The sequence below is a fragment of the Microcebus murinus genome, chromosome 14, assembly GCF_040939455.1.
Source record: "Microcebus murinus isolate Inina chromosome 14, M.murinus_Inina_mat1.0, whole genome shotgun sequence".
NCBI classification, from domain to species: Eukaryota; Metazoa; Chordata; class Mammalia; order Primates; family Cheirogaleidae; genus Microcebus; species Microcebus murinus.
Window position 1 is genome coordinate 25,373,384 of NC_134117.1, and position 139,173 is coordinate 25,512,556.

At 46.5% G+C, this 139,173-nt stretch overlaps 7 protein-coding genes and 1 pseudogene across 22 annotated transcripts; 2 read left to right on the top strand and 6 right to left on the bottom strand.

The window, feature by feature from the left end:
- Window positions 1-7,700: 7,700 nt before the first annotated feature.
- SFXN3 (sideroflexin 3) lies at window positions 7,701-23,107 on the bottom strand. Of its 3 annotated transcripts, XM_076009843.1 has the most exons (12): window positions 23,090-23,107; window positions 17,788-17,860; window positions 12,953-13,116; window positions 12,323-12,497; window positions 11,890-11,984; window positions 11,439-11,514; window positions 11,197-11,282; window positions 10,798-10,925; window positions 10,555-10,604; window positions 9,886-9,935; window positions 9,362-9,409; window positions 7,701-9,098 (listed from the first exon to the last, which is right to left on the bottom strand). In XM_076009843.1, exons 3-12 carry the CDS (start codon window positions 13,111-13,113, stop codon window positions 9,002-9,004), a joined length of 966 nt encoding a protein of 321 aa, XP_075865958.1. In that variant the 5' UTR covers window positions 13,114-13,116; window positions 17,788-17,860; window positions 23,090-23,107; the 3' UTR covers window positions 7,701-9,001. The 3 variants fall into 3 exon arrangements, with proteins under 3 accessions (XP_075865958.1, XP_075865959.1, XP_075865957.1); XM_076009844.1 differs by lacking the exons at window positions 17,788-17,860; window positions 23,090-23,107 and adding an exon at window positions 15,231-15,415; XM_076009842.1 differs by lacking the exons at window positions 17,788-17,860; window positions 23,090-23,107 and adding an exon at window positions 14,274-14,386.
- Window positions 15,615-34,108, top strand: PDZD7 (PDZ domain containing 7). The gene is made up of 16 exons (XM_076009845.1): window positions 15,615-15,689; window positions 16,326-16,716; window positions 20,641-20,781; window positions 21,204-21,378; window positions 21,835-22,011; window positions 22,234-22,381; window positions 23,541-23,601; window positions 24,012-25,043; window positions 26,610-26,657; window positions 27,203-27,378; window positions 30,400-30,491; window positions 30,617-30,708; window positions 30,859-30,930; window positions 31,788-32,375; window positions 32,687-32,787; window positions 33,182-34,108. Exons 2-16 carry the CDS (start codon window positions 16,491-16,493, stop codon window positions 33,572-33,574), a joined length of 3,522 nt encoding a protein of 1,173 aa, XP_075865960.1. The 5' UTR covers window positions 15,615-15,689; window positions 16,326-16,490; the 3' UTR covers window positions 33,575-34,108.
- Window positions 34,109-34,169: 61 nt separating this feature from the next.
- LZTS2 (leucine zipper tumor suppressor 2) lies at window positions 34,170-44,496 on the bottom strand. Of its 6 annotated transcripts, XM_012769053.2 has the most exons (6): window positions 41,644-41,800; window positions 38,313-38,762; window positions 37,033-37,695; window positions 36,279-36,536; window positions 35,375-35,506; window positions 34,188-35,299 (listed from the first exon to the last, which is right to left on the bottom strand). In XM_012769053.2, the coding sequence occupies exons 2-6, from the start codon at window positions 38,718-38,720 to the stop codon at window positions 34,823-34,825; spliced, it is 1,938 nt and encodes a 645-aa protein (XP_012624507.1). In that variant the 5' UTR covers window positions 38,721-38,762; window positions 41,644-41,800; the 3' UTR covers window positions 34,188-34,822. The 6 variants fall into 6 exon arrangements, with proteins under 6 accessions (XP_012624489.1, XP_012624498.1, XP_012624479.1 ...); XM_012769035.3 differs by lacking the exon at window positions 41,644-41,800 and adding an exon at window positions 44,322-44,496 and having other exon boundaries at window positions 34,170-35,506; XM_012769044.3 differs by lacking the exon at window positions 41,644-41,800 and adding an exon at window positions 43,607-44,260 and having other exon boundaries at window positions 34,170-35,506.
- A 2,306-nt stretch (window positions 44,497-46,802) lies between these two features.
- Window positions 46,803-53,683, bottom strand: TWNK (twinkle mtDNA helicase). 2 transcript variants are annotated; one of them, XM_076009841.1, is made up of 6 exons: window positions 53,555-53,669; window positions 51,758-51,884; window positions 51,337-51,577; window positions 50,987-51,094; window positions 50,537-50,678; window positions 46,803-48,348 (listed from the first exon to the last, which is right to left on the bottom strand). In XM_076009841.1, the coding sequence occupies exons 3-6, from the start codon at window positions 51,456-51,458 to the stop codon at window positions 48,073-48,075; spliced, it is 648 nt and encodes a 215-aa protein (XP_075865956.1). In that variant the 5' UTR covers window positions 51,459-51,577; window positions 51,758-51,884; window positions 53,555-53,669; the 3' UTR covers window positions 46,803-48,072. The 2 variants fall into 2 exon arrangements, with proteins under 2 accessions (XP_075865956.1, XP_012624530.1); XM_012769076.3 differs by having other exon boundaries at window positions 51,758-53,683.
- Window positions 53,684-53,720: 37 nt separating this feature from the next.
- Window positions 53,721-54,984, top strand: MRPL43 (mitochondrial ribosomal protein L43). Its single transcript, XM_012769133.3, has 3 exons — window positions 53,721-53,932; window positions 54,039-54,145; window positions 54,254-54,984. The coding sequence occupies exons 1-3, from the start codon at window positions 53,802-53,804 to the stop codon at window positions 54,493-54,495; spliced, it is 480 nt and encodes a 159-aa protein (XP_012624587.1). The 5' UTR covers window positions 53,721-53,801; the 3' UTR covers window positions 54,496-54,984.
- Window positions 54,985-55,653: 669 nt separating this feature from the next.
- Window positions 55,654-69,646, bottom strand: SEMA4G (semaphorin 4G). Of its 4 annotated transcripts, none has more exons than XR_012922837.1 (16): window positions 69,527-69,646; window positions 66,140-66,645; window positions 65,900-66,048; window positions 65,564-65,626; window positions 62,465-62,563; window positions 62,255-62,348; window positions 62,008-62,121; window positions 61,648-61,817; window positions 61,395-61,564; window positions 61,007-61,151; window positions 60,657-60,879; window positions 60,310-60,425; window positions 60,007-60,167; window positions 59,759-59,820; window positions 56,888-57,928; window positions 55,654-56,753 (listed from the first exon to the last, which is right to left on the bottom strand). XR_012922837.1 is itself a non-coding variant. In XM_076009838.1 (15 exons), the coding sequence occupies exons 2-15, from the start codon at window positions 66,261-66,263 to the stop codon at window positions 57,099-57,101; spliced, it is 2,520 nt and encodes an 839-aa protein (XP_075865953.1). In that variant the 5' UTR covers window positions 66,264-66,645; window positions 69,527-69,646; the 3' UTR covers window positions 55,654-57,098. The 4 variants fall into 4 exon arrangements, 2 of the variants coding, with proteins under 2 accessions (XP_075865953.1, XP_012624466.1); XR_012922836.1 differs by having other exon boundaries at window positions 59,992-60,167; XM_076009838.1 differs by having other exon boundaries at window positions 55,654-57,928.
- A 253-nt stretch (window positions 69,647-69,899) lies between these two features.
- On the bottom strand, window positions 69,900-120,737 carry SLF2 (SMC5/6 complex localization factor 2). Of its 5 annotated transcripts, XR_012922841.1 has the most exons (23): window positions 120,472-120,737; window positions 117,714-117,757; window positions 116,399-117,135; window positions 114,614-114,671; window positions 110,193-111,181; window positions 109,108-109,178; window positions 104,937-105,059; window positions 104,368-104,535; window positions 103,200-103,302; window positions 97,705-97,780; window positions 96,454-96,595; window positions 91,073-91,175; window positions 89,650-89,826; window positions 88,355-88,452; window positions 86,995-87,082; window positions 84,710-84,841; window positions 84,186-84,263; window positions 82,120-82,206; window positions 79,540-79,608; window positions 77,371-77,547; window positions 72,484-72,860; window positions 71,875-72,081; window positions 69,904-70,185 (listed from the first exon to the last, which is right to left on the bottom strand). XR_012922841.1 is itself a non-coding variant. In XM_076009846.1 (20 exons), exons 1-20 carry the CDS (start codon window positions 120,609-120,611, stop codon window positions 77,512-77,514), a joined length of 3,516 nt encoding a protein of 1,171 aa, XP_075865961.1. In that variant the 5' UTR covers window positions 120,612-120,737; the 3' UTR covers window positions 74,222-77,511. The 5 variants fall into 5 exon arrangements, 3 of the variants coding, with proteins under 3 accessions (XP_075865961.1, XP_012624409.1, XP_012624422.1); XR_012922840.1 differs by having other exon boundaries at window positions 69,900-72,081; XM_076009846.1 differs by lacking the exons at window positions 69,904-70,185; window positions 71,875-72,081; window positions 72,484-72,860 and having other exon boundaries at window positions 74,222-77,547; window positions 110,193-111,178.
- Window positions 120,738-138,886: 18,149 nt separating this feature from the next.
- On the bottom strand, window positions 138,887-139,120 carry LOC105873731 (heat shock factor-binding protein 1 pseudogene; annotated as a pseudogene).
- Window positions 139,121-139,173: the final 53 nt, after the last annotated feature.

The window sequence follows — 139,173 nt, forward strand, 5'->3', positions numbered from 1 at the left end:
CTTTCTGCATTCATGGAACCCTTCGCTTTTCAGTAATTTTTCACAACACCCTATGTCAAAAGAAATAGCTAACAGTTTCCTTTGAAGTACTTAGGTCCAAACAACTTAAGAATTTATATCCTAACAACTTTGTATTTGTTTGAAAAACTAATACACACAAATTGGAAGGAAAAAAAATATTTCTGGCTGGGCGCAATGGCTCACACCTGTAATCCTAGCACTCTGGGAGGCTGAGGCTGGAAGATTGCTTGAGCTCAGGAGTTCGAGACCAGCCTGAGCCAGAGCGAGACCCCATTTCTACTAAAAATAGAAACAAATTATCTGGACAACTAAAGATACGTATAGAAAAATTAGCCTGGGTTGGTGGTGCATGCCTGTAGTCCCAGTTACTCAGGAGGCTGAGGCAGAAGGATCACTTGAGCCCAGAGGTTTGAGGTTGCTGTGAACTAGGCTGACGCCACGGCATTCACTCTAGCCTGGGCAACAAAGCCAGACTCTGTCTCAAAAAAAAATTTTTTTTTAATTTCACTCTTAACCCCAATTACTTACTAATAGGATGTGTGTGACTGTTGGGCTCTGCAGAGCTTCTTAAAACTTGGACTCACTTTGGCTGGGCATAGTGGCACACACCTGTAATCCCAGCACTTTAGGAGACCTAGGCAGGAGGATCGCTTGAGGCCAGGAGTTCAAAACCAGCCTGGGCAACACAGACCAATTTTCTACAAAATTTAAAAATTAGGACAGGCACGGTGGCTCATGCCTGTAATCCTAGCTCTCCAGGAGGCTGAGGCGGGCGGATAGCTCAAGGTCAGGAGTTCGAAACCAGCCTGAGCAAGAGTGAGACCCTGTCTCTACTATAAATAGAAATAAATTAATTGGCCAACTAATATATATGGAAAAAATTAGCCGGGCATGGTGGCGCATGCCTGTAGTCCCAGCTACTCAGGAGGCTGAGGTAGTAGGATTGCTTGAGCCCAGGAGTTTGAGGTTGCTGTGAGCTAGGCTGATGCCATGGCACTCACTCTAGCCTGGGCAACAAAGTGAGACTCTGTCTAAAAAAAAAGTAAAAATAAAAATTAGCCTTGCATGGTGGCATGCATCTGTAGTCCTAGCTGCCTGGGAGGCTGAGACAGGAGGGTCACTTGAGCCTGGGAGTTGGAGGTTGCAGCAAGCTGTGATCATGCCACTGCACTCCAGTCTGGGTGACAAGGCCAGACTCTATCTCACAAAAGAAATACAGAATTAAAAAAAACAAAACTTGGAATCACCTTGACCACTGCCACCCTCATTTCCTGTTCCACATTTTCTTGTGTAGTTCTTATCACAGCAACCATCAAAAGCCCAGTCTTGCAAAGATGTCATCAAATAGAATGTGATGCAATCTAATACTGAAAGCCTGCACTACTGCATGCAGTGTCCAATAGATGCCTAGTGCTGCTGTGTTTCCCTAGAAAATTTTAAATGTCTTTCAGCGGTCCTGTGAGTTCATTGTGGCACTTTGGGGTAGCTTAGTGTATAGTTTGGAAGCTGCAGATTTCAGGAGTCTGCCTGTTCTATTTATGCAACAAGCCTCCTTAAGTGTTCATAGAAAGTTTGGGACAATTGAACAGAGGTCATCTGATTTAGCTGAAGCAAAAGCACTTACTTGAATCTTATCCACAATTTGGGGGTCAGATATACACAGAGAAATGTAACAGCCTGGAAGTCCAGGTGTTGAAAGCCAGCTTGCAAAAATGGGGCTCTGAGAGGAAATCACTAGTAGTGATGAGCAAATCTAGCAGGATGAACCAGACTGGCAGAGGCTTGTGTATTGTTGAAAGCAATGCTGCCAAGCATATTATAGAGCAGGGGTCCTCAAACTTTTTAAACAAGGGGTCAGTTCACTGTCCCTCAGACCGTTGGAGGGCCGCTGGAGAGAGTGGCGCACATTCCACACATGCATATTGGGGGCCCAGGACAGGACATGCAGCGGTGGCAAAAACACCTGGTGGGCCAGATAAATGTCCTCGGTGGGCCACATGTGGCCTGCGGGCCATAGTTTGAAGACACCTGTTATAGAGTGATGTTTTACTTTACCACCACTGTCCAGTAATACCACCCCACTGTGCCCTGGTACCTTGGAAAGAAGGCCATGAAACTGAAACTATATCATCAAGCCCAAGAACTCAGCTGTGGGACCACTCTGTAGGAAATGGACCACAATAAGGTGAAGGTGTCTCCCTTCCAGCATTCCTTATGTGATGGCAGATTGGTGCCAGCTCCAAGAAGCTGCAAAGTGGAAGTCAGGTCAGCCCCACAGGGAACTGCCAAAGGAAATAGGCATTGGCATGTGCAGGGAAATGAATAAACAACAGACTTGGAGAGAGTGGCTCTGATTACAGATGAGACACTCTCTCTACCACTTCATTCCCTGCATTTGAGACTCCTAGGGAGACAGAGGAAGAGGGAGGGCTGAGCTTGTCCTCTTGCTGGCTATAATAACCAGGGATAAGCTTCATTTTGTCTAGGGGACTTTTCAAGCAACACTACCTCCAAGATTCTGATATGCCTCACAGAGAGGACATGTTCCCCCATCCTCCGGGCTGAAAATCACTTAAAGCTGTGAGCCATTTTTTCCATTGTGAAGGTGTCACAAAAAAGTATTGAGTATCTACTATGGATCAGGCACTATTACAGGTAATGTGAGCATATAAAAGTGAAGATATGGATTGTTGTTTAATGGGTGTAGAGTTTCAGATTTGCAAGATGAAAACTCTGGAATCTATTGCATAAGAATGTGAATATACTTAACACTACTGTACTGGGATAAAATGGCTGCTCAGGCTTAAAAAAAAAGAAGAAGAAAAATAAAATAAAGTAAAAAATAAAAAAAAAACACTACTGTACACTTAAAATCACTTAAAATCGTTAAGATGGTAAATTTTATGTTATGTGGTTTTTACCACAATTTTCAAAAGTGAAGATATGGTGCCTACCCCTAGGGATGTTTTCATTTAAGCTGGAGAGACATATCTGTATAAGACCAATAATACATGTTGTAGTAAATACCAATCAGGGTGGTTCCTGATTCACAACAATTACCCTTCTTTGGAAACAGTCCCAACGTCACAGGTAAACCTGAATGTCCAATGTCTGTACAACTTGACCCTGACCCCTGGCCACTTCCTAGGGGTAGACCAGATCTAAGTTGTATAAGTTTTTGAAACTTGAATGGAGAGAGCAGAGATTGGAGCTGGTTGAAGCTGTTACCTTAATGATAGTGCCCATAAAGCCCAGCTGCTGAGGCCCCTAGATTTGCCCAGCTCCTGCCCTTTCTAAGGCCCTGTTGGTTACTCCATCTCTGGTTCTGAAAGCTATAACAGAGTCCTTCCAATCTATCTCCCTATTTACTGAAGCTAGCCACAGTCGTTCTCTGTTGCTTTCAACAAAGTAACTTCAATTAAAAACCAAATCATTCTGTCCAGAAACCGAGCTTCAAAGAAAAAATAAAAATAAAAATAAGAACCAATCATCACTCTAGCCTGGGCAACAAAGGGACACTCTGTCTCAAAAAGAACCAAATCAGAAGTGATCCTTCTGGGAAATAATACTTGCCAGTGGACTGAGGAGTTGCTGGTGATAGGGGAGTGGAGGTCTCCAGTCATAAGGGAAATAGCATAGGTGGTTAATTAGCTAATTTATGGGCTAACAAAGCAAACTCGTGCCCCATAAGCAGGCACTTTACCCTGAAGGAGCTTCTTCTTGCTTGTCACAGGCATGGGGTTATTTTGCTACTGCGTGTGTTGGGGATAGGATGGGATTGTGTGTGTAGCCCAGGGTTCCCCTCACATTTTCCTGGTCCTTATTCAGTTGCAAAACCTCCTGGTCTGAGAAGATTGGAAGGAGAGAGCTAGAGAAGGCTGTGGCCTGGAGCTGGGGACTGGAGCCCAGGGGACTCCCTGTGAGAAAAAAGATATGTATAAAGGAAGAGAGAAGGGAGCATGCCAGGAAGCTCCCTTTTAGGGAATGATCCAGGTGGATCAAGATTCCTCCACCATACCCAGCAAAAGGTTGTCCCCGCGTCAGGACCTGAAATTACTGCAAGGTGTGGGGAGACTAATGGAGAGGGGACGGGAAGAGGAACCTTAATGCTAGTCGGCCCGGCTGTGTCCCTGCAGGTGGGAGAGTAGGTACTCTGTTCGCCCAACCGTCCATTTCTACCCAGTGCCGGAACCGAGCCACACTTAACAGAGTTCAGTAAACATTTCCTAGGTCGGGCACGGTGGTTCACGCCTGTAATCCTAGTACTCTGGGAGGCCGAGGCAGGCAGATTGCTTGAAGTCAGGAGTTTGAAACCAGCCTGAGCAAGAGCAAGACCCTGTCTCTACTATAAATAGAAATAAATTAATTGGCCAACTAATATACACAGAAAAAATTAGCTGGGCATGGTGGCGCATGCCTGTAGTCCCAGCTACTCGGGAGGCTGAGGCAGGAGGATTGCTTGAGCCCAGGAGTTTGAGGTCGCTGTGAGATAGGCTGACTGTCACGGCACTCACTCTAGCCTGGGCAACAAAGTGAGACTCTGTCTTGAAAAAAAAAAAAAAAAAACAACATTTCCTAAACTGTTGGCGCAAGGGCGGAGAGAGGAGAGGAAGAAGATGGCGTGGGAGGAAGAGCCAATAGCTTCTGAAGCAGCTGAAAAAATCCAGGCTCCGGACCCAGAAGGAGAGGCCTCGCGTGATTCCTCAAAAGCCTCGCGGATTTCCGGGTATGAAGTCAAAGGGCGGGCTCTGGGGAGGTCTTGCATTTCAAAACTGAAAAAGAGGGAGTGGGATTTGGCGGATTTAGCAGTCCAGGACCGAGGTCAGGGAAGAAGCGGGTCTAAGACGAAGGCTCCAAGCCCAGACTAGGAAGGTGAGGCGGACTCGCGGCCGGAGGCACTAAAGCTGTTGCCGGGGAAACGGGAAGGAGGCGGAGCCGAACCTAGCTTTGACCGACAAGGGGCTAAGGAGCAGAACTCTACTTCTGACTGGCTATGGCCTGGAGGGGCGTGGCTCACCAATGATTGATAGGATAGGGGGCGGGGCCTGAAACTGAGCGGCTTCTCTCGGAGGAAATTGGGCTTGGCTTACACTGGTAGGGTACCGGCCCTGGTGGGACTAGGCCAGCGCCTGAATGGCATAACCCCGCAGGGCCTGAGCTGAATCTGGCCCTAACCAGTGTCCTTAGGATGCCGGCCTCATTGGTCACAGTGAACTGGGAAAGAAGCAGGATATCCCCACTTGGTCCCCTCCCTATCGCCAGGCTAAACCAGGGCTTCAGACCCAAGCCATTTTTTCCCTTATGGGCAGGGAAAGAGGAAGTGTTGTGGTCTTTCTGGCCTTCATAATAGGCAGGATGGTGGCTCCAGAGCCGATGGGGCCAAGCAAGGGGAAGAAGACTGGGGAGGAAAAGCCAAGGACACCAACACCAGCTCCCAGAGAAGGTTCCTGGAGTCTGAGCTCTGGGAGGAAGAGGGGAGACTCACCCAAGAAGGAGGCAGAGTACTTTCTAGTGGGAAACATGCTGCCTCTGCCCAAATGCTGATTTCTGAGAAAAATTCCAAATATGTGGAAGCAGTTTGCAAAGTGTACCTGGGTAGGATTTGTCTCTAGAGAGCTGGTGAAGTGCCCTGTAATTGTTTTGACAAGTTTGAGAAACTGGTGTGCAATTAGGAAGGGAAAATGGAGGGAAAGCCTAATGGGCTCACTGGTGCCCTGGCCAGTCTTCTCTCCAGCATGGTTTAGTGTTATCTGCTGAGCATAGATAATTCTGTTATAAAATATTCTTAATGGTTTTGTTTTGCAGAGATTCTTGCACCTCACTCTCAGATGGGCTTATCTCACATAGATGTTCTAAAGTACAAGGCCACTTTTCAAAGGAGTTACCAAAGGCCAAAAGCTGTAACTTCAGAAAGAGCTTTAAGAGTTAACACAGGACTCAAATGATCTTGGTGGGAGGCACTGGTCTAATCGTCAGGACAGGATAGAATTGAAACCGTTTATCTAAATGTTGTCCCATATTTAATTAAGGATGGGAATTTTTGCTTATATGCCAGCTATAAAATCCTCAAGTTTGGAAATTCCTCAGTGTCTTTAGCAAAAGGTTTGTGTATATGTGTTCTTGTGGATCTGTTTTGCTGGTCTGTAAACAAACTGGACCTAGGAACGAAATGCCTTGGAATATCAAAAGGACCAGGATCATGACCTCAAGTTTGGCTGTTGGCTGGCAGGAGTGAGGAAACATAGCATGGTGGCTTCAGAGTCACACAGACCTTGGCTTGAATCTCAACCCCACCACCTCCTAGTTGTGTAGCTGCAGGTAACTTTCTTTTTTGAGACAGAGTCTCGCTTTGTTGCCCAGGCTAGAGTGAGTGCCGTGGCATCAGCCTAGCTCACAGCAACCTCAAATTCCTGGGCTCAAGCAATCCTTCTGCCTCAGCCTCCCGAGTAGCTGGAACTACAGGCATGTGCCACCATGCCCAGCTAATTTTTTCTATATATATTAGTTGGCCAATTAATTTCTATTTATAGTAGAGACAGGGTCTCACTCTTGCTCAGGCTGGTTTCGAACTCCTGACCTCAAGCAATCCGCCCGCCTCGGACCTCCCAGAGTGCTAGGATTACAGGCGTGAGCCACCATGCCTGGTCACAGGTAACTTTCTTAATGTCTCTAAGCCTGTCTTTGCTAAGAATGGGCATAATATGTCTGGCCTCACAGGAGTGGTTGTAAAAATCAAAAGGGCTAATGACTTAAAGCACTTGGCTTCATTGAGCCTGGCTACACACAGCAGGACTCAATGAATAGTAGCTGGTGTTCAGCCCTGCTTCCTGTACAAGTAAACTTCTACTTACCCCCAGAGAATTGAGTTGCCCCAGGCCAAGGTTCACTTCAGACTGCTGTGGGGACCATTCAGCCCCAAAGATTTCTTCCCATCACCTAGTGTGAGAACTTTGGGCTGAAAGAAGGAAAATGAGGGGTGTAATTTCCCTGTAGGGAGTGGAGAGTGGATTTTATTATAGACTCATTCATGTTTATTTTCTTGAATCTACCAATGCTAATACTTAGAATAAGAGGGACAACTATCAACTGTTTAATAGTAGCTCTTAATAACTGTATACGGGAACAAACTTTTGGCTTCATATTCCTCAGGGAAAAAGGTAGGTTAAATAAGAAAGGAGGGAGTGGAGGGCCCTGGGGTGGTGGGAAGAGGTGTTAACTGGTGAGTGGTCCCTGCTAGGACTGTTCCCATGGCAAATTGATGGGGGCGTGGAAGTGTGGAGGGTGTGCTGCTGCCCTGACAGCTTCTGTCTGATGGAGCTCAGTAGCCCTTAGCCCTCCTGCCCGCTTCTCTCCAGAGGCCTCCCTGGGGAGCAGAGGTCACCAACCCATGCCTAGTGCCTGAAGGAAACCAACCACCCCAGAGCCTAAGTTTGTGTGTAGGTATGTGATCAGCCCCCCTAACAAAGAGGGAAATGAAGGCAGGACTCCATGTGCTGAGGGAATAGAAGATGGAAGCCTCCTCTGACACCCCCCTCGCCTTACCTTGAGTACTTAACTCAGGTGCCAAAGGGGAATGATTGTATAATCTCAGGGCGCCCTCTGCTGGGAGATGAGGCTCTCTACAGAGGAGGGGGAAGAGACTAATGGATCAAGCCAAGATCAAGAAGGAGATAATCAAGAAGTAGACAAGTTTGCTGTTTATTGAGTAACCACGGCATCATAGCTGTTATCACTGGTGGTGGTTGACTGGGGGGAGCAGGAGGATCCCACCAGGGCCCTTTCATCTTCAGGCCTCAGCCATGGGAGCTGGAATTGAGATCTAACAACCGTGTGAATTTTTACCACCACCCATCACATCCCCAAGCCCATCTTCCATGTGGACTAGCTACTGGTGCCTTGGCCCTTCCTCTTCTTGGGGGTGGGAGTGGAGGTGGGGGCAGGACCAACCTCTACAAGAGAAGGTGTTATAGTAGGGGTTTTGTTGAATGTCTACCAAGGGTCAATGGAACACAAAATTCTCTGTCTTCAGATTGTACACTCGGGGCCTAGTTGCCCTTGAAGGTGTCCTAGTCACACCCACTCACCTACCTGGGGAGTTTAAGCACCATTCCCACAGTGTGCCCCTCTGTGAGAGGACAGTGTGGGAGGTCTTAAAGGCAGATCTTGCTCTGCCTCTGTGGGTTTTGGTTGGGGGATGGGGTTGGAATTGTAGGATTTAGATTTGAGGTCATGTCAGAGCAGACCAAGAACTCCTAAGACTGTGCCTGCAGATGCCCACATTGCAGTGTGGGGAGAGGCTGACACAGCAAGGGCTGTATGGGATACTGCTGCTTCTTTGTTATGGTACAGCAGCAGAGGAAATAGAGCTATTGCAGGATTGGGGGATGGCACCGAGGATTGCATTAGCCCCATGCCTCCCTTATCCCAACATGTCTTCCTCTGCCAGCCCAGTTCCTGAGTCCATTTTGGGAGCTAGGTATCAGAAACCTGGAGGATTCGGCCCAGTTTGGCCTGCTAGTGTCCCTTGGTCTTTGTCCTGTGATCCTGGGGCTCCTCCTATGTTGAGAAAGGATGAGGTGCTGTCTGCTGGAAGAGTTCAGGAAAGGCAGCTCCGCCTGTAGCCTGGCTGGCTGGCAGGTGTGCAGGAGGCCAGATATCAGAACAGTCCAGAACAGCATGTCTGCTGCTAGCTTTCAAGAGCACATACACAATGTACGCATACACACATATATCACATATGTATATGTGTGGACATTCAAACACAGGAGGGAGGGATTATGTGACCCTGTTCTTTGAAACCAGAGGAGAAGAAAAAGGCTTATAGTGGTACCTCCCCCAGCCTACTGGATTGCTGGCTCAATGGCTGCCTGCCCACCAATCCCCCTGCCTGGTACCAGGTGGTAGGCGAGTGGCAGGGATGACGAGGCTCCACTGAAGCAGCCGCCCAAGGAGGTGAGGGAAGAGACAGGCAGACCCTTCCTCAAAGCCCTTTGTTGTAGTAAACCACTTCGATGCTGGGGTTTTGCTCATGGATCTGAGCTCTCAGCTCCGGCTCCAGCCTGCTCACGTGTATGGAGCTGCAACAGAACAGCACAGGCCAGCTGAATGTCCCCTGAACCCAGCCCTCCTCCATGCCAGGGACCACCATACTGCCTCCTCCCAGGGGTAAGCATCCTCTCCTCCTATTGCCAGAAGGATTGGCTCACTGTCATCCCCCTGCTCTCCGAATCAGTTGAGTGCCTGCCCCGCCTGTTCTGGAACACACTGCAGGACTCTAGAGTTGGTTATTTAGAGACCCAGTCCTATCCAGAGCCCTAGTCAAGCCCGGGGGCAGACTTACCTTCTCTGGGGGAACAGGGCACAGCACAGAGGGGTGGCGAACACCAGGCTGGGGGAGAAGAGCATTGGAAAGGTTTGTAAAGCTTTGGTCTAAGGGTGCTCAGTCCCCACACCCCACCCCATCCTCAAAGATAGCCCATAGGGGTGGAGATTGATTAAAGCCAAAAAGACCTTTTAGGAACATTAAATCGAACCCTGGCATTAGATTCAGCTGAGGAAAGAGCCTTTGGAGCAGTGATCCAAAGGCCCACAGCCAGGAAGTGTCAGAATCGGTAATTAAATGGGCATGAAGCTCCTGGATGATATCAAAAGGTGTATTTCTATGGTTTCTTCTTATAGATGAAGACGGGAACTCCCTCAACTAAGCTCTTGACCTTCAAGAACAGAGACCACCCTATAACACACAGTATGTCCTACAGGTGTCGAAGACACACACCAGCTGAATGTATGAATGAATTATGTATATAAGCATCTTAAAGGCAATAAATACCCACCACATCCACCATGAACTCCCTGCACACTTACCAGAAGCCCACCAGTCCCACCTGCAGGGGCGCCCCCAGCCAGGGGCGGCGCTGTGGGGAGACAGAGAGACCATAGAATGGCTTGCGACCCTTGCCTCACTACCCTCACCCCATCTCACCGGCCACAGCTCTCTCCCATCCTCCCTGCCTTTGACACCTAGGACTTGTGGCCCTTTCCCTTCTCCCAAGCCCATGATAGATTGCAGCCAAACTACAGCCTTCCTCTCCAGCCAGGCCTGCATGCTGACACCCTCCCTGGCATCCCACCACCCATTCTCACCCTTCAGAATTGCTTCCCTGTCCTGTTTGTGCCTGTGCCTGTGTGCACCTGTGTGTGTTGGGGGTATTGGGAGGTGACAGATGAGTGTGATATCGAGCATGACTATGACAGTCCATTGCTGTATGTGCCAGAAGCTTCCAGAGTAACACCAATTTCCTTCAGGACAGAAACCATTTCCTTCCTTTCCTCATCTCCTCCTGCTCCCTCTGCATTCCTTCACCCTAGCCCAATTCACTTTTGCTGAATGAATGAGGGTGGAAGGAACAGTGCAGGGCTCAGGAGAATGGGTGGCAGGTCTTAGACTCAGGCCAGGCTGGAGAGAGGGCTGGGGGCTGGTCACTTCTCCCAGCCACCACCACTTCCAGGATGAGGGAGGCAAGAGTGGCCTACCTTCAGGAAGTCTTTCTTCTCCAGGGCGTCCATGATTAGTGGGGGGATGGCTGAGGGAGGGCAGGGCAGGGAGGGAGGAGTAGATTAGTGGAGTCAAAGCCGGGAACCCTAAGGAAGGGAGTCCCCTTCATAGCTCCTCCCACTCTCCCCAGAGTCTTACTGCCCCTAGAGTAACAGCCCCCAAGAACAGCACCCCCCTTCTTTCAGAGCCTCCCACACCCCACCCAGCTGTCTCTGCCTTACCCATGGCAGGAATCGCCATGCAGACTCTCGATACCACCACCTGGAAGATTCCCTGCTTGGCTGCAGTCACCGAGTGGCCAAGCCTCTGACCTGCCTCATCAGTCACTGGGATGCCCACCTGCAGCTCCCTGGGAAAGGGGTTTGGGGTCAGATCACAGGGCCCAAGTCCCACCTGCAATGCTCCAATGCACAGCTACTGCCTGGAGTTCCTCCACACATCCTAGACTCAAAGGCCGGTTCTCCCCCAACCCTAGAGGATCTCAGTGTCAGACTAAGACAGGAGGCCAGCTCATGTCCAGGGAGGGAAAGGAGTGTCCTCAATCTGGGCTGGCCTGCATGGCTGGATGGTGTACCACGTGTACACGGGGCATGCACGTGCCAGGAGCTGGGGCCACTCACCTCTGCCTCATCAAGGGAATGTTGATGCAGTTGGCAGCTGCCACCGCTGCAAAGGGCACAAATCTGCCAACCAGGGGGGGCAGGTGCTAGGGAGGAAAGGTGTTGTTCAGTGGCCCTGAGGGCTGGGGAAGATTAAGGACTCTGGGGAGAGTTGTGAGGAGCCCGTAGGTCAGGACTGGAGAAGTGACGGGAAGAAGATGGATAAAAGGTGAATGGAGTATCAGTGGAGTGGGGGGCCTTACCTTGGTAAGGGATTTGAGTCCCAGGGCTGTGGCCACAGCCCCTGTGGTGGCACTCACATAGGCTGTTCCCAGCTGCCTGTGGGTGGAAGAGCCAGGTCACCAGAGGGAGGTGAAGAGTCCAGCATGTAGCTCTTTCCTTTAGGGACATGCCAAATCCTCATTGCATGGGCATAGGAGGGGGGCCTCGGTGCAGAGAAAGCCCTGCCCCCAGCTCCAGTGCAACCTTGTCTGGAAGCCCCAGTCCTGTTCTTTGAAGAGGGGCAGGTCCCCCAAAGCATATATAAGAGGACCTGCTGCTCTCAGGCAGGGGAAGTAGGGAGGGGGTGGGCTGATGAGAGCTGCTGCCTGCGCAGGCCACAGGGAGCAGGCAGGAAAAGCAGAGAGCAATGGTGGACTGGGGGAGGGTCCCACACGGTGCTGCAGCTCCTCCTGGGGACCAGCTCTCTCTCACCTCACCGTGATGGGAGCGTCGCCACTGCGGTTGGAGTAGTTAACGATGGCATTGAAGGACTGGTTCACCCACTGCCAGAACACTACAGTCGGGGTCTTCCTGAGGGAACAAAGACGCTTACTTCTGCCCCCTCAACAGTGTCCCTCTTGGACCCCTATAATGAAACTCCAGAGGTTATTCCCATACCCTGTTGATGACCCTAGAATTTGCTCTGGTAACGCCTGCATATCCACCCACCCACACACTTACACAAACACATGCATCATCTCTGGGGTGCAAGGACCTTGAGGCTGAGTTCTGAGGAGTAGAAGGGATTCTAACACAAGCTGGCTCCCACCTACTCTTCTCTGCCCTAATTGGCACAGAGAGGAGGTACCTAGTCATCAAGCCATCCTCTAGCCTAGAGCCCTCAGGAAGGGGATATGGGCAAGACCTGCCTGTAGAAGGTGAGCATGCAGCCAGTGATGGTCATGTTCATGGGCACCTGGGCTGACATGCGGCCAATCAGGACCACCTTCTCTCCCGTGTCCGGATGGAAGGCAGAGTCGTACACATACTTAGCCCTCCACAGCTGGTCCTCGGTGAGCCCTGGGGTCACCACACCGGCCCTGCAGAAGTTATCAAGGAGCAGACAGGCTATGGTCAGTTGTATAATTATTTCATTATATATTACAATGTAATAATAACAGAAATAAAGTGCACAATAAATGTAATGTGCTCAAATCATCCCGAAACCATACCCCCCCCCATCTGTAGAAAATTGTCTTCCATGAAAACAGTTCCTGGTGCCAAAAAGGTTGGGGACTGCTGCTGTAGAGTGTGTTTGTGAGGCATAGAAGAGCCCCCCACCCACAAATATCCATGCCACCTCCTCAACCCAGACTCCCTAAAATCCATTGGGTTAAAGCACTGTGCCATAGTTGTCCATGATGCCAGCAGAGAGAGGGGGGTTGGGGATTGGGACAGGGTGACTCTCAACCTTGAAAAGGAAGGCACAAAATGTACTATATTAATGGCAGGGAATGAGACACTAGAGTACAGGGTCAGATGGGGAGGGCATCACCTGTAGTTCTGCACGATATTCCGAGATGCTTCCAGCTGTGCCCCAGATAGCAGCAGATTTCGGGGATCAGTAACAGTGAAGAAGTGCCGGGCCCTGCCCAGGAATGTGCTTTGGTCCCAGCGAGGTTCCTGGATGTTGATATCCAAGGGCAATTCACCCATTTTCTGCAGGGCAGGGATGAAGGTCAGAGGGCTCCAAGGGCAGGGTCCAAGGGCTCCACCTAAGGAAACCTTTGGTAGCCTGAGCCTATCACCAGTCCCTTCTGGAGCTCAAGGTGACTCCAGATAGGTAAGCACAGGCTGGGGAGGAGCTGTTTCCTAGGCAATGTCCTGGCCTAAGGACCTGCAACCACAGGAGGAGGGGGAAGGGAAGACCAGAACCAGGCAAACAGACCTCCCTCGGCTCTGGCTTGGTGCAGATTTTTATGAGTGAGGATTTACATGTGTTTGATGCATGAGCAGCAGCTACCTCCTGTGCAGCTACTCCTGTGCTGCAGATGCACACAAAAAATATAATATATGCATGACATTCCCATTCTTATGTCAGCTTTAGGCCCCAGCTGCCCTGAGACCTAGATACAAACTCCCAAGGCTGTTTGGGAAGATGGCATAAGATATCCCACACTCCAGCCCCCGATTGGAGGGGAGCAAGGATTCATTGGCCACCTAGGGCTTATCTGTTCCAGATCTCAGAGGACTCTGCTGTCAGCCATGTGTGTGCACCTGGGCATACACAAATTCCCTCTCCAGACCCATCTTCCCCAACCCACACTGAATGACCCCAGGCTCTCCCTGTTCCAGGCTGTCCCTGTTCCCTGGCTGGCAGGGCTGGCACAGCCACCTATCCAGCCACCCACCTACAGAAAATAGCAGGGTTCAGTGGACTCCCCTCCACCCAGCACAGAGGAAAGCCTGGAGCAGCCATCTGGCAGCACGGGGCAAAATCCTACAGAATGACTAATCCTCTCCGACCACACTTCCTCCTCTCTCACTCACACTCACATACCCACACACAAAGACACCATCGAGCATGCCCTACCCAGACAAACAAACAGGACCGACCCGCTCTGTATACATCGGCCCACAAGGACCGATATGCACACTCCGACCAGTTGCAGACACTTTAATGTGACCACACACAGCTCCGCCCTGACATTCCGCCCCCCAACCAACTTCCTCTTGTTTCTCGTGGACCTCCATAGAGCCGCAGATGCTGGATCTCACAGGATAGAGAACGCGTTTCAAGGCAGGCCTCCTCCTCCTACCCCCTTAACCCTCGACTCCCCTGACTCCCGAACGCGGCCGGGACAGCTAGCACTCACGCTTTCCGCAGCTCTCCGCAGCTCTCAGACCCGCCTTCCTCTCCGGGCGTCGCCACAGCCCTCCCAGCCATCACGCGGGACGTCACGCGTGACGCTAACCAGCAGGGAGGGGCGGGGGCCTCCCTGCCGCGCCTGCCCGGCGGATTCCGGGATTGGCAGAGCCTGGGGGCGGTGGGTCTCATTTGGAGCGACGCCCCCAGCCCGGGCCACGGGGACCAGGCCCTACGCTGCCTCCCAGAGCCAATCGTATCGCGGGGATCAGATACGGTCCCCTCCACGGCCAGAGAGAGGAGGGGAGGAGCCGTGCCTGCTGCCCCCGTGGCTTGCAGTCCCCTGGCGGGCCTCGGGAGACACCTGGCCCCTGCAGCAAGAGGTCCAGGTGTCCAAGGAGAAAATGCGCAGGGCCCAAGTGGGCGGCGTGGAGGGGCGGTCCCGTGGAGGGGCGGTCCCCTGAAGGTGCGCCCGGAGGTACTCGGATTACTGTCCGGCTTGTTTACTTGATGACTGCCGTGGCAATGGCCTCTGCCTGCTTAGCCCCCTGGGCACCTACCCAGTACCCACAAGCTTCTCTTGCAGCACCGCGGCATTCGCAGCCCTTCACAGCCCGGTTCCAGTAGTGCCTGTGCCCGGTTTATGTCTCCAGCCCTCTCCCTGCTCCCCCTCTGTAACTCCCAGCTCCATTGTGTCCCCAGCCTCCTTAAGCTCCCATCCCCTAGCCCTGCACCACAGGCCTGAACCCCGCCCCTGGGATGTGGAAGGGCAAAAGACTCCAGGAACTTCAGTCTGCATCCAAGCAATTGCACCACAAAGGAATTCTTAGGATTCTTCCTCCCCTGGTTCCTGTGGCCAGCTGCCCCTGCAGCCTTTCAGGAACTGGGTGGCCAGAGAGACACCTTGTGGTGTAGGAGGAGGATGCAAGTGAGGAAGGCAATCTTCGGCCATGCACACACAACTCACCCAGTCACTGTACAGAGCACGCCTGCCTCCAGCGCAGGCTCAAGCCCCGTTCTGACCCGGTGACATTCCCCCGCTGAAGCCTTAAGGGTGACTGCGGAGGGGTGGCAATTCTAAGAGCCCCGGTAGCTGGCTTGGCCCGGAGAAAACAGGGTTCTAGCGGAAGCGGGGCGAGCCGAGACCCAAGCCCTAAGTCGGAGCGATGGGATGGGGCGTCAGAAATAGACCTGGTGCGGATAGGACCTAGCGGCTCCAAACCAGGTGAAGACAGACTGGCCTGGGCGTCTAAAGGAGGTGCCCGGAGGGAGTGATTGGCGGCCCCACCAACCAATAGGAATGCGGAGCTGCGCAGGCCAGCCCTATTCCCGCAGCCTCGGCGGAGCGTGGGCGGGGTTCCCAGTCTGCGACAGTCGCTCGCTCCCGCGGGCGAGCGAGGCCGACAGCCACTACACAAGCAAACAGGTGAGGGTGAGGGGGCCGAGTTTGAGAGGTGGGGGTGGCCAGGAGAGCCAAGCTGGGGCTGGAGTGCTGCGTTCTGGGTCCCAGAGCTGCTTGAGAGACTTGGCCCCGGGTTTTGCGCCAGATGTAGTGCGACCCTCGCCAGCAGATCCTTCTCCCAAGCTTGGGAGAGGTTCACACAACCTCTTTAGACCGGGAGCAGCGACCTGGGGACCGGAAAATGCCTGGGGACCTTGGCTGCAGCAGTCTAAGGTCCTGGAGCCCTGTCCTTGAGGCCCAACCCCCCAGGGCTGGCCCTTTGCCGCATGCACAGGAGAGGGGGTGGAAGGAACTGCCCTTGACCCCTCATTATCTCACCGTTTGAGCCCCAGGTCCCGCAATAATCCCAGCCTCTACTGAGGACTGGGGACCAGAGTAGATGACTCAGCTGAGAACAGGAATGAGGGGTGAAGGAGAGATTCCCACCTGCCTTGTATAAAGTCCACGAAAGTTCATTTAGGTTCTCTGGCCTGGAGGGAGAGAGGTGTGGGAGCCTAAGGCATGGGAGGGCAGGATCCTCACATGGGGGGTGGCGGAAGTTCTAGGGGGCAGTAGAGGCAGCATTTACACCCCTCCCCCATCCCTGCCCTCCCTGCCCAGGCCTGGAGCGCACACTTCCAAGAGGCAGCTCAAGGGAGGGCTCCGCGTTACTGAGACCCCGGCTCTGCATAGAAGACTCATGGAGCTCGGAGCACACAGGGCTGGCCTCTCCGGGGCTAGCAGGTCCTTCCTGGATTTTTAGGGCCCTGCCCTAGCCCAGCCACCATGGCACACGGTTTCGCAGTGGGCTTTGACCCACTGGGTCTGGGAGACCTAAGCTCCGGCTCTCTGAGCTCCCTCTCCTCCCGAGGCCACCTGGGCAGCGACTCCGGCTCCACCGCAACGCGATACCTGCTAAAGAGGCAGCAACGGCTGCTGAATGGGCCCCCCCGCGGAATCCGAGCCTCGTCGCCCATGGGCCGTGTCATCCTCATCAACTCCCCCATCGAAGGTGGGGGCGGGGCCTAGCCACTGGCCTGGGATGAGGAGGTGGGAGTGGAGGACAGTGGGAGCTAAGCTGGGGGAGGCAGAGCCACTCAATTCGGGTGGGGGAACTCAAGAGATGGGAGTGTAGGGGAGGTGGGAGGGTCTCTGGGAACCCATACGCTCTTCCTCACCTACCCTTGCCTCTCCTTCAGGACAATTCTTTAGTGTTCCAGGATTGTAGAAAGGTCAGAGGTGCCAGATAGGCAGCAGGGAAAGGCATGTGTGTGGCATGCCAGCCCCCAAGTGAGCAAGGGAGGGTACTGAACTGGCCTCTCCCTCCCATGGGCTCTGCAAGTTCATTTGGGGGTGGCTTTGGGGGTGGGGCAGGATGGAGGAGGACATCCTCCATCAGCCTGTCCATTGTGCCACCAGCTCTGTGCTGGGCTGTGAGGAGTCAGTGCCCGGGCGGGTGGACAGAATTAAAGGTTTCAGGCACAGAAAGAGGGAAATGAGGGTAGAACAGCAAATGTTTAGAAGAGGGGGGAGAACAGGGATTCCTTTTCTACCCCAGCCCTGGATAGGTCCTTTGGGGGATCTAGAGAGAAATGGGACTCATTTTTCACTTCCAACAATGTACAGTGTAGCAGGACTTAGAGTAACAAAACAGCTAGTGGTGAATGGAGCTGTTGCCAACAAAGGTTGGCAGTGGAAAGCATGGAGCGTGGTGGGGTGAGCGCTTAGGAGACAGTCTGCAGTGACAGACTTGAGGCAACAAAGAGCTGGTAAGCAAGATGGGACCTTGAATGTCAGGGGTGGAGTGGGAGCCCCCAGGGCCCGGGCTTTCTGTGGGCAGGACCAGATAAATATCTCCAGCTCATCTCCTCTTTCTCAGCCAGCAGAGCACCTCTGGCTGGATCCCAGACTGGACTTTCCAGGCTCTGCTCCTGCTCTCATCAGCTGGGTCACCAGCTGGGCAGCTCTGTTCCCCTCCCAAGGCCGCTGGGACAGGGGTGGGGTGTGTTGCTCAGGGAGCAGGCTTTCTTTCACCCATGGACCAACCTGCTCATCCCTTGTCACCCACCACTGTGAGCCTCACCTCAGGTGAGCAGCAGGGCACTGCTCAGGGTCACTACCATCATTCTGGTTAGCAGCAGGAGTCCCCAGAGGAGCTAGGAAACATTGGGCGGGGGAGGGGAGGCAGGCACTGCAGCACTGCCCTTGTTAGTTCCATTCTATTGAAAGAACAGAACTATGCTGTACCCCCAACACCCCCCATACCCATATTTGATGCAAGAGCTGTTTATACTGTCCCTCTAAAGATCCTCTTCTGGAAGTTCTATGATTTCTTTCTCCCTCTGCCTCACCCTGGTGCCACCATTCAGCCAGGAGGGCAGCATTTCCCAACAATTCAAGGACCAGGACTAGGGCATTGCCCTGACCACCTGGCCCCTACCCTGCCTGGGCTGGGAGCCTCTGAGCTCAGAATCCTCCCCATAGCCTGAGCACAAACATCCTCCAACTCCCCACAGCTGGGAACCCCTGCCCCATGTTGTTATTGAGACCACTTCACGGGAGTAAAGTAGCTGATACAGGAGAAACAGTGAGAAGGAGAACACTGCCACCCACACTAGTCCCATGAGGTCCCACCAGCTCCTTAAACTCAACTGGTCCTAAAGAAAATTCATTACCTTTAATCCAAACCAGCCCTTTCTCCTCACTCTCCTAGTTCATTCATCCATTTATTCTTTTTGTTTATTCCAAAAATACTTATCAAATGCCAAGCACTGTGTAACATACAGGGGAAGAAAATGACAAAGTCCCTACCATGACTAAGCACACAGCTGAGTGAGAGGAGACATAATAAATAATGCACAGAGAAGCAAATAGTGACAAAGGACAGGAAGAATCATTTGGACGATATGATAGAATTGTGGTTCTCAAACCTTAGATGCATCACAAGTGCCTGGAAAGCCTGTTAAGACATAGATTGATTGCGGGCTCGCTCCCAGAGTTTCTGGTTCAGTGGGTCTGTGGGAAAGCGCAGGGGAATTCACATTTTTAACAAGTTCTCAGGTGCTGCTGGTCTGGGCACCACTCTTTGAGAACCACTATAATAGGGACTTACTAGGGGTGGGGAGGGGACCCCAGGAAGGCATCTCTGAGAAAGTGGCATCTGAGCTGGGAGGGGAGTGAGGAAAAGGAGCTGGCCATGCAGAGGTCTGAGCAGGGAACTGCAGGCACATGGAGCAGGAAGAAGGTCAGTGTGGCCAGAGCTCAGCGAGGGAGAGGAGAGTGGCCAGAGGTGAGGGCAGAGGGCAGAGCATGGGGAGGGGTTTGCAGTTCCTCTAGGAGCAGGAGTAGGCATGGAAGTTTTCAATCAGGGGAAAGGCATGATCTAATATGAAAGCTGCTCTGGCTGCTGCATAGGGTAGATAAAGGGGTGAGAGCAGAAATCGGGAGATCATTAGAGGAGTGATGGGGGTGCCTGGGAGGAGAGGCAGGGGGCTGTGCTGGGGCAGCAGAGGTAGAGAAGTTACCATCCTCGCAGCACGTGAGCTCCTGGACTCAAGGCCTCAAAATGGGCAGCCCCTCCACCCTGGGGCCCTGGGGGGGCCACAGAAAGGGCCGGAGGGGAAAGGGGGTTTGGGGCCAGAGAGCAAAAGGCTCCTTGGCTCAGTCGAAAAGGTCCTGACATCTGGGTAGATATAATCAGCTGGGGAGGCCCAGGCTCCCTCAGACTGTCCTGCGCTGCCCCTGCCCCACAGGCCGCCCTTGGGGATTTCCCTCTGAGCTGCCCGGCCATGCACTGTAACCTGATTTCTCTTAGATCAAATTGAAGCATGGTGTGTGTGTGTGTGTGTGTGTGTGTGTGTGTGTGTGTGTGTGTGTGTCTGTGTGAGATTTCTCCCTCTCAAACACCTCTAGAGTAACTCCTGCTGGAAAAGAAATCTCGGCTTCTCACCTGGGACCCAACTTACCCAGAAGGCCTCCTAGAGGGCTGCCAACTGGGTCTGGCTCCCTCCATCCTCTCATCAGCGCCCTCCCCTTCCCCTCCACCCACCAAATCCCACCCATCTCAGGCCCCTAAGAGGCCTTCCGGGCAGCTCCAGCCCCTGGGAACCCTGTCAACACCACACTACTTTCCCCAGGATGGACGGAGAGGGCTGCCCCAGGCTCTGGGCACCTGCTGCAGCTGTCATTGTGGGTTTCTCTCCCGTGCACCCAGGTCATTCCTAGAGCCCTTACCCCCAGAGTCACAGAGGCTAAGAAATGGAAGGAACATCAGGGATCCTTCCATAACATCCCACACAGGGATTTACCAGGTGTCACCTTGCATGCCTCTAAAGATGGGAAGCTCACTATCCCAGAAAGCACATTCCACTGCCTGACAGCTGAATGTTTTACAAAGTTTTTCCTTACAAAATCTGCCTCTGTCTAATTCTATGTGGACTTGCTTCTGCCCACTGGGTTACACAGACAAAAACATCTAATGCTTTCCATAGGATAGCTCTACAACTATTTGAAGATAGAGTTACTATACTCATTTCTGCTGCAAGCTGAAGGGCCTAGACTCCCTCAACTGTGCCCCCTTGGAATGGAATCTCAAACCTTCTTTTCTGTCCATCTAACCCTAACAATGCCAGGATTTTTAAGAATTTGACCTACCCCAGGCCTGTGGGCATGTGCAGCTTGGTAAGCATTGATACACACATACCCCCATATTAGGAGTCCTGTCCTGCTGTTCTCGCTGCTCCCACACCCTCCCACATGGTCTCAAAATCACCCAGAGGGGACCTAAAAATTGGCTGCCCTCTGACCCATTGAGGGCCCTACGTGCCTGTGTGACTGTGTCCAGTAACCCAGATTGTGCAGGCCTCGAGTTGGGGAACCCAGGGACGCTCTGTGCCAGAATGAACATGGGGTTGTGCCTATGTCCCCATCCCCACAGCCAACAGCGATGAAAGTGACATCATCCACGCAGTCCGGGTGGAGAAGAGTGCAGCGGGGAGGCTGGGCTTCAGCGTGCGTGGGGGCTCGGAGCACGGCCTGGGCATCTTTGTCAGCAAAGTGGAGGAGGGGAGCAGCGCAGGTGAGCGGGGCCCCTAGGGTGAGGTCCTGACTTGGGATGTGACACCTACCTGAGTGAGGGGCAAAGTGTGCTGCTGTCAGGGGTGGGGGAAAGAGTCTTCAGCTCTGGAGGGCATGATGGGGACATGGGCACAGCCCATGGGCTGGGCACAGCCACACAGGCACGTAGGGACCTCAATGGGTCAGAGAGCAGCCAATTAATTTCTAAGTCCCTTCTGGATGATTTTGAGACCTATCTTCCTGGCAGAGGGGATTAAGGGACAGATTCCTGGGGACACGCGATCCTGCTCTGGGGATCCCTACTCTGATTGAGAAAGCTCAGTTTTACCCCAAGGAGCCCTGTCTGATGGGGGAGGCTCAGCGTGACCCTGGGGACCCTTTCCCCAAGTGCCCCATGCCAGCCACCCGCGTCCCCTGGTGCAGAGCGGGCTGGCCTGTGCGTGGGGGACAAGATCACGGAGGTGAACGGGCTGAGCCTGGAGAGCACCACCATGGGCAGCGCCGTGAAGGTGCTGACAGGCAGCAGCCGCCTGCACATGATGGTGCGGCGCATGGGCCGAGTGCCGGGCATCAAGTTCTCCAAAGAGAAGACCACGTGGTGAGCAGCGCCTGCCCCGCCTTGCCCCAGCCCACCCAGCACTGCCACCGCCCAAACCCATTGTCAGAAACTGCTTCTGCTCTTCCTGCCCCTCTGGGCGCCGGAAACAGGGGAGCCTAAGGCCTGACCTCCCCATGAGGAGGAGCCTGTCTCTCTCCAGCCCTTCCCCATACCAGTGGCCCTGCCCCCATGGCTGCTGCTGTGCAATGAGGGACAATAACAGCACCTCCCCATGGGGGCGCTATAAGGATTAGAAATGGGCCTGGCAGGCACCTTGCAGCGGCTCCATACAAAGGCCATTAGGATGGTTTCCCAAGTTTGCTGAAACCTATGTCCCCCTGAGGGCCCCAGGCCCAGGCAGGTCTCCAAAGGCAACCCCCCTTTCCCGTGCAGTTGGCAGGGCTGGGAGGGCAGGTGGGATGGGGACACAGCCGAGGGCCCCTGCTATTGCCCCAGGGTGGATGTGGTGAATCGGCGGCTGGTGGTGGAGAAGTGCGGCTCCACGCTGTCAGACAAGAGCTCAGAGGACGGCGTGCGGCGCATTGTCCACCTGTACACAACCTCGGACGACTTCTGCCTGGGCTTCAACATCCGCGGGGGCAAGGAGTTTGGCCTGGGCATCTACGTGTCCAAGTGAGGGCTGGGGCAGGAAGTGAAATGAGGGGGGGAGGGCCGGAGGACGAGGAGCAAGCGAGGCCTGGCCAGCTGCCTGTCCGAATGAGGACCTGGGTTGGAGGGTCACCAGGAGGAGAGGCCAGGAGCTTGACTGGGGCATCCCCGCATCCAAGTAAAGGGTCTGGAATGGGGGCCGGGAGGGCAGGCCAGGGGCCTAGACTGATGCCTGTCTGCCCCCAGAGTGGACCATGGTGGGCTGGCTGAGGAGAATGGCATCAAGGTGGGGGACCAGGTCCTGGCGGCCAACGGTGTCAGGTTCGATGACATCAGCCACAGCCAGGCCGTGGAAGTGCTCAAGGGCCAAACGCACATCATGTTGACCATCAAGGTGGGTAAGACTGTGGGAGTCAGGGAGAAGCCAGCCCAGAGAACGGGCTTCCTGGGCCACCCTGGTATCTAACTGTGTTCATTGCTCCGCAATTTATGGCATTTCCCTAGCTGCGTGGCTGGTAGGGCAGGCATTGTTCCCATCTCTATTTTGCAGAAGACACTGAGAGTCAGAGAGGCAAAGGAACGAAGCAGTCAGTTACTCAGCTGGTCAGCCTGGGGCCTGGTTCCAGTGCTGATTGCTACAGCAGTGTCCCTTCTTATGAATGGTGGAGGCCTAGGGTTGAAAGGCACAAATGCCCTGCCCAGAAGGGTGGGCTGGTAGTGGTGACTTTGGGCAGGACCTGCATAGTGGGCATCCCCGCGCACAGGGCCAGGAGGGTGGGGGCCAGAGACTGGATGTCAGAGGAGGCAGCTGGATTCATTATTCGTGTGGGTCTCACCCTTGCCTGAGGATCAGGTCCTTCTCACACCAGCTCTTGGAGGAGGTGACGTCCCGCTCTCCCCAGGGCCCAACCCTGGTCCCTGCTCTACCCTTCTTTCCCAAGCCTTCGCCCATCTGGCTGTTCTGTGCCTTCTCTGCCATCCCCCATTTCCACTTCCCACCTCTTCCACACCCCATTTCTCCCTTTCCTTCCCCTCAGATTACCCCAAACGCCCCTTCTCACTCCCGCTCTGCCCACTCATTCAATAATCATTAATTCAGTACCATTTCCGGGCACCTCCTGTGTGACAGCCACTATGGCAGCTACTGGGGTCGTAACAAGTGAACAGGACAGACAAGTCTGTGCTGCTGGGGGAGACAGACAAACTTGATGCTTGCAGATTGTGACAGATGCTATGAGGAAACTAACAGGATGGAGTGATCTAGAAAGGCCCCTGTGGCTGGGGGGGGGGTCAGGACAGGCCTCTCTGAGGAGGTGACACATGATGGGCTGAAGAGGAGCATCCAGGCAGAGGGAATAGCAAGTGCAAAGGCCCTGGGGTACAAAGGAATTTGGCATGTTCAGAAATAAAGTGGCCCGTGAGGCCAGAGATGATGAACTCAGAGGAGAGAGATGGGGTTGAAAGTTTACTCCTGTCCTGTCGTCCCCATTCTTACCCTCCCTTCTTCCATGCTCCCATGCCCTCCTATGCCCACTGGGCCCTCCCCTCCCCAGGAGACTGGCCGGTACCCTGCCTACAAGGAGATGGTTTCTGAGTACTGCTGGCTGGACCGACGTAAGTGGCTCGGGTCCCCAAGTTTGGAGGGAAAGGGCAGAGACCTGAGGGTGGGGCCAGGATCTCTGAAGAAGAAAGTAGGGTGCACAAAGATCCCCTCAGGCCCGTCCCATAGCCCAGAGCTATTTCTGGGCTCTCGGCTGAGAAGCTGCAGATCCAATTCCTGGCTGTTCTAGGGTCTGGTCTCAGTGGGTGAATAGAGGAGAAGCGACTTGCCTAAGGTCTCCCAACAAGTCAGTGGCAGGATTAGGGAGCAGCCGGTTCCCCAGACCCCACAGTCTAACCTTGGCTGCTGCCTGACTGATGTTCATTCCTCCACCCAGAGCCCAGGGGTGGTTTGCAAGCTGGGCAGGGCCCTGAAGCAAACGGGCAGACCCCTGAGCTGCCTCTACCTTCCCCACTCCCTGCAGTGAGCAACGGGGTGCTGCAGCAGCTGTCCCCTGCCTCTGAGAGCAGCTCCAGTGTCTCCTCCTGTGCCTCCAGTGCCCCCTACAGCTCAGGTTCCCTGCCCTCCGACCGCATGGACGTCTGCCTGGGCCCCGAGGAGCCGGGCAGCCACGGCCCAGGCTGGGGCCGGGCGGACACAGCTATGCAGACGGAGCCTGATGCGGGGGCCCACGTGGAGACCTGGTGCAGCGTGCGGCCCACAGTCATCCTCAGGGACACAGCCATCCGCTCTGATGGCCCCCCGCCTGCCCGCCGCCTCGATTCTGCACTCTCTGAGTCACCCAAGACTGCTTTGCTACTGGCCCTTAGCCGACCCCGGCCCCCCATCACACGCTCCCAGAGCCACCTGACCTTGTGGGGTATGTGGGGGATGGGTGGCTGCTGCTCTCTCCGCAGTCCCCTGGTCCCAAACCTGCCCCAGCCTCTGCCCCAGGCCTTGACTCAGCCCCAGAATATACTCAGACCCTGCACTAGGCTCCATTTTAAACTAGTCGTGGGCTCCAAACCAGCCCAACCCCAGCCCCTCCATCCTGGAGTTCCTAGGCCTGTTCACACACACATGCATACACACGCACACACACGCAGGCATGCCCTCCTCCAACTGGCCCGCAGTGCAGATTCTGTACATAGCTACAGCTGTGGGGTGGGGGGAAGGTGTCAGAAAGTTGGAAGAGGAGCCCCCCAGCCCCTCCCACCCTGCATGGCTGCAGATCCTGTCTGCCCTTCCTCTCCCTTCTTTCTGCCCCTCCCCACACCCCTGGCCCTCCAGCCCCCCGGGTGCTCCCTCGTGTCTGCAGAGGAGAAGAAGCAGCGAAAGAAGGAGAAGTCGGGGTCCCCGGGGGAGAAGGGTGCCCTGCAGCGCTCCAAGACGCTGATGAACCTCTTCTTCAAGGGAGGGCGGCAGGGGCGCCTAGCAGGGGACGGGCGCAGAGAGGCCTGGACGCTGGACAGCGGGAGCCTGGCCAAAGCCCGCCCTCGCCCAGATGTGGAGAAAGGTGAGTGCTGGGTTGATCAGACAGGAGGGCAGGGTGACGTCCGCTAGCCATGGCATCCAGCAGACCTGGGTTGAGACTTCGCACTGCATCTCACCAGCCGTGAGTTACCGCTCAACCCCTGCGAGCCTCAGCTTCCTCATGGGTAAAATGGGAGCAGTAATACCTACCTGTTCTTTAGGAGTAGTGAGGAACAAGTGAATGTAGATCACGTATGTAGATCACTTAGAATGCTGTCTGGCACACAGCAGGTGCACATGAAATGTAGTGGTTGTTATGGCATTGTTATTGCCTTATCTCCCCATTTTACAGAAGGGGAAACTGTTAGGGTCACAGCACAGCAAGGAAGCAGGAGAGCTCATGATTATCAGATCCTGTGCTCCTGGTGGTGGTGGCAGGGCACACTTTTCCTAGAGTGTTTGGCTTCACCTCCCCTGGCCAGAGCTCCACTGGCCCAACCCATTTCTAGAAGCATCCTTGAACAAGGCCATTTCTAGGTCTGGGCCCAGGCAGAAGGGTCCTGCCCAAGCTGAATCATATCAGGGACTTCCCAAGGACACTCACAAGAGGCCCTATCCTCTCTCTGGTGAGTTTCAGAGACTAGACCAAGAGTCACTAAGTTAGTTAAGATTCTTGGAGTTGCACATGACAGAAACTCAACTCCAAGTAGCTTTTTTTAAAAGCACTTCTTGGCTCCGCTACTGATTTAAACTGGGTCCAAAGGTCTGAATGATATCAGCAGATGTCTGTCCCCCTCTGTCTTTCCCATGGGTTAGCTTCATGATCACGTGGGCTTTGCCAACTAGGAGGTAAAGGGGCCACTACTGCTTAGCAACCCCAGGGCAAAGAGAGCTTCTCCTTAGACAGTTCAAGCAGAAGTCCCAGGACAGGGTCCCGTGCCGTGCTGAACAAGTCACTGTGATATGGGACAGAGAGAGATGCTTTCACTGGCCAGCCTGGGGCACATGCCCATCCTGGAGTACATGGGCTGAGAATGCGGGGAGGGGGCTGCGCAGGGAAAAATCAGGGTGCTGTTTCCAGAGGGGGAGTGGATGTGGGGGGGGCAAAACAAGCAGAGGATAAGGGGCTGGACCCTCCTCCACTCTGGGGTCAAATGTTCTGGGGTCTCAGGGTGACAGTCCATGGGAGAGAAAATTCCTTCAAACTCAAGCTGGCCAGTCGCCCTCCCTCAACGATCTCTCTTCCCACAGCTCCCAGGGCCCTGCTTTCTCCCGGTTCTCCCCCTCCTCTCTGGCCACTCTCTCCTTCAAAGGCTGCTCTTTCCCCTGTCCCCTGAAGGTAGGTGCCCCCAAGCTCAGTCCTCGAGGCTCCTCCCTCCACACATTTGCTTCCAATGAATCTGCACAAGCAGAGCTCAGACTGTACCCTCTCTTGATCCAGAACCTTCACTGGCTCCCCGTTGCCTAGTGGGACCTCCAAGTTCTTCATGGCTGGGTTTCTGGCCCCCCTGTCCCACCTACTTCTGGCCTGAACCCCCCGTCCCACCAGTCCTGAGCCCATCCAAACCCATTTTCAGATTGCAGCTGAGCCCCTTTCTTCTTCATGCAGGGGGCGTGGGGCCCGTGCAGAAGTTTGTCACCTGGAGACTGAGACGCGGTAATTCACACACATCCCTTTACCAAGGCCTGGTTTACAGTGGAGTGGTAGACACGGGGGTGGGCGTGCGGGGCCAGCTGAGTGGCTTTGGACTAAACTCAGCTGGGGTCAAGCAGGGGGAGCAGGCAGCTGGGGAGGTGCATATTGGGGCAGCTAAAACAATCAGACTAAGCTTGCTAGGTGAGGGGGTATGTTTAGGGCCTGTGTTAAGATTCCCAAAGACAGATTTGGGGCAATGAGGGAGCCTGTGCTGGGACTCCAATGGGGAACAGACTCCTATGACAGTGCCTGTCCACTGGGCTAAGCCTCTGTTAAGGAGCAGACTGGTACGGGGTCCGCGTTGGGGTTGAGGGGCCGTGGTTGGCACCCCATTGGTGGACTGGCTGCCATGGGAGACCATGGTAGGCAGCACAGGTCTGGGATTCTGTCTGGGAGCCTGGGCCTCTCATCTGGCCTCTTCTGGGCCCTGACCTGCTGAGGGAAGCCCCTGCCCTCCCTCGATGGCTCCTGGCTCCTCCATCACACCCTTTGCTCCTGCCCTGCAGACCGGGAGAGGGGCAGGGCCCTGCTCTCTGCCAGGTCCGGGAGCCCCTCCAGCCAGCTGCCCAGCGTGGATGAGCGAGTGCAGGCCTGGGAGAGCCGACGGCCCCTCATTCAGGACCTGGCCCGGCGCCTGCTGACCGACGATGAGGTGCTGGCCGTCACCCGCCACTGTTCCCGGGTAAGCCTTCAGCCGCCCCAGCATGTGGTCACTCAGTCACCCAGCCCCTTATTCATTCAGGCCACTGTCTACTGACCAGCATCTGGGCTCGATGACAGGAAGCCAATGGTCAGTAAAAACAGAAGTCACCCCTGTCACATACACCCTTACCTAGCGCACAGTTAGGAAGGGGAGGTGGACAGTGACTAGAACCTAAACACACATAGTGACAGTCACGTGAAGAGCTGTGAAGGGAAGCAGCATGAGAAGACAACCGGAGGGCACACATTAGGTGGTATGGTCTGGGAAGGCCTCTCGGAGGAGGTGATATTTAAGCTGAGGAGAGAAGGAGCCAGACAGGCGATGAGTAGGGGAAGAGTCCCTGCAGTCACCTGCCTCTGCCTCTCTAAGCCCCTGCTGTCCCCCCATGCCTCCTTCTGCTCTTGCGTCAGCCAGCGGGACTGGCCTCATGCCAGGCCCCTCCCCTGTTACCCAGGTAAGTAATCCTTGGCACCCCCCAGTCACCCCAACACCTACACTGTTCTCTGTTTCCTTCCACTTCCAACAGAACCACAGGGCCCCAGGGTGGGGGAGTCGGGTTTGAAGGAGTCCCTCGAGCCTGAATGTCGGGGAGGATGTGGAGGTGCAGCTTGCCCCCTCTGGGAGGATTGGAAGGTCCCCTCCTATCTCTCTGTCTTGGGAGAGCCCAGGCGCGCAGTTCTCAGCCCGTGTAAACCTGTGTGGTGTCCTGCGGTGGGCTTCCCGTGAGCACGTGTCGGTGCACGCTGTGTGTGAGGGCGAGCTGAGGGGTCTCGGAATATCGTTTGTGGGTTCCCCACCCCCACCTTGTTTAGGAGGGACTGCTTTGTATGTCCGTGTAGTGTGCACTGGTGTCTGTGGAGTAGCCGGTTTGCGTCTGTGTGTGAGCGTGCGTGTGGCTGGCTAGCGCATGTGTTCGTGCATTGACACCTGGAGACTGAGACACGATCATTCACGCATCCCTTTACCAAGGCCTGGTTCACAGCAGAGCTGCAGGTGGGGGTGCATGCTAGGGGGCAGCTAAGGGGCTTTGGGCTAACTCACAGGTGTTACCCTCATCTCTGCGCTGAGTGGGCCAGAGGGTACCAGCCTGTAGTGAGCTTGCAACTCCAGCTGTGGCCACAAGGTGGGGCTCCGTGTCTGTTTCTTTGGCCAGCTCCTTTTACCTACCCCTCCACTCCCCTCCCCTGCCCAAGCCAGGCTTCCTCTCACTGTGCCCTCACCACCTGCAGGGCGCCAGGTACCACCCAAACCTGGCCCAAGCCCCACCCACACCCAGAGATCAGACTCTGGGATGGAGGCCCGGCCAGAGTGATGAGTAAGGTTCCCCTAGTTACTCCGATGTGTGGCCCTAAGCCCCAGGCCTCCCCTCTCTCCTCCCTGAGCCATCTCCCCACAGCTGCCAGACCAGTGTCACACATCCCCTCTCCTGTCACTTTACATTCCCAAGCCACCTAGCGACCCATGTCTTTGGCAGAATAGAGGACAAGCTCCTTACCCTCACATACGAGGCCCTTCCTGATTTGACTTCTAACCCACCAACCTCGGCTCTCCCGCGGCCACCACGCAGGTTTACACAGCTTCTGAACCGCACCACTTTTGAGTGCTCTACTTGAGCATTAGTTCCAACCTGCACGGCCCTGCATAGAGGCACTTCATGGGACCCTGTGGCCAAGTGAACCCTTTGTCTATTCATTATTCCACACCACACTGGGAGCACTTTCCTCCTGTTTCTGCATCTACCCTCTAAGAATGAGTGACAATACCAGCCCCTCCATGAAGACCGCTCTGACGCTCCCACCTTCCTCTGAGAGTCCCTCTGCCCCATTGCCAGTGGTTTGTAGCTCACTGGGGTAGGTGACTCATCTGCCCCTCATTCTCAGCAGACTGAGTTCCTGAGGATCTGAGACAGGGTCTTCATTGTTGTGTCACCACTGCCCAGTACAGGGCCTGGCACTTAGTGGATGCTGAATGCATGTTTGTGGGATTGAAATGTGTGCATCTATGTGGCTGGTTCTGTGCAGTGGGTGTATCTCTCCTCGGACAAAAGGGGGTGTATTGTTGATATGTGGATGTGTGAGTCCCTGTAACTTATGTGTAGTTTAGGGCCACACATGGTTTGTATTTTATTTATTTCTAGATATTTATCAATGACCCCCTCTGATGGCCAGGGCACGCTCTGTGTCTATGCCCACAGGAGGTGGTCTGTGTGTGTGTGTGTGTGTGTGTGTGTGTGTGTGTGTGTCCCTGAATCAGTCTCCTTCTTGCCACCAGGGGGCGGTGTGCTGTCCAAGTAGGGTGGCTTCCAGTGTTCAGGTCTTCAGAAGGAGTGGGGTGTGGCTGGTGGCATCTCAGCAGTGCCAGGCAGAAGGGGCTCCAGCCCCAGGGCACTGACTGGACAGGGTTTCTGTAGAGCCCCCCTTCCCCAGGCCCCCCATTCCAGCCCTGAGCGAAGCCTAGCTCGTAGATGTGTGTGTGGACACATGCTGGGCCGCCAGGCCCACAGCCTCGTGTTGGCTCAAATTCCTTCCTTCTGCCTGGGAGGTGGGGGTGGGGAGAAGAGTCCACTCCCTGCACATCCTTTTCCGGTACCAGAGCAGGCAAGAGCCAGACTTCTCAGGTTCCAATCCCTCTTCGCAATTCCTGATCTGCCTGGCTTTGAACAAAGTCCTCCTCTCTAAGCCTCAGTTTCCTCATATGTAAAACAGGAATAATTAATGTCATTTCTCAGAGTGGCTGCTAAATAAGAGATCATATGAAAAAGGCTTAGAAAAGTGCCTGTCCCCAAACTTATTATTATTGTTGCTGTTTACTATAGGTCATTATTATTTCATGTTTCTATCTCTAGTCACCAAGATAAGACCATTCCATGGACAGCCTGGGGGTGGAGTGAACTTTTCCTAAGGCATGGATGCCTCCCAGAGCCCCTCAGGGCCCTGGCGTTTACCTTCACCCAGCTCGGAAGTCCCCCTGCTGTCTGACCTGTGGTACCTCTATCTGCAGTATGTGCACGAGGGTGGCGTGGAGGACCTGGTGAGGCCCCTGCTGGCCATTCTCGACAGGCCTGAGAAGCTGCTGCTGCTGAGGGACATCAGGTGGGGGGGCTGAGAGGAGGGCTGGGGCAGGAAAGGGATCCCTGATACCTCCCCAGGGCTGCAATTCCTCCCGGCAGCTCCAGAACTGAGCCCCTGCCCGCCCCCTTCCCCTGGCCCTCTCACAGGAGTGTGGTGGCCCCCACGGACCTGGGCCGCTTTGACAGCATGGTGATGCCTGTGGAGCTGGAGGCTTTCGAGGCCCTCAAGAGCAGGGCAGGTCAGCCGCTGGGGGTGGGGGGCAGGACTTCCGCATCCTGAGCCCGTGGGGACGGGGTGGGATGTCACAGCAGACACTGCCTGAGCCCTGAGATCCTGCCAGGGAGCCTGGGGGGAGCCTCGCCTCTGACCTGTTCTCCCCTCCAACCAGCCCGGCCTCCTGCTTTGCGACCTGCCCGGCAGGACACACCACCGAAGCGTCACCTCATCACCCCTGTGCCTGGTCAGTCAGAGTCCCACAGCCCAGGGAGGGGCACAAGCCTGGGGAGACGAGGGGAGGGAGGGTGGGCCTTCTGTCCCAGCCCCCACGGGGGACATATTGTGGGTCCCTGAAGGAAAGCTCTCGCCCGCCAGAGCCGTTTCCGTCCCGTCTGCTCACCACCTATATACCATTACTTACTTAATAGTTGGTTTGAAACCCACTCACTTTTTTTTTTTTTTTTGAGACAGAGTCTCGTTTTGTTGCCCAGGCTAGAGTGAGTGCTGTGGCATCAGCCTAGCTCACAGCAACCTCAAACTCCTGGGCTCAAGCAATCCTCCTGCCTCAGCCTCCCAAGTAGCTGGGACTACAGGCATGCGCCACCATGTCCAGCTAGTTTTTTTTTCTATATATATTAGTTGGCCAATTAATTTCTTTCTACTTATAGTAGAGATGGGGGTCTCGCTCTTGCTCAGGCTGGTTTCGAACTCCTGACTTTGAGCTATCTGCCCGCCTCGGCCTCCCAAGAGCTAGGATTACAGGCGTGAGCCACTGCGCCCGGCCAAACCCACTCACTTTTAACGTCTAGTCTCATTCTATGCAATAATCTCTGAGAAATTACCAGCTTGGTGTGCTAATAATATTTTTTCTTAGGTATATTAAAACAGAACTGCAACTATTAAAGTAGAAAGTATTAAAATGTCATTATGATAGAATGTGTTTGTCTGCCTGCCCCAGTGGGGCTCTCCCTGCTGCAGTAGGGCCTGGGAAAACCCAGGCTGGTTCGCATTGGCCCCGCACAGCCTGGCAGGGCCTTGGGCTGGAAAGGTGCTCTGGGTGGCAGGGAGAGTTGGCAGCCTGACCTTGGCCTTCTTCCCCAGACAGCCGCGGAGGCTTCTACCTGCTGCCCGCAAATGGCTTCTCGGAGGAGGATGATGCCGGGGAGCTGAGGGAGCAGCTGGGAGGCCTCAAGGTCTCCCTGAGTGCCCCTGCCCCCTGCCACTCTCATAAAGGGATCCCCCCTCTCCAAGACGTGCCAGTAGATGCCTTTGCCCCCCGCCGAAGCGCCTGCACACCCCCTCCCCAACCACCCCCCGTGGCTCCCTGGCCCCCACGGCCTAACTGGCTGCTGACAGAGCCCCTGAGCCTAGAGGGCCCCGGGCAGGGCCAGAGCCAGGGCCGGGCTCAGAGCCGCAGCCGCAGCCGGAGTCGAGGCAAGTCCCCTGGACGCAGGCGCTCCCCATCCCCGGCACCCATCCCCACCCCCAGCATGGCCAATGGGCGCTACCACAAGCCTCGGAAGGCCAGGCCCCCCCTGCCACGACCTCTGGATGGACAGGCAGCCAAGGTGGGGGGCAGGCAAGGGCCCTCCGAGAATGGAACTGGCGGGACAGTGGAGGAGGCAGCCATGCAGGCCCCCAGTGGGGAGTTGAGGACAGTCACTCTGTCCAAGATGAAGCAGTCCTTAGGTGAGTCCAGGTGGGACTGGGGCCAGCAGGGGGGACTCTGGGATTTGGGTGAGGAGGTTGATGGGCTTGGTTTTGGGGTGTGACTAAGGGGGCTGGGCCTAGGAAGAGAATCTGGGGTATTGAGGTATAGTTGGGGGTCTAGATTCGAGAGAGTTGGGACCTGGTAGATCTCAGAGTAAGATTTGAGTAGTAACAGAACCTGGGGGATTGTGAAAAGTTGGGGGCCCTGAATTTTGGGATGGGTCCTAGATTTGTCCCGAAGCTTGCATTTTGGGATGTGCTACACTCTCACTGTTTCTCACGTTCACTAGGCATCAGCATTTCCGGGGGCATTGAGTCCAAGGTGCAGCCCATGGTGAAGATAGAGAAGGTCTTCCCTGGTGGGGCCGCCTTCCTCAGTGGGGCCCTGCAGGTGGGTGAGGAGTGCCAAGGCCCACTCCTGGGGGAGCCTGGTGGGAGGTCGGGCTGGCACATGCTCACCTTCCAGCCAGACATGTTTAGACCAGGCTGTGGGAGGAGGCTTGGGGTTAGGGGGTTCAGAAGAGCAGGATCAGCAGGCCTGGGGAAAAATCTGTCCCCTCATGCTAGCCTGAGCCTAAGGCCGGCCCATCCTGTTCCACCCCACGCCCCAAGGGACAAAGGGCCCTTGTCTGTGCCCCACCCTGCCCCCAATAGCTCCAGGCACAAAAGCCCATTGTCCATCCCCTGCACCCAGATGGGGGAGGTGTGTCCTAGCTGGTAGAGGTGAGAGGACAGTGCCTTCAGGTGGGGTGGGTGGTGTGGGTGACTCTCCCACCCCATCCTAGGCTGGCTTCGAGCTTGTGGCAGTGGATGGAGAGAGCCTGGAGCAGGTGACCCACCAACGAGCAGTAGACACCATCCGTCGGGCTTATCGAAACAAGGCTCGGGAGCCCATGGAGCTTGTGGTCAGGGTCCCCAGGCCCAGCCCACTACCCTCACCCTCTGACTCATCAGCCCTCCCCGACCAGCGCCTTCCTGCTGACCGTCCCCCTGCCCACCAAGCCCGTGATGCTACTGAGGATCCCGTGCCCTGGCACCCAGAACCTCCCAACACCCAGCCCCCTCCCACGGATACTGGCCTCTTCCAGCCCACTCCCAGCCCAGTCCCCTCTCCAACCCTCCAGACTCCCGATACCCACCCCACCTCTCCCCACTTACCCCATGACCCTTCCCACTAACCTCAGACTCCCGCCAACCCTCAGCATCTCCCTGCTATCTCTGGGCCTCGCCTGCTGACTTCCTCAGGATGCAGGAACCTCCCGCTCCTACTTACCCTGCCCGCTCTGAGCTCCACTGGTGGCTCTCACCTCCCCACTTCCTTCCCTCCTCAGCCGTCACTAAGGCTCTGCCTTAAGCTTAGTGTCCAAGGACAAGGTGCTAGCGGGCAGCTTGTGTCACCTATACTCACTGCTCCCCAACCTCCCCAGATGGGAAAGGGGCTGAGAAACCCAACGTCTGGGGCCTGGGATTGGTGGGCACTTTCTCATGATGCCCCTTTGATTTCCCTCAAACATTGCGGGACGATGTGGACTCCCAGGGCCCTCAAGGGGTCAATGCATATACTCCCCATTCTGTGCAAGGGACAGGATGAAAGGCTATTCATTCCCTTGACCCCTGAGAGACCATTTCATGTTGGGGTCCACTAGGACCTCACTTTCTATGATTTTTCCTTCCCCCATTACCCTTTCTCCCCATAAGAGGGTAGGGAAGTTGCCAGCAAATAAAGAGGGAATGGGGGTCAAACAAGTTCCCATAATCTTTACCCAGCACACTTTTTTTAAACAAAAAAAAATTTTTTTAATGTTTTCTTTGGGTTTGTACAAGAATTTACAGTGTGAAAAATATACACATGAAAACGAGGCCATAAACCTGGGTGAAGGGAGGGGCTGCTTGGTCACAAACAAATAAACAAGACATTTCTGAGTTCTTCCTTTGGTCTGACTTCAGCCCCCTCACTCCAGGAGAAAGGCTGCAGAGCTGGAACCTGGGGGCCAGACCCCAGTCCCAGCCCTGTCCCCCAATGCGGGCAGGGTGGGGGTAGGCACATCTGGAGCAGCTGGTGCCGTCTGGCTCTCTCTGGCTTTGGGGTGGGGAGAATGTGGAGATGAGGATGTCCCTTCCTCTTCCAGCTCCCCGGCAGGAGTGGGCTGGAGGTGTCTGGGTGAGCAGGGTGGCACTGGCAGCAGTGGGGAGTGAAATGGGTAGAGTGAGTAGGAGCCTCTGGTGACAGTGAACAAAGGGACCTTTGAAGGGTCTGTTCTTGCTCCTCCAAGTCACAGGGCCACCTCGAGTTCTTGGCAGATCCTGGAGGACAAGTGGCTGTGGGGCCCTCAGACTCTGGGAGCCTCAGTGGACCCCAGGGCCTGAACAGATGCCAGCTACTGCCTATCTTCGGCAGAGCTCCCTGCAGAGCTGGGTGCGAGGTCCTAAATCTCGGTGGCAGTGATCTCCTCCAGGCAGATGCAGGGGGCCTGCTCGGCCAGGCCCAGATCTGCGAGCTCCCGGGCCTCCAGCTCCAGGCTGAGCTGCTGCAGCTCCTGCTCCAGCTGCCGGTTGCGCCGGTACATCTGGATGTAGTTGTGCTGCAGCTGCTTCTGGTATCGGATCACCTGCTCCTTCTCCGCCTGCCAGGCCAGCCTCTCCCCCTCAAAGCTGTCCCGCTGCTCCTCGCCCCGCTGCCGCTCCCGCTGCAGCTCCACCCGCAGCCGCTCCACCTGGGCCCGCAGGCTGCCCCCAACCCCTGCTGCCGCCCGCTGCACCTTGGCCTCATCACTCTCCGCCAGGAGGAATGGGTCAGTGGTGGCAGGTGGCACAGGGGGTTCCCGGAGTCCGGCTGCCTCAGCATCCAGCTGCCCGGCTTTCTCCCGCAGCCGCTCAGCCTCCTGGCGGTGCCGCTGCAGCTCCTGAGAACAAGCCTCCAGCTCCAGCTCCCGCGCCCGGGCTGCCTCCTGGAGGCCCCGCGCCCGGCCCTCACTGACCCGCAGTGTAGCTCGGGCCTCCCGCAATGCCACCCGCAGGGCCACCAGCTCAGTGCCCTTCTGCACCAGCTCTGCCTGAGACTCCTTCAGTTGCTGCTTCAGCAGGGAGATCTCGCCTGACTTCTGGCACACCTGTGGGGGCAGTAGTCGGGAAGGGTGGTGAGAAGGGTTTCCCTGGGGGACAGGCCCTGCTTATCATGCTGGGCATTTTGGGGAGAGGAGGTTTAATCATCATCATTTTACAGAAGGACACAGAGGCAAGTCTAGTGACATGTCCAAAGTCATACAGCTAGTATGTGGCTAAAGCAGAAAGCAGAGAGATCTTTTCCCTGCAAAGCTGGTGTCTTTAAACCATCACAAGACATTGTGGAAGCACCACCTAGCCCTGGGGACTGGGAGGTGACAGGTGCTGCAGGAGTGGAGCAATGGAGGGCAGTGCCCACACTGTCAGCTGAGAGGCACTACAGTGTCTCGGTTAAGAGCGCAGATATCAGAGCCAGACTGCCTGGGCTCAATTCTTCACTCTGCCACTGCTAGGTGTGATCCGGGTCTCCGGATCTTTCTGGGCCTCAGTCTGTTCATCTATAAAGAGGGGTGTTAATAGTGCCCTTCTCAAGGAGTTGCTACGAGGATTAATATGTGATATACTTAGAACAGTGCCTGTCACACTGCAAGCACTATGTTATTACTGGTTGGAAGGTAGGGGGACAGGAGTGCCACTGGCCACGTGGAGGCACAAGGAGACCTCCACCTAGAAAGGGACAGCAGAAGGGGATCCTCATCTCGTAGGCATAAGGGGGAATCTTCTGGGGGTGGCAGGCTGAGGGGGGTGTGGCTAGGCCCCTCTTGCCAGGTCTCATCCCTGTGTGACCCTTGCTCCCTTGTCCCTCCTATCCCGGCTCACCTCCCACTTGGTCTCCTCCAGCCTCGGCCCGAGCTCCCGCTGCTCCCGCTCCAAGGTGGCGCAGCGCCGCTCCAGCTGCTCACGCTCCTGCAGCAGCTGGGCAAAGTCATCCTGCAACTGCCGCTTTTCCTGCTGCAGCTGGAACACCTGCAGCTGCAGCAGCTGCTGGGCCCGCTGCGCCCGCTGCGCCTGGGCCGCACAGTCTTCTCGCAGGGCCTCACGCTCTCGCTGCCAGTGCCGCTGCCGCTCCTCGTATGCCTGTGGGTGACAAGGCAGACCTGGGTCCTGGGTAGCTACCCCAACCCCACTCCTTGACTGCCCTGGTGGCCCACTCTGGGCCCAGGGAGGGCGGATGCCATTAAACGATAATTGTGACAACAACAACTTTTACAACAACAGAAACAACAGCAATAATAATAGCAAGCACTTACATAGCACCGCCTAGAGGCCAGGCAGTTTTCTAGGCACTTTATACCCTTTGCCTTATTGAATCCTCAATAACCCTATGGAGCCAGAAGTACCCCCATTTACAGATGAAGAAACTAAGGCTGAGCAAGGTTAAGCAACTTGCTCAAGTCCACAAGACAGCAGCTGGCAGTGCCGGGTGTGAAGCATGCACTCGGGCTCCTTCCCACTCTATAGGTAGCCAACTGTAACTGCCCAACCCCCTCCCCCAAAACAGAAATGCCCCTTGCATTCCCAGGGCCTTGGGACATTCTGCCACACCATTCCCCATTATCACCACTGACCACACCTGGCATATGCTCGCCTCACTCTCGTCCAGATTGTCCCGCAGGTGCTGAAGCTCTGCCTCCCGGTCACGGAGCTTTCCTTCCAGGACACAGTGCAGCAGGGCCTCGTCCGAAGGGGGTGGAGGGGGTGGGGGTGGTGGGGAGCGCTCCCCATAGGAGCTGCTGTCAGGGGATGCCCGAGGACCACTGCCCAAGAGCCCCCCAGCCACGCGGCCCCCCAGTGAGCCCGTGCTCTTGCTGGAGGAAGATCGGCCACTGTCCGAGTGGGAGGGCCCAGTAGGGGCCCCTCGGACTGGCCCCAGCTGTGCCCCCCGCCCAGGGCCGTGGGAGGGCAGATGCCCACCTGGGGAGTTGGTGGCTGGCTCAGCACCCCCAGTACTGTAGGTAGGTAGGCTGGACAGTGAGTTTCGGCCAGAGTCGGACAGTGTTCCTGATGGGCAGCCACTGGCCCAGCCACTCAATGCCAGGGGTTTGTCAGCAGCCGAGGAAGAAGAGGAGGAAGAGGTGGAAGAGGCAGGGCCCCCAAACAGCTGTGTTAGGCTGCCCTGGCTCCCAGATAGCCCGGTGGCCCGAGGACCCAGGAAGCTAGGTAGGGATGGTGCCCCTCGAGGTTTGGGCAGCACCGGCTTGAAGGCTGTTGGGCGGATCAGGATTTTCTCCATGTTCTGAAATGAAGTGCCATGTGACACTGGGAGTGAGCTGCCCGATTTTGCAAAGGCCTATGATACTCCCTGCCCTCCCATCTGGGGTCCCCAATACCCACATATTAATAACAATTGTGACCACCAGCAGAGAGCCTCCTTGAGTGTCAGCTTTATGTCAAGTGCTTTGAAAGGTTTATCTCTAATTGCTACAACAGCCATAAGAGCAAAGTATTATCGCTGTCTCCATATTTCAGATGAGAAAATCGAAGTTTAGCCAGGTTAAAAGCCTTACCCAAAGTCAAATGCATAGCTACTGCAGAATGACAATAATTTAAGCAACTAGCATTTAGTGAGTGCATGGTAGGTGCCAGGCACTATGCTAAGCATTATTTAATTCTCACAACAATCCTATGAGGGCTGACCTATTACTTCCATTTCACAGATACAGGAACTGAGGCTCAGACAGGTTAAGTGAACTCCTTGAGGTCACAGAGCCAGAATGAGGCAGAGCTGGGATTAGATTCCAGGTCTGGTGAATCTGGAGCCCACACTCCTTTCTCTATACAAGCTTCCAAATTCCAGCTTCTCAAGAGGGGTCTTGATTCTACCCAGTTCCCTAAGGAAGAGCCGGTCCTCACCTTCTCCAGCTTTCCAGAGACAGGGATGAGCTTTGGTGGGGGGCCACGAAGGTGGGCATTGCATGCCCGTTGCTCTCGGGCATCTTCAACATCACTGCTTGGGCTGGGAGGTGACTCTGTCCGGAAGTCCTCATTGATGTAGGTGAAGGTGGTGCCTGGGACAGTCTTCCTGGGGGGCACAGCTGGGCACAGTGGCTCTTGTGCCTCATAGCCACCCCGAAGCAGCCCATCCTGCTGGCGGAAGAAGGTGGGCCCAGGCGGGCCTTGGTGGCGGGAAGGAGCTGGCCCCCCAGGGCAGGGCCGGCCTGAGATGAGGCTGCTCACGCTGCCCATGGCTGGAGCTTTCGGGGCAGTGGTAGCTTCAGGAGTGGGTTCCAGTGGCACTGGAAGAGTCTGCACAATGGCCATGGCAGCAGAAGCTCAGGCCTGGCCAGGGGCCTCCAAGGCAACCTGTGAGCAGGGCAGTGGTGTCAAAGTCCCTCCACTTTGAGCCCCCTTCCTATATAAGGCCCTGCCTGAGTCCTTGTCTTTTATTTATTTTTTTATTTTTTTGAGACAGAGTTTCACTCTGTTGCCTGAGCTAGAGTGCTGTAGTGTCAGCCTAGCTCACAGCAACCTCAAACTCCTGGTCTCAAGCGATCCTTCTTCCTTAGCCTTCCAAGTAGCTGGGACTACAGGCATGCGCCACCATGCCCGGCTAATTTTTTCTATATATTTTTTTAGTTGGCTAATTAATTTCTTTCTAATTTTAGTAGAGACAGGGTCTCGCTCTTGTTCAGGATGGTTTCGAACTATTGACCTTGAGCGATCTGCCCACCTTGGCCTCCCAAAGTGTTAGGATTACAGGCGTGAGCCACCAAGCCCAGCCTGAGTCCCTGTCTTGACCCCTTGATCCAGGCCAAATACCTCCTGCCATCAGTAACAAGCCTTGATCCTGCTCAAGACTTCCCCTCCAAGCACTGGCATGAACTTCAGTTCTCTCTGGGCCCCAGACCACTGCCCAACTCTGGTCTGAACAGGACTGAGGACTGAGCCCACTGAGCAGAAATGATAGCAGTGGGAGGGCTGGGGGGGTTATGCAGGGCCTCTTGGCAGCAGAGGCCCAGGCCCAAGCCTAGTCCACAGAGGACAGAACTCAGGTTAGTGAGGGAGCCCTCTCTACCAGCTCCTGGCACAGGTCCCTGGTCCTCTGGGACAGGTGGCCTCATTATAGGGCAGTTTGGACAGAGGCAACCTCAGGGATGCAATCAGTAACTCAGATGGTAATTAGGGAACAAAGAGCTAAGGCTAGGCAGTGCCCTGCCTCCCCCTGCTGGGCCTCAGTTTCTCCCAGACAGAGAGGCGGCAAGGGTAGATCTGGCCAAACAAGAAACCCACAGCTCTTAGGAGTCCACAGGTGCCCTCTGGGGTCTCCTGCTTCCCAGAGGGGGAAGTGGGCGCATGCTTGTTTCCATGACAACTCCTAGCCTTTCCACATCCAATCAGTCAGGCCTAAATGAGCCTACATAGGCCCTGCCCCACTGCCAACCTCTATGACACCTTTTAGCTTTAGATGTCCCCAAAGTAACCCTGAAGAGATGAAGGTGGAAGCCCCAACTCCAGCAGCTGCTCCAAGACCTCACTTACCCGGAGCCCAGGCAAGAGGGCTCCACTCTCCAGGCCCTGCTCCTTCCCGGAAGGGGACAGCAAGCCTCCACCCGGAACTCCCTCCCCAGTCCCGAGGCCACTGATGACCAGGACTTAGGCATCTGCTGAAGTCATCAAGCAGAGTAGGGGCCAAGAAGTGGACAGAGAATTTCAGGGGAGTAGGAGTGTGTGCATGTACTTATTGCGCGTGACTAAATGCACAGAAGCATGAAAATGAATACCGAGTGTATACTAAAATGTTGGAAAACATCATAAATGTGAATGAGTGTATGTATGTTAGGACAGATGTATCAGTACATTCATAGATACATGAACTCATGTGTGAATTCATATGTGTATATCTTACAAAAGAATATGGGTAACGGATGGTTAGAAAATATGTGATAGTTACAAATGCATGTACATGTAACATGTGGTGTATGAATGTGAACATGAGAAAATATGTTTGGATAGATGCATCAGTACATTCATGTCAACATGAGTTTATGTGTGTACTTTCAATGAGTGTGTGACCAGGAAGGTGAATGTGTGCAAGTGTGTACAGAGGAGTCTGCACGCATGTGAGAGTGGGTGGGAACGTGGGGGGTGTACAGGCCAACAGGCGAGTGGGAGCCTGTTTTTCCTCACTCTTCGGCGTGTGGGGAGAGGTGAGACACACATCATCTGATTCCTTTGCCTGATCTGTTCCCCTTCATTCTTGTTTGTGCTCCATTAAGTCCACCCCACTCCTCCCCTCCCAAGTAGAAAGCCACTCAGCACCAGGAAGGTGTCCAGACTGAGGCAGGAGTTGCTGGGAGCTGGGGGTAGGGGTGAGTGGTGAGGCCTGCTGCAGGGCTGGGAGCTGAGACCACCCACAAATCCCAGCCTAAGCAGAGCAAAGCAGATAGAGAGCCCTCTCTGATCCCCTCTCCAGGGCCACTCCAGGGCATGGAGAGAACAGTGGGGAAGGGGCTTCTTAAGGGGCAACTGGGCAGATCCCTCCATCTGCATTTCCCCACTTCAGTGAGCACAGAGAGTGAAAACTAAAGGGAGGAGACAGACAGACTCAGAGAAAGACAGGGACCCAAAAGACAAGAGACAAAGACTCAGAGAGGCCTAGAGGGTGGGGAAGACAAGGAGACAGGCAGGCAGACCCAGTGAGCTAGGGCCCCCGAAGCCCACCAAGCCAAGGGGCCCTAATTCCAGAGTGACAAAAAGCCGGGCCCTGAGAGCCAGACACCCTGGGAGCCAGAGCCAGGCGTCTGGAAGGCCAGGCCCAACCAGCCGGCTCCCGCTCCTGGAGCTGAGAGAGGAGGGGCAAGTGGAGGCTCCATTTTGAGAAATGCGTTTGTGGCTGTGGGAAAAGGGATCCCCTCAAGCCCCCCAGAACTCCCTGAGTAATCACTCCGGCCCTCCCTTTTAGTGGGCTGGGAGAGCTGAGGGCTGGGGCTCAGCCCAGGCTAGACAGGGGTCTGAGGAGTTGGGGAAAGTCTCCTCGGACCCGAACTCCAAGGAGCAGCCAGGCGGGATCAAGTCTGGGGTCTCGAGTTCCCACTCCGCGACAGGAGGGCAGGACCCCCCCCCCAGAGTCCAACCCACCCTCCAGAAAGTGGGGGCAGCTGTGGAATGCGGCCTCCCCGCTGGAGTCCACCGTGCAGAAGTTGGGGGCGCCCCAGGCCGCCTCCCAGCCCTGGCCCCCCCTCACCTCCGCCGCGCTGCTCCATGCTCAGCCCCGGGCCGCCCCCGAGCGCTCCACAGGCGCGCCGCCCGGCTCCAGCCCGCGCGCGGCCACTCCGAGCGCCCTGCCGGCCCCGCCCCGCCTCCGCGGCGCCCCCGGCCCGGGCCAGCCCCCGCCCGGCCCGAGTGGGCGGCGCCGCGCCGGGGAGGATCCGAGGGGCGTCCCCGCCCCTGGGGCGCGGACGCGCGCAAGACCCCACGTCACGCGTGTCCGCCGGGGCACACGCAGGGGCTGCACGGCGGCAGTCAGGGTTCCTCCGATGCCCAGTGACTGTGTCTGGGGGCTCGGTCGGCTCGGGACGCGGCGGCAGCAGGTCACCCTCTACCCCCAGTCGGGGCCCTGGGGCCAGCGGCAGCTGGTCATTGTTTGAGCACAAAGGGCCAAGGCGCAGTGGCGGCCGCCTCTCCCCCTCCTTTTCTCTAGTCGAGGCCTTCCCCCAGACACACTCTCGAGCTTCAGAGTCGAGGGGGAGTCCGGGGGTCAGCTGCCCCCTACTCCCCGGCTGCCCGGGCCCTGCGCCCCAGCACAAGTCGGGGGCCGAGGCTCTGCCGGAGCCTGCCCCACCCCCAGCGGGTCGGAGGCGGCACACTAGGATTTGTGGAGGCGGCGCCACCTGGCGGCCGGCTCGGAAAACACACTCAGTCGCCCCCACCACCGGGGCCCGCTCGGACTCCCCAGCACTGTGCGCTCTCCCGGGTGAGCCCAGGCCTGGCCCTGCGTCGGCCCTGTGATCCCCAACCTTCCCTCGGAGTCATTTGCTAAGAGAGAGGTCATTTCTCGGAGAGGGGCGGCCCCTAGCTCCCCAACAATCACTGGGGTGAGCCAGTCCAGACCTACGATCCAAATCTACACCAATCTTACTGCAGACATTGTACTTTCTCAGGGTCACAGATACTCTCACCTCTCACAAACAACACAATCTTAACACCCACACTACCTTTCCCACATTCAGTCTCGCCGCGCAGCCCAGTCTCATCACGTGGGTCCATGTTTCTTCTTTCCATAATCTTCCAGTCCAACTCACACAAAGACACACTCCTTGTCACACGCCTGTTGTGTATAGTCTTTCTCAATTCGCAGTCCTCCACACCCAGCCACAGTCTTAAACACACTGACTTTGTATCCTGACCATCTTTCACACATTGACCGTCTTAGTCACTCAGACAACTTCTTACACATCCACATCGTGTTTCACAAACATTTTACCACTCAGCCTTTCCCCCAGGGGTCTCTGTGGCCTGGTAAGGTCAGCTGATGCCCGTGCCCCTGGGCAAGGACAGCCTCTCTCCACCTAACGCCCCCACTCTCAGCCAAGGCCTGCCAGAGCTTGCCTTGGCCCCAGGAAGGAGCATCCCCCCCTTCCAGGCCACAGCCCTGGCCGGCTCTCAGTTCTATTTTTAGCTCTATGGAAAGGGTTGTTTTTCTTTCTTTTTCCCTGGAAAGGGAAACACAGCCCAGCCACCCTCAGGCTCACCCCAGACCTTCAGCTTCACAAGAACAGATTGAGCCCCTCTGCCCGGTAGAGACCTCCTCCTCTGGCCTTGCCCTGATCCCTGCCTCCTGGGGCACCAAGAGCCGCCTCCCCCTTCTGGCAGCCTGCCCAGCTCAGGCAGCAGCTGGGCTCAGCGTGTGTGCAGGGGTGGGGAGGGGAGGGGGAGGGGGCGGGGAGGGAGGCATAGGGCTGCTGCCCACTCCCTCATTCCCTGGGGGGAGGGGGGTTCGTCCTCCTTGCTACTAGAGGTAGGTAGGCTCTCTCTGGTATTGGGGTGTTTACACTCATGCATTCTCTTGGGGGAGGGGGGTCTCCCACTCCTGCAAGGGGTGGAGGTGGTAGTAGGAAGGGGACCACAGGCGCTCAGGCAGCTGCTCCCTGGGCTGGGAGTAAGGGGTGGGGGCAGCTGTCCAGGGCCATCAAGGGCCTCTCCCATACCTTCAGGGATGCAGACACCAGGAATGTGCTTGAGAGAAGGAAAGCGAGGAGCCCAAGTCACTCCACCCCGGCCCAGCAGTCTTCCTTCTTCCTGCGCCACCCCGGCTCCAGGGGGCGTTGCGCTCCCGTTTCTGGGAGAGGGCTACCACCGCTCCAGGCGGAGGATGGAATATAGTCCAGGATGGGACCAAGCAAACTCTCCCGAACTGTGGAGAGGGTCCTCGCCGTGTGGTGGGGTTGGGGGAGTAGTGTCCACTAGTCTGCAGAGCGATCACGCGCCAGGCGCCTGTTTACGTCTTAGTTTTCACCTGTGGGCGGCCGGGAAGCAGGAACCTCCGGATGCGTCCCACCCGGCCCGTCCCCGTCGGCGGTCACGGGGCTGCCCCTCTCCTCCACCTCCGCCAACGCCAGAGCAGAGTGCCCCGCCCGCTAGGGTCCTGCGCCGCTTGGCGCTGCCCCTGGGAGTGTAAGGTAAGCCACTGGACGCGTCCTTCCCGAGTGCACGTGTGTTCCAAGTGTGTGCGTGGGTCCGTGCACGCGTGTGTAAGAGACTGTCGATGTGAGTTTCTGTGTCGCTTCCCTGTTCAGGCTCTTCTCCTGCGTCCCCAACCCTCCTCACCTCAACCCCTAGCTTTCCCAGATACGGAAAGTTCGCTCCGTAGCGGGGATGTGTAGGAGGCAGGAGTTCCTACACCTCCGCCGCCCCACCACTCACCCAGTGCCACCTGCGCCTCCGCTCCAGCTCCGGACCGGCTCCTGCTCCAGCGCGCCCACCTCCTCGCCTCGAGAATGCGGGCTCCCCAGCCCGCTCTGGGCTCCGGGCTCCCGACTCCCGACTCCGGGTGCCCGCCAGGCCGGACCTGGTGGAGCGGGGCGGGGCAGCTGAAGCCGCGCCCCCTACCCAGCGAGGGGAGTGGTCTGCCCAGCACCCCCTCAACAGCCGACCCAGTACCCAGCCCAACAGTAGCTCAACGGTGGCCCAACGCTGAACCTCTGGCTTCTGACTTCATAGTTTACTGGGCTTGGCTTTCGACCCGGGGAAGGGGTGCTCAGCACGTGTCCGACAGCTAAGCTACTTGGCTATAGGGCTTGACTCTGCCACCCTCCCCTGCTAGGTAGGGAGCCCAACCGGGCTAACTCTAAATCCACTCCAAACACAAGGAAAACCCCTGGGTAGTAGAGACCGAAGGGTCGGGTTTCACCAAAACAGCTCCTACCACCACCATACACACACCTCGGCTGGGGGCTGCCCAAGCAGAACCAGCACCGCCCCTTCCCTGGAGTAGGTGTTGGCACAGGTGAGTAGGTCTGCCAGGTTTGGCCCCCCACATGGCATGGCTAGGCTTCCCTTAAACTCATAAAGTCCCACCCACAGGCACAAACAGGAAGTTGGCCCGTGTTGCAGAGGCATCAAGGGCTCCCTCCCTCCCTGGCACTCAGAACAGCCTGTGGAAAGGCGCTGGTCTACAGGTATCTGGGCCATATCTGCAGCCTGAGTACTTGGGCTGCAGGAGATCTCGGTGAGCTGTTTCTTCTCAAACCCATCCACAGTCGACAGAAAGCTGCTGGAAGACCAAAGCTGCCCCCTCGCAGCCAAGTACGACATGCAGACACTGTCAATCTGAGGACAGGGCTGCGGATCCACCTGCACCCAGCTTAGCCAGGCCCTTTCTTAGGGAGATTCTTTACAGCCAGTCGGACATAGGCAGATTACCAGGCCTGTCCCAATCATTTACACAGGTCCTAGGGATCCTCCACTTTCTCCACAGGGACTCCTGAACATACTTTGGGCCAGATCTTGAGATTGGGAGTTTAAGGCAGGTATGGAGTGGAATGTTTGTGCAAGGGGTGGGGTCAGGGGTATTACCTTCCTCTCCCCCTCATCATTCTGGTTTGTGCTGTGTGGGGGTGTCTACTAGGAGAGTGGAACAAGACAAACAGGCAAGTCTATGTCTATTCCTCTATCCCCAATTCACAGAGACCTCACAAAGGTCCCATACTGGGAACCCCTAAAGGATTTCCTGAGAACACATCAAGCATTCTAGGGAGACCAGAATGTGGAAACTGCATCCTTATAGGTAGTGATCTGGTGGTGTGCATCTGGAAGGCATGGCTGACGTTCAATGCTACAGACCCTGGATGAGGCCTAGATCAGCCAACGGCTGGGAATGATTACTGCAGGATTAGGGAGGCCTGGCTCCAGCCAGTCTGGGAGAGACCCCCAAGAAGGGAGGCCCTGGAGGAGCTATCCCCACCCCCAGGTTCTTCTGCACAGAGAACAGCTTTGCGGCAGCTCTGCTCTGGGGTCTGTTTCAGATGTTTGTGGCCACAGTTTTCACACACTATAGACCAGAGACCAAAGACCCTTCTAAAGGGTCCCAACCCGTTAGGTTGACAGGAAGACTTTGACAAGGCAGCCCTGATTCTAGGGAATAAGAAACCTTCCCCCAACCCTTACAAAAGGCTTCTTCCCAGTCCCCTCAGAGCACCTTGCATTTTCCCTACTCTTTCAGGCAAATCCAAAGGGAAACTGGGACTTTAGGATATCAGAGGACGAGAGATGAGAAAGTATTCATCATTTAGGAATATTTCTAACAGGGTCTCTGAATCACCTATATTAGTCACCTGCAAGGCCTGTTAAAAATGAGGATTATTGTACCCCTCCTTACACCTCCAGAATTAGAAATGTTTATGTGTGATAGGATGGAGGGGAGAAGGGGAGTGGAATAGGGCCTGGGTTCTGCATTTTTAACAAACCCCAGGGGTTCTGACACACATTTGTGTAAGAGAAACATGGAGAAGGTACAGAAGGAGGGAAATGGTAAGAGGGTTGAGATAAGAATACACGGGAGTCTGAGTCCACAAGGAGAGGGGAGTGGCTCACATCACAGACAGACAGCTGGTCAGGCAGGGTTTGGGCATGTGGCCCAGTGACCTATACCTCTACCAGGAATCACATGGAGATCCTCAGGGAAGTCAGGGATGAAGACACACCATCTTGTCTCCCCTAGGCCATGAAGAGCTGTATGGGGGAGATGGGGGTATGCAGGCCCTTTAATGTCCCTGCTTCCTTGGAAGCCCATAGCTGAGAGGCTAGATGTCTGGGAGGGGACTCATCCACTCCAAGTCAGAGAGGAAAACCCAGTTACAGACTGAGGAGACACCTGGTGGACAAATAGGAAAAAGCACACAAACAAAGGCAATGGAAAAATTTTTTTCAGTAAAACTGGAAAAGGCTATACAAAAAGTCCTAACTCGAGCTGTCTGTCTGATGCAGCATACAGTAAAATCAGTGTCCAGGTGGCAGGCACTCTGGGCTCACAGCTTTCTCTATGGCTCTTAGGGCCAAGCAATCCAGAAGGAGGTAGCTTCTACCTTTGAGGCCCAGAGATTATAGGGCTAAGCACCTAGGATCCAAGCAAGTGCTACCTCATGCCAGGCTCTACAATGCAGGGAGCAGAAGGCCTTAGAACCCACCACGTCACCTTTTGGCTCTGAAAGCATGGCTGGGGTTTTGGCAATAAGTCCCCTACTTTCCTCCAAGTTTAGGGGGTCTGACCTCATGGCCTTGAGTTTGACTTGCTCATTCCTACCTCAGAGCTCTATTTACTATTCTCTCTGCCTGGATCCCTCTTTCTCCAGATGGTCACCTGGCTCACTCCTGGTTCTTTTTTTTTTTTTTTTTTTTTTTTTGAGACACAGTCTTGCTTTGTTGCCCAGGCTAAAGTGCCATGGCGTCAGCCTAGCTCACAGCAACCTCAATCTCCTGGGCTCAAGCAACCCTGCTACCTCAGCCTCCCGAGTAGCTGGGACTACAGGCATGCGCCACCATGCCCAGCTCATTTTTTCTATATATATTAGTTGGCCAATTAATTTCTTTCTGTTTATAGTAGAAACGGGGTCTCACTCTTGCTCAGGCTGGTTTCCAACTCCTGACCTTGAGCAATCTGCCCGCCTTGGCCTCCCAGAGAGCTAGGATTACAGGCGTGAGCCACCTTGCCAAACTCCTAGTTCTTTAGGCCCCAGCTCACACACCCTCTGCTCAGAGACACCGTTCTTAACTACTTATCTCAACTACCCTGCAAGCACTTTATCACATTACTGTTTTCTTTCTAGCATTTTTCACTAACTAAAACTATGTTTTATTTGTTCATTGCTTGCTTGTCTCTTCCACCAGAATGCAGGTTCTGTGGAAGCAGAGATCTTACGTATCTTTTCAGTGCTGTATACACGGGACCTTGAACAAAACCTGGCGCACAGTAGGTTCCCAAATATCTGCTAAATTGAATTAGGCTCCCTCAGACTGAAAAGGGCCCACAGCTCAGGACCACAGGAGAGAAGAGCCCTAGCAGAGGGCCCAGAGAGTCTATGCTCCAGCCTGTCCTATCAGGCTCATTTCAGCAGCCAGCTGGTGACAGCCTTCACCTTGAAGGTTTGGAGGTATCTGGCTGGTAGGGATTGGGGGCCTAGTCTGAGCAAGTCTCAGAGTTCTTGGGTGCAGCTCCCTTTTTGCCAGAAGATGGCTTTTTAGCCACTAGTCCATTGTCATCCTTGATTTTCTTGAGCCGCGACTTGCTCTTTGGTGGGATGGAGAAGGTGAGGGAATTCTTGTTGAACTCAAGTGGGAAGACACCTATATCTCCATCAAAGCGGTTTTTGGACACCTGCAAATACCGTTTCCCTGGCCCAGTTACCAGTTTCCTGTCCTGCAGGATTAGAATGTTGTCTGCCTCCTGGCTTGCCTAGGGGAAAGAGGGCAGAAGGAGGCAAGAGTTAGACATATGAGTGAAGCAGAAAGGAAGGTTGAGGGTGCAGGGAGAAGTGATAAAAATGGGGAAAGGTCTTTGAACTACTGACCGCAATGCTGGGGCCACTCACATCTTTTAGTGCCCTGACAACAAGCTTGCTGCTATCCTAGATTTTGCACGTGCTGTTCCCTCTCCTTCTCCTTCACAGCTGGCCACCCACTCAACCTCAGCTTCTCTTCATTCAGGTCTCAATCCAAATGTCACACTGTATCCGAGAGACCATTCTTTTTTTTTTTTTTGAGACAGAGTCTCATTCTCTTGGCCAGGTTAGAGTGCCGGGGCGTCAGCTTAGCTCACAGTAACCTCAAACTTCTGGGCTCAAGCGATCCTCCTGCCTCAGCCTCCCAAGTATCTGGGACTATAGGCATGTGCCACCATGCCCAGCTAATGTTTTTTATTTTTTAGTAGAGACAGGGTCTCGCACTCCTGAGCTCAAACAACCCATCTGCCTTGGCCTCCCAGAGTGCTAGGATTACAGGCGTGAGCCACCCTGCAGCCAAGAGACCATTCTTGATCTCCTTACATAAAGCAAGCACCACTGTTTTTTTATTTCTGCATAATTCTTTCCCAACTCTAGTTAGTGCAAAATGCTAGAAAGAAAACAGTAATGTGATAAAGTGCTTGCAGGGTAGTTGAGATAAGTAGTTAAGAACGGTGTCTCTGAGCAGAGGGCGTGTGAGCTGGGGCCTAAAGAACTAGGAGTTGGCAAGGTGGCTCATGCCTGTAATCCTAGCTCTCTGGGAGGCCGAGGCGGGCAGATTGCTCAAGGTCAGGAGTTGGAAACCAGCCTGAGCAAGAGTGAGACCCCGTTTCTACTATAAACAGAATGAAATTCTTTCCCAACTCTAGTATGGCTACTGGAACAAATGTAGTTCGTGCTCCTTGTCTTGAATTCCTGTGCCCAGCCCAGGCTAGGCATGTAATAGGCACTCAGTGTACCACTAGGAGCTCCAGAATGGGGCTGGTCCTGGTATCAGAAGGCCCTCCCATTTATTTGATTATCTAATACTATTGTCTGCCCAACTTCAACTCAACTTTGTTTGTTTGTTTTTGAGACAGAGTCTTGCTCTGTTGCCCAGGCTAGGGTACCATGGCGTCAGCCTAGCTCACAACCTCAAACTCCTGGGCTCAAGCAATCCTACTACCTCAGCCTCCTGAGTAGCTGGGACTACAGGCATGCACCACTATGCCCAGCTAGGCTAATTTTTTCCATATATATTAGTTGGCCAATTAATTTCTTTCTATTTATAGTAGAGACAGGGTCTCGCTCTTGCTCAGGCTGGTTTCGAACTCCTGACCTCGAGCAATCCGCCCGCCTCAGCCTCCCAGAGTGCTAGGATTATAGGCATGAGCCACCATGCCCAGCCCTTACCAGCCCTCAACTCAACATTTCGTTGATACCTCCTCTGGGAAGTCTCCCCAGATGTCCCAGCTGACTTGTATCTTTTCTCTGTGTTCCCCAAATACTTGTGCTGTCTATCCTAGCTCTTCTAACACTGAGTTGTAATCACTATCTCATTGTGTCCCCACCTAGAGGTTGTGAGCTCCTGAAGGGCAAGGAGGGCAAAGGACCAACTATTATGAAACTGAGTATTCCTAGCACACATATATTCCTCACGTGAAGGCCCAGAGGCACTGCCTCCAGCCTGCTCCAGATTGATAGTCAAGGAGTGTTAAAAATTAGGATTATTGGCTGGGTGTGGTGGCTCACACCTGTAATCCTAGCACTTTGGGAGTCCAAAGTGGGAGGACAGCTCAAGGTCAGGAGTTCGAGACCTGCCTGAGCAAGAGTGAGACCCCGTCTCCATTAAAAATAGAAAGAAATTAGCTGGGTAACTAAAAATATATAGAAAAAATTATCTGGGCATGGTGGTGCATGCTTGTAGTCCCAGCTACTTGGGAGGCTGAAGCAGGAGGATTGCTTGAACCTAGAAATTTGAGGTTGCTGTCAGCTAAGCTAAAGCCATGGCACTCTAGCCTGAGCAACAGAGTGAGACTCTGTCTCAAAAAAGAAAATGAGGATTACTGTATCCCACCTCAAACCTTTCTCAACATGATTTTAGGCTGAATGATAGCTGCCCCCGTACTCTCCAAAGCTTGAGCTCCTCTAAAGACCACTCACTTTGGCTGAGCCAAAAATGGATGCTGTCTGCAGTTCTTTGTCATCATCCTCTTTCCGGGGGTGAATGACGAGTGTCACATGGCAGCTACTATCTGTTGCAAACTTCCGAAAGGCCCCAACAATGTAGTCTTGAGCTGCTATCCTGTCTCAACAATGCAAAGAGGTTATCAGACACAAGAGGACAAGAACATGTTCATATTATTGATTCATTCATACCTCTCACAAACCAACACAACCCATTCCACCTCCCTCTACCCAAGACTCGCAGTCAAGTCCCTGTCCATACTTTCTGTTGCCATACCCCATACCTCCATATAATACGTGTGGGGTGGTATGTATCTGTACGCATCCCAGAAAATAGGAGAGTACAGTGTGTGTGCCCAGAAGCCAGCTGCCTGAGAAGACATGCGAGTTCAATTGGGTTCAAGCTAGACAAGAGGAGGATGTCACCTGTCTGTGGACAGCTGCTCCTGACCCATCATGAACTGCAGATTGTCGATAACCACGTGACAAATGTCATAGACATAGACTGCATGTTGCATTGTGTCTATTACAGTCCTGGGAAGAGGAAAGGGCAATGAATTCAAGAGTCAATCACAAGCTATCTCCAAAGCACCCCAGGCAGAAGAGCTAGCATACTGAAAACTCTCATGGTCACCTATTCTGACCTCCCAAACCTGTCTAAGGAGACCTAGAAGAAGTTCCCATTGGAGCTGGAAAAGCAACCAAAATTCCTGAGTGCTGGGATCTGTCTGGGAAAGCAAAGTGGCTGGAATGTGGGTGGGGAGCGGGGATCTTACTTGATGCTCTGCTGCCCATGGAAAGTCATGAAATAGAGGGGCAGGTCTTCAAAGCGGTCGGCCCACTCATCATATTTGTCCAGTTGCTCTTCCAGCCTCCCCATAGCAAACTGTGTCAGCATGACCCGGGCTAGTCTCACGTTGCTGATCTCAAAGCTACCCCATAGTGTGTTCACCCCCTGGGAACACAAATCCAAGGCATACTCGCTGATGAATGTCGTCTTTCCACTGCCTGTTGGCCCTGCAGGGGGGTTGAACAGGAACCTGGGTGAGGAGGAAGTCCCACCCTTGAAACCAAGACACAGGTCAGGGCTTCAAAGTTGGCAGGGGAAATCTTTTCAACATTTTTGTGGCCCAAACCCACATGCCTTTGTTACCTGATCCTCTGTCCCTTTACCCCAGTGATTTCCCAAAGGGTTACCTGTGAAGACTGTCAGCTCGCCCTTCCGATGCCCCTTCAAGAGACGACTGAGATCTGGAAAGCGGCTCCAGCGGACACCAGCTACCTGCTCCACATTTGACAGTTCTCCTAGCACCTCCTCCCGAAGCTGCCGGAAAGACACGATGGACTTGTGCCAGGCAGGCAGGGCAGAACGAAGAATACGAGAAAGATTTAAGCCCTGGTTAAGTGCCTCCAGGGGACAGGGCTGCTGGTCCCCAGGCCGGACCAAGGAGCATCGCTTGGGGTTCAGTTTTCGAGCAAACAATTTGGCAGCTTCCCAGGACCGAAGGTCATCCCCCAACCAGAACACAATACGTCGGAACTGTTCAAGGTAAGGGAGTAAGGCAGGGGGCAGGCAAGATGTTCCTCGGGGTAGGGCAAGGGTGGGCAGCCCCATGGACTGGTTCAAGGCCAGGCTGTCAAGCTCACGACTGGTCAATACCACCTCAACATCTCGACGACTGATCAGTGGTAATCCGAACAGATTGTGGTAGGCACCAGGCCGGGGAATGGTGGTCTCCACATAGTGTACTCCATTTCCCTGGTGTTCAGCCCCTAATAGCTTCAGGCCTCGTAATCTCAAGCTTCCAGGGGAGAACCAAGGGAAGACAAGGCTGCAAGCAGACCGCAGATACCGCACGCTGAAACGCCTGAGTGTATCATCTGTAACCTTGTTAAGGCCAAACATTGTACGAGCCAGTTGTACCTCCTCTGGGTCAGGCAGCTCCCAGAGAGGTACAGCTCGGTCCCAGATCCTCTGGACCTCCTCAATGTCCTCAGCTTCTGGGGCCTTACTAAGCAGGACCCCCTCTCTGGTCCCATCCCCTTGCCCCTCCACACTGGCCTGGAAGTCTTCCCAGCTCCCCTCTGCTAGGCTGGTCATGCAAAGAAAGCGGCCTGTGGTCTTGTCAATGAAAAGGCTGAAGGAATTGGCAACATCAGTCTGGTCCTTGAGCTGTGAAGACTCCACAAAAGGGCTTGGTGCCCGCAGGCAGCTGTGGCCATCTTGGAAGGGGATCCCATGACCCCGCAAATACTGGCGGATTTCAGTTGTAGTTACAGGCAATACTGGTACCTCCAAGGCTGGGAGAGCTTCCTTTCTGTACCGTCTGCGAGGAGGGCCTGGGACCAAGTTTCGGGGTAGTCCTCTCTGACCCATCCACACCCCACGGAGGGGCAGCAAGATGCGGAGGCGGTACCCACCTCGGAGAAGAACCCACATTCCTAGCCAAATGTAGGAAGTCACTACTTGAAATAACTTAGGTGCCTGGTTTGGGTGTCTTCACTAGGCCAGACCCCAGGGATGCTCCACACAGTATTCTACAGAGCTCACTCTAGGGGGCTTCTCTCTCTCCTCAAACATCTTCCTCATAAACATCCCCTGGATCTTCTTTATCCCCTCTACACTGCTACCTCACATCTATGCCCATTTGCACCACCCTTTCATGTGTATGTCCCTTCAAAATGGCGCCCTTAATCGATGGTCCTTTTACAGTTTCTCTCCACCACCAACTCACCTCTACGACGGTCTACAGAACTCTACACAATTTCTCCCTGAAATGGTTTCTATATATCATCTCCTCACCTCTACTGCCCCTCTACAGAATCTCCTCGTCGTCCTCATCTCTACAGCCATCTGCATCCTTTTTGTAGTCCTTCTGCTCTAGGTCCCGACTGGAGACCCTCTATGCTGCTCCTTCCCTCGCTGGGACCTCTGCACGGCTAGAGCGCCACTACACGACCCCGGCCGCTCTCCGAGCCCAAAGGAATGCCCACCTCGCTGGCCTCCCCGTGCCTTCCCGCCGCTCTACTACTAGCTGCTCTGCAGCTCAGGACCCTGGCCCCGCGTCGTCACTGTCGTCTCGCCCTTCTCTCCCGCAACATGTGTCACTCGAACGCACCACACGCCTTGACCTCGGAAACAAAACTCCCCGGGAGCGGATGTCCCGGAACCGGAAGTCTCCAGGTTTAGTCCTGCCCACCGCTCCTCGCCATTTGCCTTCGCCGCCTCAGAGCTGCTTCCATGACCGGGCGCGGGACTCCAAGCCGCTTCCTGACCAGTGTCCTCCACAACGGGCTGGGTCGCTATGTGCAGCAGCTGCAGCGTCTCAGCTTCAGCCTCAGCCGCGACGGGCCCTCTTCCCGCGGTGCTAGGTGAGCGGAAGGAGGTGGGCGGGCGGGGATGGGGAATAGTAACGACTCCCGGCGGAGGTCGCTCCAGGTCACGAGTCACAGTGCTAACCCTTCTCGGGTTCCTCAGGGAGTTCATCGAACGGGAGGTGACCGACTTCGCCCGACGGAACCCCGGGGTCGTAATGTACGTGAACCTGCGGCCCTGCTGCGTGCCCAGAGTAGTGGCCGAATACCGTGAGTGGGGTCGGGCTAGAGCTGAAGGGCGGGATGGGGTCTCAGCCCGCTTAGCCTCTTTATCTGACACCTAACCGGCCTACTCACTCCCCACCTTCCTTTTGCCAGTTAACGGGGCTGTGCGCGAGGAGAGCATGCACTGCAAGTCGGTCGAGGAGATCGTGACGCTAGTGCAGAAGTTGGCAGACCAGTCTGGCCTGGAGGTGATCCGCATCCGAAAGCCCTTCCACACGGACAGCCCTAGCATCCAGGGCCAGTGGCAGCCCTTCACCAACAAACCGACCACGTTTGGTGGGCTACGCCCCCGAGAGGTCCTGGATCTTGCCTCAGCCGAGGTGCAAGCACAGTGAAGAGTTGCCCCATCAACTCCAAACCCAGGCTTTGGACTCTTACTCCAGTAAAGGTGGTTTCTCCTCTTTGAGATTCCAAGCTTAGGCAGACAAATGGAACCCCCACCAAAGGGGAAGTTGACACCAGAGGTTTTGCTTGGGCTAAAGAACAGCTGCCTTTTTCTTTTCAGTGCCCACTTCTAGGGGCAGTAACCTTGTGAGTCCCCTAATTCTTACCCCGTGGCATCACTGAAACCTGAGCTGAGAGAGCCTTCAAGGTTTTTATTTTATTTTCTCAAGTCCAAATTAGTAACAGTGATCTCAAAACACAATAAGGAGTCTCAAGTCTGACTTCTAAATAATCTTTGATATCTTGTTGCTACAACCATTGAGCTAGAGAGAGTTAGCTGTTCTCTGCTGCAAGCCTGGCATAGGGCTATGCTCTTTACATCTGTGTGAATGTTTGTGTACAGATTAGAAAACTGAGGTTAATAAACTTACTCAAGGTCACACTTGAGGTCTTATTTCAAAATATGTGCATATTCTAAGCATAAGCCCTATTTTTCATTATTAGAAAACCAGGAGCAGAACACACAACAACCTTTCAGGGTGGTTAGTATCAAAGGCCATGTGCTTAATCTAGGCCTGACCTCTGGAGGGAGTGATTGTCAGACCAGGTCCCCGGTAACAAGCCCCAGGTGCACAACCCCCCTCCTGCAGACCCCTCTTTGTACAGAAATGAATCCATGTCTTCCCTTGCGTCAGTGGGTGGGGGGTGCTGAAAAGCCTCTTAAGGAAGAGCAGGAAAGGAGGGCTGATAAATAAGGAGTATGTTTTAGGCTTAGTTTTTAAAAGGGAGGGATGGTGAGGAAATGAGAGCCAATAAATAAAAATCTGAGAACTCTTGTATGAATTCTTGAACTGTTGTCATTTTCCTTGTTTGTCATGCCCTATCACCATGATCAATGGATGGCGTGAGCCTTAGTAAAAGGGCCTTTGTGCCTGCCCAGGATAGCCAGGATAGAAGCTGATGACCCGAATTTTCTCTGCAAGTGGCTTTATGGGGAGCAGAACCAACCCTGGATGCAGAAACATTGCAGCACCTTTTCTATGGGCTCAAGAGCCTATCCCCTGGTGATCAGGGGTAGGCTAGTCTACACCAAGCAGAGTACTCGTAGCCATGGGGAAAGAGGGTATTTATTAACCAACACAGGGAGGAGCTGAGTCCAGCTCCCCACTCTGTCACATGTCTCTTCCACCCACCTGGGTGGTGAGTAGGGGCATTCCTAAAGAAGTATAGCCATTCTCACAATAAATACATTCATTGTGGGGTGGAGGTGGGAGAGGTTGGGTGAAGGGCAGTAAAAACCCGTGGGATTCCACGTTCTCAGCTACAAAAATAAGTCATCCTCACCCAAAGGGTATGGGGGAACTCAGGATTGATTGTCCCATATGGGCCTAGAGATATCAGAGGCCCCTGGAACCTGAAAGTGCCCCGGTGAGGTAGGACAGGGGTGGGAGCCAAACATTCAAACTCCCAGCCTCTGCCCTTTGCATAGTTCCAAGAACGGGCTTCATGTGCCAGTTGAGACATCAGATCTTTCCTCCCTTCCCCTGCTGTGGACTAGGGGAAGCAAATGCTTGGTCCCCAAGAGGGAGGCTAGCTCACTGAGTGCAGTGTTGGTCATCCATCCTAGGGAAGGGTGTGTGAAGACAGCTAAATAGGAGGGGGATCTCCCTCTGAAATGTCCATGGACCAAACCCGACAGGTGGATCTGAGGCAGCAAGAGGCGGCTCAGAAGGTGCATGTGAGAAGTGTAAGCACATGTGCGAGATACAAGTTTGTTTTACCACATGTGCATGGGGAAGGGACAGGTCTGGAGGTCTGTCTCTTGAGAATGACCAGGGGGAGTGGGGAGGCTGACTCACAAGGGCTGCACAGGAAAGGAGAAGAGGGGAACAATGCAGTCTTACCTCCCCAGGCTGGCCTGTTCCCAAGCTCTTGCCAAAGAGGTCACCACATGGAGCTGGGACTGGGGAAGAGGACTAGAATGGGATGTGACAAGTCCAGAAAAGGGGATGAAACCAAGAATGTACAAGGAGAAGGCGGGAATGGGGACACTGCAGCCCAGCTGATAAAAACTATTCCATGTGCACATGTGAATGTATGCAGGGCTCAAGTGGCTGGCAGAGGTCTTGTCTGGCTTCAGGACCATCCAGCACACAGGGCCATGCAGAGGGTGATGACATTGAGGCCATCTGGACCTGCAGAGCCCTGCCTGGGAGAAAGAGAAAGGGTTTGGGCAGATGAATGTGTTAGGAGGATGGAGTCCTCTCCTCCCAAGTGTGCAGGTTAAAGGGATAGGAACTGGGTCTGGGTCTGCAGAGCACCTGGTCCTGAGGGAGCACCTACCTCTGAGGAGCACCGATGGGCCTGGGCTGCTCACATGTGGGTCTGTGGAGACTGAGGAGGGGGCTTTGGCTAGGCCTGACTCTGGCCAGCCCTACAGGGACATTAAAAAGTTGGGAGAAGGGCAAGGAGTGGGGGCTGTGAAGGTAGGGTGGCTGTTAGGAGGGCAGCTGCCCAGCCTGGGGTACACAGCCTGGCTTGGAGGAGGCTGGGCTCAGACAGAGCTCTCATCTAGCTGCTCTACGAGTTGCGTGTGCTTCCTCTTCTCCAGGATGCGGCTGAGTTCCTCCGTGAAGGAGCAGGGCCCTGCCGGTACTCCATTGTTGCTCTGCCTCAGGAGCACGTAGCTGTTGCCATTCATCCTTCGCAGCCGGCTGGGCAGTGCCACCAGCCCATTGGTCAGCTCAGCCGGTGGTGGGGGGGGCGGTGGGGGTGGTGGGGCTGGGGCTCCCTCCCCAGGGATGATCTGGAGGCAGCTGCCATCCAGGCCCCCACCCCCCTCCCCGTCGTCACCCTCATCTTCCTCTCCAGGACACTGGCCTGAGACTGTCTGCAGCTGCACAGCAGATCCCCCTGCTAGGCCAGCCCGACCCAGTGAGTATTTCCGGCGGCGCCCTCGCCTGCCTTCTCGCAGACAGGCCACATAAAGGAGGGAGGAGGCCAGGATGAGGCAGAGGCCACCAAGTGCAGCAATGGCTAGCACATAGAGCAGCTTCACATCAGGTGCCAACTGTGCCCCAGGCATGGCAGGGGCTTGTGGAGCTGGGGCAGGAGTGGCCGGCCGGACCATGAGGCTATAGGAGGCCAGCAAAGTGCGGAGGCCATTCTCTTCAGCATAGCAGCCATAGTTGCCACTGTGCTCGGGCTGTGTGTCTGTCACTAGCAGCCCATCCACACCCACGCGGTAGCCATCCTGCCCATCATTCAGGCCCATGCTCCCATTGAGTAGCCACAAGGCCCGGGCCAGGTTGGACGGCTGGTCACAGGGCAGGAGGACATCATCACCCCGAAGCACAGAGCGGATCTTCAGTGGTGGTGGCGGCCCTGGGAGGGGAAGGGAGAGGTCAATGCTTGCATTGAAGATGCAAGCCAGATTGTTCACTGCTAAGTCCCGGACAGCAAGCACAGAATCTAGAGTCACAGGGACAGCTGAGCAAGCCTCTGTGCTCATGCTTCTACGTAAGGCTCACACTGGCTCTTCCCAGGAAGCAGGCAGTGCCTTGGGCCCTTTTCCATTCTCTCTCCATGCTCTCGTCCTCTCCTGTGGTTTCAATTCTTGCCATCTGCCAATGACTCCTGATCTCTACTTCCAGCACAGACCTCTCTCCTGAGTGCCAGACTTGAATGTCTACCATGTGCTGGACGTTTCCATGTGAGGTCTCACATTTCCATGTGAGTCCTTGGGCACTTCATTAAGACCGAAGCATGTCTCCCAAGCGACAACAGGTCATTTCCTTGTATTGCCACCACTGTGAACGGCACCACCAGCTACCCAGCTGCTTGTCAGAAACCTGGGAGTTTCCCTTGCCACTCTTTCTTCCTCAACTATGTATCCAACCCTCACCAAGAATCTGTTTCCAGAATCTACCTCAAACCCATTTACTTCTCCTTCTATGACTGCCAGCCTACTCTGGCTCCCAGCTAATCCATTCTCCATGGAGCAATGGGGTGATCTTTTATTTTATTTATTTATTTATTTTGAGACAGAGTCTCATTCTGTTGCCTGGGCTAGAGTGCCGTGGTGTCAGCTTAGCTCACAGCAACCTCAAATTCCCAGGCTCAAGCAATCCTTCTGCCTCAGCCTCTCGAGTAGCTGGGACTAGAGACATGCGCTACCATGCCTGGCTAAGTTTTTCTATATATTTTTAGTTGTCCAGCTAATTTCTTTCTGTTTTTTTAGTAGAGACAGGGTCTCGCTCTTGCTCAGGCTGGTCTCGAACTCCTGACCTTGAGCGATCCACCTGCCTCAGACTCCCAAAGTGCTAAGATTACAGGCGTGAGCCACTGTGCCCAGCCATGAGGTGATCTTTTAAAAACACAAATCCAATCATGCCACTCCCCCACCTAAAATTCTTCAGAAACCTTTTTTTTTTCAGATAAAGACCCAAATCTTCACCATGGTCCCTGCCCACTTCTCCAGCCTATTCTGTTGATCAGACACACCAAGCTTCCTTTGCCTGCTGTTTCTTCTGCTTGGGTGTGTTTGCCCTACCCTGAACCCTCCACTTGTGGGAGACAGCATAGCAACTAAGCTATGGAAGCACAAACTCAAGTCAGACTGCTTGCAGTCAGGTTTGAATTCAGATCCTGCTGCTTAATAGCTGAATAACTATGAGCAGTTCACTTGTGCTCCTGTGCCTCAGAGAGGTTGTCCCTCATGGGGATAATAATAATGGCACCTCACTCAGGAATAAATGTCATTGTGCATAGAAGTGTTTAGATCTGTGCCTGGCACATAGTAAGTACTCAGTACATCTTGGCTATGATTGTTAACTTTTCTTCTACCTTCAGATATCTGATCTTCCTTGGGGACCATTACCCTTTTGAAGCCTTTTCACAGTTGTAATTATTAATAAGTATAATCATTTGTGTGATCATTTGATTGCCTACCTGCTCCCCCATCACCACCACTTGCTATAAGCACCAGAAGTGAGAAGACACTTCCCGTATTGAACCTGTTTCCTCATTTACAGTTCATTTGGATGGTAAATGTTTGCTGAGCACTTACTCTGTGCCAGGCTCTGTGTTGGGTCATCCTCACCAAAAGCACACAGACACAGCCACTCAGATACAAACATGCACATAACTGATGACAGTAAATGGTAGAGAGCACAGATGCTGCTAGACCCACACACATTCATGAGTGTCACTTACCTCTATCTCTGCTGCCCTCACAGCCTCGATTTCCTCTCTCAATGTCCTGTATCAGTGCTGTCCTGGGGGCAGAAGTTCAGGATTCATGAGCAAGGGGAACTGGGCTTCAGTTTCCCCAGTGAAAGAGTCCATAGGGCTAGTTACGAATAACTAGCTCCCACTCCCCCAACAGCTGGCGGGCTTTCCTCCTCCACTCAGGCCACATGTGACCCTCACCTCCCACCACCTCCCACCTGCTACCCTGGGACCTGTTGGCTACAGTGGTGGCTGCCATGCAGGCATGGGTGCTGGGGTCCCAACCACAGTAGGGGTCCCGGGCCAGGATGCAGTCATAGCAGGAACGGTAGCGGGAGCAGCTGGACAGTGGTAGCTGGATGACTCCACTAGGGGCCCCCACGTAGAGGCTGTGCTGGGAGCCAGAGAGGACAGTTGGTTGGCAACACCCCCACTCCTACTTACAGACACACACAGCCTGTGCCCAACCTCCTCCCTCGCCGCTCCCTCCTCCTATTCCAGCAAGGCTATATTCAAAGTCACAAATCAGGGGCTACCTGCATCAGAGAGATGACTAGATTCTCCACAGACTGGGACTCCCTGAACACTTGCGTCTCTTCGATAATGTGCATCCCAGAGCCCAGGACCACGGCCTTGTGGATCCAGCCATCAGCTGGCATGGAAAGAGCAGAGAGTCAGAGCCCAATAATGGGATCTGCTCTCAGCACCGCGAGAGGCCTAATGGGAACAGCTCAGGAGTCATGAGGTCAGGGACAAGGAGTCAGCCAGTAGCAATGGACCCTCAGGACATTGGGAACTCCAAGCTACTTATAGCAGTAATTATTGGATTCAGAAGCATTACTGATCAGGGACAATAGAGATCAAGGATATGGGTCTGAAGCACCTGTTCCCAGAAAGAGCAGGTCATAGGTGGGTCCAGCAGGCGTGGTAACGGGGGTCCCTGTAAGGTATGTGTAGCGCACATTGCGCTTGAGCAGCAGGGGCCGTCCACGCGTGGGCACCACAGGCCGAGCCATCAGTGGGTGCAGCTTCACAAAGTCCAGGACCAGGGATGGCAAGTCTTGGGATGAGTTGTAGCCTTGGCTGCGCAACGAATCTGTGATACACTGGGGTGGGGTGGGGGGTGGTGAACCTCAGGACTCCACCACCTGCCTGCCCTCTCCACAAGGCCACACCCTCTTGCCCCTCCCAGGGGCTGTCTACACAGCACTAGCCCCAGGCCTGGGTGCTCACCGAGCCAGGCCGGGGCTCAGGCACCCCACCCTCATAGCGGCCCCAGCGCCGGGCACCGTCCTGGTACTCCATGAAGGGGCCTGCGAAGACAGCCTGCACCTCTGCCAGGTCATAGCGGCAAATGGCTGAGGCCTCCAGGGTCTTCCTAGGAATGGGATATAGGGGAGGGGGCTGGGTCACACGTGAGTGGAGCCTGCCCCCAACCCATGCTTAGCCTGGAGCCCGCTGTTATCCTGGCCAACCCCAGCCACAGCCCACAGAGTCTCTCTTGAAATTCTCACTTTGCAGCCAGCCCTCCCCACAGCGATCATGTATCATCCTCATTGACCTCTGCTCCAGCCCCTGTGCTGTCCCTAGTTCCTTGCCTCCTCACTGTCCCTGCACTTACCACTGTGTGGTCAGTGTGAAGGCCGCGTAGAAGTGTGTGCGGGCTGAGGTGTCAACATCCAGGCTGCAGACCCCACGGAGCGTCTCATACTGTGGAATGTGGCAGATGAGACGAGCCTTCAAGAAGGATGTCCACTTCTTCTGCAGGATCTTCTTCCCCCCTAGGTCTCCCTGGGGAGGTAGTGGTGCAGGGTCAGGGGCCAGGGTCAGAGGTCCAGCTTCTACACCCATGCCCCAACCTCAGCCCTATCCACCTTGCAGACACGGGCCACACGGGCCACACGGTGGCTGCTGCGGCTCTGAGCGAAGCTGCTGGAGCCCTCCTCAGCAGCACGCTCCGTGAAGAAGTAGTAAACCTTGTCGTCGTCACCCACCGCGCTGGCCTTGCTCTCCCGCACGAGGACGGAGAATACGAACTCAGCATCTGTGGGCAGTTCAAGTGGCTTCTGAGACAAGCTGGGGAGCCCTCCCCCACACCTTCACTTGGCAACACGCAGGAATGGAATGGATAGGCTCACCTGAGGACTTGGGGGTGGGATGGTCAGCTGCCCAAGGGAGTAAGAATGAAGAAAGAGTTCCCCACCCCCCATCATCCTGTGCCTCATGCTCCTAACCATTGAGCCAGTGCATTGGTGCCTCCTCGGTTCTCAGGGAGTGTGGGTGGCGGCTTCGGCGGATGTCAGGAATGCTCCGGAATTCATACCGCGTGGCTGTATAGAGGCCTCCATCTGGGACAGGGACATGCCAGGCATGAGACATGTCATAGACAAGAGGGCACATGACATACATTGGTGGCTAGTCTTAGAGATGAAATCCATGTCCTAAAAAGCATGCTTATGGTAGACAGAAGGGCCTGCTCACCAATGACAAGGCCTGTGAAGCCACGGGCTGGGTCATAAGGACATTTCTCCTTCCCCTCCTCGAAGCTGGTTGGCAAGGTGAAGGCCTCAGCATCCTGGGGAATGAAGGGCTAGCAATAAGTGGTTCTGAGGACAGGTGGGGGTGGTGACTCAAGGTCTGCCCAGTCTGGGGTCAGGGATCAGTGATGGGGGCTAGGGCAGGTATACTCACAATGGCTGCACAGAGGGGCTGGAAGGCGTGAGTCCCACATGCGTAGAGGTGGGTGGCATTGAGGCGCTGCAGGAACCTCACATAGTTGAAGCACTCAGTCTGTGGGATAAGGTGGGGGAGTGCTGTGAGACCACTGCCTGGCTAGAGACCTCCATTAGTCTAGCTTTGTAGTTTGGCTCTTGTCCCATCCATAGGACAAACAGTTCTTTCCAAGATCCCCATGGACTTTCTCTCTGCCCAGAATACAGAATATTCCCTGGAGCTCACTGTCCTTGGCCTCCCAGTGACATGATACTCTTCTCTCCTGTATCCTTCAGATTACCTGACACCACTCTGCCAACTTCTCCTTTGTCTCCTGCAGTTCTCTCCACCCCTAGTTCAGGAGTTCCTGGGGATGCCACCGCCCCGAGATACTTCTCTGATAGAGCTCCTCAGCAACTTCCCCCAATCCTGGGATCGCCTGTCCCTCCAGGATGATACTACCAAATCTGTCCCCACGCTCCAGCTCCCTCTCTACCTGATATCCCAGAGACACATCAAACTTGCCTTGTCAAGCCAAGCTCCTCGTCTCCTCCCTTACCTGCACCTTCCCTCCTAGACCTGTTCATCCAGTCTTTCCCACCTCCCTCCTCCATCCATCGTACGACTCAGTCCAGAATCTAGGAATCATCCTTGCTGCTTCCCACTCCCTCACCCCACACATCCAGTTCCTGTCCGTGATTAACTTATTGTCCTGAATAGCTCTTGACTCGATCCACCTCACCTCCACCACTGGCACTACCACCCAGTCCAAATTACCACCATCACCTCTTCTTTGGACAACTGCAGTGGCCACCTGACAGCTCTCTCAACTCTCTACCACTCTTTTTCATAAAAACGACTTTATTTCCTTAGTGCATGAGGAATACATGCACATAGTATAAAATTAAAAAGGTACAAAGGGATATGCTGTAAACAGAAAGTCTCCCACTTATCCCTGTCTCCTAGGTCGCCAGCAAACGGGACTGCTGTTGCTGTTGTCAGTGTTTCCTTTCAGAGAGATTCTACCAATCAACACACTTTTGCTCCCCTCCAACTGCTTTCAAAGGCATATTTTAAAAATGTAAACCAGATCACGTCACTGCAGTGGCTCACCAGTGCCCTGAATAGAGTCCCACGTGCTCTTGGCCCTGTATGACAGAGCTCTGCCCCTTTCTATGGCCCCACTCCTCCTACTCCCGCCACACCAACCTCCTCTGCCCATCAAGTGCCCTCAGCTGCTGCCCTCTTGAGTTCTTTGCTGTTACCCAGGGTTTGAATTCACACAGGCCTCTTTGTCTCCGCCCATTCCCTCACCTGGTGCTGGCCTCTGGCATCTGTCCCTCCACTCTACCTGCCTGCTCAGGCCCCTTCCTCTGACTCACATGGTGCCCCCGACCTCCTCACTGTTTTTTCTGCCCCCAGATTCACCCTATTCTAATACATCCAGTGCCAGATAAACACTCCTTTAGTGATGTTTCCCAAGATGTTTACATTTTTAGAAGGGGGGAGAAATGAATTCTATGGTCAAATAAATTTGGAAACCATAGGTAAAACCTATCTTTATTAGGGGACTTCTCAGAGCCTTAAGGACGATGCTGTGCATTGTGGGATTGAGCATGTAGCACTTCCCAAACTCATTTGGCCATTAGACCCCTCTTTTGACCTACTGAGTTAGCACCTGCATTTATAATATACTGAGGTGATTCATGTGCACATTAAAGTTTGAGAGACTCTAAAGTATTAAATTGTGAGAGTGCTCATTGTCACAGAGTAAAATCCAAACTCCCAGCTGGGCATTTATGGCCCTCCACCACCTGGGTTCCACCTGCCTCACCACCGTTTTCTACACTTGCTGCACCAAGAGGCGGCCTTTTTTTTTTTTTTTCTGGAGAAAAGGTCTCACTCTGTCATCCAGGCTAGAGCGCAGTGGGATTATCATAGCTGACTGCAACCTCAAACTCCTGAGCTCAAGCAATCTTCCTGCCTCAGCCTCCTGAATAGCCAACCTCCCACTTCAGTCTCCCAGAGTGCTAGGATTATAGGCACGAGCCACCGTGCCCAGCCTGGGAATGTGTATTTTTTAAAAAGGTCTACTGATGGATCTGTTACATAGCTAGACATGGGATCTCTGCAGACACCCTGTTCTTTAGCCAGAAGGGCTGACATGTCACTAATGCCCCTCCATGGAATACTGGGTACTTCAGCTACATTCCTTAACCAAAGCCTTATTTTTCTCATCTGTAAAATGGGGGATACTACTACTTAATAGGGTTATTTTTAAATTAGGAGAGATATTTCTACACAGTATTCCTGGTCAAAAAAAAAAAAAAAAAAAAAGGCCGGGCGTGGTGGCTCACACCTATAATCCTAGCACTCTGGGAGGCCAAGGTGAGTGGGTCGTTTGAGCTCAGGAGTTTGAGACCAGCCTGAGCAAGAGCGAGATCCTGTCTCTACTAAAAATAGAAAGAAATTAATTGGACAGCTACAAATATATAGAAAAAATTAGCCGGGCATGGTGGTGCATGCCTGTAGTCCCAGCTACTCGGGAGGCTGAGGCAGAAGGATTGCTTGAGCCCAGGAGTTTGAGGTTGCTGTGAGCTAGGCTGACACCATGGCACTCTAGCCCGGGCAACAAAGTGAGACTCTGTTTCAAAAAAAAAAAGAAAAAAAGCTGGGATAATAGCTAAGTCAGCACTTAACTATAGATGGTCCCTGACTTATGATGGTTTGACACAGTATTTTTTGACTTTATAACATGTTTATAATGACATAATCCCATTGTAAGTTGAGAAGCATATGTAGAGGTTACTTATTGTTATCATGATTACTATTTGGGAGCCCAGTGGAGATTAAGATGCCATTGCAGGGCATGCTAATAGATCACCAGATGTTTGGATTAGAAATGCTGTGCCCAGAGCCTACAGCTCAGTAATAGTTATAACGTTTATTGTGGTTGCTGAGATTGACTGGTGGATCAGTACCCTCCCCCCATCTGTCTCTCCACTAACCCTGGCATACCTGATAGAGGAAGAGGAGGAGAAGGGAGGAAAGGAGCTGAAAGCAGGGCAGATCACATACCTGGTTGTTTTTCCCTTTTTGATGACATTTGCTTTGCATCTCTGGGGAGGCCTCCCAGCGGATCTAGTAGGAGTAAAGGGAATGGGCTGATGCACTGACCCCAACGCTCATTACTCATAGGACCAGGCAATAGGATCCCAGGGAGCTGGGGAAATTGGGACGAGGATGAATTTCAGGAGGAGCATTGGATGCAAGGGACACCTGGTTTGGGATGGGCAGTGCTGTCTGACTAGGGAGCTGTGGAAGGCTGGCAGGGTTTCTGGGAAATTGAGGTCCCATGGAGCTGGATGAGGCTGGATAGATACCCTCTGGGTGGCCCAGGTTCCAGGGGCTGACCTCTTTGTGAGCCCCATCTCCTATGTCGTGGGCACTGAGAGAGAACAGGGCGCCTCGGGCTCCCACCAGCAGCCTCTCTGAGGCTTCCTCCAGCAGCAGTGTTGAGTAGTTTTGGGCTTGGCCCTTGAAATGCCGGGTCCCAGAGAGCTCTGGGGAGAGCAGGAGCAGTGAGCCCAGTTCTGGGGTGCCTCCCAGCCCCCAGCCTGGGCTCCCATTGCCTTTCCAGGTTGAGGGTCTAACCTTCGTAAGGGATGGTCATCCGAGGGGTGGCATCTAGTTCTCTGGATGGTCTCCGCAGCGAGGGTCCTGGCACTGCAGCTGCTGTGAAGAAGCTCAGGAGGAGGGGCCAGAGCCTCCCAAACATCTTCCTGGGGAGGCCCAGACCAACAAGACCTCCAAGGGGAGCCAGGGCCAGAGTCACAGGGGAGAGGGATGGGAATAACAGTCACAGGGGTCAAAGTCTAGCGAGGTCACTTGGAAGTCCAGGGGTCATAAGGCCATGGGGGTCAAGGAGTCATGGGGCCAAGGGGGGTCCTGGAATTGGGGGAACATAGAGTCACAGGGTTGTGTGGCCATGGAATCCCAGCTAAGAGGTCAGAGAGAAGGTTAGATCACATGCCTTTCTGCATCAAATGTAAACTCCATGGTGAGAGGGAGTTGTGAAGTTCTAGAAGGGTTGTGGGTTATTGATGGGGTCACCCTGCCCCCAACAGCAGGGCTAGTCCTGGTTTTCTGAGGTCCGTTTTCTGAAGAAAAAAAGGAAAAAAAGCTCTTTGATCTGTGTGTGGGTGGAAGATGTATGGCATTACCCAGACTTCAGAGGGCACTAAAAGGAGGGGGTCCAGGCTTCACAGAACTCCCACGCCAGGATCAACTCACAGTCATTCTGTCCTTCCCTCAGCGCTGGTGCAGGAGGCTGGGGTGGGACTCCAACTCAAACCCAAGGTAATAGCCACCTTCTGGCAGAGTCAGCTACTCTGCGAGGGCCCCATCTCAGTGAAGTCAGGTTCTGAGAGAATGCCTGCTCCTCCCAACAATGCGACTAAACTCAGGCAGCTGCGGGGGTGCCTTATGCAGGAAGCCATGACCAGAGACGTTTAATGGGCCTTTGTTTATTTTGTCCTGTTTCCTCATTGTTTTTTTTTTCCCTTGCCTGGGAGCTCCTTCTGGAATTTCTCTTTAATTATAACTTTTTCTTGGCATTCCTCTCCAAGGGGGTGCACATGGCAGCCCATGCAAGTCTGTACTGCACCCTTTGGCTAGGCATCCACACATGTCCCTGCCTGCAGACAGGCACTCAGAGGCATGGGAGGTGGGAATCTGGGTCCCCCTAGCCACACAATTACAGTGTCTGTGCAGGAGGCTGTAGTGTGTAAAGCCAGTCACTTGAGACATAATGTGGAGAAGGTAAACAATGGGATCCCTGAGCTCTTGGACCCCTCCCCTGGCACATCTTAGAGACTGTTCCCACATCTGGACCCTCCCTCAAGCCAACCAGCTGGCGATGGGTAGCAGGCCTCTGCCAACCCCCATAGCAGGCCTCCTGATCTGGGGGGGGGGAGAGGGGGTGTGGCTCCTGAAGGCTGGGCCAGGTGTAGAGGAGACCTGACCCACCCCATCTCATCAGACATCCACAGGCAGTGCCAGAGGGTGCCATTGGCAGGCATCACCCTCACTTTCCAGGTCAAATATTAACTCTCTGGCCTTGAAAAGAGGGGAGGGATCAGGAGCTGGCCAAAAGGATAACAGGAATTTGGAACATTTATTCAAGGGGCAAAGGTCAGCAGTGTGGTAGCAGAGCCCAGGGGTGGGAGTAGAATATGAAAGGGAGAAAAGAGGGTCCTTAGACCATAGAAAGGTCATTAGCTCCTGGTTTGGGAGCTGGGGCAGAGGAGGCTCAAGGTAAGCTGCCTGTGCCCCACCCCTAAATGTAGAGGCACACCTGTTTATCTTTGGGACCTCCTATTTGCTCAGCATAGAAGGGGGGCCTGAGGCAAGGAGGGATCGGGCTCTAGGATTGGGCAGGAGGAACACACCCTAGGCTGGAGGAACCACTCAGTGTGGTGCAGGGGGTACACTCATACAGCTTTACTCTAAGAATCACATGGGGCCAGAGGAAGGTGATATGCATGCACACAGGTGCACACACTCCCAAGGAGGACTGTGAACACATGATTCACAGGAGGGTCATTCACACACAGAAGGAGGTTTGTGCACACATATGTTCACATGCATGGCCATGGCCACATGTAGTCACACATTCACAAAGTTGTATTCACATTTCCATCCATTCAGCAGGTCACACAGCCTGAGATTGACAAGGAGAGATAAACCCTGGGTTTATCTCAAAGATTGTACACCTATTTAACAGGAGGGGCCTGCACATACATAGGTATATGTAGGGACGTGCACACAAACACATCGATACAGTGGGTCAGGCACAATCATGTTCATAGAGGGGTCAAGTACATGTGTATTCACAGAGTCCTCAAACACACCACACAACTACATCCATGCAGAGACAAGCACACATGTATACAAGTTCTAGTTCTTGCTGAGGCTTGGAGGCTGCTAGTGTCCAGTGGGGTGAGATGCAGAGCAGAACCCTGCCTCCCTTCCTGAAAGTCCCAATTCTAAGGCCAGATTCCAAGTGTGTGTGTGTGTGTGTGTGGTGATGGGGGAGGCTTCTGACCCAGATGCTCAAATGGGATGGGTGCATGGATCAAGGTTGCTCTGCAAGGGAGGGAGCGGGTAACTAACCCAGGCAGGAGGAGGCTCCTAGCTTTAGCAAAGGGAATATGCAATGGAACACATAACTTAACACTCCCCTGTCCCCATGTATACTACAGTTCTAGATGGGGGAGTTGGGCTGGAGTACCTCGGCCTCCCCCCTCCTTTAACCTGTTGGGAGGGAAGGTGGGGCTAAATGGGCGGGGCATAACCCCCCTTCCCTCCCGCCGTGTGGAAGCAGGCTCAAGGTCTCCAGTCCACACCCCACACTACACCCTGAGTTCCACAGTTCTAGTTCCTCCCCAGGGCCAGCCCCCTGAACTCTGATCTTCCCTCTATTAGATCCTAGGATGGAGGGAAGTGGGGAGGGGAGACCCTCCAAAGAGGATCAATGGAGAATCAGCAGGTTCTCGACCTTCATCCCAGATGTCCACCTGCCTAGAGTAGGCGGTATCTCCCTCTGCCCAGCAGGATGGCGGTCTCTCCTGGTTTGAGAGAGCCCCTCCCCCGCCACCCCTCTACCACCAACGTCCTGGACAGTCCGCGGTTCTCTCATTTCGTCAGGTCTAACCTCAGTCTCTACTGCTGCAGCTCGAGGACAACCTCTCCTTCGATCCCGCCGGACGCTGGGAGACGTGACCCAGATCTCGGAGAACATTGTTCTCCGCGCGGCCCCCTCCCCGCGCCGGTCCCCGACTCCATGGTGGCCAGTCTGCACCCAACGCGGCCCGAGGCCTGGCCCGCGCCCCTCTAAAGCCTTTATGCAGGACCCGGGGACTTGGCGGTGAGAAAGGCCTGGCCCAGCTCGGAGGGTGGAATGGACGTGGGGAAGGGTTTGCCTGACCTCCGCCCCCCGGCTCAGGCCCGGCCGCCGCTCGCACTCCCCGCCTCCCTCACCTTTGCGCTCGGATCCCGGGCCATAGAGACAGCGACGCGCGGCTCCGCGGCCCCACGGCACCAGCTGCGGGAGGAAGGGGCCGCGGCCGCAGGCGGGGCGGGGAGCGGGGGCGGAGCCGGGGGTGGGGCGGGGTCCTGGAAGGCGGGGCGACAGGGTGGGGTGCGGGGAAGGGCTCTGTTCTCCTCCTTCGCGCCCCCCACCCTAACGCAATGGAAACTGACTGAGGGCGAGGCTCACACGCAGCCCTCGGGTATCTGGCGTCCCCCCTCCTCTAGGCGCTGCGGCCCTCGTATCGCCCCCTGGTGGTGCCCTCACCACCCCATGAGCCCTCCACATGCTTATAACCCGCCCTCCCCTCCCAGTAACGCTAGGGCCCCTCTGATTTGCCTATTGCTGGGAATGTGCAAACCTGTCCTCTGATGGGGGTGGGCAGCGCTTGCCCTCTCAGCCCACTGGCCTGTCCTTTAATCTGGACCTCATTTCTCGCGCTCCTGCCACCCGCTCTGCTCTCAGCCTAGGGTACAGAGGCCTACAGTAGGTGGAGACCGGGCGTTGATAAAGTTCTGAACACAAGACAGGGTCTTGATTCCCAGGTTCAACAGCCTCCCGTCGCCTGGCTGTTCAGCTTGAGGTCTGAGGGGGTGAGATGTGGTCAGGCCTGGAAGGGATGAAGTATCAGCTTGAAATGTAGTGCACACAGAAAATGCTCTTTTTCTGGATAAATAAGCCACAAGCATTTGCACCTGTTCACTCATCAAATCTTAGCCTTAACCCAGGTTCGCTTCAGGGACTGGGTCACTCAAGACACCTGCCTTCCCCTCAGGCTCATCTTGGACACCATTCTTACTCCCAGTGCACCCTCCTAGACAATCAAATATCCTGTCTCTCACAGGTTCACTCACCTCACCCAGCAGCAATCTAGAAAGCCCCTTCGGAATCAACTCCCAACTCCTTTAACTCAACTAGCATGGTCCAGTGCAAACACAGACCTCCTTCCCACCGCCTATTAAAGTGAACCCAGCCTGTAGGGTCCAAATGAAACCTGTGCTCTGGCCATGACCCAGCCTGGTCCTCCCTCCTTCATCCATGACAGTATTGATGTGGGTCAAAAGGGACCAAAATGATAAAGGCCAGAGGAACATATGAAATTGACTCCTGCATGTGCTTAGGAGTCTGTACAAGGATTCAACTGGCATATTTCACTGAAGAGACTTTGGGAAAAACACTTCATCTTTCTTTGTGGATTCCCCAAAGCTTACACAGTTTGGCACGTAACCATATACAATCTTGTAGTTTGGACTGCTGTGTGTGACTGCAGACTGCTAGACAGCAGGGCCCACATCGCACTTCCACCTCCACCAGCACTCTGCAAATAGGATGTGTATGAGGTGGGGGAGGGAAGGTAGCTGGAGAGAAATACAGTAAAAAGTATGCAAACATTTTTACAAACAGTGTCCAGCTTTTTTTTTTTTTTTTTTTTTTTGAGACAGAATCTTGCTCTGTTGCCCGGGCTAGAGTGCCATGGTGTCAGCCCAGCTCACAGCAACCTCAAACTCATGGGCTTTAAGTGATCCTCCTGCCTCAGCCTCCTGAATAGCTGAGACTACAGGCATGCACCACACCTGGCTAATTTTTTCTATTTTTAGTGGTTCCTGGTTAATTATTTCTATTTTTAGTATAGACGGGTCTCACTCTTCCTTAGGCTGGTCTCGAACTGACCTCAAGCAATCCTCTCACCTCAGCCTCCCAAAGTGTTAGGATTACAGGTGTGAGCCACTGCACCTGGCCTCAGCTTCATTTTTTACTTGCATCCTCATCCAATCCTGAGGAATAGCCCCATGTTATAGTTAGGAAAAGAGGCTCTAAAAGGTTAAGTAACTTGCCTTGAAATTCATTCTTGTTTGTTTAGAGAGAACAATCAAGACTGGTAAAGTCTGAGAAGGGGGAAGCAGGGTAAGCCTGAAGGGGAAATATTAGTAAAGGCAAAATGTGCAAGTTTATGCACAGATTTGTGTTGGGAGAGTAGGGAAGTGGCATGAAAGAGGGCAGTGAATTTAATTTGATGGGAGGGTTCCTAGTGGGAAATAGAAGGGAAAAAAATAGTTTGGAAAAAATCACAGAAGAAAATCCAAGAAATGCTGATGGATTAAGTAAGGAAGTTTGAGCTGGGGGCAGGGCAGGAAGACTGCTAGACCCACAGTACCAGATAGTAATGAATTTAAACTGCAAGGGCCCAGTGAGCTAAAAGGCACAGCTGCCCAAGTTCTCAGAGAACTTGCAGAGCTGACTTCAGATACCTCTGGAGGTGGCAAGTTGGCCAACGTGGTAGGTTCAGCATTTCATTCACCTTAATTCTATGAGCCAAGCCTTGCTCCTCTTCAGTGCTGATGGCAAACTTGACATTTTTAAATGAGCAAAAATGTATGATTTCAATGCTGAGTTCTAGATGGCACTTGCCAAACTGTCATTGGGAAGTTACTTCAGTATTTGTGATAATAGAGATCCAGACCACAATCCATTTCTCTCTGCTGTCCTCCCACTGAAATCTCTGAACCTGATGAAAATATCAGATATAAAGGCCATTAATTGCACTGCCTATAGGAAGTCCCTTGACAATGCTTCTCTATGCAAATCTAGCTGATAAAATACGAATGAGGTGAATACTGACAGTGAAAAAGAAATCAAATGAAGAAATGAATCCTAACCTCACCATGAATTTGTGCCCTAGGACACAGGCAGGTCACTCTTTGAGCAGGCTGCTACAGGATCCCATTTGGAAACCTTCTGGAGTACCTCACCTCCCCCCCCAAATATGAGTTTTGCTTTTGCAAGGCTATTTTCCCCAACTCTGATGTAAGAATGTAGCTGAGGGTAGTGCTGCCTGTCTTCAGCAATGATTCTCAGCCACCTACACACCAGGGTTTACCTCCAGACTTTGCACAGGGCAGTTACTCACTGTAGCAGGGGTCCTAGGTGAAGGGGGTGGGTATGATTCTGAAACTTGAGCAGGTTCCCTTAGGCAAGAGAATTCTGGCCTAGTCAAGTTGTCCTGCTTCCTGTTCACTGTGGCAGCATTTCTGTTCCTGCTTTGCCATCTCTCCGCCTCTTGTTTGCCCAGCACTTTCCCTTTAGGTGGCGTGATCTTTATTTTGGCCACATATACAGCTGAGGCGCTTCTTCAGCAGGGACTGTTACCAGTGCAACAATGCTGTAGTCTCACAGTTCGACTGTGCCTCAGAAGCCTGTTTTGCCTGTTAAGTTTTCCTCCCAGCAAGTCGTCTTGGAGTCAGACCCAAAGCTGGGCCTTCTTGTTTGCCCTCTCTTGACTCCAGCCTAGGGAATGGTTAGCAAGGAAAAGGGAGTGTCAGGACATGTCCATAAATGCTGGAAAACTACCACCCACCATCGATTTCTCAGCTTTAGCATGCTGGGTTGTTAAAAAAAAAATTTTTTTTTTTAAACCAGCAGAGACAGAGCTGGACAGAGAAGCCTCTGGAGCTCCCTGTGTCCAAAGGAAGAATACACTTACAACTATAACCTTTGGAGATATGGTTCACTCAGGTGTCAGTACATGTTCAGGTGTCTATATTTTCAAGATCAATTTTACTTGTCATCTGAGAATAGCCTCAAGTTAGAGCTAAAAATAACAGCTAGCATCTATTGATGAGTTCATGCTATATGCCAGGCACTGTACTGAACACTTTTCATGCAATAGCTCACTTAGTCCTCACAGACCCAAGCAGACACTCTTATTATTCCTTTTAACAGATGAAGAAACTAAGCCTCAGAGAGTTTAAGTAACTTGTCAAAGATCAGATGGCTAGCATGGTGAATCTGGGATCTGAGGTCAGGCCTGGGGGCAATGTCAAGGCCCTTAACTTGTACAAGACTGTGCCGTCTGCTCCCTAGTTAAGTACTTATGGCAGTGTCTCTGCTTCTGCCTGGGCTCTTATTCCCCCATCCCTTCACCCCACTGTTGGAAGAAAATGCTCACAGGTCGTTTCCTCCTAACCAGCCTGTCAGAAAGGAGAAATACTGGCATGGTTCTAGAACTTGAGACCTCTGGGCAACAATACCTAGCCTTTCTATGAGCACCTACGAACAGTTTCTCCTGGGAGGAGGTATCAACCTCCGTCTCCCCCTCAGTTGGTATACCCTGAGCTGTATGTGCTTGGCAGGTTGGAGATGGTCCTGCCGCTGCACTCTGTGGCTTCCCCTTTCTTGGTCTCAGGCTCTAGAACAAGGGAGTCAGGTCAGGGTATTCTTTTCCAGTTGTCTTTACCCAAGAATGGAAAGTATTTAACCTGGACACCAGAAGGTAAGATTCATGAGAGCCTTGTGTTGTTCACCACTGAGTCCTCACTGAATCCTAAAGAGTGTCTACCATGTAGCAGGTACTCAATTGTCAGATCAATGAATAGCTGAATGAACATAGTGAATAAGGTAAGAATAAGATTACTGAATTCCTGACTACAAAGTATACAGCAAATTATTAACTGGGTTGTATAAAAGTGAACTGTGTACAACTGTGGCTTTATGTTTTCCAGAAACAGGAGACATCGAGCTAAAAAAACTGGATAATCAAAAGCAAGAGGAAGAAATCCGTTTAAAAACTAGGGATGGGCAGGGGAGGAAATAGGGCATTCCAGATACTTAGCCATCCCCACTCCCAAACAAATATTACCAAACACATGTTCAAACTGAGAAAAAGCAGTTTTAATAATGCACACACATACATTCATAGGACTTTAAAACAAGATGTATAAAATCTTGAGAAAAAAAAAAGAAAGTAAAAAGGAAATCTGCCGTTACTGCCTAAGAGCTGGTGGATCAAGTGGCTGACAGGACTGCCCAGGGTGAACAAATGCACAGATAATGAGGAGAACCAATACTGTTAATGAGTAAGAATAACAACCACAGATCATGCTAACTGCTCTACATGCCCAGCCACCTGTACCCTACTCTTGCCTCCTTAAAGACAAACCAGGACAGCTATCCCCCTAATCCTCCAACTCAGTCGCTTGTTAATGGGCCACCTCCTAAAATTTCTATTTTTTTAAATTAAAAAATTACTCTTGGCTGAAAGACTCCACATATTATTACTGGCCAGTCCCCACCAATTATATTTGTTTTGATAAACATAAAAATGCAAATGCTCCAACTGAGCCTGGATTATAATATGCCATTTGCTATCTTTTATATCTGGGGAGATTTCTGTGAAGTCCAAAGCAAGCTACTATTTGCGCTTCAAAACAAAAATGCCAGTCTCCCAAAAGATGACAAAGGCACCACTGCCATCAGGAGATAAGACAGAAAATGTACAAATGCTGTTACTTGACTGCTACATAGATGCATTTTGTGCATGGAGAGCCTCTTCACTTAGCATGATATAACTAATAGAATTATATTTTCAGATAACAAGAAAAGCAGTTTAGAAAAGGCAAACAGTTACACACAAAAGCATAAACACTTACAAGTACCTTGATTTTCAGCTTGCAAGAAGGGTAATAAGTTTGACATACATATCCAGAAAATTAGACAAGGTGATTTTTGGCACAGTAATATTGCCAAACACACCACCACTCAGTGCAAGCTTTGTTTGCCAAGTCCCCAAAGTGGCCTGACATTCTCTGTGCAATGAACATCTTCTCCCTCTCCACTATCCCATTAACTGGGCAACAACAGCAGGAGGGAGACAACGTGTGGGGACTTAAGAGGGAAAAGGAAAATACTTGATTTGAGAGAAAAAACATGGGCTACTTGTGCTAAAAGAGAATCACAAAATTTTTATGAGAACCCAAATGCAAATACTGGACTATAACCTGGAGACTGAAGACCTCTACCAGAGTCATAAATGCAAGGGCCTAAACTGATGTCTGGCCATTTATTTTAAAGGGACACATGAAGTATTTTTCTCTAATGGAGAAAGACAATTAAAAATAGAGTTTTCTTATTGGAACTGTTAAATAAAAATGTATCAAAGTGGTTTTAAATTTGATGGGCAGTTATCTGTTGAAACTGCAATATAAAAGGGTCACTTAAAAAGAAAAACCTGAATAACCCACTTGTCCCCCCATCAATATACACGATTAGAAAATATTTACACACTGTAATTACAAGCAATATAAGCAGTATTTTATACTTTTCAGGTTTTGTACACTTTACACAATGCAAAATGAGAAAAATATGAACACTTATAAAATTACACACAAATAATGTATCTACAAAGTATTAAATTACAGAGTGAAAGCCCCCATTGTTGGGCAGATAGATGCCAGAGTTTCAAGGTTCTGTCAAATATAACTCTTTGTATCTATCTAACTGTAAGTGGCATTTTGTAACAATACCCTTGAGAGGTAGTATCAAGATAATATTCTTACCAGTAAACTCAACACAGAATAAAACTTTGTTGGTCTGACTCTTAGAGCCTCAGTCAGCGTTAGGTTTTTGGAAACTAGACTTATTTAGACTTCCTTATAAAATCTCTAACTGCCCAATGCTTGACATGAGCTCAAAAGTTACTGATGCTTTTTTAAATGATAAATTTAAGATAAAATGTTTTTTACTCCTAAGCCTCAATTTAGAGGTAGAAAGTTATTTTTCAAAATTTATTTTCTCAAACCATAAACATCAAGTCCAGTTCCCTTCCCCCTCCGTCATCTTTCTCCTGCACAACTGGAGACACTAGAGTGCTCAGGAGAACAGGTCACCCAAGCCAATACAGAACAAAAAAAAGTTGGCATTCTCTTTCAGGAAACAAATCCTCCTAAAAGGGACACTCGGTCAATAAAAGAAATTTTCAGTTGGCTAGTGAGAGTCTATTATCACCAAAGACTTAAAAGGGCCGTTGGCTAAAACCAGCATGTGCACTTCTCCTAACCCCGCACCATTTAAACCAAAGGATGGCTTTCCAGTGTTTAAGAATTTAGAGCAGCTGTGGTTTTCAAGTGCAACAACTTCAGGTATAAGCACACGTGTGCACATGAGAGTGCACACGCACGCGCGCACGCGCGCACACACACACACACACACACACACACACACACACACACACACACACAGTGTCCCAAAGAATAGATATCATACAGGTCTCTACCAAAGTTATATACTCATGAAAACAGATTTTTGGAAACTTGTTCAGATCTTCAGGCTTTTACAATATAGATTTCTGTAATATGGTTATCAACAGCCAGGATTCTAAGATTTAGCCAAGATTCTAAGACTTAGCCAGTATTTAAAAAAAATATATGCACTTAAAAGAAATTCAAAACAAACTGCACATGACTGTTTTGGCATAAAAACTGAGCCACTATTTTACAGCTTAGCTTCTTCCCCTTAAGGGGATCTGAAAATACACCAAACTTCTGTTTCTCAACTGTTTAAATGTATTTTTAAAAACCTAATAAATTTTTAATCTTAAATAGTGATGGAAAATGCATGGATTGAAACTTCCCTGTGGTTTATAGGAGTTAAAGAAGAGATATATGCGTTTTATTACTAAACTCAGTTCTATGCTTTCCCTTTTGATCCTAAAATAACAAAGAAGGAAAATTAAACCCAACTGGAACATGGTCTTGGTTTCCATGTCCAACTCCTTAAGTTGGTCCAAACTCTTTTCTTACATATTTCCTGTCATTCCCCAGTGCCACAAATACTATTCTAAAGAAAGATAATGGCTTACAATTTAACGAGAGGAGTTAATAGAGACAGGTTAGACACTTAACTATTAGCTGCTTTTACCCCTCCTCTTTTTATAAGACTGCTCTCTTAAAAGGTCAGTTGCCTTAACAGTTAAGCAGATCACATTTCATATCTGCTTCAGAAATGACAATTTCTTCATTACCAGCATCATACTAGATATGCAAGTGGCACATTTGCTGTACATTTTCTTAGCATTCCATTGAATTCTGTAATAATCCTTTCTTCTCCTCTAGGAAAGACTCTTATTGAGTTTCTCTTCATATTTTTGCTGCTACAACTCCTGTTAAGAATCTGGTACCCAGAAGTCATGAAGCTGCCCCTAAAAAAGGGAAGGGGAAAAGAAGATAAAGGAAAATTTAATCATATTATGAATTGATCCTTATGAAACATCAGACAATAAACTTTGATAATGGAAGTAATAAAATCTTTATATTGTACATGTCTCTGAAAAGTTATGGTGATCACATTCCAATTTCACATTCTGTGGACGAACTATAAAAAAAAGTATAAAATAAGTACAGGATATTTTTCTCATCAGTAGGCACTGAGAGGGACATATTTAAGGAGATTAATATGTTAAGCTAATGTAGTTTTGCTATTAAATTATTGTTTTAATGCCACATCAGCACAGATGGCCAGCCTTAAACAAAAAAAAAAACACCTATTGAGGTTAGAAATTAAAACAATAACAAAATATAAATTAGAGGGATTGCTCTTCTTAGTTAATATTCAGTGTTCCTGTTATCTTGATAAAATATAAGCAACTTCCTGGCCCTGGCTACTCAACGTTTAGTCAGTCTCTGGACCAGCAGCATTGGCATCAATCTAAGAACTTGTTAGAAGGGCAAGCTATCTATCTTAGGGCCCATTCCAGACCTATGAATCAGAATTTGCATTTCAGCAAGTTGTCACTTGATTTCTACGTATGTTAACAAATTTGAGAGGCATCATTTTAGATAATTCTACATAAGTTAGTTTGTAAACAAGCAGGATGGAAAACTTATTAGCAGGTGTTAGAAAAATGTCCCTCTTAGGCAAAGGCTCCTTAGATATAAATGAAAAACATAAGTGACAAAAGAAAACAAAATAATAAACTAGACTTCATCACAATTAAAAACTTTTATGCTACAAATGATACCACTGGGGCAATGAAAAGAAAACACACAGAATGGGAGAAAATATTTGCAAATTGTATACCTAATAAGGGATTTATATCTAGAACATGGAGAATTCTTACAACTCAATAACAAAAAGAAATAATCCAATTAAAAATGGGCAAAGGATCTAAACAGACATTTCTGCAAAGAAACTATACACCAAATGGCCAATAAGTATAAGAGAAGATGCTCAACATCATTAGTCATTGGGGAAATATAAATTAAAACCATATGAGATTCTACTTCCCACCCCCAATGTGGCTTGAGACAATAAGAATTGTTGGAATGTGGAGAAATTCAAAATCTCATACATTCTGGTGGGAATGTAAAATGATAGAGCCACTTCGGAAAATAGTCTGGTAGTTTCTCAAAATGTTTAACATAGAATTACCACAGGGCCCAGAAATTCTACTGCCAGGTACATGCAGTAGATGTTTTCATTTGAAAACATATTCACACAAAAACTTGTATGTAAATGTCCATGGAAGCATTATTTGTAATAGCCAGAAAGTGGAAACAACTCAAATGTCCATCTAATAAGTGGATAAGTAAAATGTGATATAGTCATATAATGGAATATCATTTGGTAATAGAAGCCACAACATGGATTCACTTATCATTATTGTCAAGCAAAAGAAGCCAGTCACAAAAGACCACACAGTATATCTCATTTATAGGCAATATCCAGAATAGGCAAATCTATACAGACAAAGTAGATTAGTATTTGCCTAGGGCTTGGGGGGAGTGAGGAGGTGTTTGAGGATGGTGGAGGAATGGGGAATGACTGTTAATGGGTATGGAATTTCTTTTTGGGGTGACAAAAATGTTCTAAAGTGAGACTGTGGTGATGGTATTCACTCTTTGAATATGCTAAAAACCACCGTACACGTTGAGTGAAAAGATGGTATGTGAATTATATCTCAATAGAGCTGCTAAAAAAATGTCCCTCATTGAATAACCTCCATTTGATGCAATCTAACATTTTTAAATGGGCCCAACCACTCCTGGAAATAAATTAATGAATATCAAGCAAACAAAAACAAAAAAAATATACAAAGCATGTATTGTTATACTGTACTTTGTTCCAAATAATATGAGGAGTACCATTTAGCAAAAATATTAAGAATAAAACTATTTAATAAAATGATAGATACCTGAGTAGGCCGACAGTTCTGGATTATTTCCTGCCATTTCCCATGTATCCTGGCAACCAAGTCTTTCACCTTAAAAATATCAAAAAGGGAAAAAGGTATCAGATCTAAAACATCCTCACCTACAATCAACTTAACACTTGAAACAAAAGATCTGATAGTTGTGACAGGCCCATACCCAACAACTCAATTTGATTTCTGTCAAGAAAGAGGAAAAAAAACTACTCATTTCTTGGCTTTCAAATCATAGCAATTAATAAGGCTTTCCTTTATGCTTTCATCATTCAAAATATTGAATACTTAGAATTCAATTTTTCTGTTAATTATTTATTTATTTTGAGACAGAGTCTCACTCTGTTGCCTAGGGTAGAGTGCCGTGGCATTAGCCTAGCTCACAGCAACCTCAAATTCCTGGGCTCAAGCAAACGTTCTGTCTCAGCCTCCCAAGTAGCTGGGACTACAGGCAGGCGCCACCATGCCCGGCTAATTTTTTCTATATATTTTTAGTTGGTCAATTAATTTCTTTCTCATTTTAGTAGAGACAGGATCTCATTCTTGCTCAGGCTGGTCTTGAACTCCTGAGCTCAAATGATTTTCCCACTTTGGCCTCCGAGAGTGCTAGGATTACAGGTGTGAGCCACCGCACCCGGCCTGTTAATTATTAAATATCACTCAGGAACATTTCATTTGAGAGAGGTAGAAATTATAAAAAGAAACAAAAGGGTCACCAATAAAAACATAATCTCTGCCTTTAAATGAACTTACGCTTACACTTTAGACTTCCTGGCTTTTGAACACCCAGACTGAGAAGCTGAAGGGTGCTCTGTATTATAGGGCTCCAGGCTTTGGGTGTTCCCTCCCTTCCCAGCTGTTGAGTTTGAAAGACTTAAGGCCACAAAAAATGTTTGTCATTTGTTCCTTTCCACATCAGAAGATCCAAAATTCACTGTTACTCCCCTCCATGTTTTTGTAAAGTACTATGAATCCTCCTTAAGTACTTGATATATTCCTACATTAGGAGATTTAGCAAGTCTGTGCAAAACTCAAACTTTACCACAATAACAAAACTCTACCACTCCAGAGATTCTCAATTAGCTATTGAACATAACTGCTTGAGAAAAAATGTTTTAAATAAGTCAGGAATTTTATAGCTGCTTTAAGTTTATAAAGTAAATTGCAACCTCTGCTTTCTCCTCCATCTGGAGTTCAGTAAATTTCTTCTAAAACAATCACCAACTTTTCTACAAGAGGCTTTTGGAGAGGCAGGCAACTCACCTATTTCAGCAGGACCATCCCCTGAAGCAATCTCCATAGACCACTGTGTCACTCTCCACACTAAGTAAGAGGAGCCCTGGCACCAATCTATGCTTTAAGAAGCATAAACACTGGGTGGGCCCATTTTAGCATGTCTGTCACCAGTACTACCAGCCATAACCACCGAGTTTTACAGGCCAGTAACGCTAGTCAACATTCAAAAGCATATGCTTCTGAAACTAGAGTTTCTACTCTAAGCTATGCCCTACATATATTTGAAAATCTGATATAATTTCATTATTTACTTACTTTTGTATTTAACTTAAATTTAATAAAACAAATATGTATACTAAATCCAAATGGCACTGTTTAATTGACTAACCTTTACAGCTAATTAATGTAAGATATAAAATTACAAAGCTAAGATTTCACATTCAATGACTATCCAAACACAAGAGGCAAAAAAGAATCAGCACTGCATTACATTGCAAAGCTAATCTGGGAATAAAAAAATCCTTAGGAGAGAGTTTTTAAAAAGTGTTGTTTAATTTTATGTTTCAGAAAAAACTGTCAAATCATTCTATTAATACTAAAGTTCTAGGTTGAGAGGTTGGGTGGATGATCAGAGATTACTTAATGGGTACAAAGGTTTGGGTGATGGATACCCTAAAAACCCTGACTTCACCACTATGCAATCTCTGCATTTAACATTACAATTGTACCCCATACATTTAGACAAAAAATAAAACCAAACCAAATCCCTAAAACTGCTTTCCTACTCCATATTCATATATTTGGCTTTTCTATTGTCTTTGAATATATAAAACCTCTAAGAAAAAAAGCTTAGCACACTTACTGCTGAATTATTTTCATCCTAGAGCTCAGACTGGGTGATGCAGGACCCACAGATTTGAAGAGTCCTTCCTTTAATACATTCTTCAATGGAATATTCAAACAATAACAGCTAATCTATTTCTTCTCTATGAATAAAACAAGTTTTCAACCATCATAAAATTCATAACCACTGTTTTATAACTTGTATATTTATTTATCAATGCTTCAACCCTTGAAGCTTACTTAAACATGAAGGTTTTAATTTGTATAGATGAGAAAAACTAAGAAGTTTCATTAGTATTGGAAGAAGTTTTCTCCTTGGGTAGTAGGAGTTTCAGAACAGAAAGTAAATAGAAGCTGATTTATTTCTGTTATTAAAGGAGAAAGTCATATTTCTAATCTTATATGTACTTTTTTTGAAAAGAGGCTTTTGTGTTTCTTGATGTAACCAAGATTAAACAAAAAAACTAGTATGTAAGGAAAAAACACACTTACCTTAGTTCTATAAAAAAGTCTTGCATCTTCCCTAATATCACATTTAACATGCTTTTCCAAAGCCCCACAGAGTAGCACGAAGTGTTTCTGTGCAACACAAATGCAAAGGATGAAAAACAACTTTGAAGCATTACAAATTAACAAAGAAGAGATTATACATTTGGAGCAACTAAATCATTTAAAAACCTATCATTTCCCAGTCTGATGTTAACCATGCAACGTAATAGCAGTCATATCAGTAAAAGTAGTCACTTCCATGACAATGAGACTGCTATGGTTTATTCATAGTTTTAAAATATACACAAAAATAAAAGTTGTTTTGCCACATATTAACTCACATTAATGAAAATTAACTCCAGGGCTCAGACTTGGTGATGTAGAACTCAGAAATTAGAAGAGTAATTCCTTTAACACATTTTCAATCTCTCTCTTTTCTTTTTAAAGAGACAGGGTCTCACTCACCCAGGCGGAGTACAGTGGCATAATCACAGCTCACTGCATACTTAAACTCCTGGGCTCAAATGATCCTCCTACCTCAGCCTCCTAAGTAGCTGGGGCTACTGGTGTGAGCCACCATACCTGGATAATTTTTACATTTTTTTGTAGAGATGGAGTCTCACTATGTTGCCCAGGCCAGTCTCGAACTCCTAGCCTCAAGTGATCCTTGCATCTTGGCCTCCCAAAAGGATGGGATTATAGGTGTGAGCCACAGTGCTCAGCCCTTTAACACAATATCTAATAGAATATTCAAATCATAGCTAACGTATTTTTCTATCAGCAAAACAAGCTTTTATTAATAGAGTACCATACTGAATTAAAACTTGGAAAAATTAAGGGAATACTGAATTTGAGAAATTAAGTGTCTTAAATTTTAGAATGTACAGTTCTAAACAGTTACTCTCATACATCCTTGGTGAGAATATAAATGAACACTTTTTGGGAGGGAAATGTGATAATAACTGTTATAAAATAATTAAAATTTGAAATATTTATAATCTTTGACCCAGGAATTCTACTTCTAGGAATTTATCATATAGATATGCTTACACAAGTGGGCAGAGATATATGAATAAGCATATTTATGTCAGCACTATGTATAATCACAAAAAAAATACAATGTTCATTAATAAAGGTTTTGAAATACCACAGTTATTAGACAGAAGTGCTAAAATCTTAAAGTTTCAAATAATAGTTTGCAAATAATTCTAATAGTATGACTCCATTTTTATTAAAATAATTATGCTAGTATATGCATAAATTATGGAGAAATTTACAATAGGGCACTGGATTCTAAGAGTCTTTTTGTACCTTATGAGGTTTTACAATAATCACTGATTGGTTTTTAATCAGAAAAAACAATTTAGAAAATATAAAAACCATAATAAGAATATTATAAGATAAATGACTACATTAGAAGATTCCAATCAGGAGAACAAACATAGTTCTATGTACTTTAGCATTTATAAAAACATATGAACCAGTCTTGTGTCCTTTCTATCATACCTAGGAGATCTACTGAGTTTTAAAACAAAAATTGGAATAGCTAAGATATGTAACAAGGAATTAAATAAGAAGTTTCTCCAGGAATATGGGAAGAATAGAATAATTCAAAATGAAAACCTTGATATGGGGATATGATTTAGAAATGCATTTCTAAAGTAGCCTGAATTACCATCAGTTCAATTCTGAAGGCAAATGTTATTCCTAAAGAAAAAAAAGGGGGTGGGGTGGGGGTGGAAGAAGAGATGGGATGGGAAGAAACCAGCTAAAAGCTGACCCATTTGGGTGACCTTGGTATCTTATGAATATATTATACTGTTGCCAAGTTATGATGGGTAAGTTCCACTACTACAAACAGAACTAACATTTGCTGGCAATTCTTTTCAATATGATGTGGTTGCAAGGTTACTATTACTCCCTCTTTCCACTGTACACTGGGATTTCTATAGCAAAACTAGTTAATTTTTATTAAGTTTTCTCTTATATAAGGCATGCTGATTCATCCCATCAATAGTGCCACCTATTTAAAAACAGCAGCAACAACAAAAACACTAAATACTACCTACCCGTTGTCCAGAAGAAAAAGAATGCGAACAACTAACTTCACCGACTAAATGAAGAAGAATGTAGGTCAGGTAATATGCCTGTTAGAGAAATGAATAAAATTAACACCTATGAATTAGCTAACATAGATGTCATGACAATTTATACATTAGGAAAGTTTCCCGGGAAGGATAAAGGATATCCTAAAGTTAACCCAGCTGGTAAGTAAATAGCACTTTAACTAGGCTTATGATTTCTAACTCAAGGGCATTCTTTTTACCACCTTGTGACTGACTGCCTTAATAAAGGGCTACCAAAAATACTCTCAGTATTAAATTACCAACAACCATCCTTTTAACTAAATTTTCAACTTTGAAGTTTACTGAAGAATTTCATGACGGTAATAAATTTTAAAAAATCATGCACTTTATGTTTGCTAGAATGTATCTTATCTACAAATCCAGAAATGCTCATGCTATCAGCCTATGGTTAGGAAGCTGGTATCAGTTATGTTCACATGTACTCTTTGAGACCTAGCCCTGGATACCTGCTTTTCAAGTTCTAAATGAAGGCTGTCATCAATAGTGCCATTTGGTTGTTCAGCCCTTTTCTTCAAGACCATTTTCTTTAACAAATCAGAAGGCTTCATTTGTACAAGATAACGATGTAGGACTGATATCTATCAAAAGAAAAAGGAAACAATGAACAATACTAAGCAATATAGTTGTTTTCTCTTAAGTTATTTTTTCCCAGTGTCTTCCCTGTTCATTTTGTCCCTTTAGCGTTCTCTATAGTCCAATGATATCCATTTTCCCATTACTTAAAACTCCTCAATTGCTTAAAAAGGATTTTAAGTTAAAGATTTAGTACTTGTAATTTAGGATAAATGCTTAGGAGGAGACCAAATGATATTACAAGAGAGAGGCTATAGGGATTGCTTACTTTGTGAAATTATTTAAAAGTGAACAAAGTGGAATCTCCTTATAGATAGAAGTCATTGAATTCTGAAAAGAAATACTACAAGTTGTGGTAAAAATCACAACTAGATTGTGTAATGTGAATATCAACTAGTGAGTCTGAGGGTTAATTATCCATGTAGTTCTATTTTACACAGGCAAAAAAGGAAAAGGTAACAGAATAAAAGTTAGGAGGAGATGGTAGAAATCTCATCCCTGGATCTCTTTTGATGGCAGTAAATATCAATGAAAAGAATGAGGCCGGGCGCTGTGGCTCACGCCTGTAATCCTAGCTCTTGGGAGGCCGAGGCGGGCGGATTGCTCAAGGTCAGGAGTTCAAAACCAGCCTGAGCAAGAGCGAGACCCCGTCTCTACTATAAATAGAAAGAAATTAATTGGCCAACTGATATATATATATAAAAAAAATTAGCCGGGCATGGTGGCGCATGCCTGTAGTCCCAGCTACTCGGGAGGCTGAGGCAGAAGGATCGCTCGAGCCCAGGAGTTTTTTTTTTTTTTTTTTTTTGAGACAGAGTCTCGCTTTGTTGCCCAGGCTAGAGTGAGTGCCGTGGCGTCAGCCTAGCTCACAGCAACCTCAAACTCCTGGGCTCGAGCGATCCTTCTGCCTCAGCCTCCCGGGTAGCTGGGACTACAGGCATGCGCCACCATGCCCGGCTAATTTTTTTTTTTTATATATATATCAGTTGGCCAATTAATTTCTTTCTATTTATAGTAGAGACGGGGTCTCGCTCTTGCTCAGGCTGGTTTTGAACTCCTGACCTTGAGCAATCCGCCCGCCTCGGCCTCCCAAGAGCTAGGATTACAGGCGTGAGCCACAGCGCCCGGCCGAGCCCAGGAGTTTGAGGTTGCTGTGAGCTAGGCTGACGCCACGGCACTCACTCTAGCCTGGGCAAGAAAGCGAGACTCTGTCTCAAAAAAAAAAAAGAAAAAAAAGAATGAGAGCTATTTGCTAATTCACCTTGGTGGCTCAGGAATGGTCCCCATATATCTGGATCTACTTCAACTCTACTAAAGCAGAAACCAGCTGTCGCCATCAGTCTCTCTGTACCTTATAAGTACCTTATACTTACTTTTATCGCTGTTATCACACTAACCCACAATGGTTTATTTTGTTTCAACTACTAGACTATGTTTCCAAGGGCAGAGTCTCTAATCTAATCCATTTGTTTTTTTAATCCCCAGGACCTGGTAGAGTGCCCTGTACTGAATTGTAATTCAAACAAGAAGAATGCAAGGACATCCATATCCAGGTTTATGCTGAATTTTCAAAATTCATCTAAGGGTAGCTCTATTAGTGCTATCAATGTTTCTAAAAAGCCTTCAGAATTTCTCAAAGAGTATGACTTCCAAAGGACATGTTTATACACACTTACATACACATGATATATTCACTTCTCAACAAGTACTGCAGGGCAACCACATTTTAAGCTCTATGATCTAAAAAGATTAATATTAAAATAGATAAAAGATAAAATTAATGTACAGTGGTTCTGCAATTTCTTTTTTTGAGACAGAGTCTCGCAATGCAATTTCTAATCTTGTGATAAAATTGCTTGATAAGTGGAACTAATTCAATAAATGATGTCACATTCATATAATTGCACACTATGATTTTCCCAGTAGTTTATTTACACATTAATTCATCTGACTGTCCATAACTATCCTATGTGGTAACAGGGTGTAACCATCTCCATTTCACAGATGAAGACATTGGATCTTGTTAGTTAAGTACCATGCTAAAGATTACATGAATAGTATCCTGTGCCTGTGAGTTGAGATCTAATTCTAGGATTTATCAATTTTCCTTACTCCTCACTACCACTCCCATTTATTAAAAACAAAAATGTATACATACCTGCAGATTATTGGCATTAGGGACATCTTCATGTTTCTCATCCAAAAGCTTTGAAATAATCACTAGACTGAGGCACTGTCTCAGTTGCCTGGAATTAGAGTTTAAAAATATTTAGAATGTATTTTAATCAATACTGCTTGATAAGCAAATGAATGAGCCAATAGGAATTCTAGTTCTAATCGGAAATACAGGCAATGGTTCAAGGGAAAGTTGTACAAGAACATAGATGCTATTAGAGAACAGCAAAATTTTGATATAAATATTTGCAGATAAAGGTAGACAGAATTGCTTAAAGTTCAGTAAATCATTTAAGAGCTTTTTTTTTTTTTTTTTTTTTTTTTGAGACAGAGTCTCGCTTTGTTGCCCAGGCTAGAGTGAGTGCCGTGGCGTCAGCCTAGCTCACAGCAACCTCAAACTCCTGGGCTCAAGCAATCCTTCTGCCTCAGCCTCCCGAGTAGCTGGGACTATAGGCATGCGCCACCATGCCCGGCTAATTTTTTCTATATATATTAGTTGGCCAATTAATTTCTTTCTATTTATAGTAGAGACGGGGTCTTGCTCTTGCTCAGGCTGGTTTCGAACTCCTGACCTCGAGCAATCCGCCTGCCTCGGCCTCCCAGAGTGCTAGGATTACAGGCGTGAGCCACCGCGTCCGGCCATTTAAGAGCTTTTATCTTTGACCCTGCTGATTTACTGAAAGAAAACCTGTTTTGTTGTTGGAATTTCTTTCTACTGAACAAAGAAAAAAAGAAGCCATCTCATCGTCTTTTATAGAAGGTATCATCTGTAGTAAGTTATCAGATAAACTGAAATTTAAAAATCAACAATATTACATAATGATCTGAGTTAAGCATCAGAGTTAGGCTATCAATGCCTTTTCCCACATACTGAATATGAAATAAAAATCTGATCTAGGCCGGGCGCTGTGGCTCACGCCTGTAATCCTAGCTCTTGGGAGGCCGAGGCGGGTGGATTGCTCAAGGTCAGGAGTTCAAAACCAGCCTGAGCAAGAGCGAGACCCCGTCTCTACTATAAATAGAAAGAAATTAATTGGCCAACTGATATATATATAAAAAATTAGCCGGGCATGGTGGCGCATGCCTGTAGTCCCAGCTACTCGGGAGGCTGAGGCAGAAGGATCACTCAAGCCCAGGAGTTTGAGGTTGCTGTGAGCTAGGCTGACGCCACGGCACTCACTCTAGCCTGGACAACAAAGCGAGACTCTGTCTCAAAAAAAAAAAAAAAAAAAAAAATCTGATCTAAAATTCAAAGAATGATGAATGGAAATAAAGAACCCAAAGCATTCCATTAATGTAAACATTATAAAATCTCTTAATATTTAATTCTCACTTTTCAATACCTTCCACGTGATGTCCAGTTAGGGACCAGCTGTACCAACCATAGAAGGTTGTGGGGATGATTGGAGAGTTCATTTATGCCCAGACAGAGTTCAGGCACCTGAAAAAAAAACAAGCAAGATTATTTTTCAAACAGTACATCCAACAGATCATCTACACCCCTTCTTGCCCTAATAGAAGCACTATTACAAAACAGAGCATTCATTTTTAGAAACAGCATGGAGTCTAGAATGTGCTAAAATACATACAATACGCAGATTCAGTTTTATCTTAAACAGAATGAACAGATACATTTATCAGGATTTCACTTGGTGTGCATGTTTGGTGCTACATCATCTCTTTATCTACATTTAAACAGTCCTTCTTGGAAGAATAAACTGATATAAATACAAGTACCAGTTTCCAAACGTGTATAATTAGAGTTGTACAAGATCATAGATGTTCCTGATCTGGGATTTCTTACATTTTAGGGATCCTATTCCAGTATTTTTAAGCCTAACACTCCCAAAATATGTACAAATATTATCAATTTTTTTAAAAAGCCTAAAAGTTGCTTCAAAATAATCTGATGAGTAGAGGAAGGAAATATGGGGTGGGCTTAACAGATCAGGCAAGATTGATTAAATCTCGATAATTGTTGAAGCTAGGTGATAGGTATTTAGGTGTTCATTATACTTTTTGTACCACTTTTTGCATGTTTTACATTTTCTACCAAAAAAGGTTAAAAAAATAATTTTTTAAAAGGTCTAACAAAATATTATATAACAAAAACTACATATGTTCCTCCTCCACAAGGCTACAGAAGTTCAACTCAAATTCTTGTTGTAGGTATGACTCATCCCATCATTTTATTTAGGTCTCTGCTCAAAGGTCATTTCAGAAAGACCTTCCCTGACTCCCTTATATGAAACAGCATACCATCCCTGCCTTGCTACTTTTTATACCCATGCCCTGCTTTCTACATGTACTTATTATCTAAGACTTTGACTAGGACACAAGCCCCATGAGAGCAAAGGCTTTGTTTTTTTCACAGCTGAATCTCTAACAATTACATTAATGCTCAGTCCAGAGAAAATCTCCAATAAACACATTTTTGTTGAATGAACAGCTGCAGTTTTAGAAAAATTATCATAAATTTATTATAACACAGCTCCATCAAACACAGTCCTTTCTTCTATTCATTTTTAATCTGCTAAAGATCTTAACTAAACTTAGAGTATTAATTCTGTATGGACTATAAAAGCAAAATTGTGATGCTGTGCAAAAAAACGAATACTGAAGTTTTAAGTAACGTTACCTTTGTGTTCCAATCTCTGATGTTTTTCATCAGGTTTATCAGGAGGCTTTGAAAATCTACTAGAGGAATCTGTTTCAGCTGTTTTTCCAAACTCATTTTAAACAACATTAAAATCAGCAACATTATTTCACGATCTTGGTAACCTTCTGGATGTATAGATGTGCATAAGCCTAGAAACTTTTTGACATAAATGTACAAACAAAATAACTTCAGGATATATATTTTACTTGAAGAGTTTTAATTATAAAATCATTTTGACAAAAGATGCAAAAGAGAACTTTACAGAAAACTAATGTTAGTAGTTGAATTACATGGTATTCTCTTCATTTTTCATTTTCAAGATTTTATGAACGGTTCAGTATCAATGATTTGATTCAGCCACTAAAAATGTTTTCACACTATTATTAATTCTAGGCCAGGCGCAGTGGCTCACGCCTGTAATTCTAGCACTCTGGGAGGCCAAGGCGGGTGGATCACTGAAGGTCAGGAGTTTGAAACCAGCCCGAGCAATAGCGAGACCCCATCTCTACTAAAGATAGAAATAAATAAATTGGCCAACTAAAAACATATAGAAAAAATTAGCCTGGCATTGTGGCTCCTGCCTGTAGTCCAAGCTACTCCGGAGGCTGAGGAAGAAGGATGCTTGAGCCCAGGAGTTTGAGGTTGCTGTGAGCTAGGCTGATGCCAAAGTGCTCGAGCCAGGGCAACAGAGTGAAACTGTTTCAAAAAAAATAAATAAATAAAATTAAAAAAAAATGTTTTCACACTGTTATAAATTCTTTTTTTTTTTTTTTTTTTTTTTTTTTGAGACAGAGTCTCACTTTGCTGCCCAGGCTAGAGTGAGTGCCATGGCGTCAGCCCAGCTCACAGCAACCTCAATCTCCTGGGCTCAAGGGATCCTCCTGCCTCAGCCTTCCGAGTAGCTGGGACTATAGACATGCGCCACCATGCCCGGCTAATTTTTTCTATATATATTAGTTGGCCAATTAATTCCTTTCTATTTTATAGTAGAGACGGGGTCTTGCTCTTGCTCAGGCTGGTTTCGAACTCCTGACCTCGAGCAATCCGCCCACCTCGGCCTCCCAGAGTGCTAGGATTACACGCGTGAGCCACCAAGCCCGGCCTAATTCTTGATCATTAAATTATATTGTAAGTAATACTTTTTTCTTCATATATCACACTGCTAAAAATTACTGGTTTCCAAACTATTTTAATAACATAACTCTGACCTAAAGTTCCCTTTCATTTTTAATATTAAAATAAAAACAAAAACAGCAAAATCAACTTTTATTGCTAAGAAATTTTAAAGACTGGAAATCAGCTGATAAGAAACTAGTGATTTAAAAAAAAAAAAAAACCATTAACCACAAGACTAAATGGTTCTAATTCTGTGCAAAAGATACACAAAAATGTTTTCTCCTACCTTAACCACATTTAAAATGTTGGTTTCAGGAAGAGTTGAAAAAATTGGCTTACAAGATGAATTTTCATTTCCTCTGTCCCCCGATGTCGTCTGCGTTTCAGAACTATTGAGGAGTGAATAAAGCCACGTGAAATCAGGCACAAAATAATTACTCACTTTTAAGAAATATTGAATAACTTGTTTTAAACCTACTTTTAAAAAACTATATTTTTTGAGCAAGTAGACTCAGTGGAGAAGAAAAGAAAAAAAAAAACAAAACAAAACTATATTTTACTGAGGTATATTTTATATACAATAAAAAGAATGTACCATTTTAAGTTTTGATAAATGTGTGTATGTATATATACATATCTATACACATATATATACATATAAATAAATGTAACCACTATCTGAATCAAGAAATAGGACATTTCCATTGCCCCCACATGTCCCTTCATACCACATCTAAGTCAATCTGATATCCCCCACTCAAGGCAAACACCAATCTGATTTCTCTCTCTATGCATTAGCTTATCCTTGAACCAGCTACTTTTTATCAGGTACTATCCTCATTGCTCTTGGTGTCAGAAAGCTACATAGAAGGTGGCTCTGACTATAAACAACTCAATAGTTAAAGGCCTCCTAGTGGCCTAAAGAAGTTGCCATAGTGATATAAAGAAACAATTTAAAGCACTCCAATTCTGGTTGAGGTTATCAGTGAAGTTTCGTGGAAGAGGAGATGCATGAACTTGCCTTTGAAAAGATAGATGTTTTGAAAAAAAAATAATACATTCATATAGCTAAAAAAATCAAAAGGTACAGTATGTTGTGATAAACGAGCCTCCCAGCCCAGCTCTTCAGCTACTCATTTTCTTTCCCCACAGACAATTACTACTAATTTTAGTCCTTCATTCCACAGGCATTTTATGTACAAACAAATATGAATATTTATCCCATTGTGGTATAATAAGAAATATATTCAGTCTTTGTCTCCAGTTTCTGGCACAAAGCTCCTAAAACCCTCAGAACTTCACATGGGGGTAAGAGCAGCCTCTTTTGTTAATCATATAAACCCCTTTCAACCATACCAGGGTTTATGCTAATGAAGTGACTCTTGAAGTATGGGGACCAGTTGCCAGAGCAACCAACAAGGTGATTAGAGAGTTGAAACTTATAGTTCAACCTAGAGGTCTAGAGATTGAATTAATCACCAATGAACAATGTTTTAATCAATCATCTCTGTGTAATGGAACCTCCATAAAAATCCTAAAGTTCAAACGGCTTCTAGGTTGGTTAATACATCAAGATGCTGGGAAGGTGGTGTACCTGGAGAGGGTATGCAAGCTCCATGCATTCCCACCCCCATACTTTGCCCTACGTATCTCCTCTATTTGACCATTCCTGAGTTGTATCTTTTACAAATAAACCAGTAATAATAAACTCTTTTCCTGGGTTCTATGAGCCATTCTAGCAAATTATCGATTATAAAGAAGGGGTTGTGGGAACTCTCAATTTATAGCTGACAGGTCAGAAGTACAAGAAGCCTGGACTTGTGACTGGCATATGAAGTGAGGGCAGTCTCCTAGGACTGAGCTCTTAACCTGTGGGGTCTGCACTAACTCTGGGTAGTTAGTGCCAGAATTGCATTAAATTTTAGGACACCCATGTGGTGTCTGCAGATAATTAGAGACATTACAATATGTGGAAAACACACATATTTGGTGTCAGAAGTGTTGTGAATATAGGGAAAATAGAGGGTTTCTTTACCCTTTACCACCCAGCAACCTTTAATGCAAATGATAGCATATTATATGCTGCACTGTACCTTCCTTTTTTTAATTAGCAGTAATATCTTGGAGATATTTCCATAACTCTATGTGAAGAACTTTGCTATTTTTAAAAACAGCTGTTTAGTAGTCCTTTGTGACCATTCCTAGCAGTATAACCTTTGGGGCAACTTACTTAACTTTTCTATTCCTGCTTCACTTATAAAAAGAAGTAAAAATACTACTTATATTTGTAGAGACTATTAAGTGACCCTTAGAATAGTGTCTGGCACATAGCAAGCACTATATAAGGGCTAGTCACTGTGATGTGGAGGAACAGCAGGCAGGTCAAATTGGTTAGAACAAAAGGCCAAGAGCAAAATAGAAAATGGACAAGAGTAAAATTGTAAAGTCTTAAATAGGAGGTATAAAGATATGAGAATAGGGGAGAGGGAAGTTCCTGCAACAGTGAAAAGAATATTTGGAAGAAAGGAAAGGAGATTTTTGCCAGGCTGGGCATGAAAAGAAGATCTGAATTAGTCTGACCCTAGGAATGAAAAGGAAGGAATAGCTATGAGATGGGTAGAGAAAAGGAACATAGGGATATGAGAATTGATGGGATATAGATTAGAAAGAAGTTAGGACGTATATAGGACTCAAATTTTAAGTATGTAGCTAGCAGAATAATGGTTAAGAAAGAACTACACCAGTATACCTCATCATCTCAATTCCCCTTATCTGAATATTTACTCTAATAATACACAAACATTTTAAATCCAAACCCACTGTTTGTATAGAGAACTTGCTATAATGAATATGCATGAGGTGGAGCGTGGAAAAATATGGATATACACACCAGCAAAAAAATGGGTAAGTTGTATGTGAGTCCTGGTAGAAAAAGAAGAGTGAGGGTGATCACATCTCAACAGGATCCAGACTTGTGCTCATTTTTAAACAGGCATTATGTTACATTCTTTCAGCTGGCTCCTGCTTCACTGTGTCCACCTTTGCTCACTACTCTATAAGAGTGACTACAGCCAAAACCTCCCTATTCTAGTCACTAAGTCTGATTGAAGCAACTCTTCAATGGTAAGTAACCAATAAAAAAAATCTTATTTTGCTAAATTATATTTGCATTTATGTCTTAATGCAATCATTATATATCTTTATTACACTGTTTATTTCCCACTACTATACAGCTCACTGCAGTGAAGAAAAAAAATTAAAGTCTGTTGCATACAACATACAAAATTACCACATAACTAGTGAGTTTGTGGTAACTTTTTAAAACTAGATATTCTAGTAGTATTGAGGGGAAATGGGGCTTTTGGATGGGTATGGAAAACATGATTTTTCCTATTAAAAGGATGGAATATAGTCTCTATCTGAAATTATGCTATCCAACATATTTTCAGATACAGATTACTTCTGAGTAACAAATGATCCTGTATGGGACAGAAACAGAACCAGAGAAACGAAGATTTTGGTTTTGGGTAAGTTATAAGAATTTGCATTTTTCTCATAAGTGAAGTTGAACATATTCTCTTGATGTTTAAGAACTAGTTTTACTTCCTTTTCTGTGATCAGTCTATTTGATTCCTTTGTCCATTTTTCTAATAGGTTATTGGTCTTTTTCTTACTAACTTAAAATTAAGATTCTGTGTTTCACACATATACAAACACACACATTTTTTCCTTCTCCACACGTTTTGAGATTTTTCTTTGACTTTGTTTACGATTATTGTCATGCAGATTTTTTTTTTTTTTTTTTTTTTTTTTTTTTTTGAGACAGAGTCTCGCTTTTGTTGCCCAGGCTAGAGTGAGTGCCGTGGCGTCAGCCTAGCTCACAGCAACCTCAAACTCCTGGGCTCGAGCGATCCTTCTGCCTCAGCCTCCCTGGTAGCTGGGACTACAGGCATGTGCCACCATGCCCGGCTAATTTTTTATATATATATATCAGTTGGCCAATTGATTTCTTTCTATTTATAGTAGAGACGGGGTCTCGCTCTTGCTCAGGCTGGTTTTGAACTCCTGACCTTGAGCAATCCGCCCGCCTCGGCCTCCCAAGAGCTAGGATTACAGGCGTGAGCCACAGCGCCCGGCCATCATGCAGATTTTTTAAAAAATGTGGTTAATATTTCCTCTTACGGTTTCTGGGTATTAGTTCATACATAAAACTATCTTCTCCTTTTCTAGGATTATAAAAAATTCTGCCAGTTTCTTCTATTATTTATGTTTTAGAGATGGGGTCTTGTTCTATTGCCCAGCCTACAGTGCAGTGGCACAATCACAGCTCACTTTAACCTTGAACTCCTGGGTTCAGGTGATCCTCCTGCTTCAGCTTCCTGAGTAGGTCTATAGATTTCAGACTACAGGTGTGTGTGGCACCACGCCTGGCTAATTTTTTACCAGGCTGGTCTCCAACTCCTGACCTCAAGTGATCCTCCCATGTTGACTCCCAAAGTGTTAGGAATACAGGCATGAGCCACCAGGCCCAGTTATTCTATTACTTTAATGTTTTCACTGTATACACTTAAATCTTTGATTTATCTATAAGTTTAAGGTATGAATCCAAAATTTTTTTCCAGATGGCTACTTGGTTTTCCAGGTACTAGAAAATACCAGATACTGAGTAGCTCACTCTTTCCTTATTTTTTGAAATCTTATTATTTATGATGTTGAACTTTCATATCTGAAAGTATGGTATGTTTTTGCATTTAATAAGGTCTTTTTGTCCTTTAGTAATGTTTTATACACATACACACATGCACACACACATTTCTAGTTAAGTTTACTCTTAGATATTTCATTTTGTTTTTTACTATTATAAATGAAGCCTTTTTTTCCAGTGTATCTTTTAACTAGTTACCGCCCAGATATCTGAGAGTTGTTGACATCTCTTTATTAATTTTACACCATGGCACCCATACCAAATTCTCTTAGTTATTTGTCATAGTTTTTCAGCTGACTCTTAGGCTTCTATGTATAGATAGATTAAATCACCTTCACAAATAACCAATCTTTCAACAACTCCTTTCCAATTTTTATTATCTCTTATTTTTTTCTTTTGTCTAATTGCTTTGGCCAATAGCTCCAAAACAGTGTTAAATAATAATGGACAGTCTTAATGTTTCTATTATTTCTCTGCTAAACATCATGACAGTTTTTACATTAAGACAGATATTTAAAATGTATCTAATTCAAGAGTGATCTTGGCTGGGTGTGGTGGTTCACTCCTATAATCCTAGCATTCTGGGAGGCCAAGGCAGGAAGATTGCTTGAGCTCAGGAGTTAGAGACCAGCCTGAGCTAGAGCGAGAACCCATCTCTACTAAACATAGAAAAATTAGTCAGGTGTCATGACATATTCCTGTAGTCCTAGCTACTCCAGAGGCTGAGGCAGAAGGATGGCTTGAGCCCAGGAGTTTGAGGTTGCAGTGATCTATGATGATGCCATTGCACTCTACCTGGGGTGACAGAGCAAGACTGTCTCAAAAAGAAGAGAGTGATCTCAACTTTGAGGAGATTTAAGAAAATTCAAGAATGAATCTTGAACTTAATAAATTAACTGAAATTATATGTAAAAGTTGTTTGAAATGATGTTTTTAGAGTTAATTATGAAAAGAAAACTTACACTAGATTGTCTTCATTAAAGTCTGGCTGAAAATTCTCCAGAGGAAACAAAGATCTAAAATCAATCCCCATATTGAAAAACACAGCCGCTATATCAGACAATGATGGGATCCAAGGCCAAATTGGTGAGTCACTGAAGGTATCTAGTTAACAGAAGAAAACATTTTATTCCAAATTGTTGGTTTGCAAATCTCACATTTGCAAGCTGACAGTCTGCATGTGAAACATGGATTATTACAATGATTTTATAGAAATGACAGCTGCTAATTATAGGCTAACAACATAGCTAAGTTATAGAATGATCATAGGAATTAAAGATTTCCAGATGAATGTGAAGAAAATGACATTTATGAAGAAAATATCTGAGAGTGATGGATAAAATAGTATAACTCAGAAGGAAGCAAAACATTTTGAAATGACTAGAAGTAACATTCCAACTACCGATAACACAGGAAAATTTTATCATCTTCAGTGCCTTGTGACAGTCCCAATCCCCAAAACAGATAAAACAGGTAAACTACAGAACTTCTTTTTTTTTTTGAGACAGAGTCTCACTTTGTTGCCCAGGCTAGAGTAAGTGCCGTGGCATCAGCCTCGCTCACAGCAACCTCAATCTCCTAGGCTCAAGCAATCCTGCTGCCTCAGCCTCCCAAGTAGCTGGGACTACAGGCATGCACCACCATGCCCGGCTAATTTTTTCTATATATATTAGTTGGCCAATTAATTTCTTTCTATTTATAGTAGAGACGGGGTCTCACTCTTGCTCAGGCTAGTTTTGAACTCCCGACCTCGAGCAATACACCTGCCTCGGCCTCCCTGCTACACCTGCTAGGATTATAGGCGTGAGCCACCTCGCCTGGCCCAAAACTTCTTTTATTACTGGGACTCTTAAAGAAAGTTTTCTTAGAGAAAGCAACTGTCACAGTTCTGCAATGGATGCTTTCAATATGCTTTAGTGCATTATCAGTACAATACTATTGCTTACCAATAAGCCAATTAAAATTATTGGCTAAACAAATATTTATTTAGTGCAACTATTTCCACTTACCCAGCAAAGTAAGCCATGATTTGGTAAATATTAGGTAAGAGTTGCCACTTGTAAGATCATATACCCCTTTTCTCTATGCAACTAGAAAAATGCTGATACTCAATTTTCTGAGTTTCATTTCATTACTAAGGATGTTTGAATACAGAAATAATTTTTTATTCCATATAATACACACTTTAAATCATAGTAAATTTATATACTTACCATTTCTAATTGTTATTTCCATTAATGTGCTTAAAATTTGCACTGATACAATACAGTCTGTATGAACGGACATCATCTGTCAAAAGTTGATAAAAGATAGGGTATTAGAAAGAAAACACTAGCATTTACTTTTTGCTAGGCACATATAAGGGTGTTTTATGTACATTTCATTTAATACTTAAAATGACCTTATGAAGTGGTACTTATTACACATATGAACAAATAGGTTCAGAGAGATTAAATACCACTCCCAATGTGACACACAGAGAAGACAGAATTTAAATCCACGTCTGATTCTGAAGTCAGGGCTGTTTTTTTTTCTTTTTTGGCAGGGGGTCTTGCTGTGTTGCCCAGGCTGGGGTGCAGTGATGTGATCATAGCTCTCTGTAGCCTCAGCCTCAAGCTCCTGAGTTCAAGCAATCCACCCATCTCAGACTTCTGAGTAGCTGGGACTACAGGTGCATGTCACCACAAGCAGGTTATTATTATTATTATTTTCAATTTTTTAGAGAGGAGTCTTGCTTTGTTGCCTTAGGCTGATCTCGGGCTCCAGTAATCCTCTCACCTCAGCCTCCCAAGTAGTAGGGATTACAGGCACAAGCCACTGTGGCTAGGCCCAGAGTCAGGACTCTTTACATTCTAATATGCTGCTTGCTTTTACAATTTCCATTTATAATCTGACAAATATAACAACTAAAACTATCAAAAAATCTTTCTAATATATATCATGACATGAAACCAAAAAGCTATATTGGAAAAGGCTTCTAAGGTTGATCACATCAGAGGCAAAAACCAAACCATAAACCAGTAAAAATATTTGAAAAAATAAGATACAATTACATAAATTAATATACTTTCTTTTTCTTTCTCTTTTTTTGTTTTTTTTTTTTGAGATGGAGTCCTGTTCTGTCATCTGGGCTAGAATGCCATGGTGTCAGCCTAGCTCACAGCAACCTCAAACTCCTAGGCTCAAGTGGTTCTCCTGCCTCAGCCTCCTGAGTAGCTGGGACTACAGGGACACCACAACCCCTGGCTAATTTTTTCTATTTTTAGTAGAGACGGGGGTCGCTCTTGCTCAGGCTGGTCTTGAACTCCTGACCTCGAGCAATCCTCCCACCTCGACCTCTCAGAGTGCTAGGATTATAGGCATGAGCCACTGCGCCCAGCCCTAATATACTTTTTAAAGGATGCTCAATATCACTTGTAACCAAAGAGATGCAATAAAAAAACAATATCCTTTGTTTGAAGTGGACTTCAAAATTGGCAAAGATCAAGAATATTGGTAACACTCAGTGTTTACAAGAGTAGTAGAAAAGAGGTAAGCAATCTTAGGCTAGTGTGAGTGTAATTTGGTAAAATTTGACCGCAATTTGGTAATATTTATGCAAAGTTATCATATTTGTACTTTGATATATTTAGCCTTTTTAATATAGAAATTTAGATGAAGAGACAATAGAACTTTTACAAGACAATTTTTGGGAACAAAATCTCAAGTTAAAAAAATCTAAAAAAACATAATACATTAAAAGTAATTTTAAAGTGGGTTTATAGAGAGTGCTTTATTTCTCTTTTTTTCATAGTACTTTGAGTTGCTGTTTCACTCTCTTTCTCTTTTGCTTAGAGCCACATATTATAATAAACTTAAATCTAAAATGTAAGGAGGAATAACCCAAACTCTGCTCTCTGCTTTCAATCAGGAATAAGACCAGTATGAAAAAAAAAAGTCTTTGCTATGTTTGCATCGTTGTGCTCTGCCACTGGGAGGCAGCACCATTCACAGGCTTGTTACACACAGGACAAAGTTTATATAATAATCTTTTCTGCAAGGAGCAGTGATGAATTCTAGGGCCAGCAATACAGTAATTTCAGATATTTAAATAAATGTGTAAAGAACTATATACAACAATCTAATGTCTATCAATTAAAATTGGGTTAAATAAATAAATCATGGTGGAGCCTGACAAAGAATACTAGAAAGCCATTAAAAAGGATAACATATCTATACTCTGAGATGAAAAATTTAATTGTTACCTGAAACAAAAAAGTTATGAAACATATCCACATGTTCTGTTTATGGTAAGTTACATAGCAATTTTTGTGTGTAGAAAACACTGACCAACATGTAACAGATCCTGAAAATTAGAACTTGGGAAGAGTTCAGCCATCTTTCTAAAAAAAATTTAATCTCCTTTCCATTTCATTTGACCTTTTCACAATCAAATATGAATTCCTTTTGAAAATTGTAAAAAAAAAAAGTAATAAACTCTTCTGGTCTACTATATTTAGATGCTCATGATAAACATCACAAAAATACAAACATTTTTATTACACTTTAATAATTAAATTTACAAAATTACTAGTTAGGACTATGGCACGAATTCTGATATATTTTCTAAAAAACAGTTAAAAGTTAATATAGCCTCTCCACCCTCAAAATGGACTTGGAATTGAAAAGGAGAAACAAGACAAAGTGTCTTACACAAAGAAAGTGGTTACTGAATGATTATTAGTTGATTTTCAAAGAATAATGAAGAGTATAAAATACTGCTTAAATGAAGATATTCTTGTATATGTAATAATTAGGGTTTTAAAGGTTATAATGATGGGGGCCCACATCAATAAGACAAAATTAATGTAGATAAATGCAGTCTTACTTGTAGGTTTAAGAAACAATATATACAATTATAGAATAATGAAGCCCTGGTATGACAGCAAATGAAGTTTTGAATTGTAATCATTAGAAATATGTGGGTGGGGCAAATGGGTAAGAGGCTCACTGGACTGCTGGTAAGACAGGCCTTATCTGGAACATATATACATTTATGGGGGCAACACTTTAGGAGTGACACTGACAAGCTAAAGGTCATTTAGAAAGATGATCAGGGCCGGGCGCAGTGGCTCACGCCTGTAATCCCAGTACTCTGGGAGGCTGAGGCAGGTGGATTGCTCGAGGTTAGGAGTGGAGTTTGAAACCAGCCTGAGCAAGAGTGAGACCCCCGTCTCTAGTATAGATAGAAAGAAATTAATTGGCCAACTAAAAATATATAGGAAAAAAATTAGCCGGGCATGGTGGTGCATGCCTGTAGTCCCAGCTACTCGGGAGGCTGAGGCAGTAGGATCGCTTGAGCCCAGGAGTTTGAGGTTGCTGTGAGCTAGGCTGATGCCATGACACTCACTCTAGCCTGGGCAACAAAGTGAGACTCTGTCTCAAAAAAAAAGAAAGATGATTGGGATAGTAAGAAGGGATTTGAATTTTATTATCTTTTATAAGAGAATGTGTAGTGTGGAGAAGGATGACAGTCACTATAGTTGTTTTAAAATAACTGAAAGACTGTTAAACGAGGTTTATTATGGGAAGCTGTAGAAAAGATAATTAGTACCACTAGATAAAAACCATAGGGGGGCAAATTTTGATTTAATTAAGACAGTTAAAAAAATAAAATAAAAAAAGAATTACTGGGGTCCAAATAGTGAGCTCCTAACCACTGGAACAACTGCTCCTGCCTCACAGTCTTTCCACCACCTGCTGTTCTCTCTGCCTAAAATGTTCTTCAGCTAGGTAGGAGTCTCACTGAAAAGTGCTGGTTTGGCAGACCTATCTGGAAGATATGTCATTTATTTGGGGGAGCAAGGGTCGGGGGAGGAGGAACACTTTAGGAGTGACACTGATAAGCTATTACTTTACTCAGATCTCACTTCAACAGCAAAACCATCATCAACTACCTAATGTTTAAAAAAAGCAGGCCCGGTACAATGGCTCATGCTTGTAATCCTAGTACTCTGGGAGGCCAAGGTGGGAGGATCTCTTGAACTCAGGAGTGTGAGACCAGCCTGAACAATATAGTGAAACCTTCGTCTCTACAAAAAATAAGAAAAATTAGTTGGGCATGGTGGCATGCACCTGTAGCTCTAGCTACTTGGGAGGGTGAGGCAGGAAGGGTCACTTGAGTCTCGGTGTTTGAGGTTGCAGTGAGCTATGATGATGCCACTGTAACCTAGCCCGAGCAGAGTGAAACTTTGTCTCAAAACAAAGAAAAATACAGAATTTAAAAAATACAGAAAGCAAACTTTTTCCTGTATCTACCTTAGTCTACTTTAATTTTCTTCATAGCATTTATCATCTGACACAATATATCTATAAATACACACACACACACACACACACACACACACACACACTTGTCTGTCTCCTCTATACTAGAATAAGGGCTTCATGAGATCAGAGACACTGATTTTTTCACTGCTGTTCTCTCCAGTGCCTGGTACAGTTGGCACTCAAAAATGCCAAATATATGAAAAAAAAAAGAAAGGCTACACTAGAATATCTATTCAGTTCTCACCAAATACGAGATTCCTTGAAATGCTATCTTAAAGCCCACACTAGAAACTCCATATGCTTTTCCCACTTATTTCACAGCTTCACATATAATAACTATTACCCTCTGAGATCACTGATTTCTTTTTCCTTTTTATTTATAGGATTTCTGGGACAAACATTTATATATTATAAGGGATTCTTTTGCACTATGAATCCTTTTCCTCTAATGTATATTCTTCACACATTTAAGATTTTATGAAAGTAAACCCTCTAGTAACCTGAGAATAACTTTTGTCATTCATAATCCTTCTTGTCTATGCAATGAGGATAATTCCAACCTAACTGGGTACTTACTACAGTACTTGTAGATATAGAACCTACTGTGCTAGAAAAAGCCCTTTCCATAGCCTCTCAGCTCTGCCCACACATATTGTATTTAACCCTAAATTGGTGTCTTCTGGATAATACAAATGTCAAGAGCAATAAACTTCCATGTCAATGGTGTTTTTGCCTAAGGTCCAAAGTATCTAGAGTAACACTAGGACTCTACACATAAAATCAATGATACCACTGATATTTTAAGTTACCACTTAAATAAAACAAAAATTAAGATAATTATTTATCTTATTATTAAGATTAAAGTGGATTTAAGTATTAGATATGAATGAGGAAAATAGATAGTTGGATTTACACTCATATATATATATATATATATACACACACACACACACACATAAATGGGAAAATATTAGTATACTAATTAGAAATCTTGGAAAAAATATATAGGTATTCTCATAAACAAAGTTAAAAAGAAATTTAGGTATGTAAGTATTAGAAGACCCCTTTCAAAACTGACTACAATGAGCTTCAAGTCAGTGACAAGTTAAAAAATATTGAATTAAAAAATAACTGTAATAGTGATTAACTGGTGTGATGCAATGTCACAGGCATAACTACCATTATTAACTATCCTGTACAACTGTCTACATTATCATTTCCTTTATAATCTCTTTGTATTAACTTTTTGCCTTACTCTCACCCACTGAAATCATGGGTTTGACCATACAGGGTTAATTTTTTCTCTAATAATCAGCAAATAAAATTATATTTTAGAAGTTTGTTTTTGACAGGGAAATACAGTAGGAGGCAACTATAACTCTCCAAACATTTCTCTTACCCGAAACAGCCATTTTAACACAGGTACAGGACACTGGACGTAGTGATAAGCAGAGGTAAGAAAACCTTGTGTTGTCAAAAAAATCTGATCTGTTTTTCCTGATCTGAAAAAATAAAGTAAAATCAATATGACTGTTAGCTTCGTGGCAAAACACTTCTACCACTACCACCATCACCACATCTGATGTAATCAGGGAAATGAGCAAGCATATTATCCTTGGTCCATGGAGGTGGACTCTATACCAATATGGATGAATTGCTCATAAAAGAAATGCAATTGATGGCCTATAGTTGATCCCATCTGTTGGCTTGGCTCCACGTTTATCTGGTGGACAAAGCTACATTTATTGGCAGTGTGGAAAGAGACCCTATCAAATCTCAGGACATCTGCTTTTGCCAGCTTGGAGATAAACTTCATAAAACTCAAGACAACAATTAATATGATCTCTTTAGACTTGAGATATCATGTACTTAGAGAAATCAGACCAGTTTGGGTAAAGACTACTAGCTGCCCATTCCAACACCTATTTTTACCTTTCTTCTTTCTTCTGAACCCTGATTTTTAGCTGAGAACACTGGCTCCTGAAATAAACATCACTTCCCAGCTTCCCTTGTAGCCAGGAGTGGCCCTATCAACTAACCTGTATCCAATTAACCATAAGTAGAAATGTTATGTGGAATTTATGGGAATTTGAACATAAAGGCTAAATCTTCAATACCACCTGGAAGCTCTAGGTGCTAAGAATGGTGAAAAAACATTATGCAGTGAAACCAGCACAATAGCCCTTGGACTTCCTACCTCTGTATCTCTTTCACATAAGAAAGAAATATACTTCTTCTTCTTCTTTTTTTTTTTTTTTGTTTGTTTCTCAACAGTTCCAATTGCTGAAAGAAATGTACTTCTTGTTTAAGCCACTGTTATTTTGACAGTCACCACTATTACATACTGATCTTAATCCTACCAAATAAAGTCATGTAATGTGCCAAACAACTATCCTACACTGCTTGCTATAATTAAATAAGAAAACCCAAGAGCAGTGGTAATAAGAGGATTAAGAAACTTGATAGATCATAATAGAAATTAACCTTTTAGAAGATTACATTGTTCAGAAGTCTTTTAGAGTAAATTTTTACACATAAAAAAGTAAAATGTCTATTTTTCTACTTACTTAAGAATAAGCTTTTCTACAGCACTTTGTCCAATAAAACCAGAGTCTCTTAAATCCAAGGTATACTGATTGAAAATTTTTCCAGAATTGAGGAAATTAAATATTTCTTCACCTGGATGATGATCAGGAATAGCATCAACTGTAACTGAAAATTTCTTTAGAAATTCCCTGAAACACAAACAAAGTCAATGAATACTAAATAGTTACACTACACATAGTTTTGTACTTCAAAGCTGGGTGCAAAGAAAACTATTTTTAAAACCAACGTTAATCCCAAATTAGAGGATTAGCATGAGAAAAAGTATGTTTTGCTTCTACCACTCTTTGCTAACAGCTATTCAAGAGCCACTAATATGTCTGTGTGTAAAGAAATAATAACTAGGAGAAAAGACAAAAGATGTAACTTGGCCCTAACATCTGTCTTTCAAACCCATCACAGATGGATTAGAAACCCATCAAAGATTATTCACTAAGTAAATGGCCATATCAACAGCTCATTTATTTTACAAAAACAACTAAAAATGTAAAAACTTAATAGGAGCATATATACATTATGAAAAGTGTTATACCTGTGCTCTTCCAAGAGGCCATCCTCATCATCTGTACTGTCTTGATCTCCGATTCTGATTGGGGATTTAATGCCTCGGCCCTGCCTTATGTCTTCTTGTAGTTGCTTCTGCAGTTCATCTAGCCTAAGAATTGAGAAGAATGCTATAATAAATAGTTTCTGTAATCCTAGCACTTTGGGAGGCTGAGGCAGGAGGACTGTTTGAGGCCAGGAGTTTGAGACCAGCCTGGGTAACAGTGAGACTCCTGTCTCTACAAAAATTAAAGAATTAGCTGGGTGTGGTGGCATGTGCCCATAATCCCAGCCACTAGGAAGGCTAAGGCAGGAGGATCACTTGAGCCCAGGAGTTTGAGGTTGCTGTGAGCTACAATGACGCCACTGCACTCTAGCCCAGGCAAGAGAGCAAGACCCTGTCTCAAAAACCCCCACTAAGGCCGGGCGCGGTGGCTCACGCCTGTAATCCTAGCACTCTGGGAGGCCGAGGCGGGTGGATTGCTCGAGGTCAGGAGTTCGAAACTAGCCTGAGCAAGAGCGAGACCCTGTCTCTACTATAAAAATTAAAAAAAGAAATTAATTGGCCAATTAATAAATGTATATAGGAAAAATTAGCCGGGCATGGTGGCACATGCCTGTATTCCCAGCTACTCGGGAGGCTGAGGCAGCAGGATTGCTTGAGCCCAGGAGTTGGAGGTTGCTGTGAGCTAGGCTGACGCCACGGCACTCACTCTAGCCTGGGCAACAAAGCGAGACTCTGTCTCAAAAAAAAAAAAAAAAAAATGGCCGGGCGCTGTGGCTCACGCCTGTAATCCTAGCTCTTGGGAGGCCGAGGCGGGCGGATTGCTCAAGGTCAGGAGTTCAAAACCAGCCTGAGCAAGAGCGAGACCCCGTCTCTGCTATAAATAGAAAGAAATTAATTGGCCAACTGATATATATATAAAAAATTAGCCGGGCATGGTGGTGCATGCCTGTAGTCCCAGCTACTCGGGAGGCTGAGGCAAGAGGATCGCTTGAGCCCAGGAGTTTGAGGTTGCTGTGAGCTAGGCTGACGCCACGGCACTCACTCTAGCCTGGACAACAAAGTGAGACTCTGTCTCAAAAAAAAAAAAAAAAAAAAACCCACTAAATTAAATTAAATATATATATATAAAAAATAAATAGTTTACCCTAAAAATAAAAATCTTTAGTTTTTATCTAAAAACAGTACCAAGGAAAACCCTTATTAAGTACCTCATTATATGACAAATTTTGTTATACTATAGGTCAAATTATGTCTCCCAAATACATCATGATGTACAATTTTCACTAAAACATACAAGGTCTATTTTAGGTCTTAGGTTTTTTTTTACCCAGCTACCAGTATAGTATTAGAATTGTGTTCTATTGCATAAAAGACTTGACTATTTCTTTTTTTTTTTTTTTGAGACAGAGTCTCGCTTTGTTCCCCAGGCTAGAGTGAGTGCCGTGGCGTCAGCCTAGCTCACAGCAACCTCAAACTCCTGGGCTCAGGCAATCCTTCTGCCTCAGCCTCCTGAGTAGCTGGGACTACAGGCATGCGCCACCATGCCCGGCTAATTTTTTCTATATATATTAGTTGGCCAATTAATTTCTTTCTATTTATAGCAGAGACGGGGTCTCGCTCTTGTTCAGGCTGGTTTCGAACTCCTGACCTTGAGCAATCCGCCCGCCTCGGCCCAGAGTGCTAGGATTACAGGCGTGAGCCACCGCGCCCGGCCTTGACTATTTCTTTATAGCTAGGACTTTAAGAATCTGTCCAAATATAAAGAAAGAAAAAGATGGCAAGAAATAAACATCACTAATTTGATTATCCTCTCCAGTTTTTAACGCTCATTTGGGTTCTAGTATACCAACAACCTGATAATGTTAATTGTGCTTTCTAGTAGCAGTAGTTAGTTGTCATTGTCATCATGATCATCATAACACCTAACACTTACTGAGCACTTATGTGACAGCCCCTGTACTAAGGGCTTTATGTATCAACTCTTTTAATACTCACAAGAAATCCATCTAGTAGTTTATCACTCATTTTATAGATAATGAAACAGACATCAGAAAAGCTAAATAAGTTGCAAGAGTTTGCAAAGCAAAGAGATGGGATTCACAGCCAGAGAGTCTAGTTCCAGAGTCCTTGCTTATACTACCTCTCTAAGATTAAGTTATTTTAACCAAGGTTCTTTTTTTTTTTTTTTTTTGAGATAGTATCTCATTTTGTTGCCCAGGTTGGAGTGCAGTGATGCAATCATAGCTCACTGCAACCCTGAACTCCTGGGCTCAAGCAATCCTCCCATCTTAGCCTCCCCAGTAGCTGGGACTTTAGGCATGTACCATCATTCCTGCCTTTAACCAAGGTTCTTATTTCCAGTGTATGAGTATAGAACAGTAAATGACCAGTAAATGTACTGCTCTATCACTACAGAAAAGAACTACCTCAGATCAAACCAGCACTTCTGCCTCTGGTCTGTGCAATGCTCAATTTTAAATAAACAACTTCAGATTTCACATCACAGATCACATGAATTCATGAAACATTTAAAGAATTTTATAATAGAAACACAATTTCTCTAATTAAATTCAGAGAGGGAAAAACTTTTGACCTACTAATTGTCTGTAAAATTCCTCTAGCCAGCTATTCAGTAATGGAGTTTGAGATTCATAACATATATCAAATTCTACATAATCAAGTCAGTTGAGCTTTTAGTGAAGCTCTCTGGGCTAGTTTCAAGGACATTCCCTAAATTAATAAGGAATATATTTTTCCCCTCTCATTAGCAAAAACAGTTTGCAACTAGTCATATAAATGTCATTGGGTTCATTATGATCCTCAACCTTCTGATTTCTGTGTGTGTGTGCGAGTATGTATGTATATGGTTGGGGTGCTCATCCTGACTCTAAATTTTTTCTCAAGAGTAACTTGGTACAAATGTTTAAAAAATTCTACCTGTGAGAACAACAAAAAACCCCCTAAACAACCCAATGAAAAACAGGCAAAGAATCTGAAAAGGCATTTCTCCAAAGAAGCTATACAAAAGGCCAATAAGCACTTGAAAAGATATTTAACATTATCAGTCACTAGGGAAATGCAAATCAAAACCATAAGGAGAACACTTTGCATCCATTAGGAGAGTTATTATTTAAAAAAAAAAAAAGAAGAAGAAGAAGAAAGGAAGAAAAAAAAAGAAAAGAAAACTTGATTAGTGTTGGTAAAGTTGTGGAGAAATGGGTACCATTACGCACTATTGGTGTGAAGGTACAATAATGTAGCTGCTGTGGAAAACAGTGTGGTGGCAATTAAAGAGAATTACTATATGATCCAGCAAGTCCACTATAAGTATATACCCAACAGAATGGAAGGCAAGGACTTGAAGAGATATTTGTATACTCATGTTCATCGCAGCATTATTTGCAATAGTCAAAAAGTAGAAGCAACCCAAGTGTCCACTGACAGATGAATAAACAAAATGTGTTATATGTATAATACGGTGGAATAATCAGCCTCAAAAAGAAAGGAAATTCTGACACATGCTATGACATGGGTGAACCTTGAAGACATTACTCTAAGTGAAAGCAGCCAGTTATAAAAGGACAAATACTATATGAATCCACTTATATAAGGGACCTAGAATAGTCAATTTCATAGAGACAGAAAGTAGAATGATAGGTGCCAAGGTCAGGGGGGAAGGGGAGAATGGGGAGTTATTGTTTAATGGGCATGGAGTTTCAGTTTAGAAAGATGAAAAAGTTCTGGAGTTGGATGGTAGTGATGGTTACACAACAATGTAAGTGTACTTAATGTCACTAAACTGTACACTTAAAAACAAAAAAACTCTACCCATGCTTTTGATCAAGAATTTCGGCTGTTAGATACTAATTATGACAAACAGAAAATAATTTATATTATTGCTTAATGCAGTATATACTATAAAAACCTGAATCTCTTGATCCACCCTATGAACAAGAGAGCATATCTTATTTCTAACACACATGACAACATAAGAACTATTATAATGGTACTAACACAAAATGCATGCTAACTTCTCATTTTTTTAAAGGGTAAATTAACAGTATAAAGTGCTCAAAAAAAAAAAGAATAAAATGCCACGCAGAATGCCAAGCAGAATGTAAAAATTAGCAAATTAATCTTGATGCTAACTAACCTTTGTGTATCTTCCATCTCCTTCACTAGACGCTCTAAAGTATTTGTATAAGTGCCAGTATGAACATGTTCCTAAAACAAGAAGAAAATTTAGAAATACTTTACAATATAAATTAGTAGAAGAACTAGAATGTTTTAAGTTACTCAGAGTACTAGAGACTATTTTCTATTTTAATAACCTGGGCCAGGATAATACCTTTCTTAAAGAATTTTCATCATCATGCTTTAAATCTAGTATTTTGCACTGTAGGCAATTTGATTTTACCATCTATTAGTAAATCCACTACTTATAAAACCCTGCTAGGCTTAGGATCTGACTGCAAACACCCAATGGCTCTGTGGCTACCTTGTCTTTACTTTTAAGTTCTATTTTAGTGGAATCAAACTAGTAATTTTTAGGTGTTCCCATGGAATATTAATACCTTCCCCACCAAATTTTACAGACATCTTACAATTTAGTTTATTCCCAAGATAGAATGAAGCATTTTATAAATAAAATTGCACACCACAATTAACAACATTTCTACACTCTACCTTCATTTACAGCAGTGGTCTCCAAAGCAGGGGGTGTGCAAGGTGATCCATTGGGGTGCAGAAAGAAAATAATAGAACTTCTATTTATATGGAACTTCTATAGAAACTCCAGTAGAACTTAGTCTATAGTAACTTCTACATAACTTCTATAGGAAAATACTTATTTTTCTTCTTTCTTTTAAATTCTGTTTTTGTGCATTTTAGAAAGTAAACAGTATTATAGTGGTACATGTATATAATCTTTAAGTATACATATATATTGGGATACATGCTCAAAAATTGTTTTTACGAATAGAAGTGTGTTGAGATCAAAAAAGTTTGGAGACCACTGATTTACAGTAATAAAACTAGAGATATGGGAACTCATTTACCAAACGAGAATTATACCAGTTTTAGTCTAATTATGAGTTGTAATAAAAACTGAATTTTAAAATAAGTTCTAACCTATCCCTCTAATCAATCCATCTTTCATTAATCCAATCTTTCACAATTTTCACTAATCAATCCATCTTTCCCTCTTCAAGTAAAGATAAATGTCACAGAGCTACTTACCATATAGTCTGATGACTGAGATCTAAGCCCCTTGGAAAGAACAGGAGGCTTTCCTGTAGTTGTAGGAGTTTGATTGAAGTTCAAAGCCATTATTTCTTCCAGTGATTTTAATGTTTCCTCTTCCTCATCACTGTCTAGGTTGTAACCTAAACTTTCTTCATCACTATCAAAATCACCCCTTAGTTTTCTTTTCAGTGCATTGCTACCTGCATTGGAATTTCCTGAACTCTCTTTATCTGAAGGGACTTCAGCCGAAGGTGCTGTAGGGCTTGGGATACATGGCACAACTTCCAAAGCAGCCGGGGGAGACTTTGTAGGAGTGCCATATTCTGAACGCAAAGATTCCCCAGAAATTTTCCCTGAAGATACATTAGGATCAGCCTTATTAGTCTTTGCTTTATGTTCTTTGTGTTTGGAGGATTCTGCAGAATGCCCAGAATATTCTTTAGATGAGGAACGCTCTTTATCTCTTTTAGGAACTGGAAGAGTGCAATTTTTAGCATTTAATGGTACCCGAGAGGAACCAGCACTTGGAACATGGGAAAGTAAAGGTATAAGTTTAGTCTCCTTTGATGTCACAGAGCTAGCATTTTTATTTTTCTGCAGGTTGCTAGCTTTTTTAATTGCAGATTTTTCCTGAGGTAAAGGTAAGTGGGGTTTCTGTATCTTAGTCTCTTTGGTACTTGCCACACGGATTTGGTCACTATTCCTGGAAGAATGGTGGCCAGAATTTGAAGGTGCCAAGTCTGCAGAGGAGCGATCAGTTTCATCATTTGGTTCCTTGGATATGTCTTCCAAGCGCAACACACCACCAGGTGTCTTCAGTGCAATATGTTTTATAAATTTTTCTCTCTGATGTGGTCCATCAGGACGCTTCTCAAGGAAGGACTCTTTTGCTTTTGGTATCATTGATTCTCTTGTGCTTTTCAGATCTGAGTCCACAGAATTCCTTTTTCTTTTGTCAGGGAATTTATTCTGCTTAGAGCCTGCTAAAATTTAATTTTTGCCAGATTAGTGAAAAGTATACTTTCCTATTTTAGTAAAGTTTATTCAGTGTCTAGAACATCCTGATGAAATGTTTAAGTTCTAAAAGTTCAGGATGAGATTATTCACCACATATGGAATAAGGAAAGAGTTAATATTATCACTTATCAACTAGATAAATACTGATGTCCAAGAAATTTAAAGCTATGTTCATTTTTATTCCAAAGCTATGAAAAGTTTACTACTTTAACAGAATTAAAAGTGTTACTCTCTAAAACATAAACTGCATATCTGTAGCAAGGAAAGGATTCCACAGGCATGTCTCCTCTTTTAGACCTAGGATTACCTGGTTCCTGAAATGTTAACACTTCTACATTTAAATGTAAAGTACTTTATAACACATATAAGATAACTAGTTCAAGGGCAATAAATTTTCTCATTTAAAAAAAAATTGTTTGTTTCCTTGCGTCAAGGGAAAAAAAAATTTTGCCTAAGTCTTTTACCCAAGTATTTAATTGCTATTTCCTCTTTCCCATGCATCCCTCTAGTTTTCAGCTGTGTTGTGGGTTAAATTACATCCCCCCAAAATGATATGTTGAAGTCCTAATTCCCAGTACCTCAGAATGTGAACTTAATCGGAAATAGGGTCTTTATAGGCATAATCAAATCAAAATGAAATCATTAAGGTGGGTCCTACGCAATATGACTGATATCCTTATAAAAAAGGGAACCTGGACACAGAGACAGACATGCACAGATGGAAGACAATGTAAAAATTCACAGGAGAAGATGCTATGTGATTGGAGTGATGCAGCTACAAATTAAGGAATGCCAAAGATTACAGGCAAACTCCTACCGTGTTTCCCCCAAAATAAGACCTACCCATAAAATAAGCTCTAGCAGGGTTTCTAAGCATTTTTGCAATATAAGCCCTACCCCGAATATAAGACCTAGTGATGGGCGTGGCTACGCAGCTTATCTGCACAACCCATGTATTTCATCGTGGAGCGGTAAAGAAGACGAGCAGCCCTTCTCATCTGCCCCATTGAGACAGCTACTATCCCAGAGGTGACTGGAAAGGTGCCGGCAGCCCCACCAATAATGTTGGCTCCTCCTGTCAGGTACCGGCCATCCTGTGCGTGCTACAAGCTGAGGCTTTGAGGGGAAAATAACACATCCCCTGAAAATAAGCCCTAGGGTGTCTTCTTGAGGAAAAATAAATATAAGACCCTGTCTTATTTTCAGGGAAACACGGTAGAAGCTACAAGAAGTATGGAAGTATTCTCCCCTAGAGTTGCCAGAGAGAATAGGGCCCTACTGATACCCTGATTTCAGACTTCTAGCTTCCAGAACTGTGAGACAATAATTTTTGCTGTTTTAAGCCCCCCTAGTTTTGGTACTTTGTTATAGCAGCCTTAGGAAACTAATACAAGCTCTGTGTGTACATGTGTGTGTCTCTATATATGTGTGTGTAATATGTTTTTTTTTTTTAAGAGATAGGGGCTTGCTCTGTCACCTAGGCTAGAATGCAGTGTCACCATCATAGTTCACTGCAGCCTCAACTCCTGGGCTCAAGTGATCTGCCTCCCTTGGCCTCCCAAAGCACTGGAATTACAGGCATGAGCCACTGTGCCTGGCCTAACACCATCTATATTTATTATAGCTCCACCCAGAAGCACTTTTATAGCCACATATATTTTAGTTAACCAGTTTTTAAAAATTCATATTGTGCTTAAAAATGTGATGTTTATATATATATATATATATATATATATATATATATTTTTTTTTTTTTTTTTTTTTTTTTTTTTTTGAGACTGATTCTCACTGTCCTGCCTGGGCTAGTGTTGTGGCGTCAGCCTAGCTCACAGCAACCTCAAACTCCTGGGCTCAAGCAACACTTCTGCCTCTGCCTCCCGAGTAGCTGGGACTATAGGCATGCACCACCATACCCAGCTAATTTTTTTCTATATGTTTTTAGTTGGCCAATTAATTTCTTTCTGTTTTTAGTAGAGATGGGGTCTCACTCTTGCTCAGGCTGGTTTCGAACTCGTGACCTTGAGAGATCCACCTGCCTCGGCCTCCCCAAAGTGCTAGGATTACAGGCGTGAGCCACCACGCCCAGCCTAGGGTATATTTTAAAATAACTGAAAGAGGAATTGGAATGTTTCTAATACAAAGAAAAAAAACTTCAGTATGTGGAATTATATAAATGAAACTACTTCAGCCACCACTGATGAAATTTGCAAATCCTGGAAAGGAAGAGAATAATTTTGTTTTTATTTTGTTATTATCAGAGAAAAAAGCTAAATAACTTGGTGGCAATATCATGAGCAGCAGCCCTTTATACTTGCAGAGCTAGCCTAACAATATGTTGTTCTTCCATTCACCTCAGTGCAAAGTAATCATTTATTTAGTACAACAAATGTGCAATGCAGTGAGTACAGGAGCAATCTCCTGAGAAATTATTGTTCCTGTATAATAATGTCAAAATTCGCCAAAATTTGGTCATAAAATCAACATTGTAAAAATTAAATAAACAAAAAACACATAAAACTTCAGATTTATTCCTGTATCCTAGAAGTTCCTTCCCTGATGGTAAAATACGGTTTCAGACATGGCTGAAGATTGATTTTAACAGTCAAGAGTGCTTGGTCAAACGCAATGCACCTCTAGAATACAAATAAAATGAAGTAATACAAAGAATGAGTCAGAAACTATCTCTCTGTACCTCTATTTTTATGTCTCTAAGATTGTGAAGGTCAAAGAAAAAAAAACTGAAACCCCAGACTATTAACAGTTTTTATTTCTAGGGGCCTTTCACTTTCTGTGTTACAAATTTCTGCAGTGTTTGAATTTTAATGTTCTATTTTCTAGTTACAAAAGAAAGGAAAGATACTTTGAGAAGTACTGAATTAACAGTAGCTGTTTGTTACTATGTATTTTCTCACTCAATAGATACTAAAATATCATGTGGATGTCCTTGAAATTTGCTATTTAAAAAGGAATCTTTGTAGTTGAAATATTAGGAAACACTATCTTGGATATGGTAACAGTTTCAACCTTATACAAAGCATCTTCAACATAATATCAAAACCTCAGATAGTCCACAATTCCAAGAATGTAAGATTATGCTTCTTGATGTAGCCAGGGATTCAGAAGTAGAACACCGAATGCCAATATGAGAAACACATTGTTAGGAACTCTTGAAGAAGGCAGAGAGATTAAAGATAAACCATTATACATACTAAATGTATACTAATTTAGGGACTAGTCTTTTTGAATATAATCTTACAAAAGTCCTAATTAATATGAGATGCTCAATTCACCTCTAGGAAGGGAACTACATTTTTAAACAAATTTGTACTTTTTAAGTAGTACCAAAAGTAACAAATTTATTTATTAATAGGAATTCAGAAATTTAATTTTGATTCTACCTGAAGTAAGTTCCCATGAATCAGAAGAGGATCTTTTTCTTGAGACATGTCCATTTTCCTATCAGCAAAACGAGAAAAAAATAATTAGGAGTTGGGGGCAATAAAGAATGTGCATTTTTCTTCATAAAATTTTAACACAGATTTCTAGATTAAATAAAGCACGCACCTATATTTGGAGGTAAAAGTTTAACTTTGATAATAAAATATTTAAAGATCTTAAGTTTTATCAAAAAAGGGGCATGTGTATCATGTTAAAAATGAGGTCAGTTTTCATAATGCTAATTTAGAGATTTATATAAATAACACCAGATTAATATATTAGATACTGTATTATTATTTTGATAAAGAAATCATAACCCTAATATTGCCAATCAAATGGGTACAACTTACTCTCCAATAATTCTGTTTAAGGTATGATGCACAGCTGAACACTGAAATCCTATAAAATGGGCCAAATATTACTAACCTCTACTAATCATGAGCAAATCTCACAGTAAAGGCATCAAACTCCTTGCAAACAGGCCTTAGGGTGTACATTTACAAATATATTTTCCAATAATATACAATGCAGTAATCTCTATTCACTCCAACAATGTCATAGTTTGGTTTATTTTTGGTCTGTCTGGTTTTAAAATTCTCTAGCACCTTATTAACATTGCACTTTCTTGACATCTGATCTTCCTTTATTTGCTCTGTATTTAGAGAAGCAATTTCAGATTAACAACTTGACTTTCTAGAAGTGATAGCTTTTATGCTAATCTAAATGTGGTCTATTATGAAAAGAAAAATCTGATGAGATTAAGATGAATTTGGACAGTTTTCTAAGTCACCATCTTCAAAGTCTCCCGAGAGTCATACTGAATTGTATTATCTGGATGGTTTGTTAATTGCAGATTGCTGGATTCTACCTCCATAGTTACTGGTTTAGTGGGTCTGGGGCAGGGCCTGAGAATTTGAATTACTAACAAGTTCCCAAGTGATGTTACTGCTGCTGGTCCAGGAACCACAGTTTGAGAACCACTGCTCTAAACTGTTTCCTGCTCTTTTATTTTTTTTTAATATAATCTAAATGCTATGTAATCCTGCTCTTTTAGATTTTCCATTCCTCAAGTATTTCTCATCAGCAGAGCCTAATTTATTTATTTGTTTTTTGAGACAGAGTCTCGCTTTGTTGCCCAGGCTAGAGTGAGTGCCGTGGCGTCAGCCTAGCTCACAGCAACCTCAAACTCCTGGGCTCAAGCAATCCTGCCACCTCAGCCTCCCAAGTAGCTGGGACAACAGGCATGCGCCACCATGCCTGGCTAATTTTTTCTATATATGTTAGTTGGCCAATTAATTTCTTTCTACTTATAGTAGAGACGGGGTCTCACTCTTGCTCAGGCTGGTATCGAACTCCTGACCTCAAGCAATCTGCCCGCCTCGGCCTCCTAGAGTGCTAGGATTACAGGCGTGAGCCACCGTGCCTGGCCAGCACAGCCTAATTTAAAAATGACCACACTTCCCTTAAAAAAAAAAAAAAAAAAAAAAGAATGCTTACTTTTCCCATCAAAAAAGATCTGTGTCCCAGATCTGAAAAAAATTAAGAGCAAGAAACGTTGCTCTACTGAGTTCAATGAAGGGCAGTTGGAGGAAATCCAGTGATAACAACATATATACAAACTGTGCAACAATGTTTCTTTAAGGAAAGATACCAATGTGATGTAACAATTATTAAATACTTTTAGATTCAGTATTGTAAAAATGATGTAGCAGTAGCAAAGCTAATTCAATAATTATTGCACATACCAGGTTTGAAAGATTACTCTTTCCAGGTATGACATCATTTTGTTTACTTTCTTCCTGCCTTGGTTTACATTTTCTTCCTATACTAGAAGATTTGAAGGAAAGATTGCTTGCTTCTGAAAAAGAATTTTCTGAGTTGATTCTCTGCTCCATTTGCTCCTTTCTCAACTTCTTTAGTTCTCGTTCTCTGCAGTAAGAAGCTAGTGACAATTGGAACTTAGCTCCCAGTGGGCTTTCTCCTGGGTGGTGCCTGGATTGGCTGCTTCTGCTGCTAAGACTTCTAGGGCTGTTCTTGAACATGTCAGCTTCTGTCACTGTGGCCTGCTTTTTGGAGTCTGTGTTGGTCTTGCCTGTCTCTCTATCATTCTTCTCTCTGCTATTTTCATGAATATACAGCGACTTTCTCCTCTCTGGAGATCGATGTTTTTTCTTTAGTGCCTTCATCTCCTTTGACAAGCGATATGAAGAAGGAACATAGATATTTGTTCCTTTGGATAAACATTTGGAGACTAGTGACACACAAGGCCGACGTGACTCATGTACATCACGATCTTTATGGTGCTCTTTAACACCTTTCATGAAAGCTTCTAAAATAGGGCTCTTTTCCGATGGTACCCTTTTGGGTTTAGATTTTTTTGGTGATGATAGTTTCCTCTCAAACTGCTCTGTCCCAGTGATGGACAATCCACTTCCTCCATATTTGATGTTTGATTTTTGTGGAGAATCCAACATATGTCTGTCTAAATAGCCAATTGAAACATATACAAATTGCATGTTATTTAAAAATAACACTTATATTTTATACTAACTTATCGCTTACATGTCTTGAATTGTTCTAAATAAAAATGTAGTATTTATCTCAATTATTCACATTTAAAATGCTAAATTAAATTATACTAAACATACCACAAAAATCTTCAAACCAATAATATCTGGATAATAACACATATTTTATTGGGAGGGGTGTAAGACAAATTAAAGCATGATTTGTTAAGAGCCTTACTTTCGTAAAGCTCTCTTTTGCTACATCATGTGCCTTCCTATGCCTCTGTTACTGTATTAGAGAATCAAAATAGTATGTATTATGAACATTAAATTATTGATTGGAATAATACTTTAAATGTAAGAAAGCATAACAAAAAGACTTTCTTCATATTTAGAACTTAAGATTATCTTTGTAAACAAACACTGCATCTTTATTATACTTTCAATTTTGAATATTATGTTTAACCAAACAAAAGCATGTAGAGTAGATTAAATCCATTTCCCTCCTTGCCCTCAAAATATCCCACAAAAAGGTCATTAACAGTATACATACCTTGTTGTGAAGCTGGTTTGAAGAAATCTATAATTGACTGCTTCCTGAAAATAAAAGCATAACTAATATGGCATCACATAGCAAATATTAAAACCTCAGTAATTCAGATTAAATGGAGAATGTAAGATTTATATTTAATAAAATATAGGCTGGATTTCACAATCTGGTTTAACTAATCAAGTTCTGACAATGGCAATCATGCTTTGTTAAGCTGTTCATAAAAAAGTTGAAAATATAATTCATCACTTCCTATAGGACTTTATTTATAAAAATACAACTGAGGCTTATATAATCCATAATACTAAACGCATAAGACTGTAGACCCAAGGAATTGGTAGAGAGTACTTCTTAGAAGTAAAATGCTCACTGCAGCATGGTAGAATGGAAGAACTTGGGGACAGGCATACGATCCTATTTGCTGACCTCTCCAGAGATTGGTATAAAATAACACTCAATAGATGTATGCTGAATAATGGATATTATAAAAATGGAATAAAACCTGAACAGACACTCATAACAAAAGTAGAAGAGTAAATGGTAGAATGTCAACACAGGTGATTTAGCTGATCTGGGGAGGCAGGTGAGGAGTGTGCTGGGCAAAGGCAGAAAGGATCAAGTACTAAACTTCTGTTACCCTCTTTACACACTACAGTAAAATGTTAATCTAAGTAACAGCAGAAATTGGAATGAGCCTTAACAACTAAATAAGTACTTTCAAATTCTTAATTTTTTATCTAAGAATCCCTAAAATGTTTACAAAGATAACACACTGCCTGGGAAAAACACAAGACAAGGAAAAAAGAAGAAAGTTAACAAAAATAACAAAAAACAAATTGCCTTAATTTTTAAGGATTTCTGTACCCTAAAGTCTGGATTTCACTATCCAATCAAGCTCTGACAGTGGCAATAATGCTAAAATCAAATAGGACATTAGCAGAATTTGTATTCTGATTTGTTCATGTATTTAGAGTTGTCAGCTGCAAAAAGGGGGATGTTATCATATGCAGGGCAAAAAGTTACCTTTCTGGCAAATTTTGCTAAAATGAATTCATCTTACTTAAAGAGAATAAGACATAGACTACTAGCTTACCTAAACATTAATCTACTATGAGGTTGGAATACTCAGTGAAAACTTGAACAATCCAAGTCCCTTGAAGGTTAACCTTCCTGTATACTTTACTGGTCATGATAGAAAAGCACCGCACATCATTACTGGTTTACTGAGATTCTACTGTGTTTGAGATATTGGTAGAAAAGCTAAGCGGTTATGAGATGAATATGAGTGACAGGCTATGGAAGAACATATGCATTTTTTTAAATAAAATAAATTATATTAGGTAAATTAAATCCACCAAAGAGTAAAGGAAAAAATGCTAGAGGTTCTGCAAAGGGGAGAAGGATGATGCCTTTTTACTGTGTTTGGGAGAGACAGGAAAGGACCCAGAAGCACTAATGCATTCAAAACAAGGTAATACTAAATACATTTTATGTTAATTACTAAACATGATATGTAACACTGTATCTCTTCCCTAAAATATTAGATCCTAGGCTCCTTTTGATTAACATATCTGAAAGATTAATACATCAGAAAGAGAAAAATGATTTGGGGTAAAACACAAGAAACCTGTAAAATAACCAGGAATGTAACTTTCAAGAGGTAACAGTTCCCTAAGTTCATATGTACAGAAATACATGACTTATTTATAAATAAATGGTTAAAAAAACCAATTTTAACAGCTTCACAAACCCTTATCTGAACTTTTAGGGGAGAAATGTGTTTTAGAATTCTGAATTTATCAGATTTTAGAAGAGGGATAACTGGGATGCACTATGTAAAGCTCCCAGTGGGGTCTGGTGCAGCAACCTGTAATGAAACCATTGATATTTCTCCAGAAAAATTTATGAATATTCACACTTAATGGGATAAAGACCATAAACAGCCTTACATTAGTTGTGGTCAGGTTTGGCTGCCAAGTAAGACATGGTGCCAAACCTACTGAAAGCATTTGGTTTTCACAGCTTTCTGGCTTTCAAAATTAAGATAAGGGATTGTGGACCTATACCACAATATTAGAACATGAATTTACTGTTAAACTTCTGTTACAAGCTTTCCAACTTAAAATAAAAAAGACAGTACCAAGTTCATAGAGAATTTAAACATGTTTTATTGTCAGAGGATGTCATTTGATGAAACTCCCCATCTCGTTACACAGCTCCCACAAAAACCTTTACAAAAAAAATTGGCCTTTTGGAGAGGCGAAAAGTTACTGAAAGAGAAAACATGTCACATTCCGAATTTGTATGTTCTTTTAGGCATGAACTAGAGTGTCTACCAAACTACAAAGTAATTCGTGGAAGGGTTTCCCTCATCACATCTTACATAATTTCACCCACAACATAGAAAAGGTTTATACTACTAAACCACTAGGATCAGTAGAACTGAGAAGATACCAGAAACGACCTAAATATGCATTGAGCAGTTAGGGCCCCGGGTCAAGCTTTCTTAAAGGACAAAAATCACGCTCTCTACCTAAGGCGGGTTCTCCGTAGCCATCGAGCTGCTGCCCAACTACAGAAAAGGAAACTCCAACTCCCAGAAGCCCCTGCGCGGAGGCGGGGCGGGGGTTTGCCAGGCCCCAGTATGCCAAGGCCAGAGCTCGCGGAGGATGGCGGGAACTGGAAGAGCGGCCGTCTGCAGTCCTCCCCTTGTACCCTTGCCCCCGCGACCCGGCCCCTTCTCAAGCCCTCTGCACGGTACCTGTCCCCAGGACTCTCTGTTCTCTTTCCCGCTGCAGCAGGGGCGGTACTACCGGGTCTCAGATGGCAGCGCGGGGGCGACGACCCCGGGGCTGGGGATGAGGGGAAACCTGGCCTAGCGGGCATGCAGCGCCTTGTCATGTCGGCGCCGCTGGCGACGGCGGCATGAGCTGTGGCTGGAGAAGCTGGGTGCGTGGTTGCCGTCTTGCTGCTGGGACTCGGGGAGACTGTCGGAGCAGAGGTGGGCGGCACCCCCTTCTCTCTTCATGGCGGTTCTCTCTTCGGAAGTGACTCCGGTGTGAGCGGGAAGGAACCTGAGGACCAGCAGGGGGCGGGTCTTACTTGAGGCGTCACGTCCTGATTGGCTGGCACCAAGGTCATTCAGGTGGTGGCGCAATAGAAAGCTGCAGCCTCTCTGGAGAAGGTGGAGTTTGGAACAGGGGGAGGGCAGGAGGAAAACTGCGCCCCCACCCCGTCACATGCGCCAAGGGCGCGCGCCTTCGCGTTGGGGCCTCTTTGGCCTTGGCGGGCGCGCGGGGGTGGAAAGGAGAGGGCTGCCGCGGGCGCTGCGGCAGCTGGTGACACCCGCCTGGTTGAAGGCGAGGGATGAGATTTGCTTTAACAAGCCCGAGCCTAGCAGCTGCCCTCGGTGAGGATGGGCAACACTTGGGCTTCCTGTGTCACACAATTGTGCCTCAGAAATCCCAGCTGTTCATTACATCTCTTTAACATCTTAGGCCAAAATGCCATAATGCTGTCACCATTGCCTTGGTAGTCTGCACAGCCCAATCCAAAGACGTCTATTCTGTGAAGGTCCTTAAGTGTTAGTGGTAGATTTTTTTGTCTTTTGTTAAGAAGAGGAAGAAGAAAAAAACATTGAAATAAAGACAGTTTTTATTCCACAAAAGCATTTTGTTTCTCATGAGTTATCCATGAAGTCTCTGCAGCCGGCTTCCTTGGAGATTTTTGAAAAGAACACAGGGTCAGCTTTCAATTTCTCATGTTAAACGTGGACAGCATAGATTCATAAAAGCTGCCAGCAATCTTCAGTCTCCTTTGTAAAGGGCTTGTACTTTGGAGGCTGTTAGCTAGGATTTTCCTGTGAAATGAGAGGCTGGTCAGAGTATCTCTGAACCTCAGTTCTCACATATATAAAATGGGTACACTGCTCACTCTCTGGGTAATTGTAAACCATAAAAGAAAAAAGCAATGTAGACTGCACAGTTTAGATTCTCTCATGTAATAGGTACTGAACAAATTACAGTTTCCTTTGTTCTCCAGACAGATTCTTAGAGTGAGTTTAAAGTCCTACAAAATCTTCCAGAGACAGGTCAAATACTGTTATAACTATTAACAACCAAATCTCAAGATATCCAAGCTTTAACTGACAGGGCTGTGCAATCAATTGAATGGAACAAAATATTAAATGACACAAAAGTATTTGAATATGTCTTTCAAGTTTATTGTACAGAAATTGAACTGCTTTGGTTGCTAAGAATGCCTGCCTGACTGACCTGAAGTTCACGTAGTTTCCCTTTCCAGGTAGCCCTGGGGAAGAATTAATGAGGAATAAAGTGCCCAACAGGCTGACAAAGTAGAGGGTAGAAGGTAAATAGTGAACATACAGGTCTCTCATCTAAAAGGCATATATGCACAGATTTATAGTAATGATGTTGCAAGAAAGGAAATCCCAAAATACAGGACACTTTTCTGCTCTTTATTATATAGTAAGCTGAAAATTTACTATACCTACCATTGTTTTCTATATGAAAAAGAATATAACAGGTAGGTGCTTAAAATCTGTTGAATGAATAATGACACATAACATTTGTTTATTCAGGGCTTTTTACATGCATTATTTCTTATCTTTTGACTTAGTGTTTTCTGTTTCTACCCTAGGAAGTTCCTGCTTGTATAACATAGCACATCTAAACATTTAATCCGATTTGTTTTATCACATGCTTGATCCATAAAGACTAATGCATAAAAACATGTTCTGCGTGATCAATTGCTTGTTTTTCTGGGATTATAGTATTTGAATTATCCAGCCTCCAAGGTATCACTTTAAAGTCTATACTCGTGCTATGAAACAATAGTTTCCATATTTTCTTAATCTGAGTAACAGATTACGGAGTTAAGTGAGGCAAAAAATCCTTTGATCAATAAATGGAGATGTAGTCATAATGAAAACACAATTTTAAAAATCTCTTCTTAACAGGAAAGTAGTTGTCTAAATCCTCAATAAGCAACAAGGCTCTTCTTTGCCTAAGCAGTGTTTGAAAATGGTACAGATTTGGGTTGCAAGGTGACATATGTTCAACATAGTAACAAGAATAGCTGGGAGCCTCTAAGGCTTTTCTCCTTTCTCCTTATCCCTGCCCCCAAATGGTGTTGGACAGTCTATTTAGTATTTATACCCCTTTTCCTCCCACTTGAAATGTGTTCATATATACCACAGACAAATACACACACTAACACAATCATTGTAAGGGTTTTTTATGCTTTACTTTGTAGTAGGCTGGAAATAGATGGCCAGGAAACTGTATACTAGGTAAAAGATGTTAAATAGCTCAGGTGTATGTACATGAGGAGACAAGGAGGGAAGAGAAAAAGTGGGGTGGAGGTGAGGGAAAGGATGACAACTAAGACCAGAGAGTTAGGATGAAACCTTAACTGAGATTGGAAAAAATTTGGAGAAATTAAGGCTGTATGACCATAAAAGCCTAGTTTGGGAACATTTCTGGGCATGGGAACGAGGAAGCAAAGACCACAGGAATGGAGTGGCTTCTATGCATGAAGCTTCTATGGAGTACAACTCAGCTCAGTTTAACACCCTGAGTTGTTAAAGACAAGGGCAGCGGAAGGAGAGCAGGCTTTGGCCTTGATGGGAAGGAATGGGACAGCAGTGGAAACAATGTTACATGAAAAACAGATAAAGTCTGCTGGGAAACTCCAGCTCAAAGTGGGAGTTCGGAGAGGAGTGACAGTATAACTCATGCCAGAGATTCCAAGCAGTCACAGAGAGAGAAAAACATCTTGGGCAGATTGGCTCACACAGTACCTTAGCAGGCAGGGACTAAGAACAAAAGGTCAGTGAGTTATAAGGAATGTTACTAAAAAGTAACTCTAAAAGTACTTCTGATACAGTAATAATAAATTTTTGCTCTGAGATTGCTATGCCATAGAGTTAACTTCAAGGCTCTTATTGGAAGGTGCTGTAGGGCAGGCCAAGAGACAAAGACCAATTTGCTATGGAACTGCTGGGGGGGGGGGGCAAAAGTGTTTGTGAAGGTGAGGGTAGAGGGTGGCCTTGGAAGGGGGTAAGGAACAGACTCAGAAAAACAGGAAATAATTAACTTGAAAGGCTGACAGAGAAAGAAAGGCCACGTGATGCTCTCAAGAAGCCATGGCAAGCTCACAGCATCTCAAGATCCACACAAATTGTTTTACAAAAGGAGGCCAATCAGAAAACTGCCCAAGTGTTTGGAAAAAGCACAGGCTTGGTTTTAAGGGGCTGCTGGGGAAAAGCTAAATGTAATACGTGTAATGTTATGTAAGCTGTACTTCCTGGGCGTAATCAGAAAAACTGCAAAAGCAGAGCTGATGTTAAGAAAAGTCAATTTCTTGTTATTTCATTATGGAAAGGTACAAGATAGTTTCTCACACTTTAGACAGATGAGAAACTGTGATTTTTGACATATCCGAACATTTCCTATGCTATTATTTACTTAAACTTTTTCTTTAAATTGCTTTTTAAACTTAACATTTATTTTAGAAGAAAACATTAAGTCATTTCCATAAGTAGACAATCAGTATCACTTTCCTAAAATGGAAGATAACTGTAAAAACTAATAAATAATAAGTGACTAGTTATATAAATATATCCAGGTTTCTTCTAGAGTCATCTTGTTTACCAGTGGCGGTAAGTATAGATATTACTCATACATCTAAAACATAAGAAACTCTTTAGAAAATATTGGTTTTAGGGACTCCAGCCTATGGTTAGGTGTTTTTCACACCTGGTTAGCAGCCTATTAAAGGGTTTTGAAATTGATGTGATGGGTCACAGACCACATTAAAAAAAAAGAAAAAGATAATGGAATAGAGCAGCAGTCCCCAACCCCTTTTTGGCACCGGGGAGCGGTTTCATGGAACATAAATTTTTCCATGGGGTGGATGGAGAGGAGTGGGGGTTGGGGGGTGGTTTGGGGATGATTCAAGTGTATTACATTTATTGTGCACTTTATTACATTGTAATATATAATGAAATAGTTACACAACTCACCATAATGCAGAATCTAATGCTGCTGCTGATCTGAAAAGAGGTGGAGCTCAGGCAGTGATGCAAACAATGGGGAGTGGCTATAAATACAGATGAAGCTTTGCTAGGTCAGCCACCACTCATCTACTGCTGTGCAGCCCAGTTCCTAACAGGCCATGGACCAGTCCTGGTCTGCAGCCCAGGGGTTGGGGACCACAGGAATAGAAAATATCGGTGCATTGCACACAGCACATTGGGCATGTGTTGTTTTGCAAAATTTTTACTTCTCCAGTTATATATTTATTTGAGACAGAGTCTCACTCTGTTGCCCAGGTTAGAGTGCCATGGCATCAGCCTAGCTCACAGCAACCTCAAACTCCTGGGCTCAAGCAATCCTTTTGCCTCAGCCTCCCAAGTAGCTGGGACTACAGGCATGTGCCACCATGCCCGGCTAATTTTTTCTATATATTTTTAGTTGGCCAATTAATTTCTTTCTATTTTTAGTAGAGACGGTGTCTTGCTCTTGCTTAGGCTGGTTTCGAACTCCTGACCTTGAGGAATCCGCCTACCTCGGCCACCCTCCCATAGTGCTAGGATTATAGGCATGAGCCACCACGCCTGGACTATTTTATTTTATTTTTGAAACAGAGTGTTGCTCTGTTTCCCTGGCTTGAGTGCAGTGGCATCATCATAGCTCCCTGCAACCTCAAACTCCTGGGCTCAAGTGATCCTCCTTCATCAGCCAACTGAGTAGCTGGGACTACAGGCTCATGCTACCATGCCAGCTAATTTTTCTATTTTTTGTAGAAATGGGGTCTTGCTCTTGCTCTTGCTCAGGCTGGTCTCGAACTCCTGACCTTAAGTAATCCTCCCACCTTGGCCTCCCAGAGTGCTAGGATTACAGGTGTGAGCCACCATGCTCTGCCTGTATATATATTATATACGGTGGTGATACAAAAGGTATTTCTGTGGCCCCTGCTGTAAGCCATGGTTGGACACTTTAAAAGTCACTGCTATAACCTGTATTCATGTTTCGTACTTCTGTGTATCAGTGGCACTGAACAGCAGAAGCTGTCTGGGGGAGGGGCTTTCTTTGGTCACTCAAGCTGCTAGGGGCTCTCCTCAGGCCCTTTATGGCTATACCCTCCACAAGTGGGGGAGACTTGTCAAGGGAGTGCCATGAACAATCAAGCCACCTTTCTAAAGAAGCTTGCCTTTATCCTTCCCATGCTGTAATAGCTTCTAGAAGGGGAGGAGTGGCCAAAGTGACCTTATCGGGTCCCACCCTGTCCTCAGGACTACGGGCGAACAATGGGAGAAAAGAGAGAATGACACAAAAGATGCAGAAAGATCTTATGTTTCTCATCCAACTTGCTGCTCACATGGAACCCCGTTACTCTGGAACAGGAGCGGGTCTATTGGGGACAATAGGTTTGATCTCATGCCTTCTTGATGCTCTTGCAGAACTCAACACACCTATCACAAACCATAAGGCCTTTCTTTACAGGGTTCTGAGTGGCCTCTTCAGGTCCATTTCCCACCACTCCTCTCAAGCTTTAATCTTCAACAAGACCAAAATACTGAACTCTCTATGCCAGATATGATAAGATGGCCTCCTGAAGGTGTGTGTCTTAGCTTCCAAAAAGATTTTTTAAAACCATGGAGCAAGATTTTAAAATCAAGAGATTTTAGCCCAGCTATTTGGGAGGCTGAGGTGGAAGGACTGCTTCAAACCAAGAGTTTGAGACCAACCTATTCAACATGGTAAGACTCCATCTCTAAAAATACAAACAAACAAACAAACAAAAAATCAAGAGAGTTCACACAAAATTCTAGATTTCTGGCCTCAAGAGGTACAAGAGGTGGGGCAGCCCTCACACTTATGCCTACAGAGGCTATATAGGTAATTTAAGTAAGTAAATCAGGTCTATTTTCTTAACTTTTATAGAGACTTGATATCAGAGATACATTTCTTAACAACAATGACAATGGTAAATGTTTATTGACTGTTACTATGGGTCAGGCTCTGTTTTAAGCACTTCATGAATACTGACCCATTTAATCTTCATCACATTCCTACAGTTAGAAAAGGGTGGCCTTTGTCCACTGTCTGCACAAGAATGATGATAAATGGCACCTGGTACTTAGCCTCAGAGAGGAGAGACGTGGTACCATGGGAGAAGTGCAGAGCACATTCCCCACTGAAGGGGGGCAGCCTCTACAGGCCACTGTCTCCATGTGGGAATGCGGGCCCAGTCTTGCCTCTTCTCTTTTCAGTGTTAAACCCTGGGGAGTAGTGAGTGAGACATGACAGACCTGCAGTGAAAGCATGAAGCCCCTGGATGTTTTGACATACACTCTAACATTTGTTTATTTCTATAGTGCTGTGAGATCATGTTCTCTTAAAGCAAATATCTCTTGGAGCCCAAAGAAGAGGAAATAGTGAGTGCTTTTGGTGCCCAGAGGAACATTACAGGGAGTAGGCAAGATTCTCAGGGGTGCTTAAAGAAATTGCCATACTTTACCTATGGTCAATACCTATGGAGATTTAAAAGGACCAATGGCCAATATCTATCAAAAATATAAAATGCACATGTCCTTTGGCCCAGCAATTTCCCTTGTAATGTATCTTGGAGATAAACTTCCATGTTCACAAAGACAGATGTATCAATGTATTCATTGTAGCATTATCAGTATCAAAAGACTGAAAGAGAATTAATTAGTCCACCAACAGGAGACTAGTTAAATAAAAGCACTTCCACACAGTAGAATACTGGGCTGCAGTTAGGAAGCCTGAGTTAGATACACAAGATGTGTAGGGCCTAGGGCCCTACTGCCTGGGTTCAAAACCCAGCCCTGTCACTCAGTAGATCTGTGACATTGGGAAAATAACCTAACCTCTCTGTGCTACTATGCTCATATGTAAAAGGGAATGAAGATACAGGTAGTATCTACCTCATAAGTTTTTGTCAGTTTTAAATGAGTTAATACAAAGAAAGCACTTAGAACAGTGCCTGCGTGTCATAAGTATAAGATTTAGCTCTTGTTACTTGTAAGATAAACTTGTGTGAATAATCTCTGAGATATATATATATATATATTTTTATTTATTTATTTATTTATTTTATTTTTTTTTTTTTTTTGAGACAGAGTCTCACTTTGTTGCCCAGGCTAGAGTGAGTGCTGTGGTGTCAGCCTAGCTCACAGCAACCTCAAACTCCTGGGCTCAAGCAATCCTGCTGCCTCAGCCTCCCCAGTAGCTGGGACTATAGGCATGCGCCACCATGCCTGGCTAATTTTTTCTATATACATTAGTTGGCCAATTAATTTCTTTCTATTTTTAGTAGAGACGGGGTCTCGCTCTTGCTCAGGCTAGTTTTGAACTCCTGACCTCAGGTCGAGCAATCCGCCCGCCTTGGCCTCCCAGAGCGCTAGGATTACAGGCGTGAGCCACCCGGCCTCTCTGAGATATATTAAGTGAAAAAATTAAGTTGCAGAACAGTGTATGCTGCTATTATGGGTATATTATGTTATTGTTCATATAAACAAAAGGGGTTATTTGCATGTATGTGCTAAGACTATCTCTGGAAGGATGCTGTGTTTCCTAAGTGATTTTCTAACTGCAGCCTTGTATTCTGTGTGGGTGTGCCATCATTTATTTATCTAGTTCCCTATTATTGGACTAGCTGTTCCTTTTCAACCTTTTGCTGCTGATAGTGCTGCAGTGAATCCATTTATACATCCACCTTTGTGAACATAGAAGTATGTCTCTAAGACATTAGAAGGGGAATTACTGAGACAAAGGACATGTGCATTTTATAGTTTTGGTAGATATCAGCCATTGGGATTTTTTAATGTCCAACTTGCTCATAGGTAAAGAAATTCATGACAGTGGTGGCCTCTAGAAAGCTTGTCTCCTATTTGTAAAATTTATATTTTACCAGGTGCATATGTAATTTTACCAAAGAAATATTGAAATACATATCTATATCTATTTATGTCTATTTATCTCATAAAAAAAGAACAATGGTTTTAGATAAAAAATACAAAATGCACTTGTTATGCAAAATGTTCTGCTCAATACCTTCCGAGGAGACCTTGCCAAACAGCCTCTGCTATCTCTGTTAACCTCTGTTCTTTTCTCCAACTCTTTTTCTCAGGACTCAGCACCTACACCCAGCTCCTATCTGCTCCTTGTGAGCAATGTAGCAGCCGTTATGTAGCCTGATATGGGATTTGGTAGCAGAAACATTTGCTGCTAGGTTCTCAAACTAAGTGTGTCTGAAACAACTCTATCTTCCCTCCCCAAATCCCAAATGTGATGCTCTCTCCTCCAGTATTTCTTATCTCAGTGGATGATTTCATCATCTCCCCTGACCTGTCATCCAAGCCAAAAACCTGGGAGTCCTACTGACCCTTTCCTCTGTCACCCTCACCCCCTGTGTGTTTTCAGTCAAGTCTTATTGATTTTGCACCCGAAATAGCACTTGTATCCTTCTCTCTTACACACACACACACACACACACACACACACACACACCCTATTTGACTTATAAAAAATGTATAAAAGATATAGACAAATACAAAGAATAATATTACAAACACATATTCACCACTCCAAAAGCACAACTGTTAACATTTTATCCAGTTGCTTCCTTTTGTTTTTATAATAAAACATTACAGGTCCTTTTCCACTGCCGCTCACAGTTTAATTTTCCTCTCCCTTACTATTGTGGTTTTCAAGTCCACTAAACGTTTTTTACATATCCATATATTTAGTCATCAAGAATATATACGATTATTTTGTATGTTTTAAAAATATGCATACATGTACATTTTATTTATGCATGCAGTTAATATGCCACATTTTATTGGTCCATTAAAAACAATGCTGTCATGGACATCTCTGTACATGTTTCTTTGTGCCTATGTGCAAGAACTTCTATGGGTTATGTAATCAGAAGGGAAATTACTGGGTCATAGGGTATTTGCATTATCAAGTTTATTGTATGCTGCCAAATTGCTTTCTATAAATGGCTGAATTAATTTACAGTCCCAATAGCAATGTATTCCTTGTGAGTACTGTTTTCCTCACGTCTGCTCCAATATTTGGTATTGTCATCTTTGTTTGGTTTTTGCTAATATGAAGGGTGAAAATGGTTTTTCATTGTTTCATTTTGCATTCTCTTAAACATTAGGTTGAATATCATTTTGGGGGGAGGGCCCATTTGGATTACTCTTTTGTTAATTGTCTATTTCTATATTTCACCGATTTTTCTGCTGTTTATTTACTTATTTTACTAAGTTGTTTATATATATTTTTTTCTTATTATTTTTTTTTTTTTTGAGACAGAGTCTCACTCTATTGCCTGGGCTAGAGTGGGGCGTCAGCAACCTCAAACTCCTGGGCTTAAGCGATCCTTCTGCCTCCTCCTCCTGAGTAGCTGGGACCACAGGCATGCGCCACCAGGCCAGGCTAATTTTTTCTATATATTTTTGGTTGTCCAGATAATTTCTTTCAATTTTTTTTTTAGTAGAGACAATCTCACTCTTGCTCAGGCTGGTCTTGAACTACTGAGCTCAAACAATCCGCCTGCCTCGGGCTCCCAGAGTGCTAGGATTATAGGTGTGAGCCACTGCGCCCAGCCTATATTTTCTTATTGGTTTGTAGAATTTTTAAAAATATGTAATTTGACTACCCAAGAATCCTTTCCATCCCTCCTGCTGCACCCCTATAAAGGTCCTGGTCAGCCCTTGTAACGTATTTTGCAACAGCTTCCAAATTGGTCTCCTGCCTTCTTCAATCCATCTTCCATACTGCAGCCTGAACTATCCTTCTGATAAGCAAATCTGAGCATGCTATTCCCAAACTGATTACTGACAGGCAAATAAAACAAAACATAAACATCATCAACAACAACAAAACCACACAAAGCCCCCAAACAAATTTTAAAATTTGCCGTAGTAGGTACTCCATGATCTGATCCCTCTCTCCTGTGCTGTCATACCGTTCTTCCCCATGCATCTTACATCGAGCCATTCAGAACAATAGTATTGGCCATTCTTTAAACACAGCAGCCTCATTCATTCATGCTTCTGGGCTTTTGTGCAAGCCATTTGTAGTACTACTTTTCTTCCTAGTAAAAATTTCCCTGGCATCCCTAAAGAGACCTGGTTGCTCTTTGCTCAACTCTTGTATGTGATATGACTTCACTATAATATTTATGACCTTCCATTGAAATGATTTATTACATATGTCATCTCTCTATATTGAAAGCTTCAGTTGGACAGGGCTCTGTCTCTTCATCTCAAGAGGCAGAGGAGTTAGGAGTGTGGGTTCTGAAGCCACACTGCCTAGGTTGGAATCTTAGCTCTGTTACTGTTTAGGAGGTTACTCAGCCTCTCCATGCCCCAGATTCTTCATTTGTAAAATGGAGGTAGTAATATGACACATCTCATTGGCTTGTATTAAATCAGTTAATACATATAAAGTGCTTCTAATAGTGTCTGGTGTCTAGTAGGTGCTCAATAAAGGTTAATTCTGATTATCCCTATTTATTAACCCATTATTAATAACTATTATTTATTCATAGTAGGCACCTGGCATACTTGCATACATGCCTTGTTTGCCTGCCCTAAATGTCTTAATGTCTTTTTTAGAATTGGGACTGAGGATGTTGAAACATCTGTCCACTGTTCTTGGGGTGGGGCATCTTCAATGGGGGGTTATCTCCTACAGCTGGGTCAGTTCCTCCAGCCTATCTCCTGCCCAGTCTTGACGTCCTCTGATTTCTTGACATGAGGCCCATTCCTTGCAAGGAGATTCCTAGGGCAAAAGGATGCATTGGTGCAGGAGCAGTGCTAGGCTATGTGGTATTCTCACAGCCCCAACTAGAGTTTCAGGAGCAATCCCCGTTGTTCACTGAGTTCTGGCTTGGGTCTTAGTTAACAGTGCCCCTTTCTTGCTTCCTTCTTTTCCCAGCCCTTCCATCCCAGGCACTTACCTTCCCCACCAGAAACAACGAGGGACATTAGAAAAATGCATTACACAAGTGGAACCTGAGAACATTCTTTGGATTTTACAGAGCTTGGCTAGCCCCTGTGCTATTTCCACCCCAGACCTCTCCAGGCCACTCACCAAATCCACCTTTTCTCTCTTCTCTTCGCTCTTGAAGCAGGCTTCAGTCTGAGGTCTCAACATGTGGTAAACCCAAACCATTCGTTCCAAGATCCCCCAGAATCTCTAGTTTCCCATGTTGGGGCCTCACATGTTCTTTCCCATAATGTTCTCTTTCTGAACTCTTCCTAGCACAAAATCCGCACTTTGTGTTCTTCTTATGACCAGAGAAGAAGCAAACCTTTCCGGGCTAGTCCAGAGCAGGAAAATGAGCTTTGTTTTTGTTTTGTAGAGCATGCCTGGAAATGCCGTGCCTGATTTTCTGGAGGCCCTTTAGAGTGCTGCTGGCTTAGATCACAAATGAAAAATTCAGATGTGGACAGGTGTGAAAGTCAAGGGATCAGCCTGGGGGATTCTGGGAGTCTCCAATTCAGCAGAACAAATGGCAAAACAACAGGTGTCCACAGATGTACTGACCCATGAGGCACTCATGCTCAGAGCTCGCTTTGGGATTGAATTCTCTCGTGAAATCTGCCCCCACTTTGTGCAGCCCCCACCACCCAATCTCTGCAGGGCTCTGGAAATTATGCATTCTGCTGACCTTATGTTACAGGTACCAGGAGGTTATGTGTGACTCACTCAGGATTAGCTGGCTTTAGGACTCAAAGTTCTGACATTTTCAGACTATTTGTTAGTCATAGAACATTGCAGCCTACCTACAGATGTTGCATAATAATTAAAAAAATATGTGTTGCTTTAGGCAAATGTGCAGAGGCAACCACAACTGATGGAACAGAGACCTGTTGAACTGGGAACCAGTCTAGGGCCCTCAGAGTCATAAAGTGCTCTCTTAAAACAAGAAGACACTTTCAGACTGGGGAAGAAGGTGTATTATAGGAAAAAAAAGAATCAATGTAACTTTCCCTAATGCTGGGATCAGAAATGGGGTTGGTGAACTTCGGAAAGCAAGCATTCCATTTACTATCATAAGATAGGCAGAAACCAGAGCCAGGGACTATTAAAGTAAAAACTTTGTAAGCTTTGTCCCGCCTCACACTCATTATTGCTATTTCCTGTTTGCTTCTTGGAGTGATGGCAGAAAACACTTAAACCAAAAAGGCCTATGTATGAGTCATCAGGAGCATTAACAAAGCAGGGAGCTTAGGGAACCAAGTGCTGCTTCTAAGCCAGGCACTTAGAGGCGGAGGGCCCCAGAGGATGGGTGGCAGCCTCCAAAGGAGAGGAAGCAGCTTGAGTAGCTGAATCTGCAGCAAAGGAGGAAGAGGAGAGCTCTGGCTGAGGTACACTGTGCAAGGTGGCAGCAGTTGGTCCTGAGAGAGGACTGGGTCAAATAGCAGCAAAGTTCACGTGTGAATGATGGTTACTTGTAGCAGCGCTGTCTCTAATAGCCAAACTGGAAACAAGCAGTTTGAGTGTCCATCAAAAGGGGATTATTAAAAACAATTATGGAATAGTTTCACCATGGAATATTATACAACCATTAAAAGATTGGAGAGGATATAAATGTGCTGATATGAAAAGATACCTGGGATAGGTTAAGAGGGAAAAGCAAAGTGCACAACAGCATGCATATTGTGAAATCCCATTGGTATGTGGGTTTTCTTTTTAAGGAGAGGCATGGAATATTTTCTTACAGATTCTTGTGTGTACTGTATATAGACAATGTCTGGAAGGAAATACACAAAACTGTTAATGGTGCCTCACTCCACTCAGCTCTCTAGGATTGGGGCTTATAAAGGGAGGTACCAGGAAATTATTACTTTCAACTTTATAATCTATTATCTGTTTGACAATTTTTAAAAAAATTATAATGTTGTTTTTTTTTTTGAGACAGAGTCTCGCTTTGTTGTCCAGGCTAGAGTGAGTGCCGTGGCATCAGCCCAGCTCACAGCAACCTCAAACTCCTGGGCTTGAGCGATCCTTCTGCCTCAGCCTCCCGAGTAGCTGGGACTACAGGCATGCGCCACCATGCCTGGCTAATTTTTTATATATATATCAGTTGGCCAATTAATTTCTTTCTATTTATAGTAGAGACGGGGTCTCGCTCTTGCTCAGGCTGGTTTTGAACTCCTGACCTTGAGTAATCCGCCCGCCTCGGCCTCCCAAGAGCTAGGATTACAGGCGTGAGCCACCGCGCCCGGCCTATAATGTTTTTTTAAAAATTCTTTTTTGTAAAAGTTGTTGAGGGATTCAGCCTTATGAATTTCAGGGTTGATAATATTTGAAAGCTTTTCTCTCAAGGCTAATTTCAAATAAGAATATGGACTTCAGTCTTCTGACTTCTTCCTTCACTCAAGAGGGTGGTCAAAATCACAGTATTAATATACACTCTTTTCATGCACATGCAAAATATTTACAAAGAATGACCATGTTCTAAGCCATAGCAGGATTCAATGAGATATCAATGAACTAATAGCATACAAATAACATTCTCTGTTCATGCAATTAAATTAGAAATCAGAGACAAAAGTACCATATTTAAGTAATAAATATTTAAGTACAAATAAATTAAATAACCAATTTAAGATACAAGTCTAATTCTAAATTCTTTAACAGAGATAACATAAAGGAAAAACTTGTACTGATAAATTTTCCCTGATTTTTTTTTTTTTTTTTGAGACAGAGTCTTACTCTGTTGCCTGGGCTAGAGTGCCACGGCATCAACCCAGCTCACAGCAACCTCAAAGACCTAGGCTCAAGGGATCCTCCTGCCTCAGTCTCCCAAGTAGCTGGGACTACAGGCATGTATCACCATGCACAGCTAATTTTTTCTATTTTTAGTAGAGATGGCGTCTCAGTTTTTGCTCAGGCTAATCTCGAACTCCTGACCTTAAGTGAACCTCCTGCCTCGGCCTCCCAGAGTGGTAGGATTACAGGTGTAAGCCACTGCACCTGGCCAATTTTCCCTGATTTTTACCTTCACCCCTAATTATGATGAGAATATTCACTGCTCTTGAGTTGAACTACATGTAAATAAATGAACAAGTTAATTTATATCTCACCTCTTTCCATAAACGTTTAAAAGCAGTTCAGTTGCTTGTGAACTCAATTCTAAATGGAAAAACCCACCCTGCCAGTGGTTGTAACACTAATTTATGAAAGCCATGAAAATTCCTCCAAGATCCTAACATTTGGTTACAAGCACTAGCATTTGAAAAACCTTGTTTTTTATCTGGAGAGTAGCTCATACCTGCCAATCACAATGATGTTTAGATACTGACATGGACAGATATATGAAAGGAAAAAACAAGTTGCAAGATAATGTGTAATGTCTATTGTACAAATTGTTATATTGTCCAATTTGCAAAGCAGGTATATGCTTGGGGCACCAAGAAAGAAAAAAATAAAAAACCAACCCCTCCAAATCCCATAACTTTTTGAGAGAATATATATATTTTAAAAAGCACTGAAATAAATATTAAAGGAAAAATCTAAACTTTTTGACTTTTTGCTTATTTTATTATTTAGTATTTTTATTTTGAATTACATATGTGTGAGGCCAGGGGACACAGTAACCATTTCCAGGTTTAAGGTTGCTTAAGCTCTAAGTCTGGCCATGATTTTACAATACTAATTTTATAAAACTTTACATATATGTGCATATAATTAAATGCTCATGTATGCAGAGAAAGCAATCTGGGTAAATATACCTTAACTTAAAAGTGGTTATATCACTGATGAATAGAATTTAAATTTCTAAGTTATGTGTTTCTATAAATTTTGACATTTTTATGATGAGTATGGGTTATTTTTGTAATCAGGGAAACAATGAAGATTAAAAACAAAATTAAACATAAAGTGCAGGCAGTGGACAGTTAGGCTTTGTCTGGGAATATCATTCATCAGTTTTTTGGCTGTGTGTGTGGTCTCACCTCCATTTTAAGCTACTGAGATATTGCTGCCCAGTCTGAAGGCTCATCCTTGATTCAGTACAGTTTCCTCTGATTCTTCTGTGCCTTCTGCTACCACCTCTGACCTCTGGCCACACTCTACCTGTCTCCCCTTGTCCAGCTGGGCTCAGTAGGCATTTATCTGACTATTACGATTCCAAACTCTGTTTTTCTCTTTTCCAGCTTAGCTTGCCCCCCTGGGGTTGACATTATTTCAGACCCTCCAATAAAACCTCAGCTCTTTTTCCTATGTAAACAGGTCCTCTGGCTATTTCTTTGGATGATTCAGAACTTTATGTAAATGTTCTGGCAAGCTGAATAAATGTGAAATGTGGATGTGATCAGCTGAAAACAGTGGGTTTTCATAAAGCTGTGTTTAAATGGGTGGCAGCAATGACACCAGCAAAGGTCAGCCTCTGCCAGGCAGAGTATGCTTACCAGTGTCCTGACAGCCTAGGGATGAAGGCTAAGCCACGGGAACACAGAGCCAGTCTAAAGGCGGCCAGCTGGTGGCAAGGAGACTGAGATGGGGATATTGGGGAGGTGGGGGTATCAGGTGGTGATGGGGGACTTTGACGGGCTGAGGGACTTTTCTAGTTGGAGAATTCTTCAGGAGCTGGAGCTTCCTGAAGACAAAGGCTGCTGGGGCCAACTGGGATTTACTGGGCTTTAGCTAATCCTTGTCTTGGAGACACACAGATTACCTGTCTGGCCTATTTGTTAGTGTATTATACGGAGATGAAAACCCAATAAAAGAGAGGCCTGGGGGAACAGAACTCCCATGAGGTGAAAGGACCCTTCCCCAAGGTAAAGCTCATGGCAACTCAGAGCAGGTCTTGCTTGATGAATAGTTGGCCACCCAAGAAGAGAGGAGGGAGAGAAAGAGTCAGAGAGACAGCAAGGGCACGGTAGCACCCAGTGAGGGCTTCCAGCAACCATATTAGAATGAAGCTAAGACGCCCAGGAACCAAACCTTGTGACACCTGTAAGATTCTTGATTATGTGTGGCTTCCTCAACTGCGTTGTTTATATTTTCCACATCTGTTTCCATGGTGACTAGCAGTAAATTAGTAGCAGCAAAGCAGTAAAATCTTCAAAATAAAATGTGTTTTTCTTTGGGGGCGGCAAGGAAGGGGGAGCTGGGGAGGCTGGCAAAGATAGCTCCCCATGGGGACAAAAGCAGGCTGGTCCTGGGCCCCACTGCAAGGAGAAGGAGGAGCTCCAGACCCAGTGGCAAGCTTGGGTCAAGGTGGGACTTGGGGGCTTAAGTCAAGTTTGTTTCTTAAGAAACAAACAAAAAACCCAACCCTACTCTCATTTTACTTGTCCTTTCATTGTGGCACTGTTGTGGAGACAATAGATTGCCCTGTGACTATTTGCTTTTGTATTTCCAGATAGATGTAAGAATGAAACCATGTCTCACATGTTCCTATGTTCCCAAGTGCCCGGCACAGAACAGCCTGGTATAGAACTGCGCAAATATCTGGGCTTCAATATAGTTTTCTTTCCTTTTTTTAATTAAAAAGAATTTTACACATTATACACACATGCATAATGCATAAATGCGCCCTTTTTGGTTTTTGTTTACTCTTTTTCCTTGGTTCTCTCCTTCCTCTTTTCTCAAATCCATATAATCATTTGCAAATAGAATACACACATATGTATATAGGTTTTTAATCAATAGATATTTCACAAAAATATGATTATGTCGTTTTATATGCTTTTCTGCTATTTGTTTTTTTTTCTTCGACAATACCTCTTGGGCCGGGCGCGGTGGCTCATGCCTGTAATCCTAGCACTCTGGGAGGCTGAGGCGGGCGGATTGCTAGAGGTCAGGAGTTCAAAACCAGCCTGAGCAAGAGCAAGACCCCATCTCTACTATAAATAGAAAAAAATTAATTGGCCAACTAATATATATAGAAAAAATTAGCCGGGCATGGTGGTGCATGCCTATAGTCCCAGCTACTGGGAAGGCTGACTGAGGCAGGAGGATTGCTTGAGCCCAGGAGTTTGAGGTTGCTGTGAGTTAGGCTGACGCCACAGCATTCACTCTAGTCTGGGCAACAAAGCGAGACTCTGTCTAAAAAAAAACAACAAAAAAACCCCACAATACCTCTTGGAAATCCACCAAGTAAACTTCTATAACACCATCTCATTCTTTTTAATGGCTGTGCTATAATTTATTTAAGGAGCTCCAGCTTTCTAGATCTGGTAATTCACATCTCTTTCCACCCTAGCATTCAGTGACATCAGGCTGGTAGCGTGATGGGAATATTTACATCATAGAAATCTGCAAACACTATAAACCAGGGCTTTTTCCTGGTTTTAACTAACACAACACTTGGTGCCTATTAATGAGTTTTAATTTGTTTCTACTTTTTTTCCCCCAGAGTTTCAGAGAGAATAGCCAGTATAAAAAATAATGCTGATGTGTGTATGTATATGTGGGTATAATCTCCATAATCTCCTTATGTACTGGTATTTGCATTTCTATGGGACATAGGAGTATGATTGGTGGGTCAAAGGCAACACATATATTTAATTTCTTTTTTTATGCAGGAAGCACCAAAGTTTTAGTGTTTATTTTATTTATTTATTTTATTTTTGAGACAGAGTCTCGCTCTGTTGCCCTAGCTAGAGTGCTGTGGCGTCAGCCTAGCTCACAGCAACCTCAAACTCCGGGGCTCAAGCAATCCTACTGCCTCAGCCTCCTGAGTAGCTGGTACTAGAGGCACACGCCATAGCGCAGGGCTAATTTTTCTATTTTTAGTAGAGATGGGGTCTTGCTCTTGCTCAGGCTGGTCTCAAACTCCTGAGCTCAAACAATCCACCCGCCTCGGCCTCCCAGAGTGCTAGGATGACAGGCAAGAGTCACCGCGCCCAGCCTTAGTGTTTAATAATTAATAGCACAACTGACCAAGGTCCAAGATGTGAAGATACCATGTTCAAGAAACTGGGGGATAAACCACTCTATAAGCTAATTATATAGTATGTGGTAAGAATGCACATTTTATAATATAAAACCTGTCTACACATAGTAGTTAACTTCAAAAAGCCATTCAATCTTCTCTTGGCTTTGAAAAATACTGTTCCAGATTTCAGTGTAAATTATTAATATTAGCAACCTTCAACTCTTTTGAGTAGCAGGTAACTTGTTTTCACCTTCCAGTTCTTCTACTCTAGCCTGTATCGTGAGGTCTCCGATGCTTTTCTCAAGATCATCAGTGTGACTACTCATATCATCAATTCTTTCAAGGATCTGGTCAGACATGGTCTGAAATTTATTTTGCATCTGCTACAGGAGTGTCTGCACCACCGAGGTAATAAGATCCTGCATGGTCTTGGGGTCAGTCTTGGTCATCTCCCGGGTTCCCAGCTTGGTGGTGATGCCTCGGACCATCACCTACACTTCTG

Excerpts from the sequence above, each read along its gene's own strand:
- SFXN3 (XM_076009843.1), bottom strand. The coding sequence starts at position 13,113 with ATGGGTGAATTGCCCTTGGATATCAACATCCAGGAACCTCGCTGGGAC. Across the intron at positions 12,498-12,952 it reads AATATCGTGCAGAACTACAG|GGCCGGTGTGGTGACCCCAG; the intron begins GTGATGCCCTCC and ends TAACTTCTGCAG. Across the intron at positions 10,926-11,196 it reads ATTCCCTTGATGAGGCAGAG|GGAGCTGCAGGTGGGCATCC; the intron begins GTGAGTGGCCCC and ends CCCCTTTCCCAG.
- PDZD7 (XM_076009845.1), top strand. The coding sequence starts at position 16,491 with ATGGCACACGGTTTCGCAGTGGGCTTTGACCCACTGGGTCTGGGAGAC. Across the intron at positions 30,709-30,858 it reads GGCCCTCAAGAGCAGGGCAG|CCCGGCCTCCTGCTTTGCGA; the intron begins GTCAGCCGCTGG and ends CCCTCCAACCAG. Across the intron at positions 32,376-32,686 it reads CAAGATGAAGCAGTCCTTAG|GCATCAGCATTTCCGGGGGC; the intron begins GTGAGTCCAGGT and ends CACGTTCACTAG.
- LZTS2 (XM_012769035.3), bottom strand. The coding sequence starts at position 38,720 with ATGGCCATTGTGCAGACTCTTCCAGTGCCACTGGAACCCACTCCTGAA. Across the intron at positions 36,537-37,032 it reads GTGAGGCGAGCATATGCCAG|GCATACGAGGAGCGGCAGCG; the intron begins GTGTGGTCAGTG and ends TGTCACCCACAG. Across the intron at positions 35,507-36,278 it reads TGGAGGAGACCAAGTGGGAG|GTGTGCCAGAAGTCAGGCGA; the intron begins GTGAGCCGGGAT and ends CTGCCCCCACAG.
- TWNK (XM_012769076.3), bottom strand. The coding sequence starts at position 53,000 with ATGTGGGTTCTTCTCCGAGGTGGGTACCGCCTCCGCATCTTGCTGCCC. Across the intron at positions 51,095-51,336 it reads CATGGGCAGCAGAGCATCAA|GACTGTAATAGACACAATGC; the intron begins GTAAGATCCCCG and ends TCCTCTTCCCAG. Across the intron at positions 50,679-50,986 it reads GAGCAGCTGTCCACAGACAG|GATAGCAGCTCAAGACTACA; the intron begins GTGACATCCTCC and ends TTGTTGAGACAG.
- MRPL43 (XM_012769133.3), top strand. The coding sequence starts at position 53,802 with ATGACCGGGCGCGGGACTCCAAGCCGCTTCCTGACCAGTGTCCTCCAC. Across the intron at positions 53,933-54,038 it reads CCCTCTTCCCGCGGTGCTAG|GGAGTTCATCGAACGGGAGG; the intron begins GTGAGCGGAAGG and ends CGGGTTCCTCAG. Across the intron at positions 54,146-54,253 it reads CAGAGTAGTGGCCGAATACC|TTAACGGGGCTGTGCGCGAG; the intron begins GTGAGTGGGGTC and ends TCCTTTTGCCAG.
- SEMA4G (XM_012769012.2), bottom strand. The coding sequence starts at position 66,263 with ATGTTTGGGAGGCTCTGGCCCCTCCTCCTGAGCTTCTTCACAGCAGCT. Across the intron at positions 65,627-65,899 it reads GAGATGGGGCTCACAAAGAG|ATCCGCTGGGAGGCCTCCCC; the intron begins GTCAGCCCCTGG and ends TACTCCTACTAG. Across the intron at positions 60,880-61,006 it reads CTGAGCCCCGGCCTGGCTCG|TGTATCACAGATTCGTTGCG; the intron begins GTGAGCACCCAG and ends ACCCCACCCCAG.
- SLF2 (XM_012768955.3), bottom strand. The coding sequence starts at position 120,611 with ATGACAAGGCGCTGCATGCCCGCTAGGCCAGGTTTCCCCTCATCCCCA. Across the intron at positions 111,182-114,613 it reads TTCATGGGAACTTACTTCAG|CAGGCTCTAAGCAGAATAAA; the intron begins GTAGAATCAAAA and ends ATTAAATTTTAG. Across the intron at positions 97,781-103,199 it reads TGTTAAAATGGCTGTTTCGG|ATGATGTCCGTTCATACAGA; the intron begins GTAAGAGAAATG and ends AACTTTTGACAG.